At 43.6% G+C, this 144,179-nt stretch overlaps 3 protein-coding genes across 6 annotated transcripts; 2 read left to right on the forward strand and 1 right to left on the reverse strand.

Annotated features, from left to right (window-relative positions):
• Positions 1 to 608: 608 nt before the first annotated feature.
• On the forward strand, positions 609 to 35,979 carry klhl17 (kelch-like family member 17). Of its 4 annotated transcripts, XM_029664373.2 has the most exons (13): positions 609 to 987; positions 13,473 to 13,551; positions 14,211 to 14,475; positions 15,544 to 15,665; positions 18,888 to 19,109; positions 23,263 to 23,379; positions 23,551 to 23,764; positions 26,555 to 26,699; positions 29,403 to 29,570; positions 29,719 to 29,807; positions 34,226 to 34,299; positions 34,664 to 34,845; positions 35,717 to 35,979. In XM_029664373.2, the coding sequence occupies exons 3-13, from the start codon at positions 14,262 to 14,264 to the stop codon at positions 35,943 to 35,945; spliced, it is 1,776 nt and encodes a 591-aa protein (XP_029520233.1). In that variant the 5' UTR covers positions 609 to 987; positions 13,473 to 13,551; positions 14,211 to 14,261; the 3' UTR covers positions 35,946 to 35,979. The 4 variants fall into 4 exon arrangements, with proteins under 4 accessions (XP_029520233.1, XP_029520235.1, XP_029520234.1 ...); XM_029664375.2 differs by lacking the exon at positions 13,473 to 13,551; XM_029664374.2 differs by lacking the exon at positions 609 to 987 and having other exon boundaries at positions 7,275 to 13,551.
• Positions 35,980 to 49,123: 13,144 nt separating this feature from the next.
• Positions 49,124 to 77,267, forward strand: LOC115132116 (pleckstrin homology domain-containing family N member 1). The gene is given in 17 exon segments (XM_029664378.2): positions 49,124 to 49,314; positions 54,445 to 54,535; positions 55,059 to 55,220; positions 56,634 to 56,714; positions 57,582 to 57,672; positions 62,700 to 62,836; positions 63,510 to 63,656; positions 66,207 to 66,287; positions 66,970 to 67,045; positions 67,864 to 68,009; positions 68,111 to 68,449; positions 72,157 to 72,393; positions 73,749 to 73,797; positions 73,800 to 73,918; positions 74,503 to 74,733; positions 75,331 to 75,391; positions 76,295 to 77,267. Coding segments are annotated over 17 exon segments (2,310 nt in total). The 5' UTR covers positions 49,124 to 49,240; the 3' UTR covers positions 76,483 to 77,267.
• Positions 77,268 to 78,282: 1,015 nt separating this feature from the next.
• Positions 78,283 to 93,254, reverse strand: LOC115132115 (PPARGC1 and ESRR induced regulator, muscle 1). Its single transcript, XM_029664377.1, has 4 exons — positions 93,155 to 93,254; positions 88,536 to 92,601; positions 87,012 to 87,128; positions 78,283 to 79,394 (listed from the first exon to the last, which is right to left on the reverse strand). The coding sequence occupies exons 2-4, from the start codon at positions 92,569 to 92,571 to the stop codon at positions 79,309 to 79,311; spliced, it is 4,239 nt and encodes a 1,412-aa protein (XP_029520237.1). The 5' UTR covers positions 92,572 to 92,601; positions 93,155 to 93,254; the 3' UTR covers positions 78,283 to 79,308.
• Between the last annotated feature and the right edge of the window lie 50,925 nt (positions 93,255 to 144,179).

Genomic DNA, 144,179 nt, shown 5'->3' on the forward strand with positions numbered 1-144,179 from the left:
AAGACCACATTTGGTTGGACCGGACCAAATCTGAACCAATCATAGAAGTCTATTTCACAAGTTTGAACTGCACAGTAGAGTTTAGTTCAGAACAGTTTATTTTGGTAGAGTACAGAACAGTACAGTAGGGTGTTGTACAATATAGTATATTATACTTTACTCATCTGTATTGTACTGAACTATACTGTACTCTTCTGTATTGAACTATACTTTGCTCTACTGTAATGTACTCTGCTGTGCTCTACTGCAAGGTTTCCTAAACTTGGTCCTGGGGCCCACTCTGGGTGCACATTTTGTTTTTTGCCCTAGCACTACACAGCTGATTCAATTAGCCAACTAATCATCAAGCTTTGATTATTTGAAAAAGCTGTGTAGTGCTAGGGCAAAAACTGCTGCACTGTACTTTGCTGTCCAAACTTCCCAAACATAGACGTTTATGTTTGGGACAAATCCGAGTTCAGACCGGACCAAATCATAGACGTCTACGTTTGGGGCAAATCGAGGCCGGAAAACGTCTGTAGACGTTGAAATCAAGGCAAGGGTGGACGGACCAAATCGCAAGGTCCATGGACGTTGGCGTCGGACGGTGCTCACTGGGCTGCAGCCGCACTGTCGATTTAAGGTGGTCTAGATAGCAATTTGGACATACCGGTAGTTATAATTTATGAACGTCACAAACGCGTTTTACAATTACACAGCCAACAAACATTTCCTGCCAATTTGTTGTTTTATCCACGCGGCAAGATAGTATCTAAGCATCACTGCTGCAGGTCCACCTTAACATTTGATGTCACTCATTGCTCATGCAGTTTGCATTTACGTACGTCAACAACATGATTGAATAGAGGCTTTCTTCCTGTCGTATGCTTTACTCATATGGACCGAGGCAGGCAGTAGAGTTTATCAATTTGGATGCATCTCGTGTTGTTTTCACGTTCCCCATCATTTCAGTGAAGAGGGGCGACGAAACCGCAACGTTTATCACCGGTAATTGGCTTTTTTCTCTCCATTTTCTTGCTGATGATACTGTCATTCGAAGTAGATGGTGTTGGGGTGCAGTACCACCTCTTTAGGAATATAAATGAATAGAAACAAGCTCAAGTAAGAAGGCGTGATGACAGCATGCATGTTGTTAAACGAACAAAGATGGTGACGGTCACAACGGGGAAATGGCCTGCATAAATTGAAGCCGTATGTCTAGCAGCCATCCAGAATGCTGAATGAGTCCGAAAAAGGAAATGTGTATGTGGAATAGCTTTGTGTGGCATGGCCGCGGATAATGCAGTCGGTGTGTCTTTTACTGCAGTGACCAAATGCATTCTCATGTGGGGTGGCAATCTTGTATGCGTTAAAAATACAATGGCATTGAATGCCGTGGCCGACGAGATTTTTTGTTTATTTATAAACAGCCTTATTTATATTACACCATATTCACCCAGCTCAATGAAACATCGATAGGTCTAGGTGGATTTTCCCTATGCCCATCTTGAAGTTGCTACAACCTAGCCTATGAATGAAAGTTTACAACGTACGCAAGGTTCATAGGTCGAGAGAAATTTGAGTAATCAGGGTGGCAGACATTGACACATTCGTTAACGCCTTGCACGCGTTAATCATTAGTCCAACAGGTATGTTCAGTCCGTTTCGTTCCGTTTAACAAACGTTTAACAGAATCGGCGGAATTAATACATCCCTGATCACACGCAAACAGTTCACTTCATAGCGGCTACAAACAGTGCTTTCGGAAAGTATTCAGACCCCTTGACTTTTAAAATGGATTGAATCGTTTTTTAAAACTCAATCTACACACAATGCCCCAAAGCAAAAACAGGTTTTTAGAATTTTAAAAACGTATTGTAGCGACCCGCACAGACAGCTGTGTGTTATGTGTTAGGCTAGGAGGTGGTTGTGTTGTACTGACCAGTACCCGGTGTTCGCGGGGTCCGACATGTCAATCAACCAGCTATCTGCCAATCACGGGAATGCCTGGAATGTTCTGATGCCGGGCATCCTGGTGGTTGGCGGAGTGGCGGGCAGGGGGGTGGAGCATTGGAAGTTAAGACCAGTTTCAGCTTTTGTTCTCTCTCTTACGTCTGGGCTTCACAAGAGAAGGTCACAATTGGCTTGTGGGTTATCTGTCATCTTTTTGGCGTGTGCTACGGCCCAAACAGTAGCCTGTGTAAAGTTGGTTTAATAAACCGTCAATTTGCAAACTCAAGCCTCTGCCTGGACAATGGTTCATTTATGATCTAGTCAGGTCATTACATTGGTGTCAGAAGTAAAAACGTTGATACAAGTTAGCCAGCTAGCTAGCTGACTTATGTGGCTAGCTACCGTAGGTGAGAACGGGGATTGAAAATGCTTCGAGGGAATCCGAAAGTGAAGGTGGAGGTAGGGGACGATTATGGCCAAGGAGGTGCGTGTGAATGGACGTCGGGGGTTCTGTCTGAGGAGATCGCCAGGGCGTCGGAGCGCAGAGGCCGCTTGAGGGAGGACGTTAGAGCGATGGCGGATGAAGCAGGCATGAGTGCTTCGTCGACTGTATTTCGCGCAGATTCTGGTGGGCGGACCGAAGTGGTGACGTCGACGCGGCGTGACGAGGAATCTGGGGCTCAGGATGTAAACAAACATGGCGGCGCCCAGTTCCCGGCTGCGTCCGTATCTGTTAAGACCCCGAAGTATTCCGGTAAGGCGGATTGGGAAGCTTTTCATGCTCAGTTTGAACTGTTAGCTCATTTTAGGGGGTGGTCGGATGAAGAAAGGGCACTGCAGTTGGCTTTATGCCTCACGGATGAAGCTCTGGCCTGTTTGATATTGATTAGCCCCGAGGACAGGCATGATTATGGTGCTTTAGTGGGAGCACTGAGGAGGTGCTATGGACAGTGTGTACAGCCCGGGCTACTGCGCTCCGAACTGAGTAATAGACGCAGGCAGCCTGGAGAGCCTCTACGGGTGCTAGCTAATGACATTGAGAGCCTCTCTCGGCGGGCATATGCTCACATGCCCCCCCTCCGTGCAGAGCGAGCTAGCACGGGACCAGTTCATACAGGCGCTCTCTCCTACGGAGCTGCGCATACAGACCCAGCTGGCTCATCCTGAGTCATTGCAGACAGCCTTGGAGATGGCTTTGGAGAGGGAGCTGGTGTGGGCTGGGGCTTCAGCTGGGGCTTTGGTGGGGGTGCAGGGAGACACACCCTCTGTGCGAGCTGGGGGGGCAGAGCAGCCCGGAGCCGGAAAAGCCTGCTTGGGTGGCCGAAATGACAAAACTCATTCGTGCTGTGTCGCTACAGGCGGAACGAAACACACGCCCTGGTCCCAGGGTCTGCTGGGGTTGTGGCCAGCCAGGCCATCTGCGCCGAGATTGCCCCATGTCCCCCAGAGCTCAGGGAAACGGCTCGGGGTCCGCATAGACCGGGTAGTGCGGACCCCTGGCTTTCTATCCCAACCACCATCATCTTCAGGAGGAGCCCACCGGCACAGACGGGGAAGCAAGGCTCCACTTCCCCCAGAAGCAGACGAGGGCAAGCGGATGGAGCCTGTTGTTGTGGTGGGCCGGACCTGTGTTGGGGACTTTTGTCATGTCCCTGTCACTGTGGAGGGGGTGCCCTGCTCCGCCCTGGTGGACACTGGGTCCACAGTAACCCTGGTGAGGCCAGATATTGTGCCAGGTTGGACTCAGTGTGAGCCTACAACTGTGCAGTCACAGGTGAGCTGGCACCCATGAAAGGGAAGGGAATAATGACTCTGACAGTAGGAGGCAGGACTGTGCGTCATCCTGTGTGGGTGGCGGCTGTGCAGGACCCTTGTATCCTGGGGTTGGACTTTCTTAGGAGCATAGGCTGCCAGTTAGACCTAAATAGGGGCACACTGAGCTTCCAGGGAGGGACGGAAGTCACCATGGCCCCCCCTAATGTCACATTCACTCAACCCAACAAACCCTTTACTCCAACAGTTAAAGCAGCAGAGACTCATGGCTGCGCCCCCTCCCCCACAGCTGTGTGTGACTTTTCCCCAGTCCCCCTGTCACCTACGGCGGTGTGTTACATTCCCCAGCTACCTCCATGACACAGCCCTCTGTGAGCCCGGGCCGCACCCCCCCAGCCCAGCTACCCCAGATGGGAGAGGAGAGGACACTGTCTGCAGTGAGGGAGATATGGGGGAGGAACTGTGTTGGTCTTGACCCCGAGCAGCAGGAACGGTTGTGGCAGTTGCTGTTTGAATTCAGAGACAGCTTTGCGTTGAGTGAGGAAGAGGTGGGTCAGACTCATCTGGTGCAGCATGAGATCGACACAGGTGATGCTCGACCCATCAAGATGCGTCCCCGCCGTATCCCGCTGGCACGCCAGGAGGCGGCAGACAAGGCTGTGTTGGAGATGCAGCGGGCAGACTTCATTGAGCCCTCAGACAGCCCCTGGGCGGCGCCAGTCGTCATGGTTCCGAAGAAGGGGGGCAAGCTGAGGTTCTGTGCGGACTACAGGCGGCTGAATGAGGTAACCAGGAAGGACTCATACCCCATACCACGTATCGATGAGTCGCTGGACCTGGTTAGGGGGTCCTCCTGGTTCTCCTCACTAGACCTCCGCAGTGGCTACTGGCAGGTGCCCTCTCCCCAGAGGCCAGAGCCAAAACTGCGTTCTCCACTAACAGAGGACACTGGCAGTTCAAGGTCCTGTGCTTTGGCCTGTGCAACGCTCCAGCTACTTTTGAGCGTTTGATGGACAGGGTGCTGGATGGCATCCCCGACAGCAGTGTCTGGTATACCTCGATGACATCCTGGCCCATGGCAGCTCCTTCCAGTCAGCCCTGGGGGCGCTACGGCGTGTGCTGGAGAGGGTGGCTGCCGCAGGTCTGAAGCTCCACCCCCGAGAAGTGCCACTTCATGAGGAGAGAGGTGTCCTTCTTGGGCCACCGAGTGGGGAAGGAGGGGATCAGCACCATGGAGGACAAGGTAGGGGCTGTCAGAGACTGGCCCACCCCCACCGACCAGCGTCAGCTGAAGAGCTTCCTGGGCCTGGCCTCGTACTACAGGAGGTTTGTACGGGGCTTCTCAAGCGTTGCTGCTCCACTGAACCGCCTGCTGCCGAAGGACAAGGCTTTCACTTGGACAGTGGAGTGTGAGGAGGCGTTCAACACCCTCAAACGTGCACTGATCGAGGCCCCCCTGACCTCACCTTGCCCTTTATCCTGGACACAGACGCGAGCAATGTGGGCATGGGTGGGGTGCTGGTCCAGGTGGGGCCAGAGGGGGAGAGAGTGGTGGCGTACTTCAGCAAAACATTTGACAAACATGAGCGCCGCTACTGTGTCACCCGGCGGGAGCTCTTGGCTGTTGTGGCTTCCGTCAAACACTTCAAGTACTACCTGGGTGGTCTGCCCTTTACTGTAAGGACTGACCACTCTGCTCTCCAGTGGCTCATGTCTTTCAGAGAGCCAGAGGGGCAGGTGGCATGCTGGTTGGAGGAGCTTCAGCCGTATGACTTCACGGTGGTGCACAGGGCAGGGGCACGCCACTCCAACGCCGACGCCATGTCCCGTCGGCCCTGTACTGCAGACGGCTGCCGCCACTGTGAACGGAGAGGGACGGGAGAGAGAGCTGCGGGCAGAGGAGGGTGTCTGTGCCACAGTGTGTCGGGCGAGCGGGCCTGTCTGCTGTGAGCTGCAGACTGTCGACGTGGCTGAATGGCGGCAGCAGCAGGGACGGACACAGACCTACAGCCAGTGCTACAGTGGGTAGAGGCGCAGGTGAGGCCACCATGGGAAGAGGTGACAGCGCTCTCACTCGCGACCAAAGGGTTGTGGTCGAAGTTTGAGAGACTGCGGCTGGCTGATGGCGTGTTACAGCGGGCATGGAAGGAGTCAGCTACGGGAGAGGAGAGGTGGCAGGTGGTGGTCCCAAAAGCATTGCGGGAGGCTGTGCTCCAGAGTACCCATGGGGGTGGGGACTGGACACTTTGGGGTCACAAAAACACTGCGCCGTCTCCGTCAGGGCTTCTACTGGGGGCAGCACAAGAGGGATGTGGAGGACTTTTGTCGCCGCTGTGACAACTGCACAGCGAGAAAGGGCCCCCAGGCCGCTCTCATGCTCAGCTCCAACAGTTCCCAGTGGGGGCTCCCATGGAGAGGGTGGGAGTGGATGTAGTTGGGCCGTTCCCCACCACAGACAGTGGAAACCGCTGGGTGCTCACGGCCATGGACTATTTCACAAAATGGCCCGAGGCCTATGCCCTGCCTGACCAGGAGGCAGAGACCATCGTCGACGCCCTGACAGCGGGGATGTTCAGCAGGTTTGGAGCTGCAGAGTCCATCCACAGCGACCAAGGCAGAAACTTTGAGTCCCGTGTGTTCGCCACCATGTGTGAGAGGCTGGGTATGCACAAGACCCGCACTACTCCTCTCCATCCTCAAAGTGATGGCCTTGTGGAGCGCTTCAACAAAACGCTTGGACAGCAGCTGGCCATCGTTTCTTCCAAACACCAGCGTGACTGGGACAAGCACCTGCCTATGGTCCTCATGGCATGCCGCTCCGCCGTCCAAGACTCCACCTCCTGCACGCCTGCCCTCCTCATGCTGGGGAGAGAGATCCGCACCCCTGCGGAGATGGCGTTTGGTCGGCCCCTGGATAGCCCTCATGTTCCTCCGGGGCCGGAGTATGCCCGGAGACTCCAGTACCGCCTGGAGACAGCCCACACCTTCGCCAGAGAGCAGCTGGTGAATGCAGGTGTGAGGCAGAAAAGGAACTATGACGTGCACACCCGGGAAGGCACTTTGTGGCTGGGGAGCTGGTCTGGGTCTACAGCCCCTAAGGAAAAAAGGCAGATGCCCCAAGTTGGACAGTCACTGGGTGGGACCCTGCAGTGTCCTGGAGAGGGTAGGGAGGTTGTGTACCGGGTGCAGCTTCCTCCCAGGGGGAGAAAGGTGGCACTGCACCGGGACAGGTTAGCCCCATACAGAGGGGCCTCTTCTCCCCAAACCCCAGGAACCCCCACAATTCCCCTCTCTGGCAATGACATTCTCCAGGCACCCACCCTCAGGTGCCGCAGAAAAGGCTCCAGACAGCCCACTCCCCTGTCTCCCCCGGTGTCACCGCGTGGTTCCCCAGAGCCACGGACTGTATTACCCGTTCCCGCTTCCTTGTCCCCATATCCCTGCCTTCATCCCCTGGTTCCCAGAGGGGCACTCTGCGACCATCACGGCCACGCAGGCAAAGGAGACCTCCGGGTCGCTTCAGAGACTTTGTTTGTTCCCTCGGGACGAGGGACTTTGTGGTGGGGGGCTGTGTAGCGACCCGCACAGACAGCTGTGTGTTATGTGTTAGGCTAGGAGGTGGTTGTGTTGTACTGACCAGTACCCGGTGTTCGCGGGGTCCGACATGTCAATCAACCTGCTATCTGCCAATCACGGGAATGCCTGGAATGTTCTGATGCCGGGCATCCTGGTGGTTGGCGGAGTGGCGGGCAGGGGGGTGGAGCATTGGAAGTTAAGACCAGGTTCAGCTTTGGTTCTCTCTCTTACGTCTGGGCTTCACAAGAGAAGGTCACGATTGGCTTGTGGGTTATCTGTCATCTTTTTGGCGTGTGCTACGGCCCAAACAGTAGCCTGTGTAAAGTTGGTTTAATAAACCGTCAATTCGCAAACTCAAGCCTCTGCCTGGACAATGGTTCATTTATGATCTAGTCAGGTCATTACAGTATTTAAAAAAACGGAAATATTACATTTACATAAGTATTCAGACCCTTTACTCAGTACTTTGTTGAAGCACTTTTGGCGATGATTACAGTCTCGTGTCAGATTTGGTGCTACGCTGCAAGCTTGGCACACCTGTATTTGGGGAGTTTCTCCCAGTCTTCTCTGCAGACCCTCTCAGTGCTGTCAGGTTGGATGGGTAGCTTCGCTGCACAGCTATATTCTGGTTTCTCCAGAGCTGTTCAATCGGGTTCAAGTCCGGGCTTTGGCTGGGCCACTCAAGGACATTGACTTGTCCCCGAAGCCACTCCTGCTTGTCTTGGCTGTGTGTTTAGAATCATTGTCCTTTTGGAAGGTGAACCTTCACCCCAGACTGTGGTCCTGAGCATTCTGGAGCAGGATTTCATCAATGATCTCGCCGTACTTTGCTCCTTTCATCTTTCCCTCGATCCTGACTAGTCTCGCAGTCCCTGCAGCTGAAAAATAACCCCACTGCATGATGCTGCCACCACCATGCTTCACCATAGGGATGGTGCCAGGCTTCCTCCATATGTGACGCTTTGGCATTCAGGCCAAATACTTCAATCTTGGTTTGATCAGACCAGAGGTGCCTTTTGTCAAACTCCAAGCAGGCTGTCATGTGCCTTTTACTGAGGAGTGGCTTCCGTCTGGCCACTCTACCAAAAAGGCCTGATTAGTGGAGTGCTGCAGAGATGGTTGTCCTTATGGAAGTTTCTTCCATCTCCACAGAGGAGCTATGTCAGAGTGACCATCGGGTTCTTGGTCACCTCCCTGACCAAGGCCCTTCCCCGATTGCTCTGTTTGGCTGGGCGGCCAGCTCTAGGGTGAGTCTTGGAATTAGTTTGGAACCGCCATTTAAGTATGATGGAGGACACTTTATTCTTGGACCTTCAGTGCTGCAGAAATATTTTGGTACACTTCCCCAGACCTGTGTGTCAACACGATCCTGTCTCTGAGCTCTACGGACAATTCCTTTGACTTCATGGCTTGGTTTGTGTTCTGAGATGCATTATCAACTGTGAGACCTTTATATAGACTGGTGCGTGCCATTCCAAATCATGTCCAATCAATAGAATTTACCACAGGTGGACTCCAATCAATTTGTAGAAACATCAAGGATAATCAATGGAAACAGGATACACCTGAGCTCAATTGAGTCTCATAGCAAAGGGTTTGAATACTTATGTAAATAAGGTATCATTTTTTATATACATTAGCAAGAATCTCTGAACCTGTTTTCACATTGTCATTATGGGGTATTGTGTGTAGATTGAGGACATTTATCTAATACATTTTAGAATAAGGCTGTAAAGTAACAAAATTTGGAAATTGGGAGGGGGTCTGAATACTGTGGCGGTTTCAGCGGCATGATCTTTGCAGGGCAGGGTTTACACATAAACACATACCACCAGTCCACGTGAAGGGTTAACATGGTTTATTTTATCAGGTACCGGCAGAGTTTGTGATATACAAAACTCAAACAAGCAAGGTAAATACATCGTCACCAGTCCTCCAATCTTGGTCTTTGGGGGTTCACTCCGTGTTGAAATCATCAGTTCCTTTATTCCGGTAAACCACCTTCTCCACTGTATGCTCAGTCTCTCCAATAGCCTCCTGTTCCTTCACCAGCTGGGGTCAAATAAAAAAAAAAGGTCAAGAAAGCAAACCCAGGACGTGTTTAAGTAGAGGCCCTGATTGGTTTCACTTGTCTGCAGTTTAGTCTCTAAATACAACTGGAGACAGGTGTGGCTGTTCTGCTGCAGTCCGGAAGTTTCGCCTGAGCTGTCCATGGTCCTGCCTCTGGGGAATACTTCCCATTGCTGTCTATGGTCCTGGTAGCCAGAAAACACGGAAACCTCGCAGGCACATACCGTCCATCCACAACACAACCCCTGAAACCGCTACAATAGACTCCGGATGCATTACAGGATGATCTCTTTGATTGTTGTATAATTTCTTCTTGCGTCTACGTGCTCTTCTCCCTCACCTTCTCCCTTTTCTTGTGGAATTCAGTGCACAACACATCAGCAATCTGTGACCATGCGAAAAAACCTTTCCATGCCAAACCTTCATATCATAACTGCTAACCTCTACACACAGCCTACATCGTTGTCACCATATTATAACGCCATAGTCAACATAGCTACTAGATCTAAAGTCTTAGCAAACCTGCTACAATCATGCAGTACTATATACAGTCAGCAAATAGTTTAGCAGTTGCACTGGCAGGCTTCGGTGGCAATAAATTAATAAAACCAAAATCTTACCTTGACTTGGAAGACTTCAAGTGTTGGATAGCTATAGGCAGCTAGCTAACATTGCATCCCTCTCTGTTTGAGCCAGGTGTTTGAGTAGGCTAAACTAGCCAGCTGCATTCACTAGCTAAGTAAGTGAAAGTGGAAATATGAAATATAACTAGTTCTCTCTTTCTTGCAACCACATTTTATGCACTGCAGTGCCAGCTAGCTATAGCTTATGCTTTCAGTACTAGATTAATTTTAGAATCCTTTGATTGTGGGGAGACATGTCAGTTCATGCTGCAAGAGCTCAAGATGGGTTGGAGGATGTTGTCATAATTACTGTGTAAGTCTATGGAAGGGGGTAAGAACTACAAGCCTTCTAGGTTTTGTGCTGAAGTCAATGCACCCAGAGGAGGATGGAGGCTAGCTGTCCTTCGGCTACAACATGGTGCTACCCTACAGACTGATGTTGGGGCTACTGTGGACCTTCATTGCAAAACAATATGTTTTAATCACTTATTTGGTGACATGAATATATTTAGTTTAGTGTTATCTAAAAAGGAACATTAAAAAAAAAATCTGAAATTCTTCAGAGCAGGACAGTCCTCCCCCAAGGAGCCTCTGCTGCTTAAATGTCATTTTAACGTTTGCAAAGTACCAATGTGCAAAATAGCCTGATGCCAGCTATTTGCCCTGGGCATTAGAACATGATGTCTGTATTTGTGTGTGTGTGTGTGTGTGTGACAGAAGCCCTATGCAGCAGTGGTGACATTTGACATGCTTCTCCGTCTATGGTTAAACAATGAATTTGTTAAAGGATATTTTTGTGCACTGCACAGTTAAAACTAATGCATCCTACACTGATATATTTAGTACAACGTCTCCATAGAGTCTATGGAATCTATAGCACACATAGACAGTGGATTCTTAAAGGCCCTAGGTTATCAGGCATGAAGATCCAAAGTGTCATGACGTTGGCCTGGGGGTAGGTTTATGACAGTCATAAATACCTCTTCCCCCTTTTTCCTCTCTCTACCCTACTGATGTGACATTTGAAAACCCCTTGGTTAACATAGAGATTCTGGGAACATCAGAAGGTGGGGGGAATTGAACTATATTCTGGTAATCCAACCAATTGAACATATGCGGTGGTACTTAATGAATAGGATGTCAGTTCGGTTGTCATCTGAGACATTCTTATTAATGACAGGATGACATAAACTCTACAGTGGAAAGTCTGCACATTGTAGTTATCGGAGTCACATGGAATTGTTGTTCAATTTAAATGTTTGAATATAAAATTATTGGTGAAGAGATGAAATGTAATTTTAGCTTCCAAATGAGAGATTTGGGTTTTCATAAGGTTAGGGCTCTGCTCAGTCAGTGGCCCGCCCCTGTGAAAAGACATGGGTTATAAAACTTTTCAAACACACCCTTCTCGCTCCACTATTTAAAGTCTTGACGAAAATGTAACCTCCTGTTCCGAGGATGTGAGGATGACGGTCCGATGTCAGAATGGTTCAGATAATAACTACAGAACGAAGCCAACCTCGGCGTGAGCTTTGGTTGCGAATGGTATGAACTTTGAACTCTTATTCACTACAAAAGTGATACCTCCTAGCCGTTGAGTTAGCAACAGCAGCTGTAAACGTAGGCTAGGAAAGAACAGACAGAGTAACCCGTCTACCACACAACAATGTTACTACAACATATCCAATTTACCACCAGAGACATTCTTCAAAGGACTCGTTTGGGCAACACGGCCTTCCATTTACCACCAACCTACCGAGGCGCAGCTCAGAGAAAATATTTATTGCATTTTCCTTTTCCAAATGGGTGGTATGCATAAGATAGAATGCATAAGATACTTACTGTATTTACGATAGCACAGCTTCGCCCTTTGTTCCTCAGTTTTCCCGCTCTTTCACTCAAACCCAGACCCTTTTCTTTTGTGTAACAAGCTGTCATATCTGTTCGGTCCACCAGGGACGTTTTCCTTTATGACAATTTGTAATCAAGGTATAATTCATTCTGTGTATATGTAATTCTTTGTGATTTAGTTAGGTATTTAGTAAATAAATAATTAAACCCAATTTTGTATTACTAATTCAACTTGTTAGCCAGGGTTCGTGAAGATAACCAATAATTCACAACTTTCTGATGAGACTGAATTAAGGTGACGATTAATATTGACTGCTATTGATGTAAAATATTACTAGGTCTTTATGAGTTTATTTGGAAGATAACAGCTCTATAAATATTATTTTGTGGTGCCCCGACTCTCTAGTTAATTACATTTACATGATTAGCTCAATCAGGTAATATTAATTACTGAGAAAGGATTTTATAGAATAGCATGTCATATCACTTAATCCGGCATAGCCAAAGACACGACAAAAGCAAGATAGTGTTACTGTTATCCAGTTGGTTTTGAAATCGATCTCCTATTGTGCACCCCAATACATATCAGACGTGCTGTTGAGTTGTGTACCCAGTAAGTCCCTCAGGTTCTCAGGTTCTCTGGGACTGGCCTTTTAGTTACCTTTAGTTACTATGCCCCCTGCGTCTGGAATAGCTTGCCAGAGCACCTGATGGGGGCCGAAACTGTGGACATATTTCAAAGAGATCTTAAAACACACCTTTTTAGCTTGGCTTTTCATTAGGGTGCTTTTTTGAGTCTTGCATTTTTTATTGTTATTCTTTTGTTTTTATCCTGTTATGTTTGTTCTGTAGTAAATACACTACTTGGTCAAAAGTATGTGGACCCTCGTTTCTGGTTGGTAGGTGATCAAATACTTATGTCATGCAATGAATTGCAAATTAATTACTTAATGTTTTAGATTCCGTCTCTCACAGTTGAGGTGTACCTATGATAAAAATTTCAGACCTCTACATGCTTTGTAAGTAGGAAAAACTGCAAAATCAGCATACTTGTTCTCCGCACTTAACACCAGGAAATCAACTCCAAGTGATTTTAATTTGGGACATCTGTTCCCAATTATTTCCACGCATAATAGAGACACGTGATCATATACCAATATAAGCAAGGTTTGAAATGATTATGTTTTAGTCAAATATTATCTCTGTTTGGGCTTCTTGTAGTCAACTTGCAGTCTACAAATTATTTGTAATTATGTTCCGATCATCCACTCAATAAAAAAAATCTTAGTCAAGTTGATGATCCCGGTTCTACGCCTTATCATGAGGTATTCTAACTTGGGTGAGCAGTACCTCGAGATTGACTTAATTTTAGAGATTGCGCACCAGCTGTTGTTAACAAAGAGACACACCTCCCCCAGGGAGCCTTTCTGTCCTGCTGGTGCATAGAAAACCAACTAGATGTATATTATCCATGTCCTTGTTCAGCCACGACTCTGAGAAATATAGGATAATACAGTTCTCCAGTGATGTGTTATTTTGCCAATAGAATGGAGGGAAAAGGCGGTTTATTTACTCGCCAACGTAGTTTTGTCAGGGTGTCTGCAAGTCGGCCTCTCTAACACACTACCTTCCTTTCCCGAGTCTCAGGGATTAGGGCCTTGTCTGGGGTGAGCAGATTATCCTGCACTGCCGACTTGTTGAAGTAGAAATCATCATCCAAATCGAGGTTAGTGATCGCTGTTCTGATGTCCAGAAGCTCATTTCGGTCAGAAGAAAAGATGGCGGAAACCTCATGTACAAAAAAAGTTCAGATCAGCGCAAAAATACTCACAAAATAGCAGAATTGATCAGGAGCCTGTAAAACGGCAGCTATCCATTGCAGCACCATTGTCATCTATAGAGATTTACCATACAAATAAATTATTGCCGTTATGTTGTTAGATCGGTAAAAACAAAGTCAAATTGATTGTATAATTGATTCATTAATGCATACAATGCTGTCTCTGAAGAATTTTGACTCGAAGAAAATGTAATATAATGAATGATACAGAAGATGCCAAACAATTGAACAGAGCAATAGCTGAGTTTATCTGTCTGCATCAAGTGCCATTCTGTGACTTTGGCTAATATGCCTTTTTTGTTTATGCCGCCGTAGTGTCGTTTTGGTATAGAGTATTGTGACACTAAACCTGGTACCGGCATCGAAGTCAAAATTCTGGTATCGTGACAACACTAACACAATCTGCTGATCTATGACACAATCAGTAGCCTATTAGATAAAATAATAATAATTCAGCCAGGGGGTAATTGTATAAAATCGGGGTCAATTGAATTGCGTTGTATTTGTATGGAATAAACCAAAATGGCTCTTCTTGTGTGTCACAGTCGCCCAGAGTGAGGCCCAGGCAGGAGCCGGCTGCTGCTGACCACGGCACCATGATGGAGGGGGGCATGCAGCTGCTGAACCGTGACGGCCACAGCATCTCGCACAACTCCAAGCGCCACTACCACGACTCGTTTGTGTCCATGAACAGGATGCGCCAGCGTGGCCTGCTCTGCGACATCGTGCTGCACGTCTCCAACAAGGAGATCAAGGCGCATAAGGTGGTGCTGGCCTCCTGCAGTCCCTACTTCCATGCCATGTTTACAAGTAAGTATCCCTCCGCGGAGTTCGCTCTCCCTGCTACTGAGATGCTCTTCCGTTCCTCCACGCCTTCACAAGTGTTCACCCCTCGTGTTAGTCACCCTCTTTTAGCCACCGTCTTACTCTCTTTACCCTAGCTGTCTCTCTTCCACGCCTCATTACACTATTGAAGCTTGCACGATTCTCCATTGCTACGGAATATAAACAAATGGGATGTGTTTAAATTATTAGAACCATGAACAAAGTGGTGTGTGACATGTTTTTGGCGATTCTTGGTTGATGCTTAAATGAATTGTGCTTTGAACTGTGCTACATTTCGCTCAATGTGTGAGTGGCATCTCACCTTGTGAGCAACACCTCATTTGTTTGCTCTTACTTCCTCACCAGTGACCACTTCCTTCCTCCTCCCTGTTTGTGTGCGTTCTCTTTCCTGTTGGGGTCATAGGTCACCAGGTGAGGTGTGTGTCCAAGTTTTCCTCCTCCATCCTGCAGCTCAGACTAGAGCTTTGTGAGGGTATGTCCCTGGAGAGAGAGGCGTTAAGACTTCCCACTAGGCTTCTTTTCAACTGACCATGCTTTAAACCTAGGCCTATACAAATCTGCTCATATAGCTGACAAATCTAATCAATATAAACAAAACGCTGGTGTGCCTGTGCGTGCGTGATGGCTCTTTTTGATCTTTTGGCACAATTGAACTCCCTTCCATGCTGCTGTGATCATGCTTCTTCACCAGCGTTTGGCTTAGTGCAAGCGCTGCATAGATCCAGGGATCAGAATTACACAAATATTGTCTGACAGTCAAAACAATTGATCACACAGACTGCTACAAATGAGTGCTATGCAGTGACTGCCCTATAAGAATGTGTGTCTTATGGGAGATAGAAGTGCTCTATGTGAGATATACTCTATGTGACAATTAGAGTATACCATGTTAAACACACACACCACACTCTCTTTTCTTTTCAGTTAAATGTACGTAGAGATGAGTGTTGTATTGGATTGTCCGCACAGACACAGGCACATGTATTTCAGACTTTATTAAGTGGAAAACTCTGTCTGCCTCTGGTCATACAGATGAGATGTCGGAGAGTCGTCAGACCCACGTGACCCTGCATGACATTGACCCCCAGGCGTTGGAACAGCTGGTTCAGTATGCCTACACGGCAGAAATCGTGGTGGGGGAGGGCAACGTGCAGGTAGGGAGAAAAGTGTCTAAAATAACACCCTATTCCCTATAGAGTGCACTACTTATGTGCATTGCATAGTACTCTGGTGAAAAGTAGTATGTAGGGAAGACTGCCATTTGTGACGTAGCCCTAATGTACCGTCATTATTCTAAATGGTCTTGAACATTTTTTTTTTAAGCGTATCTTTTTCTCTGACCGCTGGTACCTAGCGAAGGGTTAGCGTCAGAGTTACTCAGAAGTTTGTGGAAGGCACAAAATCGGTCAGGGTTTAATATGTATTTGACTCTTGTTGTAATATCTTTGTCTTCTTAGCTCTGAAATCATTTAGCTAAATAATTGCCCTTCAAAACCTTTTAAAGTATTCCACAATAAGATACTGATACTTACAGTGCATTCAGATTCATACTCTTTGACTTTTTCCACATTTTGTTACAGCATTATTCTAAAATTGATTAAATTGTTTTCCCCCCCGCTCATTAATCTACACACAATAGATGGCAAATCAAATACAGGGTTTTAGAAATGTTTGCTAAATTATTTTAAAATAAAAAACTGAAATATCACATTTATATAAGTATTCAGACCCTTTGCTCAGTACTTAATTGAAGCACCTTTGGCAGCGATTGCGGCCTCGAGTCTTCTTGGGTGTGACGCTACAAGCTTGGCACGCCTGCATTTGGGGAGTTTCTCCCATTCTTCTCTGCAGATCCTCTCAAGCTCTGTCAGGTTGGATGGGGAGCTTCGCTGCACAGCTATTTTCAGGTCTCTCCACTGATGTTCGATTAGGTTCAAGTCTTGGCTCTGGCTGGGCCACTCAAGGACATTGAGACTTGTCCCGAAGCCACTCCTGCGTTGTCTTGGCTGTGTGTTTAGGGTTGTTGTCCTGTTGGAAGATGAACCTTCACCCCAGTCTGAGGTCCTGAGCACTCTGGAGCAGGTTTTCATCAAGGATCTCTCTGTACTTTGCTCTGTTCATCTTTCCCTCGATCCAGTCCCTGCCGCTGAAAAACTTCCCCATAGCATGATGCTGCCACCACCATACTTCACTATAGGGATGGTGCCTGGTTTCATCCAGACCTGACGCTTGGCATTTTGGCCAAAGAGTTCAGTCTTGGTTTCATCAGACCAGATAATCTTGTTTCTCATGGTCTGAGAGTCCTTTAGGTGCCTTTTGGCAAACTCCAAGCGGGCTGTCATGTGCCTTTTACTGAGGAGTAGCTTCTGTCTGGCCACTCTACCATAAAGGCCTGATTGGTGGAGTGCAGCAGAGATGGTTGTCCTTTGGGAATGTTCTCCCATCTCCACAGAGGAACTCTGGAGCCCTTCTCCCCTGATTGCTCCGTTTGGCCCGGGCGGCCAGCTCTAGGAAGAGTCTTGGTGGTTCCAAACTTCTTCCATGAAGGCCACTGTGGGGACCTTCAAAGCTGCAGAAATGTATGTGTACCATTCCCTAGATCTATGCGTCAACACAGTCCTGTCTCTGAGCTTAACGGATAATTCCTTGAACCTCATGGCTTGGTTTTTGCTCTGACATGCACTGTCAACTGTGGGACCTTATATAGATAGGTGTGTGCCTTTCCAAATCATGTCCAATCAATTGAATATACCACAGGTGGACTCCAATGAAGCTGTAGAAACATCTCAAGGATGATCAATGAAAACAGGATGCACAAGGAGCTCAATTTCAAGTCTCATAGCAAAGGGTCTGAGGCTTTTGTTTTCTATTTTCAATACATTTGCAAACATTTCTAAAAACTTGTTTTCGCTTTGGCATATTGGGATATTGTGTTTACATCGATGAGGATTTTTTTATTCAATCCATTTTAGAACTAAGACTGTAACGTAACAAAATGTGTAAAAGGTCAAAGTGTCTGACTACTTCCCGAATGCACTGTACATGACTTCGTAAAAGTATTTATGTTCCTTTTATACCCTTTTATATATACAGTTGAAGTTGGAAGTTTACATACACTTAGGTTGGAGTCATTAAAATGTGTTTTTCAACCACTCCACAAATTTCTTGTTAACAAACTATAGTTTTGGCAAGTTGGTTCGGACATCTACCTGGTGCATGACACAAGTCATTTTTCCAACAATTGTTTACAGACAGATCATTTCACTTATAATTGACTGTATCACAATTCCAGTGGTTCAAAAGTTTACATGCACTAAGTTGACTGTGCCTTTAAACAGCTTGGAAAATTCTAGAACATGATGTCATGGCTTTAGTGTCAATTGGAGGTGTACCTGTGGATGTATTTCAAGACCTACCTTCAAACTCAGTGCTTCTTTGCTTGACATCATGGTAAAATCAAAAGAAATCAGCCAAGACCTCAAATTTTTTTTGTAGACCTCCACAAGTCTGATTCATACTTGGGAGCAATTTCCAAATGTCTGAAGGTACCACGTTCATCTGTACAAACAAAAGTACGCAAGTATAGACACCATGGGACCACGCAGTAAAATAGATGGCATCATGAGACCGGAAAATTATGTGGATATATTGAAGCAACATTTAAAGACATCAGTCAGGAAGTTAAAGCTTGGTCACAAACGGGTCTTCAAAATGGATAATGACCCCAAGCATACTTCCAAAGTTATGGCAAAAAGGCTTAAGGACAACAAAGTCAAGGTATTGAAGTGGCCATCACAAAGCCCTGACCTCAATCCTATAGAAAATTTGTGGGCAGAAATGAAAAAGCGTGTGCGAGCAAGGAGGCCACTAAATCTGACTCCGTTACACCAGCTCTGTCAGGAGGAATGGGCCAATATTTCCTCAACTTGTGGAAGGCTACCTGAAATGTTTGACCCAAGTTAAACCATTTTAAGGCAATGCTGTCAAATACTAATTAAGTATATGTAAACTTCTGACCCACTGGGAATATGGTGAAAGAAATAAAAGCTGAAATAAAAAATTCTCTCTACTATTATTCTGACATTTCACATTCTGAAAATAAAGTGGTGATCTTCACTGACCTACGCTGGGGATTTTTCCTAGGATTAAAGGTCAAGAATTGTGAAACACCTTAGCCAAATAGATTTAAACTCAGTTTATGTAAACTTCCGACTTCAACTGTAGTACCGTCAAATCCCATCCCATCTGTCACATCCTTTCCCATCACACCATAAACCTACCCTGTACTGTACATTCCTATACCATTCCTCACATCCTATCCCATATAATTCCTCCACATTCTACATATTGTTTTATATCACTCCATTTGCTTCCAGACATTGCTTCCAGCGGCCAGCCTGCTGCAGCTCAACGGGGTGAGGGACGCCTGCTGTAAGTTCCTCCTCAGCCAGCTGGACCCTTCCAACTGCCTGGGCATCCGCAGCTTTGCCGACACGCACTCCTGCAGCGACCTGCTCAAGTCTGCGCACAAGTACGTCCTGCAGCACTTTGTGGAGGTGTCCAAGACTGAGGAGTTCATGCTGCTGCCGCTAAAGCAGGTAGGGGCCAGAAAGAGTCCTGAAATAGCATGTTATATGCTTTTCCACACAGAACGACTTGATGTTGTATTTGGTGGCAGCGTTGGGATCTCCTTTAGCTAATGAGTTGCATTGGAATTGTTGAAAGCTATCAGGGCACTTTTGGTGCACTTTGACTTGTGCACTGATGTTGGGAGTCTGCAAGCTGTAGACACACTAGGAAAATAGCTCTGGTGAGTGCTGTCCACTTCTCTGGTAGTTAGTATTTCAAATGGTAAATTGAAAGACACACTGAGATAGGTTAGCTTAGCATTAGTCTCCGACTCTCCCTCTCTGACACTCTCTCTCACCCCTTTTCCGGGCAAAAAGAGGAGGACATCTGGTTGTGTTCTAACCTTTCCTCAACCCCCCCAAGGGCCTTCAAAGAGCAAGCAGCAAAGACAAGTGCGTAGTTCCCTTTCAACACTCACTAGACAGAAATCCTCAGCTCCTTGTCAATCAATGTCTCTTGTAGTTTAACTCATCGTGATCTCCGCCTCCCTGACCCGGACTAGTTTTATGTCACGTCAACTCAGTGTCTGGACTTGTCCAATGACAGCCTTGTTGGGGGTCATACCCTCAAAATGGTAATCGGGCAGAGAACTTCCAAAGATGGGCGCGTTCCAGGCCGACTACATTGCAGACGTTGCTCGCTACCAATGGTTGCTTGTCATGTCATCGACTGTGCAGTCGTGCATCTCATTGCTATATCATGCGATGTGGTTAGCTAGTTTGGCATTGTGAGATCTGGCATGCGTCTGCAATGTAGTCAGCCTGGAACACAGCCATGGTGTATGTGTGGTTACAAGATGCCAGGAGACCATTAGAGGTGAATGGGACAGTTAGCAACCTAGCATCATGTGGAAAGAAGATAACGCTCCATGGATCCTTTGGGAAGATTTGAGGTGTTGAAGTCAACAGTCTGTGTTAGGGTCTGAGTTGGTCTTAGAGGCATACCTAGGTGTGTTTATTAGTGAAAATAAGTTTAGAGAGATAGTGTCAGACATGACAGGTTAGGCTAGGGATCATCAACAAAGATTCAGCCATGGGCCGTTTAAATTAATAAATAATAATAATTAAAAAATATATATATATTGAGTGGATGATCAGAGGGCCGGAACATAATTACAAATAATATGTAGACTGCAAATCGATTGCAAGAAGCCCAGATACTGTATAACATTTAACTAAAATGTTGTCTTTTCAAACCTAGTTTACATTTGTATACAATCACATACAGTGAGCTCCAAAAGTATTGGGGCAGTGACACATTTTTTTGTTTGCTTTGGCTCTGTACTCCAGCACATTTGGATTTTAAATGATACAATGACTATGAGGTTAAAGACTGTCAGCTTTAATTTGAGGGCATTTTCATCCATTTTCATCCCACAAATGCTGACCGCCCCTATTATTGTAATGGTGAAAGGTTAGCATGTCTTGGGGGTTTGATATGAAATGCTAACCTCCCCTGTTATTGTAATGGTGAAAGGTTAGCATGTCTTGGGGGTTTGATATGAAATGCTAACCTCCCCTGTTATTGTAATGGTGAGAGGTTAGCATGTCTTGGGGGTTTGATATGAAATGCTAACCTCCCCTGTTATTGTAATGGTGAGAGGTTAGCATGTCTTGGGGTTTTATATGAAATGCTAACCTCCCCTTGGGGGTTTGATATGAAATGCTATCCTCCCTGTTATGGGTGAGAGGTTAGCATGTCTTGGGGGTTTTATATGAAATGCTAACCTCCCCTGTTATTGTAATGGTGAGAGGTTAGCATGTCTTGGGTTTTTTATATGAAATGCTAACCTCCCCTGTTATTGTAATGGTGAGAGGTTAGCATGTCTTGGGGGTTTGATATGAAATGCTAACCTCCCCTGTTATTGTAATAGTGAGAGTTTAGCATGTCTTGGAGTTATGATATTTGTGCGATTAATTCAGGACTATCCGTAATCATGGTAGCATCCTCATTAGTAGAAGTGTTTAGAAACATATTATGTTCTTGTTTTAAGTGACTCCAAAATGAATGTGTTATTTTTTTGAATGGTAAATAATGTTATTTACCATTCATTTCTTTAAGGCACAAAATAATCTGAAATGCAACAAAAAGGAACAGCAAATGCAGCCAACAAGTTTTTAGAGTCACAAGCTTGATGTAATCCTTGCGTGCTAGGAATATGGGACCAAATACTAAACTTTTGACTACTTTAATACACATTATTTAATTTGTCCCAGTACTTTTGGTCCCCTAAAATAGGGGAGGGAGACTATTTACAAAAAGTGCTGTCATTTCTAAACGGTTCACCTGATTTGGATGAAAGTCATTGTATCCTTTCAAGTCCTGGAGTACAGAGCCAAAAGGACGACAACACGTTTCACTGTCCCAATACTTCTGGAGCTCCACTGTATCTCTCTATTATGCGTAACTATACTTTGGAACAGATTCCCAAAATTAAAATCTTCCTTTGGAGTTGATTTGCTGGTGTTTTTAGAGTATTTTATGTCCAACAATGTTTTTTCTTTTGAATTATTATTCTAATATTTTTTGCTCAGAAAACTTGGCGGGACAAATAGTCACCTGGGCCACCAGTTGGGGAACACCGGGTTAGGATATGTGACAGCTGTGACAGCACCAGCTGTTAGGCGGGGGCTATAAAATGTTTTTCTCCCTGACCAGAACACCACACTATCCTCTTTCATTCACTTGTCTTGAGTGAGCTGATCAGAACTCTACACTACACTCTTTCATTCCCTACCATCTTAATGTTACTCACCTGTCTCTCTTGGGACTGCACCAAGAGACGACAACACCTCACAGCTTATGCTTGGGAAATGAATGACCTGAACATAACATAATCAAACAGTTTTGATAGGGTAGCCACTAACTACGAGAGCGACGACGTCACTTTTACCTCCTCACCTCAAACAAACCAATCCCGATATGAATAGGGTGGATCCCCTCCATGAGTTGGAACACAGCACGTCTCTCCCAGATTGTCAAGTCTCAGAACCGCGCCATTGTGACATTTTATTGGGCAAAGTCCATTAGCCAAGAGTAAAATGGCTAGGGGACGTCTGAAACAGAGCTGCGGGGTAGCCAGCTGTGGTGCTTCTCTCTCATTCCCCTCTCTCTCTCTCTCACGCTCTCGATCTCTTTAGTTTCATTGCCTTTCTCTCTTTTCGTTCTCTTTTTATTCCTCTCTGCAGCTGTCGTGTGCCCGTCACCGAGCTCTGCAAGCAGGGTAGGATTTATTAACCAACTGCTCTGAGCATCTTTGAGCTCACAGAGCTGTGAAACTCGTGATTTCCTCCTTTTAGACGAGGGGACTGGCAACTGTTCTGACTGGATCTCCTAGTCATATTCTACTACACATTGTCATCATGACTGATGTACACAGACATTTGTTGTGTAGCTACTGTCTTTTGCTATTTCTCTCACACACTTGTGACAGGTACACTTCACATGTCAGACAGGCACACACACACACACACACACATTGTGTCAGTATATGCTACAGTAGCCTATGTGTTATGTTGAGGGGGATACAGGGCAATAATACTCCTAGAGGAACGGAGGCTGTTCATTTTGTGCTATGCTGTACTGTGCTCGATTGTGCTGTGGGGATTGTAGTTCCTGTGGATTAGCCGATGCTCTTCCTCTGAGGCTGCTGCTATTCGACTGATCTCAGCAGCTGGCCACTACGGCCGAGCCCCAGTCTAGGAACAGTGCTAGCCTCTCTGCAATACACACGCACTGAAGCGTACACCCGCGCACTTCATAGTCACGATCTAATATAGCAGGACACACCCTTACCCATAGCTACAGTTATATGGGTACAGAAACGTTATGAACTCCTACTGTAGGCTAGATGCACCACCACATTGTCTCTCGCTGTGGTGCTGGGATTATGATTCATAGCCATTTTCATCATGACAATTTGCACATATACATGCACATATTTACCTCGGCTCATTCTAAAAATAGTTGGGAGTGAAATTGACCTTTTTTCAAGTAATTCCAAAATGAACATGCCAAGGTAAATGTGAATGAATTAATGTTTTATTTTTGTGTCATGCAAACTGTTGTGGCCCACATGTGATGAGTGTGTCCCTCTCTCTCTCTCCCCCTCTTTCTGTTAAGGTATTAGACCTGATCTCCAGTGACAACCTGAATGTACCGTCAGAAGAGGAGGTATACCGGGCCGTGCTGAGCTGGGTCAAACACGACATAGATGGGCGCAGGCAGCACGTACCCTGGGTAAGATTTAGACGTGCAGCTGTGTGGTTAATTTGGTGAATCCTGGCGCTTACAACGTCAGGATTGTGGGTGTCCATTCCTGCTGAGGCCACCGTACCAAGATGTATACGCACACTACTACAAGTCGCTTTGGATAAAAGCGTCTGCCCCCCCTTCCCCTTCCCACTCTAGCTGATGAAGTGTGTGCGTCTGCCCCTGCTGCGGAGGGATTTCCTCATGAGCAACGTGGACACGGAGCTGCTGGTGCGCCACCACTCTGAGTGCAAGGACCTGCTCATCGAGGCCCTCAAGTACCATCTTATGCCCGAGCAGAGGGGTGTGCTGAGTAACAGCCGTACCCGGCCGCGCCGCTGCGAGGGCGCCAGCCCCGTGCTCTTCGCCGTCGGTCAGTGTGCCCCCGAGGTTACCCACCAGGGTACATTCACTCACTCACACACACACACACACACACACACACACACACACACACACACACACACACACAGTGCCTTCAGAAAGTATTCATACCCGTTGACGTAGTCCACATTTTTTGTTACAGCTGGAATTCATAATAGATTAAATATATTTTTTCTCTTAAATTGAAAACATGTTTTTAGAAATGTTAGCAAATGTATTGAAAATGAATTACAGAAATATCTAATTTACATAAGTATTCACACCCCTGAGTCAATACATGTTAGAATCACCTTTGGCAGCGATGACAGCGGTGAGTCTTTCTGGGTAAATCTTTAAGAGATTTGCACACCTGGATTGTACAATATTTGCCCATTTATTATTTTTAATTCTTCAAGTTCTGTCAAGTTGGTTGTTGATCATTGCTAGACAGCAATTTAAGTCAAAACTAACTAGGCCACTCCGGAGCATTCAATGTCATCTTGGTAAGCAACTCCAGTGAATATTTATGTGTTTTAGGTTATTGTCCTGCTGGAAGGTGAATTAATCTCCCAGTGTCTGGTGGAAAGTAGATTGAACCATGCTTTCCTCAAGGATATTGCCTTTGTTTAGCTTTAATCTTTTTATTTTTTTCCCAAAAATCTCACTACTGATGATAAGCATTCCCATAACATGTTGCAGACACCACCATTTTTTAAAATATAAATAGTGGTACTCAGTGATGTGTTGTGTTGAATTTGCCCCAACCATAATGTTTTGTATTCAGAACATAAAGTTAATTTCTTTGCCACATTTTTTGAAGTTTTACTTTAGTGCTTTATTGCAAATAGGATGCATGTTTTGGAATATTTGAATTCTGTACAGGCTTCCTTCTTTTCTCTCTGTCATGTATTGTGGAGTAAATACAATGTTTTCCTATCACAGCCATTAAACTGTAACTGTTCTAGTCATCATTTGCCTCATGGTGACATCCCTGAGCAGTTTCCTTCCTCTCTGGCAACTTAGTTAGGAAGGGCACCTGTATCTTTGTAGTGACTGAATTTATTGATACACAATCCAAAGTGTAATTAATAACTGCACCATGTTCAAAGGGATATTCAATGTCTGCTCTTTTTTTTAAAAATCTACCTATATGTGCCCTTATTTGTGAACCATTGGAAAACCTCCCTGATCTTTGTGGTTGAATCTGTTTGAAATTCACTGCTCGACTGAGGAACCATTGTATGTGTGGGGTACAGATATGAGGTAGTCATTTCCAAATTCATGTTAAACACTATTATTGCACACAGAGTGAGTCCATGCAACTTATTATGTGACTTGTTAAGCACATTTTTACTCCTGAACTTATTTAGGCTTGCCATAACAAAGGGGTTGAATATTTATTGACTCAAGACATTTAAGCTTTTCATTTTTTATACATTTCAAAAAATGTGTAAAAACATAATTATACCTTGGCATTATGGGGTATTGTGTGTAGGCCAGTGACATAATGGGGTATTGTGTGTAGGCCAGTGACATAATGGGGTATTGTGTGTAGGCCAGTGACATTATGGGGTATTGTGTGTGTAGATCAGTGACATTATGTGGTATTGTGTGTAGGCCAGTGACATTATGGGGTATTGTGTGTAGGCCAGTGACATTATGGGGTATTGTGTGTGTAGATCAGTGACATTATGTGGTATTGTGTGTAGGCCAGTGACATTATGGAGTATTGTGTGTAGATCAGTGACATTATGGGGTATTGTGTGTAAATCAATAACATTATTGGGTATTGTGTGTAAATCAGTAACATTATTGGGTATTGTGTGTAAATCAGTAACATTATTGGGTAGTGTGTGTAGATCAGTAACATTATGGGGTATTGTGTGTAGATCAGTGACACATTCTCAATGTAATACATTCAGGCTGTAACAACAAAATGTCGAAAAAGTCAAGAGGTGTGAATATCTTCTGAAGGCAACATGCATACATACATACATACATACATACATACATACATACATATTATACAATCCAAACAAATACACATTCTTTAATTTCTGAATCTGTAGAGTGCCATTAGGAAACAGGGATCCTGAATTTGGCCCTTGGTTAAAAGCTAACATATTCACAGATACATAAAACATTACATTTTCAAACATTACATTTGAAATTGGTTGGATGCAGCAATTATTCTAAAGACGTTTGGCGCTTACCATGTCTAGAAATATTAGTGTATTTTTTTAAGGGCATTGAACCTGTAAAAAGACAAATGTTGGCCACTGTGTTTTAATACCCATATATCTATAGATACACTACATGACCAAAAGTATGTGGACACCTGCTCGTCAAACATTGCATGCAACAGAGGACAGACAATTTTTGCACGGCTACACGCTTCAGCACTCGGCGGGCCTGTTCTATGAGCTGGTGTGGCCTACCACTTCGCGGCTGAGCCGTTGTTGTTTCTAGACATTTCCAATTCACAATAACATCAATTACAGTTTACCGGGGCAGCTCCAGCACGGCAGAAATTTGACAAACTGACTTGCTGGAAAGGTAGCATCCTATGACGGTGCCACGTTAAAAGTCACTGAGCTCTTCAGTAAGGCCATTCTACTACCAATGGAGATTGCATGGCTGTTTGCTTGATTTTATACACCTGTCCGCAACGGGTGTGGCTGAAATAACCGAATCCATTCATTTGAAGGGGTGTCCAGATACTTTTAAAAAAATATATAGTGTATTTAAATGGCCGCTTCAGATATTTAGATGACGTTATTTTTGTCTGTGTTTTGCCCAGGGGGCGGCAGTCTGTTTGCTATCCACGGTGACTGCGAGGCCTACGACACGCGGACTGACCGATGGCACATGGTGGCATCCATGTCCACTCGGCGGGCACGTGTGGGCGTGGCGGCCATTGGCAACAAGCTGTACGCTGTGGGAGGGTAATAAATGACCTCATCAGACCATTTTTTTTACCTCTATATGGTTTGGATTCGGGTATCATGTTGTGCTAGCTAGCACAACATTAGTTATGGCTTCGATATGGAACCATCCTCAACACTGGAAGAGTACACTCGTGTTAATTATGCTAGATAGCTCGGTTAAGTTTACGTTAACACTTTACATGACTCCCAGTGTCCTAACACGTTATGCCATGGTCATAACCATCATAGCAATGTCATAACAGCTGACATAACTTGTCATAACCTGTCATATGGTCATAACACTGTCATGACCCATGTATTTCTACCTGTTGTGACATATATTGTGTTATTTTTATGGCTGATTATGACACCTACATAAGTGTCAACCCACATTTTTTTTCAAATTCATTTTTTCCTGCCAAGAAGTTTGTTTTCGTTTATAAGTTTGTCTCTTAAATCCTTTGTTTTTGTTGTATTGAATTCTTTACGGTCATGTTTTTTTCATCATATTTTAAATAACTTGTAGAGAATACACTTTATGACACTGTCAAGAAGCATTATGACCATCATGATCATATAAGCCAGATAGGCCTATCACGTACATGCCCTTATGTCAGTCATCAGTCAAAAAGAGGGTGTCTTATCCTTCTGAAATCTGATCCTGCATTCATCCCAGTTATCTGCAACAGCATTGGGGTAGGTGATTGTCTGACATCAATGTGTGTGCAATCACAATGATAATTTAACATGGTCAATTTACTTTAAAAAATATATATAACATATGTTGTGTCAACAGTATGTTTATGGTGTAATGGAATGTTTTGCCTTTTGTGGGCTTTGACATTTCTGTAAGTGTCATAACCAGCCATAAAATACAGGTCTACATATGTGTCATGACAGTGTTATGACCATATTATAACAGGTTAAGTTGGTTGTTGAACATTGCTAGGCAGCCATTTTAAGTCAAAACTGTAACTAGGCCACTCCGGAGCATTCAATGTCATCTTGGTAAGCAACTCCAGTGTATATGTATGTGTTTTAGGTTATTGTCCTGCTGGAAGTTGAATTAATCTCCCAGTGTCTGGTGGAAAGCAGATTGAACGAGGCTTTCCTCAAGGATATTGCCTTTTCTTAGCTTTATTCTTTTTCTTTTTATCCCAAAAATCTCACTACTGATGATGAGCATTCCCATAACATGATGCAGCCACCACTATGCCTTAAAGTATAGATAGTGGTACTCAGTGATGTGTTGTTAGATTTTCCCCAAATATAACATAACGCTTTGTATTCAGGATATAAAGTTAATTTCTTTGCCACATTTTTTGCAGTTTTACTTTAGTGCCTTATTGCAAACAGGATGCATGTTTTGGAGTATATGTGTCAGCTGTTATGACCGTGACCCAACATTTTATGACGCTGGGTGTTAAGTAAAGTGTTATCAAGTTTGCAATCTGTCTGAAAGAGAAACTAGGATTAGGGAAGATACAGTATATTGTAATCCAATTTCTCATTCAAGCAAACACATTGAATTATTGGCATTTGGTATAATAAGATTAACAGTTAACTGTGGTAGGAGGAAACTGTTGGAAGACTAATATTAGCGGTCCCCTCAAGTGTAATTATGCAAATTCCGACTTTTGAAGCCAAGGCACGTCTTCTCTACCCGGGAGGGAAACAAAACAGATGCCTTTGTAAATCAAGAGAAAGATGGAACAAAATAGTATCTGATGCACTACTCTCATTGTCTGCAATGGCAACGTTTTATCCAGGTGCTACTGGTGGAAATTAGCTAGATGAGAAACTCCTGCACATCTACCCTGTCAAATAGATAAACAGATAATAAATTAATTCAAATGTATTTTATTTAAAGAAAGTTTCTTGAATGTAACTGTTAACACAGTACAGTTGTGAAGACTTGCTTAACAAAGAAACCCTCCTTTTGAGATGAGATTAAAGGAAGAAACCTAAAGCGGAACTAGGCCCCTTATTCACAAAGGGTCTCAGACCAGGAGTGCTGATCTAGGATCAGCCCCCCTCCATCTTATTCTATATGATGAAAAAGCAAAACTGATCCTCGATCAGCACTTCTATTCTGATACCCTTTGTGAATATGTGCCCAGACCCTAGCGACAGAGGATGGGCAACTTTGATGGGGGTGGGGCCACCAAAAAACAGAACTCATCATGAGGGGCCACAGTGGCTCGTGGGTCTGTATATAACATCCATATACCCTGCCCCCACCTTGTGAGCAAAATGTTTTAGTGGCCCAACTTGACAGGGAAGAGAATGCTATTTAGCCATTTCAGAACTCATTTCATGCAATTCTACTCAATTTGCCAGGGGGCAGAGAGAAAAATTTGCAGTTTTACAGCTAATTTCCTGCAATTCTACACATTTTGCCATAGGGTGGAGCAAATGTTAGCAGTTTTTAATATGATGACTGATAATCAATGGGCCCCACCCTGGTCGGTTATTCGACCATGCTTACTAGTTTAAGTTTCGATAGCTAGACTAACTCTAAAACATGTTTTGCTGACATGGGCTAATTGATTGACTGCTGATGCACAGCCAATTTTCAAAAGGGCACCTTGTGTATTCTATTATTCTAACTCTCAACAGTTGAGACTCTTAAGTTGAGAGTCTGACAGATCCGCGGGCCACCAGTGGCCCACACCTGGCTTCGATACACTTCTCTTTCTGATATACTCTGGTCTCCCTCAGGTATGACGGCACCTCAGATTTGGCCACAGTGGAGTCCTACGACCCTGTCACCAACTCCTGGCAGCCTGAGGTTTCAATGGGGACGCGACGGAGCTGTTTGGGCGTGGCAGTGTTGCACGGCCTCCTGTACGCCGCCGGTGGTTACGACGGAGCTTCCTGTCTCAACAGGTACATAAAAAATATATAGATAATTATGAGCCATGTGTTCAAAATGATGGACTACTTTTGAGCTTTGTCACAACAGATTCTGACCGTCACGGATGCAAATACTGAGATGACATTTGTATATAATGAATGCCCCCCTCCACCCCAACAGTGCAGAGCGGTACGACCCTCTCACCAGTACCTGGACCTCCATCGCTGCCATGAGCACCCGAAGGAGATACGTCCGTGTGGCCACTCTAGGTGAGCAAGTGTTGTCCACCTCTTGTGTGATTATGTAATCTATTGAGAAAGGATATACTTACTGTATGTTAGCCTAGAGCAGGGATGGGCAACTGGTGTGCCGTCCCTCTTTTGTAGGGCCGCTGATCATTTTTTGGGGGGGAACTCAGTCGGGGTCTCAATTTACTGTTGACAGTTAGAATAATCAAATCAAAATCAAATCAAACTTTATTTGCCATATGCGCCGAATACAACAAGTGTAGACTTGTGAAATGCGTACTTGCAAGCCCTTAACCAACAGTGCAGTTCAAGAAGAAGAAAATATTTACCAAGTAGGCTAAAATAAGTGTTCATGGGTACAGGCTAGTTGAGGTAATCTGTACATGTAGGTGCGGGCGAAGTGACTATGCATAGGTAACAAACAAACAGCGAGTAGCAGCAGTGTACAAGAGGGGGGGGTCAATGTAAATTGTCCGGTGGCGATTTTTATGAATTGTTCAGCAGTCTAATTGCTTGGTGGTAGAAGCTGTTGAGGAGCCTTTTGGTGCGAGACTTGGCACTCCGTTACTGCTTGCCGTGCGCTAGCAGAGAAAACAGTCTATAACTTGGGTGACTGGAGTGTCTGACAATTTTATGTGCTTTCCTCTGACACAGCCAATTATATAGGTCCTGTATGGCAGGAAGCTTGGCCCCAGTGATGTACTGGGCTGTTCGCACTACCCTCTGTAGCGCCTGACGGTAAGTTGCCGAGCAGTTGCCATACCAGGCGGTGATGCAACCGGTCAGGATGCTCTCGTTGGTGCAGCTGTAGAACCTTTTGAGGATCTGGGGGCCCATGCCAAATCTTTTCAGTCTCCTGATGGGGAAAAGGTTTTGTTGTGCCCTCTTCACAACTGTCTTGGTATGTTTGAACCATGATAGTTTGTTGGTTATGTGGACACCAAGGAACTTGAACCTCCCGACCTGCTCCACTACAGCCCCGTCGATGTTAATGGGGGCCTGTTCGGCGCACCTTCTCCTGTAGTCCACGATCAGCTCCTTTGTCTTGCTCACATTGAGGGAGAGGTTGTTGTCCTGGCACCACACTGCCAGTTCTCTGACCACCTCCCTATAAGCCGTCTCATCGTTGCCGGTGATCAGGTCTACCACTGTTGTGTCGTCAGGAAACCTAATGATGGTGTTGTAGTCGTGTTTGGCCACGCAGTCGTGGGTGAACAGGGAATACAGGAGGGGACTAAGTACACACTCCTGAGGAGCCCCAGTGTTAAGGATCAGCGTGGGAGACTTTTTGTTGCCTACTCTTACCACCTGGGGGTGGCCGTCAGGAAATCCAGTTGCAGAGGGAGGTGTTTAGTCCAAGGGTCCTTAGCTTAGCGATGAGCTTTGAGGGCACTATGGTGTTGAACACTGAGCTGTAGTCGATGAACAGCATTCTCACATCAGTGTTTTGTCCAGGTGGGAGAGGGCAGTGTGGAGTGTGATTCAGATCATCTGTGGATTTGATGGGGTGGTATGCAAATTGGAGTTGGTCTAGGGTGTCCGGGAGGATGCTGTTGATGTGAGCCATGACCAGCCTTTCAAAGCACTTCATGGCTATCGAAGTGAGTCCCACGGGGCCGTAATCATTTAGGCAGGTTACCTTGGCACAGGGACTATGGTGGTCTGCTTGAAACGTAGGTATTACAGACTCGGTCAGAGAGAGGTTAAAATTGTCAGTGAAGACACTTGACAGTTGGTCCGCGCATGCTTTGAGTACACGTCCTGGTAATCCGTCTGGCCCTGCGGCTTTGTGAATGTTGACCTGTTTAACCTTTCTGGCGCAGGCGTTCTGCTAGCGACCCATCTCGACAACATCTGGTGAAATTGCAGAGTGCCAAATTAAAAAATAGTCATAATAAATATTCATAAAATATACAAAAGATTAATTTATTGTTAATCCAGCCGCTTTGTCAGATTTCAAAAAGGCTCTACGGCGAAAGCATACCATGCGATTATCTGAGGACAGCGCCCTGCTTACAAAAGCATACAAACATTTTACATCCAAGTAAAGGAATGACAAAATTCAGAAATAGCGATAAAATTAATCACTTACCTTTGAAGATCTTCATATGGTTGCAGTCACAAGAGTCCCAGCTACACAATAAATGCTTGTTTTGTTCGATAAAGTCCCTCTTTATATCCCAAAACTCTGTTTTTGTTGGCGCGTTTTGTTCAGTAATCCACTGGTTCAAAGGCGGTCAAAACATGCAGACAAATACATCCTTATAGTATCGGTAAAGTCCGTCAACATGTCAAGCGATGTTTGTATTTAATCCTCAGGTTGTCAATTGCCTAAATAATCGATAATATTTCAACTGGACAATAGCGTATACAATAGAAAGGAAAAACAACGAAACCAGCTCTGCATTCTTCCTCAGTCCACTGACAGAAAGGTCTCATTCTTCTTCATTTTTCAGAAAACAAGCCTGAAACAATGTTTTAAGACTGTTGCCATCTAGTGGAAGCCAAAGGAACTTCAATCTGGGTCCTAACCCATTAGATACTCTATAGGCATTCAATTGAAAATACCCACATCAAAAGAATCCCACTTCCTGGATGGATTTTCCTCAGGTTTTCGCCTGCCATATCAGTTCTGTTATACTCACAGACATCATTTTAACAGGTTTGGAAACTTGAGAGTGATTTCTATCCAAATCTACCAATTATATGCATATCCTAGCTTCTGGGCCTGAGTAACAGGCAGTTTACTTTGGGCACGCTTCTCATCCAGACGTCGAAATACTGCCCCCAAGCCATAAGAAGTTAAAGGTTTTGTTCACATCGGCTACCGAGAGCGTTATCACACAGTCATCCAGAACAGCTGGTGCTCTCATGCATGCTTCGGTGTTGCTTGCCTCGAAGCGAGCATAAAAGGCATTTGGCTCCTCTGCTAGGCTCGCTTCACTGGGCAGCTCGCGTCTGGGTTTCCCTTTGTAGTCCGTAATAGTTTTCAAGCCCTGTCACATCCGACGAGCGTCAGAGCCGGTGTAGTAAGATTCAATCTTAATCGTGTATTGACGCTTTGCTTGTTTGAGCGTCCGGATTAGTCTCCCGCTCCTTGAAAGTGGCAGCTCTAGCCTTTAGCTCGATGCGGATGTTGCATGTAATCCATGGCTTCTGGTTGGGATATGTACGTACAGTCACTGTGGGGACGACGTCATCGATGCACTTATTGATGAAGCCAATGACTGGTTGGTGTATTCCTCAATGCCATTGGCTGAATCCCGGAACATATTCCAGTCTGTGCTAGCAAAACAGTCCTGTAGTGTAGCATCTGCATCATCTGACGACTTCCGTATTGAGTGAGTCACTGGTATTTCCTGCTTTAGTTTTTGTTTGTAAGCAGGAATCAGGAGGATAGAATTGTGGTCAGATTTGCCAAATGGAAGGCGGGGGAGAGCTTTGTATGCATCTCTGTGTGTGGAGTAAAGGTGGTCTAGGATTTCTTCCCCCTTATTGCACATGTGACATGCTGGTAAAAATTTGGTAAAACTGATTTAAGTTTGCCTGCATTAAAGTCCCCGGCCACTAGGAGCGCCACTTTTGGGAGAGCATTTTCTTTTTTGCTTATAGCCTTATAGAGTTGTTTGAGAGCGGTCTGGTGGTAAATAGACGGCTACGAATAATACAGATGAGAACTCTTTTGGTAGATAGTGTGGGCGACAACTTATCATAAGGTTCTCTACCTCAGACGAGCAATACCTTGAGACTTTAATATTAGACATCAATGGAATATACATGGTGCAATTTTAAAATGTGCTTGTGCATCAGCAGTTCTTGTGTTATGTCAATAACTGACAGTCATTCATTTAGCCCATTTCAGCGAACATTTTTAGCTGGCTATCTAAACTTTCTGCTTAACTTGTAGTAATCATGGTCGAATTACTGACCGGGGGCCCCCCCTATTGATCAAAAGATGTCATGTTAAAAACTGCAAACATTTGTCTCCGCCTCATGGCAAAATGAATAGAATTGTAGGAAATGATCTCTTAAACATCTATTTGCTGTCTAGAGGGGACCGCTAAAATGTTTTGCTCACGAAGTGGGGAGTGCCCCACAACTAAATTTCGCTTAGGGGCCCTAAACTGCATGTATGACTGCATGTATGGTCTGACTGCATGTATGGGTATGGATGTGGGTAGGCAGACCCACGAGCCACTGCGGCCCCTCATGATGAGTTCAAATTTTTTGTGGCCCCCACTCCCATCAAATATGGCCATCCCTGGCCTACTACTCGCTTCCTAGTAAATATGGGCCACATCAAACATATTTTATATTTGCGAGCTGATATGTAGAGTTTTGAGCTTATTGTCACAGCACTCTCACTCTTTGGCGCTCTTTTTCGCTCCCTCCCTCCCTCACTCCCTCCCTCTATCTTTCTCCCCCCTCTCTCTCTCTAGATGGCAGTCTGTATGCAGTAGGAGGATATGATAGCTCCTCACACCTAGCAACAGTGGAAAAATATGAACCACAGGTAATAAACAAACAAACAGACAGATCTCTATCTATATGCACATTAAGACATTGGGCCAGTTTCCTGGACCCAGATTAAGCCTATAGAAGAATCTCAACTAGGCATGGTTTTCAGTAGCCTGGTGGAACGAATTTGATCACTGCGTTCACCATTCAGTTAAGTAGAATGGTGAACATAGTGATCAGGCTTGTTCCACCAGGCTATATTTAAAGTCCATGAGTAGGCTTAATCTGGTTAAAACCGGACCATGAAGCTGAACTTCTGCCCAGATCAAAAAGGAGAAGCTAAGTTTTGAGTTCAACCTCAACCAGCACTGATAAGTTGCTCAAAACTGACCAACAACCCTCTGATTGGTTCGGAACAGAGTAACGCATGGACAGCCATCGCCAATATGCTAAGTCGACGCAGCAGTGCCGGGGTGGCCGTGCTGGAGGGCATGCTCTATGTCGCCGGGGGCAACGATGGCACCAGCTGCCTAAACTCGGTGGAGCGATTCAATCCCAAGACCAATGCCTGGGAGGGCGTGGCGCCCATGAACATCCGCAGGTGGGCACCGCCAGACACGTCACAATTACTACCAATCACCTGTAGCTATAACTAACTGCATAGTCAATGCATGCATAGAGCCTTCTCGCTCCTCATAAATGGCTGGTTTCAGGTTTTCATTCCTTCATTCCAGCCCTTGCTCAGCAAATTATCTGAGTTTCTGGAGGAACAGGCATACACAATGGGCCTCAGAGACCAGGACTTGAAGATTCAAATTAAATTAGTTTCTCACTCACACACAAACATGCACACAATGGGAGATTTGAGCAGGGAACCTGACAACAGTGGATGCTCCCGGCCCTATAAATAAACAATTGCTGTAATCAGTAGTATGGCTCATATTTATCTAGAGCCTGATCTGGTCTCAGCAGAGTCATATTCAATAGGAACCAAATGGAAGCAAAGGAGGGACCTACCTTAGTTTGTACAGAAGAAACACCTTTTTTCGCTTTCCGTTACAAAACATTTTGTTGCGTTGTGCAGTAATGAATATGCCCCAGGCCTCCATTTACACTGCAGTGAGCTCAGTCTTTAGCAACAGGCTAGTCAGGGAAGTTGTTTTGGTTTTCTTTTCTGCCTAGTAGTTAATTGATCAGTTAATGTTAATGAATGGCCACCTACTGGGTTAAAATACTATCTGAGTTCATTTGAAACACGGTGCTTGATTGAGCTTGCCTGTTGCAATGGAACCAATAGGGAAAAAGTGGGTTGCCATCCTATCACCTCTGACCACAGAACAATTCTACATGTTGGATCACTGTTTGTCGACACCCAGCAGGTGATCGCTAACACACCCGCTGCTTTTAGCTGTTAGTCTTTGCGGTATGCCTGAGCTACTACTGAGTCTGCATGTTGTCCTGTCCTCCCGCAGGAGTACCCACGACCTGGTGGCTATGGACGGCTGGCTGTACGCGGTGGGCGGCAACGACGGCAGCTCCAGCCTCAACTCCATTGAGAAGTACAACCCGCGCAGCAACAAGTGGGTGGCGGCCTCCTGCATGTTCACGCGGCGCAGCAGTGTGGGGGTGGCCGTCCTAGAGCTGCTCAACTTCCCGCCGCCTTCATCGCCCACACTCTCTGTGTCCTCCACCAGCCTTTGACACGGGGCTAAGCTCTGGCTGACCTCAGCCTCAACCTCGGCCTTGGTTGCCACCGCACAGCCAGGCCCCAGCAAGAGACGCAACTGCTCTGTGTGAAGAGGAGGGAGTGAGAGGATGCATATACTTGAATCAGGTAGCGAGAGGGAGAGTGGAGAAAATGGCTTGAGAGAGAGTGGGAGGGGTACAGTTTGAGGGAGAGTGGAGAAAATGGCTTGAGAGAGAGTGGGAGGGGTACAGTTAGAGGGAGAGTGGAGAGAAGGGCTTGAGAGAGAGTGGGAGGGGGTACAGTTAGAGGGAGAGTGGAGAGAAGGGCTTGAGAGACTGGGAGGGGTACAGTTAGAGGGAGAAGAGGTGATGGGAAGAGCGAGTGAGGAAGAGTGAAAGATGGAGAGAGAAACGCACAGAGGGGGCTGCTGGATCTGGTCTCGTTCCCTGAAGTCTCACTGTATTACCGTAAAGATACCAGCTTCTAGTCTATTGAAGAACCCAAGAGTTTTCCTCAGATAAAGAGGTTGGGAAAAAAACACCATTTGCAATCCAATACCGTCTCTGAACCGATTTTAACTTAGGAATGTAGCTATTGACTGGTTCTGCCATGCATGTTTACTGACATTGTGTCCTGGCAGGCAGGAATAAAAATGAGTAGTGCAGCTGTATGTGTCACACTAGGTGGCATTAACGGGCAATGTTGTTTACCGTCCTACCCTACGGACGAGCCTTGTGTAATAGAGTGTTGCCCCTAGACATTTTCCAGCATTTCCCCTTAAATGGTTAAGGTTAGTATTGAGGAGGGGAAGCTGATCCTAGATCTGTACCTAAGGAAAACTTCAACCAACCAGCTGGAGAAGAAGAAAAAAAAGAAGCTATTGTAGCTATTGATTCGAGATCTATCGTTACTCTAAACTATAAATTTGTTTAATTTGTTTAAAAAATATATAAGAACAGATAATATGATGTTGAAATATTTATTAAATGTAAAAAAAATATATATATATATATATATATATAGCTAATATATTCCGACAATTTCAAAGATGCTTTGTGAAAAGCAAATGTACCACTGCTACGACTCGAGTGCCGTATTATTTTGACTTTGTTGTGTTAACGTCGTGCATATCATTGATGGAAGTGTGTCCGAGAGGATGTCAAAAGTGGGAAGTTGTCCGGTTTGAGCGTTGAGTATATCAGAGTGAAGGATTGATGAAGATATCAGGGCCCGTATTCATAAAGTGTCTCAGGGTAGGAATGCTGATCTAGGTTCCCCCTTATTCATAATGATTTAAAAGGATTAACTGATCCTAGATCAGCATTCCTACTCTGAGACACTTTTTGAAGACGGGCAGAGGTCAACTGAAATATCTTTATTATTTGTAAAGGACAACGGTTAAAAGAAAGAGGTTTATTTTGTTCATGCAGTGTTTATTATTTTGCCGGTTGGTACCTTGACTGAAAATGTTAAATATTTTTCAAAAGTAGCCTTGTCACTGCCACATGTATTTCACAACCGATGTCATTAGTAGTTATGGCAACTGATGTCCAATATGGTTGTATGGAAGGCTATGGTATGCAAGCTTGCTTGTCCGCTAGCTAATTAGAAGACCCCAATCCATTGTATAGATCATTATCATTCATAAACACATAGTGGTATCACGATCATGACAGCTTTGAAATGGCTAAAGAGCAGAAGGTTCAAGTAATGTGTAGGCAAATTAACACAACACTAATCTTAATAATTAAGACTAGCTGCGACAATGTCAATGTGGAAACATTTATGGTGCTTTCATTTTGTGTTACTTACTCATCATTTTGTACTTTCCCTCATCATACCTCTTCCTGTATTGTTGAAAAGGATCCAAATTTACCACAGCAATGTTTACGTAGTAAACGTGTGACAACATGTAGTATAACGCTAAGCTCTAACGATACTCTGGAACACGTCTATCAGATAATACCATTCTTTGGAAGTTCCACAAAATGGCACACATCAAAGCAAAGGCTGATTGGTTAAGGAAATGAAGCTGTTTCTACATACTCAATACTGATACTTTACCTGAGGTTAAAGAGCTGTGTCAGCCACAACATGTCCTAATTTTAGTTTTTGACTCGTCACAGTTAGCTAGGTTCAATAAATAGGCTATGTAGAGCAGTGTGATCAAATGTAAAACTTCTGAGAAGTTATTTATTTTCCTTTTTTCAAAGGATTTTGTTGATCTGGTTTTGTTTTTACCGAACCCCCCCCAGTAATGGTGAAGTATTTTGTCCCCAAATCGCAAAAGTGGTTGCAGTGATGTCTTCTGTGACGTCATGGTCAGGTTGTATACAGATTGTTTTAAGAGGTCTTTTTAGCGACCAGAAAAAAACTTATTTAGCTGGTTGTAATCTGGTATCTAACCAGGCTTCTCTACAACCAGAAAACCTATTTACAACCAGAAAATGACGTCATTATAACATTCCATGCCAATTTTTACACGGTGGGTTCGTGTGAGCTCATAATGTACCATGAGTGAAATCTCCACACAAGAACGTGGCCTCCATTTAGTTGAATCAAATGTAACGAAGGAATTGCCCAAATTCTCGGATTGAATGCATTGTCAATGTGACTGTAGCTTTTTTAGTTAACACATTATTGTTCAATGTGACCTGCATCGTTTATTTATGTTATATTTATCGAGAAAATGTATGGAGAAACGTTGCACTATTGTGAAATGGAGCAATACACTGTATAGAAAATAAATAAAGAGGCTTTCAGGTGTGAGAACCCAGGTTGTTTTTTGGAGTGAGAAATTGTTTGAAATATGTATTTTCAACGTCTTTCCCCCCCAAAAATACTACTTTTCAACATTTTGTGTTCATGGGTTAAGTTCAGTTGAAGGTTGCGTTGCTAACAGCGTGTGTGTGTGTTTGTGTGTGTTGCTATGCCCACTACGGTATCGTTTAGTATCGTCCCAGTATGCTCTCCTTTCACACTGATCTGAGTGGACAGCTGAGCACTCTCACTTTACCCCTCATGACCTCAGTCACATAGTATGCACACCTGTGGCTGCTTTTGCGTGTGCACACAGAGTACACTCACACAAACCTCTACACACACACACACTCTCAACATCTACTCAATACACAGACATTGCAGTGAATATTAACGATAAAGCTTACTGTTAGCCATGAGAAAAACTGGTACACTGCAACGTGTCAGAATTCTGTTGTTAATGAGGTTTCTGCTGTAAAGAGTCAAATGGAAGCCTATTCATGTCTCCTGGGGGCATATAGAGTGGACAGTTTTTAAAGGGTGGGTTAAATGATGTGTCTGCAGTCTGTACAAGTCAATTTCCCTGTAGCCCTCTGTTCCCTGTGGTCCTGTGGGTGTTAATGAGTTTACAGCCTGGCGCACACTCGCAGGCACCGCTATGTAGCCAGTCACATAGTGGAGCAGAGACCGAGACCGTCCCCTACCCACCTTTTACCCAGCCCCCTGTCACTGTCACCCACATTCAAATGTCAATCAATCAAATGTATTTATAAAGCCCTTTTTACATCAGCAGATGTCACAAAGCGCTATAGAGAAACCCAGCCTAAAACCCCAAACAATACAGATGTAGAAGCACAGTGGCTAGGAAAAACTCCCTAGAAAGGCAGGAACCTACAAAGAAACCTAGAGGAAACCGGCTCTGAGGGGTGGCCAGTCCTCTTCTGGCTGTTCCGGGTGGAGATAAGAGTACATGGCCATTTAAGGCCAGCTTGTTCTTCAAGATATTAAATCGTTCATAGATGACCAGCAGGGTCAAATAATAATCCGTGGTTGTAGAGGGTGCAACAGGTCAGCACCTCAGGAGTAAATGTCAGTTGGTATTTCATTGATGAGCATTTAGGGGTTGAGACAGTCGGTGTGGTAAAGAGAGTCGAAAAACCGCAGTTCCGGGACAAGGTAGCACGTTCGGTGAACAGGTCAGGGTTCCCTAGCCACAAGCAGAACAGTTGAAACTGGAGCAGCAGCACAACTAGCACATAGACTATTGCAGCATAGAGACTGAGACGGGTGGGTCAGGGGACACTGTGGCCCCATCCGACAATACGCCAGGACAGGGCCAACCAGGCAGGATATAATCCCACTCACTTTGCCAAAGCACAGCCCCCACACCACTAGAGGGATATCAACAAACCACCAACTTACTACCCTGAGACAAGGCTAAGTATAGCCCACAAAGATCTCCTCCAAAGAAACAAGCCCGAGGGGGCGGAAAACCGGACAGGAAGATCACGCCTGTGACTCAACCCACTCAAGTGACGCACCCCTCCTAGGGACGGCATGGAAGAGCACTAGTAAGCCAGTGACTCAGCCTCCATAATAGGGTCAGAGGCAGAGAATCCCAGTGGAGCCTGCTAGGCAGAGACAGCCAGGGTGGTTCGTCGCTCCAGTGCCTTGCCGTTCACCTTTGCACTCCTGGGCCAACCTACACTCAATCATAGGACCTACTGAAGAGATGAGTCTTCAGTAATGACGTAAAGGATGAGACCGAGTCTGCGTCTCTCACATGGATAGGCAGACCTTTCCATAAAAATTGAGCTCTATAGGAGAAAGCCCTGCCTCCAGCAGTTTGCTTAGAAATTCTAGGGACAGTAAGGAGGCCTGCATCTTGTAACCATAGCGTACGTGTAGGTTTGTACGGCAGAACCAAATCAGAGCGATCGGTAGGAGAAAGCCCATATAATGCTTTGTAGGTTAGCAGTAAAACCTTGAAATCAGCCCTAGCCTTAATATGAAGCCAATGTAGAGAGAATAGCACTGGAGTAATATGATAAAATTTGGGATTCTAGTCTGGATTCTAGCAGCAGTGTTTAGCACTAACTGAAGTTTATTTAGTACTTTATCCGGATAGCCGGAGAGTAGAGCATAACAGCCTAATCTAGAAGCGACAAAGGCATGGATTCGTTTTTTTGCATCATTTTTTGATAAAAAGGTTACGATTTTTTGCAATGTTATGAAGATGGAAAAAAGCTGTCCTTGAAATATTCTTGTTCGTCAAAAGAGAGATCGGGGTCCAGAGTAACGCCGAGGTCCTTCACAGTTTTATTTGAGACGACTGTCAACCATCCAGATGAATTGTCAGATCCAACAGCAGAACTCTTTGTTTCTTGGGACCTATAACTAGCATCTCTGTTTTGGCCGACTTTAAAAGTAAAACATTTGCCATCATCCACTTCCTTATGTCTGAAACACAGGCTTCCAGGGTAGCCAATTTTGGGGTCTCATCGAAATGTACAGCTGTGTGTCATCCACATAGCAGTGAATGTTGACATTGTGTTTCCAAATGACATCGCCAAGAGGTAGAATATGTAGTGAAAACAAAAGTGTTCCTAAAACAACCTTGAGGAACACTGAAACGTACAATTGATTTAGAGGACAAACTATCCACAGAGACTAAATGATATCTTTCTAACATCTAAACCAGGCAAGAACTTGTCTGTGTCGACCAGTTCGAGTTTCTAATCTCTCCAAAAGAATGTGGTGATTGCTTTAGGTCAAAAGCAGCACTAAGGTCTAGGAGCACGAGCACAGATGCAGAGCCTTGGTCTGACGCCATTAAAACAACATTTACCACCTTCGTGAGTGCAGTCTTAGTGCTATGATGGGGTCTAAAACCAGACTGAAGTAAATATTGGTTGTTTGATGTTTTCTGAAAAAGATGTGGCAGCATGACTAGGTTTGGGTGGATTAAACCGCTTGAAACAAAATGATGTAAAGTCGTGAAATTGGTTGTTGGTTATTTGATACACTACATGATACACTACACTACATAACTAAAAGTATGTGCTTGACGAACATCTCATTCCAAATTCGTGGGCATTGATATGGAGTTGGTCCCCCTTTGCTGCAGGATTTCAGGATTTCCAGTAGATGTTGGAACATTGCTGCGGGGACTTGCTTCCATTCAGCCACAAGCATTAGTGAGGCTGGGCACTGATGCTGGGCGATAAGGCCTGGCTCGCAGTCAGCGTTCCAATCCATCTCAAAGGTGTTTGATGGGGTTGAGGTCAGGGCTCTGTGCAGGTCAGTCAAGTTCTTCCACACTGATCGACAAACCATTTCTGTATGGACCTCGCTTTGTTCATGGGGGCATTGTCATACTGAAACCAGAAAGGGCCTTCCCAAACTGTTGCCACAAAGTCGGAATCACAGAATCATCTAGAATGTCATTGTATGCATAAGCTTTAAGATTTCCCTTCCCTGGAACTAATGGGCCTAGCCCGAACCATGAAAAATAGTGCCAAACCCAGACTTGTCCGTCGGATGCTGGATGTTGTAATTCATCACAAGCTTTATACCACTCCAGCTGAAGCTTAGCATTGCACATGGTGATCTTAGGCTTGTGTCCGGCTGTTTGGCCATGGAAACCCATTTCATGAAGCTCCTAACGAACAGTTCTTGTGCTGACGTTGCTTCCAGAGGCAGTTTGGAACTTGCTAGTGAGTGTTGCAACCCAGGACAGATGATTTTTACACGCTACGCACTTCAGCACTCGGCGGTCCAATTTTGTGAGCTTGTGTGGCCTACCACTTCGTGGCTGAGCAGTTGTGGCTCTTAGACATTTTCACTTCACATAACAGCACTTACAATTGGCCAGGGCAGCTCTAGCAGGACAGAAATTTGACGAACTGACCTGTTGGAAAGGTGGCATTCTATGATGGTGCCACGTTGAATGTCACTGAGCACTTCAGTAAGGCCATTCTCCTGCCAATGTTTGTCTATGGAGATGGCTGTGTGCTCAATTTTATACACCTGTCAGCAACATGTGGCTGAAATAGCTGAATCCACTCATTTGAAGGGGGGTCCACATACACTATATACGAAAGTATGTTGAATAAGTAATGAGTCATCAATCTCCGAAAACCGATGTGGGAACATGACTGTGTGATCTCGCTATCCGTAGCCGATGTAAGACCTTTAAACAGGTTAACATTCACAAGGCCGCAGGGCCAGACAGATTACCAGGACGCGTACTCAGAGCATGCGCTGACCAGCTGGCAATGGTCTTCACTGACATTGTTTTGTCTTTAACCTCTCCCTGACCCAGGTTGTAATACATACATACATACATACATGATTCAAGCAGACCACCACAGTTCCTGTGCCCAAAAGGTAATCTGTCTAAATGAATATTGCCTTCTAGCACTCACGTCTGTAGCCATGAAATGCTTTGAAAGGCTGGTCATGGCTCACATAAACACAATCATCCCAGATACCCTGGACCCTCTCCAATTCGCATACCGCCCCAACAGATCAACAGATGACACAATCTCTATTGCACTGCCCTCTCCCACCTGGACAAGAGGAACACCTACATGAGAATGCTGTTCATTGACTATAGCTCAGAGTTCAACACAAAAGTGCCCTCAAAGCTCATCACTAAGCTAAGGACCGTGGGACTAAACACCTCCCTCTACAACTGGATCCTGGACTTCCTGATGGACCGCCCCCAGGTGGTAAGGGTAGGTAACAACACATCCACCACGCTGATTCTTAACACAGGGGCCCCTCAGGGGTGCATGCTCAGTCCCCTCCTGTACTCCCTGTTCACTTATGACTGCACGATCTGGCACAACTCCAACACCATCATTAAGTTTGCCGATGACACAACAGCCTGATCACCAACAACGACGAGACAGCATATAGGGAGGAGGTAAGAGACCTGGCCATGTGGTGCCAAGACAACAACCTCTCTCTCAACGTGATCAAGACCAAGGAGATCATTGTGGACTACCTGCTCCCCATTCTCATCAACGGGGAGCAGGTTGAGAGCTTCAAGTTCCTTGGTGTCCACATCACCAACAAACTGACAAATCCCATGGAAACTTGATAGAGACCGAAATGACGGCTGAGAGAACGTTCCCAAACTGTTAGTAATGTGCAGTTTGTGAAAGATTTGTTCTTTCTTAATAGTTTGCGATTTGTGCCTATCGCCCTCATGGCAGTCATTTAAGCTATGCATTCTGCCAAGAGTCATTCACAATCTAGTCCGGTTGCGGCTACATCTAGACCTTGTTTCAAATGTATCAAGAAATAATTGTATTTCTATGCCTAGCAATCAACAAATGTACATTGTTTAAAGCAAACGTTTACATGTCTCAGTCACAAATGACAGGTCCAATAAGACCCCTATTGTGAATGAGATGTGAACAAGAGATTTGTGGAATCATGACTCTTTCTAGTTTAAGTTAATAATTTGCCGGTGTAGGGTCCTGCATACTCTGGGCATTACTGACTCGAATGAACAAAATGAGTCGAATGATTCTTTCTTTTGACTGAACGAGTCGAAATGATCTGAGTCAGTAAAAAGAGTCAGTAAAACTTCCCATCCATCACCACAAACGGTTTATTTTCCCAAGTAGCCGCTTCCGCTACTTTCTTCAAGGATAGGCATGTGTGACTGGAGCCTTGAGTGTAGGTAAGTCACCATTTTGTGTGCAGTTGCAGACGAGTATGCAAATAAATTTTTCCATGACACCATATGATTAGACTCATCTTTCACACATACACACTGCATAGTCAAGACATCACTTCTGATTATGCTATATACCCGTCAGGTTGGTGGCATCTTACTTATAGAGGAAAGGGGAAAAGGGGATACCTAGTCAGTTGTCCAACAATGTGTTCTGAATCAGAGAGGTGCGTGGGGCTGCCTTAATCGACATCCGCGCCTGGGGAACAGTGGGTTAACTGCCTTGCTCGGGCAGAATGACAGATTTTTACCTTGTCAGCTCGGGGATTCGATCCAGTTACTGCCCAATGCTCTAACCACTAGATGGGCCCATGGTAATGGCTGGAGCGGAATTCGTAGAATAGTATCAAATACATCAGACATATGGTTTCCATATGTTTGATGCCATTCCATTTTCTCTGTTCCAGCCATCAATATGAGCCGTCCTCCCCTCAGCAGCCTCCTGTGACACCAACTCCCCTTTCTCTTGTCTGCTCCAGGTGTTGTAATATCTGGCAACACTTTTACAACCCACACTATCAGTGTTACAACTTCTCTGTGACATACACTATATATACAAAAGTATGTGGACACCCCTTCAATTTAGAGGATTTGGCTATTTCAGCCACACCCGTTGCTGACAGGTGTATAAAATTGAGCACACAGCCATGTTATCTCCATAGACAAAGATTGGCAGTGGAATTCCTTACTGAAGAGCTCAGTGACTTTCAAAATGGCACCGTCATAGGATGCCACCTTTCCGACAGGTCAGTTCCTCAAATTTCGACCCTGCTTCGAACCCAGCTGCCTAACTGTTATTGTGAAGTGGTAGGCCACACAAGCTCACAGAACGGGACCGCTGAGTGTTGAAGCGTATCGCAACACTCACTACCGAGTTCCAAACTGCCTCTGGAAGCAACGTCAGCACAATAACTGTTAGTTGGGCACTTCATGGAATGGGTTTCCATGGCCAAACAGCCGCAAGCTTAAGATCATCATGTACAATACCAAGCGTCGGCTGGAGTGGTGTAAAGCTCACCGCCATTGGACTCTGGAGCAGTGGAAACACGTTCTCTGGAGTGAAGAATCATGCTTCACCATCTGGCAGTCCGACGGATGAATCTGGGTTTGGCGGATGCCAGAAGAACGCTTCCTGCCCAAATGCATAGTGCCAACTGTAACGTTTGGTGGAGGAGAAATAATGGTCTGGGTCTGTTTTCATGTTTCGGGCTAGGTCCCTTAAATCCAGTGAAAGGAAATCTTAATGCTACAGAATACAATGACATTCTAGACGATTCTGTGCTTCTGACATTGTAGCAACAGTTTGGGGAAGGCCCTTTCCTATTTCAGCATGACAATGCCCCTGTGCACAAAGTAAGGTCCATACAAAAAATGGTTTGTCGAGATCTGTGTGGAAGAACTTGACTGGCCGCAGTTAACCCCATCGAACACCTTTGGAATGAATTAGAACACAGACTGCGAGCCAGGTCTAATCGCCTGAAATTAGTGCCCGACCTCACTAATGCTCTTGTGGCTGAATGGAAGCAAGTCCCTGCAACAATGTTCCAACATCTAGTGGAAAGCCTTCCCAGAAGAGTGGAGGCTGTTCTGACAGCTAAGGGAGGACCAACTCCATATTAATGCCAATGATTTTGGAAGGAGATGTTCCACAAGAATGTGTCCGCAAACTTTTTTTTCACTGCTTAGTATCTATGCATGGTCACTTTACCACTACCTACATGTACAAATTACATCGACTAACCTGTACCCCTGCAGATTGACTCGGTACCGGTACCCCCTGAATATATGCCTCGTTAATGTTATTTTACTGTGTTACTTTGTATTTAAAACATTTGTTTATTTAGTAAATATTTTCTTAACTTTATTTCTTGAACTGCATTGTTGGTTAAGGGCTTGTAAAGTAAGCATTTCATGGTGAGATTGACACCTGTTATAATAATGCTTGTCTCTATCAAATAACAGCTATACACTCCACCTTCCCTCTTGATTAAATTACTCCGCTTGAGCAACACACAACTTTGTTATGGTAAATGCGGCTTTTCATACAAGCTTTAAATTGCTCTCTTAATTAAAGACTGGAGCTTCTCCCATTGAGTTGAACTAGTATGATGACTGTTTTGTGCCTTGGGTGGATTGGTTTGCACATTATGGTTCAGCAGCTTGGGATGAACTGTCAGTTTATTGGAAATGTGTCTATTTCATATAATGTGGCCAGGACGTTCAAAGTCCAGTCATAGACAGAAACTGGAATTAAAGCTGTGGGATGAGGGATGTGCCACAGGCGATCATTAGTTTGTGACTCATTCTTTGAGCAGAAACAAGCACTGTCTATTAAGACAAATCTCTGGTTTTGGTTTAATTTTGAATGGACATTTTAGTTTTTTAGGTGTGCCCTCTCTACTCATAATAACCTTTAATGATGCTTTTAAGAAATTGTGAAAACATTTGCAGTGCTCCTAATCCTAAAGTAACTAGGCCTAGGTCATAATTATTCAATAAGGTAAGAGGAGGTGTGGTATATGGCCAATACACCACGGCTACGGGCTGTTGTTAAGTACGACACAATGCAGAGTGCCTTATAGCTATTATAAACTGGTTACCAACGTAATTGGATCAGTAAAAAAAATGTTTTTTGTCATACCCATGGTATACGGTTAAATAAGCCACGGCTTTCAGTCAATCAGCATTCAGGGCTCGAACCATCCAGTTTATAATAAGTCTTAAAATATGAGATATTGGCCTATCCGCATGGTGTATTGATTTTGTTAAATGTTTTCTCTGTTGCTCCTGATGACAATGAAACACCAAGAGAGGAATTCATCTGACAGTTTTTTTTAAATGAAATATTAGCAGTGTTACCATAACACTATACAATATAATTATTGGTTATAACACTTAATATCCGTCATCAAACAGGAGCTTGTGTATATCGACTGGCCTTCCTGCTGAAACTGTAGATTTAATTTAAATATGGAACTCTTTCATATGCAAACAAGTATCAGTCGATGATTAACACTAGAAGCACTGAAGTAGTCAGTTTGACGGCATATTAATTTAAAATTGAAATAGGCCTATCTCTGCCATTATTAAAGTCATGCCCCACCTCCGTCCTTGACCTTTCCTAAATAAGTATATTTAACACACTAATGTTGTTAAAATGTTAATATCACAAACTTCCTGCCCTTCATTCACCACTAGTCATTCACCACCAGCCTGTGCAGCCCAACTACACCTAAACTCTATCAAAACTAATTTCACACATATAAAAACAGAGTTAGCCTAAAGACAAGATTAAATTGACAATAGTCTGATGGGTGACAATATTATCAATTGTCAAATTGTAGCCTAAAACAAGAGATGCATGGGCAGCTTGGAATTGACACAAAGGCAAGGAAATGGAGCGCCAAAAAGATACTTTTTCAAATCCTCCGACAGTCACATGCAGGTATGCCGTTGTCTATACGGTATGAAAAAAAGCCAATTCTGAGGTTTCCAAAACACTTTGCCAAATAACTTTTACATTTTAAGAGATGAGTTCTATTTCCAAATATGGCTTCTTACCAGAATAACAACTGTTCTATGCCACATGGGTAACATATAGCCCAGGTTACAAAGCAAAGACTATTAATATAATACAACTAAAAATATGCTATTTTGTTATTTTGAATACATGTTCTTAGTTCCATAATGTTTCTTAAAACCTGCCATAAAGAAAATGTATTTCTCTCTTTAACACTTGAATTGTGGTGTTTTTGTTTTGTTTTTAGAGAGAGCCTACAGTAACACAAATGAATATACTATTGTGTTCTTAATTGTTCTTCTTTTCTATTCTAATGTTACCCAAGACCTTCGTAAACACAACCAAATTATTATTTTTGCGACGGCATATTAAATGTACTTATTAGCCTGTTAGAATGTTGCAGTCAAAATTATGGATGACTGAAAACGGGATGGCTCAAGGCCGGACTTTTCTAGTGTTAAACAGAGAGACACATAGGTAAGAATACAGCAATGACATAACATTCTGGTCTGCTATACATGGACGATATCTTCTTTTCATAAAATGTAATGTTATATAAAAAATGTCAGTTCATTTTGGGTTTAAAAGTGATATTACTGAAAAAATATGTTTTATGCACGATGTGGGAAAAATGTTTATTCACTTTTTTTGTAAGCTGTTGATTTATATAGAACAACTACAAGAGACTGACCTCCGTTTTAATATCACATCCTTTGTCGTCACTCTGAAACGTAAGTAATAACGTTGTGCTCAATGTATATGGGGAAATAATAAATACTTCTTTGGGCAACAGGCTCAGACATGTCCCAGTCTGGAAGGTCACTCCTCTCCCCTCTGATTGACACCACCGTCAACCACCACCAATTCAGAGTGACCTGTCTTTTCATGATAGTATTTAAATATTGAAATTAGGCCCATTTGGCTGGTGGAACGAGAGAAATGACACACTTCGCTCTGCCCCTATTTCTTTGTTGTGGAATGGCTTTAACAGAGGGATCCCACGCAGGGTGTGAAATACACACACGTGCGCACACACACACACACTCCCTGACACAACTCAAAGCCCCGCCCCCTGCGCGCACACACTCTCACTGACACATACCCACACTGGTCTGCCTATACAATCCTCGCCCTGCCCTCTTCTCCCTCAGTATCCGCCTGACTTCAGTAAGCACACTGCCTCCACACCGTCTGCTTTGGGTTACACAGTCACCATCACAGAGGAACATAATACAGGACATCTATAGAGGAGCGGACAGCCCCGACAACAGTAGAGCAGCATGGGGAGCAGCATGTCATGTGTTCCCCAACACAACTTCAGGTTCTCCAGCAAGAGTTTCATACGCAGGAACAGGTAAGAAAGGGCAAATCCTCACAACACAGGCAGAGTCTTAATGTCATACATGTCTGGCTCGTGTGTTGTGGTATTGGAGATGGAGGGAATTCCTGGTATTTTTCACAGTGTTTGAGGTGTACGGTTTAATCAGAGGTTGGGAGGTTTATGGGATCAGAGACAGGAGGGTAGGGGGTACACGAGAGCACATGAGCAGTGGTATATTTCCAACTGTGTGATACAGTTACTGTTTTCCTCTTATTTGCATCTCCCTGTTAGACTGTAGTTTTGTTTCTTGTCAGATAATCTGGTTCCCTTCCCATCAGTATCTGACCCAAATTAGAATTGAATAAAAGACAATGGTTAGGATAGAATATAATATAATGGTTAGGACAGAATATAATAGAATGGTTAGGATATGATATAATGGTTAGGATAGAATAGAATGGTTAGGATATAATATAATATAATGGCTAGGATATAATATAATGGTTAGGATAGAATAGAATGGTTAGGATATAATAGAATGGTGAGCATAGAATAGAATGGTTAGGATAGAATAGAATGGTTAGGATAGAATATAATCACTCCCGGGACATAAACCGACAATGTCCTAGTCATTAAATAATTATTTTGGATTGTTTCGAAGTTGATTAGTATTGTTGTAAGCTTATGCTACTTTAATGTACTATCAGAGTCATGAAATGAATCAACTTTTTTTATGACCCTCAGTAAAATGCTTTTACTTATAGCCACTGAGCAAAGCAAGGGCCATGATGGTACAATTGTTATGAATTGCTACTTTACCAAATGGTTCACCATTCTGGAGGCAGCCTCTATCTGTAGTATCCTTAGGGTTCTGCCAAGTAGATTTATGTTCAAATAAAAACAGAGGTTTAGTGTTGTCCAAAGTGCACCTAACCGTTGCCTCTTTAAAAGCATGCACACACTTGAAAGCGCACACTCACACACGCAGGTGAATTGATTGTTCACTTGGAAGAATAAATTCTGTGTTCTCGCATACTCTGTGTCCTGCTCTCTCTCAATTCAGTTCAATTCAAGGGGCTTTATTGGCATGGGAAACATACAGTCGAAGTCGGAAGTTTACATACACTTAGGTTATTAAAACTTGTTTTTCAATCACTCCACACATTTCTTGTTAACAAACTATAGTTTTGGCAAGTCGGTTAGGACATCTACTTTGTGCATATGACACAAATCATTTTCCAACTCACTGTATCACAATTCCAGTGGGTCAGAAGTTTAACACTAAGTTGACTGTGCCTTTAATTAAACAGCTTGGAAAATTCCAGAACATGATGTCATGATTTTAGAAGCTTCTGATAGGCTAATTTACTTCATTTGAGTCCATTGGCAGTGTACCTGTGGATGTATTTCAAGGCCTACCTTCAATCTCAGTGCCTCACTGCTTGACCTCATGGGAAAATTTAAAAAATCAGCCAAGACCTCAAAAAAATGTGTAGACCTCCACAAGTTTGGTTCATCCTTGGGAACAATTTCCAAACGACTGAAGGTTCCACGTTCATCTGTACAAACAATAGTACACAAGTATAAACACCATGACACCACACAGCCACCATACCGCTCAGGAAGGAGACGCGTTCTGTCTCCTAGAGATGAACGTACTTTGGTGCGAAAAGTGCAAATCAATCACAGAACAACAGCAAAGGACCTTGTGAAGATGCTGGTGGAAACAGGTACAAAAGTATCTATATCCACAGTAAAATGAGTCCTATATCGACATAACCTGAAAGGCCACTCTGCAAGGAAGAAGCCACTGCTTCAAAACCGCCATAACAAAGCCAGCCTATGGTTTGCAACTGCACATGGGGACAAAGATTGTACTTTTTGGAGAAATGTCCTCTGGTCTGATGAAACAAAAATTGAACTATTTGGCCACAATGGCCGTTGTTATGTTTGGAGGAAAAAGGGGGATACTTGCAAGCCGAAGAACACCATCCCAACCATGAAGCACGGGGGTGGCAGCATCATGTTGTGGGGGTGCTTTGCTGCAGGAGGGAATGGTGCACTTCACAAAATAGATGGCATCATGAGACCGGAGAATTATGTGGATATATTGAAGTAACATCTCAAGACATCAGTCAAGTTAAAGCTTGGTCTCAAATGGGTCTTCCAAATGGACAATGACCCCAAGCATACTTCCAAAGTTGTGGCAAAATGGCTTAAGGGCAACAAAGTCAAGGCATTTGAGTGGCCATCACAAAGCCCTGACCTCAATCCTATAGAAAATTTGTGGGCAGAACTGAAAAAGGGTGTGCGAGCAAGGAGGCCTGCAAACCTGACTCAGTTGCACCAGCTCTGTCAGGAGGAATGGGCCAAAATTCACCCAACATATTGTGGAAAGCTTGTGGAAGGCTACCCGAAGCATTTGACTGAAGTTAAACAATTTAAAGGCCATGCTACCAAATACTAGTTGAGTGTAAGTAAACTTCTGACCCACTGGGAATGTGATGAAAGAAATGAAAGCTGAAATAAATGGTTATCCTAACTGACTTAAGACAGAGAATTCTTACTAGGATTAAATGTCAGGAATTGTGAAAAAGTAAGTTTAAATGTATTTGGCTAAGGTGTAAACTTCCACCTTCAACTGTATATGTTGAAAAGGGTGGGGCTTAAGCTGCATCCCTGTCTCACCCCACGGCCCTGTGGGAAGAAATGTGTGTTTTTTTGTCTATTTTAACCGCACACTTGTTGTTTGTGTACATGGATTTTATAATGTCGTAAGTTTTTCCCCCAACACCACTTTCCATCAATTTGTATAGCAGACCCTCTTGCCAAATTGAGTCGAAGGCTTTTTTGAAATTAACAAAGCATGAGAAGACTTCTCCTTTGTTTTGGTTTGTTTGTTTGTCAATTATGGTGTGCAGGGTGAATACGTGGTCTGTCGTACGATAATTTGGTAAAAAGCCAATTTGACATTTGCTCAGTACATTGTTTTCACTGAGGAAATGTATGAGTCTGCTTTTAATGATAATGCAGAGGATTTTCCCAAGGTTGCTGTTGACGCATATCCCACGGTAGTTATTGGGGTTGAATTGTGGATTGGCGTGATCAGTCCTTGGTTCCAAATATTGGGGAAGATGCCAGAGCTAAGGATGATTTTGAAGAGTTTTAGTTTCGCCAATTGGAATTTGTTGTCTGTATATTTGATCATTTCATTGAGGATTCCATCAACACCACAGGCCTTTTTGGGTTGGAGGGTTTTTATTTTGTCCTGTAGTTCATTCAAGGTAATTGGAGAATCTGGTGGGTTCTGGTAGTCTTTAATTGTTGATTCTAAGATTTGTATTTGATCATGTATAGGTTTTTGCTGTTTGTTCTTTGTTAAAGAGCCTAGAAGATTTGGAGAAGTGGTTTAAAGTTTCTTCGGTTTCTTATTTGAGATTGCTGAGAGGTCAGATATACTGTTAATATTTTCTACTGCTAAGTTTACACCTTCACTATTACAGTGGAACATTTTGTACAGGAAGTTGTCTAAAAGGGATTGAATTTGTTGTTGCCTAATTGTTTTTTGTTAGTTTTCCAAACTGCATTCCTTCCATCTATAGCATTTCTTAATATTACTCAGTTCCTTTGGCTTTGATGCCTCATGATTGAGTATTGCTTTGTTCAAGTAGACTGCGATTTTGCTGTGGTCTAATAGGGGTGTCAGCGGGCTGACTGTGAACGCTCTGAGAGACTCTGGGTTGAGGTCAGTGATAAAGTAGTCTACTGTACTACTGCCAACAGATGAGCTATAGGTGTACCTACCATAGGAGTCCCCTCGAAGCCTACCATTGACTATGTACATACCCAGCATACGACAGAGCTGCAGGAGTTTTTGTTGGTTATGTTATCATAGTTGTGCCTAGGCGGGCATATGGGGGAGGGAATGCTGTCACCTCCAGGCAGGTGTTTGTCCCCCTGTGTGCTGAGGGTGTCAGGTTCTTGTCCGGTTCTGGCATTTAGGTCACTACAGACTAGTACATGTCATTAAAGTATGGTGACTCTAGTGGGGGGATATAGGTAGCACACAGGAGGACATTTTTCTCTGTTAAGATCGTTTCCTTTTGAATTTCTAGCCAAATGTAAAATGTTCCTGTTTTGATTAATATAATAGAGTGAGTTAGTTCTGCTCTATACCAAATTAGCATACCCCCTTAGTCCCTTCCCTGTTTTACACCTGGTAGTTTGGTGGATGGGACTACCAGCTCTCTGTAACCTAGAGGGCAACCAGTGGGTCCATCTCCTCTATACCAGGTTTCTTGTAGGATGACAATGTCTCACATTCTCTCTCTGTGTAGTGAAAGGGCCAGGTTCAGCTCAGTCCTTCCCTGTAGAGCAAGATAATGTGACTGCCAATCTAGTGACACAGAAAATACTAGGTTCGCAGATACCAGTCTTAGTCAATAAGTTACCAGAGTTTACATTTCTGGATTGCATTAGACAGTCAGTGTTCACATTATATTGTTCTGCTCAGAATTCAAAGAACAAGAACCTGGAATGTAGTGATCACTTTATTGATGATTGATTCACGCTTGTCAGTCTTATTTGTCAGTCATCACATTCTGATCCGAACTTGATTTACCCCCAGCTCAGATGAAGTCTTTGTTTCATGCTAATGTCATTTAGATGGGCCACAGGGAGATAGAGAGAGAAACTCGAGGGAGATTGTAAAAGTTGACTCACTCTGTTATCAATGCACCGGAAATGTTTCTTTATGAAGCGGTGACACTAAAGATAACAGACGGGGTTCAGGCTTGACAAAGGAGGATATTGAAGCCTTTATTTCTTTATTCATGCACTGCCTATCTGAGACATAAGCCCTGAATGTTTTGCTCATTTAAATGGGTGATATTGAAGAGAACTGACCAAAGGGGTTTCCTGGTCAAATGTGTCTAGATTTACAATGTGAAACCAGGCACTCACTTTACACTCCACACCCGTTCAAACTGAAAAGGGAACTCTTCAGAAAGGAACACATTCATCTTGAACTCATTGTTTTCATCCGCCATTGAGAAGCCTGCTGGCAGCACAGCAAACAAACAGGCTAGCTAGGCTACCTGCGTGGGAAACATGGGAGAGTGAGATGTAACAGAAGTTTCTTTTCCCCCTTCCCTCCCGGAGCAGCAGCCGCTTGTTCCGTAAGAGGTATCCCCAGGAAGGGCAGGAGAAGTCCAACAGCATCATCAATATTCTCTGCACTGTCACTCCGAGGAAGGTATGGAACGCTGGAAAACTCTCTCCCTCCCTCTTCCCCCCTTTCTCCGTCCATCTCTCTCACTCTCCATCTTCCATTCTCTCTCTCTAAACCATGATAAATGACAGACATATTTCATGAACACACACAAATATTTTATGACAAATATTTTTCTCTCATTTCAACCATGTCAGAGAAACACACTTACTGTGTTAATACATGTATGTATAATCTTGGGACAACTGAATAACCTTTTTTTCTTAAAATTAACAATCAAACTTCTTTATCCCCAATTTAAGTTAGTTTTGTTTTACCTAGGCAAGTCAGTTAAGAACAAATTCTTATTTTCAATTACAGCCTAGGAACACTGTGTTAACTGTCTTGTTCAGGGGCAGAACGACAGATTTTTACCTTGTCAGCTCGGGGATTCGATCTTGCAACCTTTTGGTAACTAGTCCAACGCTCTAACCACTAGGCTACCTGCCGCCCCAGGTTTGTTATGCACAATGGGCTAATATTCACTAATGTGATTGGTTGCTTGCAGGAGATGACCCATAAGGATCTGCAGAAGATCGAGAACATTAAGTGGGAACCTCCGTTCCCTTACGACCCAGCCAGTGGCTGGAAGAAAAGCAGCATCAATGTCAAAAATTATGGCAGGATGGTCCACAGCTCTAAAGTCCGCTTCCGCTTTCTCCACTGCCAGGTGAGAAACTACACACACACACACACACACACACACACACACACACACACACACACACACACACACACACACACACACACACACACACACACACACACACACACACACACACACACACACACACACACACACACACACACACACACACACACACACACACACGCACGCGCGAGCAGCACACACACACGCGCGAGCACACACACATGCTCACACACACAGAGAGGCGAGCACACGCACACGTCCTCTGACGGAACTGTAACACCTCAAGTCACTTCAGATAACTGACTAACTAAATGATGAAACAACAATAAAGCACAATAAACATATACCTCCACACAGTCATTGTGGTTAATGAGGTCTTTAAACAAGCCTCAACCCCACAGTGAAACAGTGTGTTAGTCACCCCCGACGAGAGGCAAACCAAACAAACAGGTGAAGGGGACATGATGTAGTCCTAGCTCTGCGGGTTTGTGAAATGGTTAGCTAATGCTTAGCTAACGTTGACGTGGTGACCGAGGGGATGGAATAAAACGAGGGTAGGGGACCGCAGACCGTGTCAGCATAGGGGACCGCGGGCCGCGTTTCAACACGCTGGGCACTGAAGGAATTGGGAAACAACTCCCTGAGACAACCTCAGGGCTGATCTAAGAACAGGTATACAGGAAAATACCGGCGCCCAACCGTGGGAATCGCTATCTGTCACAGATGCAATCACACTGTCAAAGAGAGTGAGGGAGCGAGAGAGAGACAAAAAAGGAGTGAAAGAATGGAGTGTTGTAATGGAGTGTCATAGGGGAAAGAACACATTGTTTGGTAATTCAATACAACGCAGAGAGTAAATCGAGGAGGAAGTATTGCTTCACTGTTTTTGAACCTGAAAAGAATACAGGGCTCGTCTTGGTAAATGGCAGGAAGTGATTGTAAATCACAAGTGGTTCTTTGAGAAATCCCATAAATCCTCAGAATACCACAAGTCCTCATAATACCACACGTCCTCCTAATACAACAAGTCCTTATGATCAAAATCTAGCACAACACTTCCTACAGATGTAAAATTACTCACAGTCAGCAAAATTAGTGCACTTTACAGGGAATCGGGTGCTTTGTGGGACGTTCATCATGTGATGATGAATCAATCTCCAAATCATTATTTGGTAACACTGCTTCATATTGCCAATCCTTTAGTCTTTCTCTGATATTCTATGTTTCCCCTGACCACCATAATAGACAGATAGAGGCATATCACTTCCTCGCACACACGCACACACACACACACACACACACACACACACACACACACACACACACACACACACACACACACACACACACACACACACACACACACACACACACACACACACACACACACACACACACAGACACACTCAGTCTCTTGCACTCTCTCCTCAGGATGTGCATGACTGCTACCTGGACCTCTTCCAGACACACCTTCATTTTGTCTCCAACAACACCACTGGACTCACCTACCAGGTGAGGCTTTCCAACTGTTCTTCAAAGTCTGCCGTTATGTTATTTATGGAGATAGATTGTACTCAACATGTTGTAAATTAATGAGTAATGATTCACAAATTGATCACAAATGACAAATGGAGAGGAAATGTTTCCTATGACACAGTAGTCTCAGTGCACTGATTGTAAAATAGCTCGGTATTATAAGAGCATCTGCTAAATGACTCAGATGTAATGTCGTTTTCAATCTCGTGTCCCTGTCTAAGTGAATATAACCGATACACTGATTACGTGTCCCTTGCGAATGGTTTTTGTATTGGTAAACATGGTGTGTATGACTGTCTCTTTAACCTGTCTAGTAAAGTATGAACAGTCATCAAGCAGTGTCTATATCGTGTTTGTCTATATCGTGTTTGTCTATATCGTGTTTGTCTATATCGTGTTTGTCTATATCGTGTTTGTACTAGACTCAGTCACAGGGTGGGAGGCTGCTGGAGCATTACTGGATATTAGACATTATGACAACAAATGTAAGGCCTCAGACAATCATACATGCAACCTGGCTGGCTTTAGTTTCACACCAATTAATAGTGATATTTGCCTAAGTAGAAATTCCAAAACTGAAACGGAAAAACGAGCACATTTGACCATTGATGGTCATAAGATCCCCAAAAAATCAGAAGCTATTTTGAAAACATTTTCTTGGTCCTAGAGTCATGAAATGTTCAGAGTCCATAAAGGGGAGTGACTGCTTTCAATGAATGTAAAACTATAACATTTGTCAACAATTTAGTTATGAAGTATATTTCTATGGTCATGACAATGAAACTGTATGGTTCAATGGAATGATTGAATGCCTAAGATTTGACTTGTGTTTTGTGTGTGCAGGGGACTCTTCCTCTGAAAGAACTCACCATCTGCAACCTGCAGCAGAACTGTAACCACAGCCAACTCCAGGAATTTGCCTTCCAGATCAACGGTTAGTTGTCCTTTTACTTGAAAGGGAAAAACAAAATGACTCCTTGTGGTAGTAGTGGCATTCATAAATAGCAGAGCATGGAGCGCTGAGATGTTGAAATCACTTGCTTCATGTTTTCTATTGACTATAGCCAATCTGTGTTGAGTTGGCATTGGACCGCCGTGTGTTTATAGTTGTTTATGATTCACAGGCTAACCTCAAGCCTCTCTGTAACTCAGCTGTGTGGTAGGCGACGTTCTATTCTCACCGACTGAAACAAAGAAAATCTAGTTCAGGAATTTGTAAAAGCTACTTTGCATTAAGTAGTGACTAAATGCCCCTCTTCTTTCAACCAATCTCAAAGCTACTTGAGATGTGTGCGAAATAACTTGACTGTCACTTATATCTTGTATTGCTGTCAAAAACTCAAAACGAAGCGCACGGTTCTCAAGTTTCGTTTCTTTCTCAGCAAAGACAGGCAGAGCCCATATTCACGTTCACAATCCCAAACTGCAACCACCCACTATTTTCAAAGGGTGGCGTTTCCTATATTCCGTTGACTCAAAAGTGCTGTGACCTATTTCACCTCCACACAACCCCAAGACTAACTAGAGTCGCCTCTCTTAGCCCTCAGTCAGGGGGCCAAGCCGCTCTTGAAGGCCCCTCTTGTTGTGCGACAGGTGCTCCTGAACTCGCTCAGCTGTCAAGGCAGAAAGGCCAGCGCCCGCTCGAAGCCCTATCAAGACATTTAATCTATTGCACATTCCAGGGGCATCCTACTTAATGCCTGCTAGTTTTGCCCCTTAGAATCTGGGCTCATATCCACAAACTGTCTCAGAGTAGGAGTGCTGAACTATGATCCGTTTTACCTTATAGATATTAATGAATAAGATGATATGGACAGATCCTAGATCAGCACTCCTACTCTGAGAGGCTTTGTGGATATGGGCGCTGATCTCTAAATGTTCCTGGACTTCATTATCAACTTGATTGCATCTTTGATAGTGATAGGAAGTAGTTGCAAAATGAATTTGAGCATGGTTGATGGATTTGTGCCTTAGCCAGCTTCTCTGTCGTCTATTCTATGGCATGGCAATTATTGTCAGAGGGGTCTGTTAAAGCACAGACATACCTGGCAACCGGGCTAGAATTGGAATGTATTTAGGATTTAAATGTGTTTGATGAGGGGATCTTGGGCATTTCTCTGCACTCAAGATGACACACATTGTGAATAAAAGTCATTGACACGTAAAGTCAGCTCAAGTCACAGAGAATTCTTTATCATTCACATCCTGTTTTTGAAACGGAAGAGATCTCCACTGTCAAACGGTTTCTTCGCTACCCATGGCCAAAACATACATCACATTCATGGATATTTCAGATATTCTCTCTGTTCTGAGAGCCTTTATTTACCTGCAGGGAGGCTGTAGTAGACTTCACTGGAAAAACACGTAGAATAACATGACAAGACTCTGAGTGAAGTGAGATATTGTGCGCAGCGATAACCCTGAGTAAAAATCTTCCTCATTGCTACACTGCTGAATCAGCTTCACTGTAAACTGACCAGGAGTTGACTTAGCATGACATACTAGGAACATGTAAGGTCCCGAAAACGGACCTAAAAAATCCTGGAAAGTTCATTGAAATTATAAGTTGGTGTCATGTTGCGCCACATTTTTTCATAACATTTTTGTAATTGCATTCTGATAGAGATGTATATGAAATGAGGATGAGACAGATGAGAGGGTAATCACAGCCAGGAAAAGAGTAGCGGAGGGGGACCCGCACACTCCCGCCTCTAGGAGGAATGGACTCAGTCCAGAGTCGACAGCGCTCCCGCTAGTCCAGACTCTCACACGTCAGTTAAGGTGGACAGGTCAGATCAATAGGCCTCGGCTCCTGAAATATTTCACAACCCGACAAGCCTTAGTTGGGTTTGAACTTTGGCTGTCCTCACGTGAACCATGTGAAAATGCCTCCTTCAAGGGAGTGTGATGATCAAGGTCTAAAATGAAGGCTGGAACAAGGAGAAAGAAAATCAACTAACGAGAGCAGCATGGCCGCCGTTTAGAGAAGCAGCCAGCTGGCAAGGCAAGCATTCCGGACAATGACAAAGGGGCTGGAATGAGAGGCTGTTATCTCTAGTATGTGTAGTAGGGCTGATAAAGGGAGATTCCTGCTCTATCCACCGCAGGTCCTGTAGGCTACATTCCTGTTGGGAAGGAAGGTAGTCCAGAGGGAGGTGCCTTGCTTCCCCACTAGGTGAGCTGTTATGAGGCCAAAGAGAGCAGGGCCCACATGTAGCAAGCGTTTCAGAGTAGAATGGCTGATTTATGATCGGTTTGGCCTTTTAGATCACAACAGATAAGATGACATGGACATGGGTCCTGATCCTAGATCAGCAGTCCCGCTCTGAGACACTATGAATACCGGCCCAGGTTGCAAGCTCTCTCCTGTAGTAGTTTACATGTAAATTATACCTAATTCACACATGATTTACTGTATGTTTCCTGGAAAAACATTTTTGGGGGTATTGCTTGTAATGACCTCCTTTCAAACAGTCCTCTTTTTACCACATTCTTGCCGGTGTAAGCCTTTTATATATCCTGTGCGCATTCCGGCACTGTTGACGAGTGGGAGTAGGGGTGTGCCGATGTGGATGGGCCTATTTGAATAAATCCATTAAATATACACCATTACGAAGTCTGGAAATGATCCGATAATAATTTGTTTATAATTTGTCCATAAGAGACATTAAGACTAATATAATTTATTTTCAAAAGAAAAGCATATTTTGCCATTTAATTACGTTACTGGTCTGTGCAGCCTATAGGCTACATCGCTATGCAGTGGTGTAAAGTACTTAAGTAAAAATACTTTAAAGTTTTTTTGGGGGGTATCTGAACTCTACTTTACTACAGGAAAATGGCTCTGATCTGGAGGACTCACTAAACCCAAATGCTTTGTTTGTAAATTATGTCTGAGTGTTGGAGTGTGCCCCTGGCTATCCGTAAGTAAAACAAATATAAAAAATAATGCCGTCTGGTTTGCTCAATATGAGGATATTTGGATACTTAAGTATCTTTTAGCAATTACATTTACTTTTGATACTTAAGTATATTTAAAACCAAATCATTTTACTTGAGGTATTTTCTATTAAGATATCTTTACTTTTACTCAACTATGACAATTGGGTACTTTTTCCACCACTGTGGTTGTGACACGCAAATGAAATCAATAGTTTATTATTTTGTTCATTAAACAGACAAGACATTCTTACATAATTGCGCATGGGCTCATCTGGAAAAGAGAGGCTATGTGTAGCTCAAGAAGCTCATTCATATTAACCCATCGTTCAGTGCCTAAATATTATTCCTAATACTGCAGTAAATAAATCACCAGCCAATGTGATCACACCATCGTGTGCTCTCTCCTTTCAAACTACCCAGTTATTTTGGTTGAAGACAGATAAACTACAAATGGCTAGTAGTTAGATACGTATGCATATTAACCCATCATTTATTAGCTAAATATCAGTGGCCTTTAAATATTTACCTGTCAAAGTCAAGAAAAAACATGAAATGGCAGTGTGCGTTCCCCCAAGCCAAATGCCAAGGCATTTCTGTGACAATAGACAAGAATAGCTCAAGGACAGAACTACATACATTTAAATGGAGAGAATAACCTAGGTGTCTGGCTAGACTGCAAACTCTCCTTCCAGACTCACATCAAACATCTCCAATCGAAAATCAAATCAAGAGTCGGCTTTCTATTCCGCAACAAAGCCTCCTTCACTCACGCCGCCAAGCTTACCCTAGTAAAACTGACTATCCTACCGATCCTCGATTTCGGCGATGTCATCTACAAAATGGCTTCCAACACTCTACTCAGCAAACTGGATGCAGTCTATCATAGTGCCATCCGTTTTGTCACCAAAGCACCTTATACCACCCACCACTGCGACTTGTATGCTCTAGTCGGCTGGCCCTCGCTACATATTCGTCGCCAGACCCACTGGCTCCAGGTCATCTACAAGTCCATGCTAGGTAAAGCTCCGCCTTATCTCAGTTCACTGGTCACGATGGCAACACCCATCCGTAGCACACGCTCCAGCAGGTGTATCTCACTGATCATCCCTAAAGCCAACACCTCATTTGGCCGCCTTTCGTTCCAGTACTCTGCTGCCTGTGACTGGAACGAACTGCAAAAATCGCTGAAGTTGGAGACTTTTATCTCCCTCACCAACTTCAAACATCAGCTATCCGAGCAGCTAACCGATCGCTGCAGCTGTACATAGTCTATTGGTAAATAGCCCACCCATTTTCACCTACCTCATTCCCATACTGTTTTTATACTGTTTTTTTAAATTTATTTATTTACTTTTCTGCTCTTTTGCACACCAATATCTCTACCTGTACATGACCATCTGATCATTTATCACCCCAGTGTTAATCTGCAAAATTGTATTATTCGCCTACCTCCTCATGCCTTTTGCACACATTGTATATAGACTGCCCATTTTTTTTTTTTTTCTACTGTGTTATTGACTTGTTAATTGTTTACTCCATGTGTAACTCTGTGTTGTCTGTTCACACTGCTATGCTTTATCTTGGCCAGGTCGCAGTTGCAAATGAGAACTTGTTCTCAACTAGCCTACCTGGTTAAATAAAGGTGAAATAAAAAATAAATAAAATAAAAATAAATGCATTAAAATAATTTCTGTGAAGCTGTGTCTGTAAAAAGTTGGCGGCATGCTAAAGTTGGTGTGTTTTTGTCTTAGTTTGAAAGGGATATCAGGCTACAGGGTATCTTTTGGGGAAGTTTGACAGAACGTGTAATTAACATGACGGAGAGCTCTACCTCTACAGTATTTTCACAATACTTTCTTTGTGAAATAGTGGTAAAACCAAAAGTCTGATTTACTAGCGACGACAAGCTTCCAGTTGCATAATGTACAACCTTCTATTTGTAAATGGATAGGGTAGGGCTTTAGCAGGAAGCGCTGGTGGCCATCTCCTCTCTGACCTCATGACCTTTGACCCCTGCAGGTGTCAGCCTGAACCCCATCATCGTCTATTGCTCCAACCAGGAGGAGATGGACATGTGGTTCGGCCTGCTCAAAGAACACATCGAGATCAACGGGGGCACCCCCATCGCACCTATCGAGACCTACACCAGGGTTAAGGTAAGGAAATAATACTATGTTTCATTGATATGGCAGTGCAGATGACGGAAATGGAGGCCAGTTAAAGAGGCCAGTTAAGGAGGCCCAAGTAGCAGCTACACCCTGGGTTGATCCTGAGGGTAAAACAGCAATCAATCAACAGGATGTGTTGAGTCATGTAGGTCACGGCTGTCTCTTCCTGAGTGCATGATCCATTCCCAGGGAGCGGTCATGACTGTGGCCACACCACAACCACATCACTAGACTCACATCTGCACTGGGTCAAAGTATGGTTACACCAACAGGTGTGGAAAAGGCTGATCATACACATTCAATAGTGGATGAAATATAGGGCATCTACACAAGCCGGTTTGACCAACGGTATAACCCAATGCATATGTTCTGAAAAGCATAGAAAAAAAGCATTCATGCAACACTCATCCTGTATCACTTCCAATAGTGACAGCTAGTGTAGGAACAATTGTTGTTTCGTTATACAGTATTCTCGCCCAGGATGTATGATAGTATTTAAGAATGATTGCGTCACTATCAGAGAATGAAAAGCCCCATCATTATAGCATTAATAGCTCATACTGTGGAGAAGTTCTGTATGTGTTTAATGTTTATTTCTTGTAACTGGTTGGGTGAGGTAGATTATTTCCATGCCTCACTAATGTAAACCTGTTTCCTGCAGAATGTAAAGGAGAACACGGAGGGGAGAGAGGAGCTGAGGAACTCAATCAGTAAAGACCCCATCTATGAGTGGGAGGGTTCTCAGCGTGAGAGTCTGGGGCCCATCACTTTCGTGACCAAAGTCAGTCTGCAGCACCTCCCCTGCCAGGTACAACACCCACCTCCACTCACCTTTCTGTGGCTTATGATGTGCCTATGGTGCATTGTAACCTGACACTGAAACATTATAATCTGACAGTGAAACTTTATAATCTGACAGTGAAACATTAATAATCTGACAGTGAAACATTATAATCTCACAGTGAAACATTATAACCTGACAGTGAAACATTATAATCTGACAGTGAAACATTATAACCTGACAGTGAAACATTATAATCTGACAGTGAAACTTTATAATCTGACAGTGAAACATTATAATCTGACAGTGAAACATTATAACCTGACACTGAAACATTATAACCTGTCACTGAATCATTATAACCTTTGACATTAGAACATGACTGATTATTGATTGTAGAGATACTTTTTGATATTCAAATATCACTCAAACGAAGAAACCTGTATATACAGTCCACATTGCGCATAAATAGATTAGACACATTTTAAGAAAGATGAATAAGAGAGTGTAATTTTATGGAACTGTCCATTAGACAGTTATGACTCCAACCTGTTATCAGGCAGATAGCGGGGATCTGAGAATGAGGAGTAAACGTAACATTATCAATCAACAACATCTACCTTAGAGCCCACTGACTCTCTCTCTCTCTCACACACACACACACACACACACACACACACACACACACACACACACACACACACACACACACACACACACACACACACACACACACACACACACACACACACACACACACACACACACACACACACAATTACTCTTTCGCAACTTCACCATGGCCTCACCACAATGTAAGGAGTGAGCATTGTTGTCTGCTGGGACTCTAAACCTTGAGGGAGTGTATGGGCAGAACATACTACAGTTACCACAACACTTACTCCCTAGGTCTCATACACTCCTACAAGACGTGACGTTACTCTGCTAACCGAGCGAGAAAGTAACCAAGGAAATACATGATCCTGACTAGGCTTAATCCTATAAAACAGCAACGCTCATGTAGCCGGCGGGTGAATTGGCCAATTAACGTTTGATGGGAACTGGCGGTAGCCTGATGGAATTATTTCGAAGAGAGATTGAAGGGCTTGTAAACTGGGTGTGTGAGAGGCAGTTGCTTAGCTCACGCAGCAACTTGACTCACCTCACAGCTGGAATGTCAGCTGTCTGCCAGACACGCCCTCGGCAGGGCGGAGAAACACGCTCACGGGCATGCAAGTGCGTGCGCACACACACACACACACACACACACACACACACACACACACACACACACACACACACACGGTCAGGGAGATAACAGCCTACTTAGCTACTACACTGAAAAAATATATAAACGCAACATGTAAAGTGTTGGTGCCATGTTTCATTATCTGAAATAAAATATCCCAGAAATGTTCCATACTGTACGCACAAAAAGCTTATTTCTCTCAAATGTTCTGCACACATTTGTTTATATCCCTCTTAGTGAGCATTTCTCCTTTGTCAAGCTCAAATCAAATCAAATTTGATTTGTCACATGGTTCGAATACAACAGGTTTAGACCTTACTATGAAATGCTTACTTACAGGCCCTTAACCAAGAACACAGTTTTAAGAAAAATAAGAGTTAAGAAAAATATTTACACAATAAACGAAAGTAAAAAATTAAAGAGAAACAATAAGATAACAATGCCGAGGCTATATACAGGGGGTACCTGTACCGAGTCAATGTGCAGGGATAGAGGTTAGTCGAGGTAATTGAGGTAATATGTACATGTAGGTAGAGGTAAAGTGACTATGCAAAGATAATAGATAATAAACAGTGAGTAGCAGCAGCGTAAAAAAACCAGAGAGAACAGTCTATGACTAGGATGGCTGGAGTCTTTGGCAATTTTTAAGGTCCTGGATGTCATCAAGCTTGGCCCCAGTGATGTACTGGGTCATATGCACTACCCTCCGTAGAGCCTTGCGGTCGGAGGCCGAGCAGTTGCCCTATCAGGCGGTGATACAACCAGTCAGGATGCTCTCGATAGTGCAGCTGTAGAACACCTGACAGGTGTGGCATATCAAGAAGCTGAAGATTATCAAGTTGATTAAACAGCATGATTATTACACATTACACAGAGGAGTATTTCTGTCTGTAATAAAGCCCTTTTGTGGGGAAAAACTCATTCTGATTGGCTGGGCCTGGCTCCCCAGTGGCTGGGCCTGGCTTCCAAGGCCCACCCATGGCTGCACCCCTGCCCATTCATATGAAATCCATAGATTAGGGCCGAATGAATTTATTTCAATTGACTGATTTCCTTATGAACTGTAAGTCAGTAAAATATTTGAAATTGTTGCATGTTGCGTTTATATTTTTTGTTGAGTAGATTTCAATGTAAGGGCCTTCTATATTTGACACAGAAAGCCCAGTAGAACTATGTAACTATGTAACTGATTGCATCTGATGTGAAAACACATGGCACTTCAATTAGTCAATCTTACACTGAGCGCAAGATACATTGACAGGATATAGACATTTGAATGAATTAGCTAATGCAGTGAGAGTTGATTGTTTCTATTGTGTCCAATACAGGAGCAGAGTGACAGACTACTGGTGATGTACCCAGCCACTCTGATCATCCTATCAGAAGAGAGCCACGGACTTTTCTACAAGGTACCTTTCATTCGTCCCATTGAACCATACAGATGTAGGATCTTAATTTGAGCCATTTTTCTACAGCAGGAAAATAATCTTGCCGCAACAGGAAATGTGAATTATTATGTGGATTATAATTAATGGCCATTTTTTGTAGGGTTTGATATATTTTCTGTTAGGGCAAATCAAGTCTGACGTTTTAAATGGAAATGACAAACTAGAAGCCTTTTAAAACCTCAAATACACTACAAGTTTCCACTTCCTGCTGTGCAGAAATATTCTCAGCAACAAAAGAGTGATGCAATTAAGATAATACATCTGTAGATGTAGACTCTTAGCTAGCCTGGTCCCAGATCTGTTTGTGCTATCAAGTCAAATCCTTGTCATGCCAAAAAGTGGCAAGGAATTGGCATGACAGCACAAACAGACTGGCATTCAGGCTAACTCTTATGTACATTATGTACTATACATAATGTACTCACCCCAAGAGCTCATATACAGTAAGTGACTCATATCCTTGATTATGCTCGAGGGCCTTATTTGTCATGTTCCCTCTGTTCTGTCTTTGAATCAGAAGTGTGTGAAATGGTATGTATAACGGTGTGTGTGTGTGTGTGTGTGTGTGTGTGTGTGTGTGTGTGTGTGTGTGTGTGTGTGTGTGTGTGTGTGTGTGTGTGTGTGTGTGTGTGTATGATTGCAGGGGAAACTTCCACTTAACATGGTCACTGTGACCACACCCTGCCAGGACGTCAAGCCCAACACCTTCATGATTGAAGGTAAATTGACCACGATGTCACACTTATTGTGCAAGCCACCCCTCAAATACAACATATGTATATGACACAGGTCTGTTGTGACGTATAGATTTGAATGAAGGCGGGTGTTTTGTCGACATTTCCAAATGTCAGAAAACAAGAAACGTTTTTATGCCAAAATATTGATATAAATCACCATCATATCGAAGTAAACTTGGAGTCACATGATGACATGCTGACATGTGGTCCTCCTACTACGAAAGGCATGCAGTTTATTAGGCTACAAATGAAATAAATTACGATGAATTTATCAGGGTGGTGAAAGTGCAAGGTGGTGATGAGCTTGATGCTCCTTTCCAATAAATATTAAGGGTCTTATTCTGGTGGCGTGATGATCAACGTCTTCTGTTTGACAAATGCAAATAATCTCGCTCTTTGGTCCATAATAATCTCATCATGTAGGCTATATGTGCGCTCTAGCCAATGTGGCTCTAGCTAACAGCGCGACATATCAATACCAGAGTGGGCACACTTGCTATATCTCAAAAATGTTTGTGAGAAAACCATCAGTAGAGTTGAAAATGCGATGGGAACCCAATTCATTTGTATCTTTTATTCGGTACGTGGGAATTTAACCACAAAAGGTATTTTTATGTGCACTACGTCATCACGCACAGCCTTTTGTCGGCAACAAGTCAATTTGATGGAAACATCTCCGGCTGGAAAATGTGCATGAAAATCTGTCCCCAATTGAATGCAAATCTAGCTGATGTCACTGAACATTGCCTCATGCACATTCAATGAGTGACCTTACCTATTGTTTTGCCCTGCTGTCACAGGCAAGATGATAAACCCTATTGTGGTGTCCTGTTTGGATAAGAGGGAGTTCTATGACTGGATCCAGCACTTCAAAGCCTTCGATGTCCCTGTGGTCAGCCCCCCACCCCCCGTTTATGACATCATCTACACCCCCACAGCGAAAGAGGTGAGACATTAGATTAGGACAACAAGGCCCTTCTGAGTTTTAACTGTGTCCATTCCCTTGTTGTCAGTTCTTAACATGTAGTGTTGTATTTTTCACACTAGGCTCCAGAGGTTGATAGGTGGAGTTGGAACAGCCGGAGCCAGAGCCGGAGTGAGTCTCTGAGGCTGGGGCAGTCTACTGGGAGTGAGTCTCTGAGGCTGGGGCAGTCTGCTGGGAGTGAGTCTCTGAGGCTGAGGCAGTCTGCTGGGAGTGAGTCTCTGAGGTTGGGGCAGTCCGTTGGGAGTGATTCTCTGAGGTTGGGGCAGTCCGCTGGGAGTGATTCTCTGAGGCTGGGGAAGTCCCACAGTGGACGGGGGTCTGGTTCCGGGTCCCAGCACCTCCAGTTCCCCCCTAGACACGCGGACAACCCTCTGTCCCCAGGCTACACAGAACCCCTATGTGTAAGTTTGCACTTGAATACTTTCTACCAGGCCTGGATCAAATATATGTCAGCCACATTCAAATGACAAAATAAGCTAAATGTCAAAGTGTTTGAAATGTTTTTGAGCCAGTTCTGCTTTCTACAAAGAAATTAGGGTTAAATGGAATGTGTGCTACTTCCATGTGAACTAGGCCACTCAAAGCTAATTTATTTACCTTTACACTACGATGTGGGGCGTTGTAAGGCTCTGCCTTGTGGTGGTAATTTTTATGTAGCCGGTATATATAGTATCTGATATCCATGTCATTAAAGCGCTTGTTTGTTTTGGTGGAGTTGAGCTCAGCATTTTTCAAATGTGAATTATTAACAAAGGTTTAGACTGTGCCTCTTCTGGTACAACCCAAGCCAATGCTGAAGTTCTTAAACCTCTCGAAAACGAGATCATTTATTGTGTTTTCCTCGTCTGAAATAACACCATTAAGATAACTTTGACCATGAGAAATGAGGGGCACTGACACGCTGCCTCAGCAATCAATAAGTTAACTGATAACGGAGAGTGTTTCAGATTCAGCAGAAGTTGCGTACGCTATCAAGACCTTGAGTTGACTTCCTGAAGAGAGAATGACCCTACAGACTGGTCACTCATCCAATTAGCTTATACTGGGGAAGGTGCTGTGCCCACAAGACATGTTGTTCTTGGTGTGTGTGTGTGTAGAGTTTAGTTTAGACACATTTATTTGAGTGTCACTCCACAATGATACATCACTTCGATTTTTTTTACCACATTGTGGACAGACCCCCCCAAAAAGTATTTGATCCCCTGCTGATTTTGTACGTTTGCCCACTGACAAAGAAATTATCAGTCTATAATTTTAATGGTAGGATTATTTGAACAGTGAGAGACAGAATAACAACAACAAAAATCCAGAAAAAAATGTCAAAAAAAATGTTAAAAATTGATTTTTATTTTAATGAGCGAAATAAGTATTTGACCCCTTCTCAATCAGAAAGATTTCTGGCTCCCAGGTGTCTTTTATACAGGTAACACTCTTAAAGGGAGTGCTCCTAATCTCAGTTTGTTACCTGTATAAAAGACACCTGTCCACAGAAGCAATAAATCAATCAGATTCCAAACTCTCCACCATGGCCAAGACCAAAGAGCTCTCCAAGGATGTCAGGGACAAGGTTGTAGACCTACACAAGGCTGGAATGGGCTACAAGACCATCGTCAAGCAGCTTGGTGAGAAGGTGACAATAGTTGGTGCGATTTTTCCCAAATGGAAGAAACACAAAAGAACTGTCAATCTCCCTCAGCCTGGGGCTCCATGCAAGATCTCACCTCGTGGAGTTGCAATGATCATGAGAACGGTGAGGAATCTGCCCAGAACTACACGGGAGGATCTTCTCAATGATCTGAAGGCAGCTGGGACCATAGTCACCAAGAAAACAATTGGTAACACACTACGCTATGAAGGACTGAAATCCCGCAGCGCCCGCAAGGTTCCCCTGCTCAAGAAAGCACATATACATGCCCGTCTGAAGTTTGCCAATGTACATCTGAATGATTCAGAGGACAACTGGGTGAAAGTGTTGTGGTCAGATGAGACCAAAATGGAGCTCTTTGGCATCAACTCAACTCGCCGTGTTTGGAGGAGGAGGAGGAATGCTGCCTATGACCCCAAGAACACCATTCCCACCGTCAAACATGGAGGTGGAAACATTATGCTTTGGGGGTGTTTTTCTGCTAAGGGGACAGGACAACTTCACCGCATCAAAGGAACGATGAACGGGGCCATGTACCGTCAAATCTTGGGTGAGAACATCCTTCCCTCAGCCAGGGCATTGAAAATGGGTTGTGGATGGGCATTCCAGCAGGACAATGACCCAAAACAAACGGCCAAGGCAACAAAGGAGTGGCTCAAGAAGAAGCACATTAAGGTCCTGGAGTGGCCTAGCCAGTCTCCAGACCTTAATCCCATAGAAAATCAGTGGAGGGAGCTGAATCCCTCCTGAGATGTGTGCAAACCTGGTGGCCAACTACAAGAAACGTCTGACCTCTGTGATCGCCAACAAAGGTTTTGCCACCAAGTACTAAGTCATGTTTTACAGAGGGGTCAAATACTTATTTCCCTCATTAAAATGCATATCAATTTATAACATTTTTGACATGCGTTTTTCAGATTTTTTTGTTGTTGTTATTCTGTCTCTCACTGTTCAAATAAACCTACCATAAAAATTATAGATTGATCATTTCTTTGTCAGCCGGCAAACATACAAAATCAGCAGGGGATCAAATACTTTTTTCACTCACTGTATAACACACAGTAAATCAAGGCATGAGCTTTAGTTTCAATGTAACCATCATTACAAAAACTACATGTTTATCTACAACCTGTTCTCAGAGAATGTCTTATTATTCTGTATGTGAATCTGATACACTCCATTTAGTATGATATGTTACGTTTCGTATGTTATGTATTAATTTGTGGATGTCCATCACCCATTTCGTATGATATGTTACGAATTAGAATTCATATAATATTTTACGAATTTCAGAAAACATACAATATGTTATGAATTTGCTAAATGTATGATATGTTACGAATTCTAGCTAGGTAGCAAGGTGGCTAACTTTAGCTAGCTGGCTAACATTAGCTAGCTGGCTAACATTAGCTAGGCAAGGGATTAGGGTTAGGTTTAGGGAAAGAGTTAGCTAAAATGGTTGTGGTTAGAGGAAGAGTTAGCTAACATGCTAAGTAGTTGCAAAGTAGATAAAATGTAGTAAGTACTTGAAATGTTGCTAATTAGTTAAAATGCTAAAGTTGTCCGTGATGAGATTCGAAACCTTTGGGTTGCTAGACATTCACGTTATACTCCCACCCATCCACCCTGACCAACGACCCTACTTTAGTTTTGCCTTAAGTAACCATCTGTCCTATGTAACCATGCCCAACTTAACATATCATACCATTTTGGGTTTCCAGGAGTTACATTTACTATGTCAGGTCAAGTTTATTAGTCGAGGCTGTTATCTAGGGGAGTGTTTTTGTATCTACCAGTCTCAATAGAATGAGGGGCCACTCCACATCTACATTTTGCAAAAGAGCTTCGACTTTTGCTTGGTTAAAACTTTCCGTATATAGGGTTCAGTCCCAAAAGTGCGTTTAAAAAGGCAGTAGTTGCGCTGTTTGTTACTTTCAGGTTTAGTTATCAGTTGGTAACACTTTAGTTCATTGCTCTCTAAAAGTGCTGATTCAAAAGCATTACGATCATTTCTAGAATACACTTCATCTGTATCAGTGAGCTTAGTCATATGGATGGACTGTGTGTGTGTGTGTGTGTGTGTGTGGCCTACTCCAAGCTACTGAACTGCACCTCCGCAGTACCAATTAAGATGATTGAAACCTTCAACTTTCCTTGCTTAGATTTTGGCAACAGATAACATAAGCTAAACTTAGTCAAATAAAGCAGGAATCCAACCTAAGTTTTCAGAGCGGGTAGGAACAAAAGCATCAGGTTTGCCAGATTCCAAGTTTCTTTGAATAGCACACTTTGGGCCGGTTTTCCAGATCTCTATTAAGCCTACACCTTGACTCAAAAGTTTGCTCAATGGAAAAGTATTGAGGATTGAGTAGTAGTATCAGTGTTCATTCGCATCACCCTAGCTTGTTGCAATGTCACCGAGCATACTTGACCTTTGCCCCCTGTCTCTGTGTGTCCTTACAGTACATCTCCAGTCGGCCCTGTTCTACTGAGACAGCTCGGCTGGGCAGCCGCAGTAACAGCGTTTCGTCCCACGCCGCCAGGTCCGAGCGTGACCCCCGACCTTTGTCACAGCACTGCTCCTACCTCCCCCATGAGGGGCCGGTGGTGCTGTCCCCGGTTTACAACATCCCCTACTCAGGCCTGCACCGTGACCGCGCCAGCACCCCGCAATGCCTGGAGAAAGCCACCCTCGTCAAGGTACTAACTTCAGCCTGGCGGCTAACTTGATTTTGGAATATTCCCTCTGGGACTTATCTTTGCATTTGGCATTTTAGTCATTCAGCAGACACGCTTATCCAGAGCAATTTACAAAAGCAATTAGGATTAAGTGCCTTGCTTAAGAGCACATGGACGGATTTTTCACCTAGTCGGTACATCATGGGTACTAGAACTAAAATGGACTAGTACCACAAAGCAACAGGTCTGTGAGTTAAAGAAGTCAATGGTAGTACCTCTTCAGCTTAATTCAGACAATGTGGCTTCATGTAGATATTTCATCATAAGTGCTGGACATGAAACAACTTACAGTAACCTTCCGCCGTCAGGGGGTTCCAATTAAAGAGACTAAAGACAGATTAGTGTAGCAGGCTAGTGGCATACACTCCCCATACACACACATACAGATGTGATCCTAGTAGACTACACCCCCACTACCTCCGTAACCTTCCGCCGTCAGGGGGTTCCAATTAAAGAGACTAAAGGCAGATTAGTGTAGCAGGCTAGTGGCATACACTCCCCATACACACACATACAGATGTGATCCTAGTAGACTACACCCCCACTACCTCCGTAACCTTCCGCCGTCAGGGGGTTCCAATTAAAGAGACTAAAGACAGATTAGTGTAGCAGGCTAGTGGCATACACTCCCCATACACACACATACAGATGTGATCCTAGTAGACTACATCCCCACTAACTCCGTAACCTTCCGCCGTCAGGGGGTTCCAATTAAAGAGACTAAAGACAGATTAGTGTAGCAGGCTAGTGGCATACACTCCCCATACACACACATACAGATGTGACGCTAGTAGACTACACCCCCACTACCTCCGTAACCTTCCGCCGTCAGGGGGTTCCAATTAAAGAGACTAAAGGCAGATTAGTGTAGCAGGCTAGTGGCATACACTCCCCATACCACACACATACAGATGTGACGCTAGTAGACTACACCCCCACTACCTCCGTAACCTTCCGCCGTCAGGGGGTTCCAATTAAAGAGACTAAAGACAGATTAGTGTAGCAAGATAGTGGCATACACTCCCCACACCACACACATACAGATGTGATCCTAGTAGACTACACCCCCACTACCTCACCCCTTTTCCTTTCGCCCCTCTGTAGAGCATGTGTGAGATTAGACCCATCTCTCCGCTTGGTAACTCTACCCCAAATCCCAGCGCTAACTGCGGCTTAAATGATTAGCTTCTGCTAGCCGAGGAGCGTGAGAGAGCGAGAAAAGACAATGGCCATTCACCCACTGTGCCGCAAGGAACAGATGACTGACTGAGGCTCGGAAGAATAATGATAACCCCTGGAAATCCCTGTGTGATTAGTCCAACAGCTGGAGCACCCCTCAGACGTCCCTGAAGTACGCATCGCTCTCCACCCCCAGCGCCACTCAGACATGTGTGCCCCCCGGCAGCCCCTGTCGCCCCTGTATGATGAGCCCTGCACCCCTGACACCTACGCCCAGGAGGAGAGCTGGCCCAGGCAGCAGCCAACGGTAAGCCGACCACGATACTGGATCCATGTGTCTCAGTTTACACCACAACCGTACTCCCCGCCAACTCTCACACACATACTGTACACACACATATCACATATGCACACACGAACTGTACAACAAAAGTACACACATACACACAATCAGGTTGTGTGTACCTGATTGTGTACATGTGCATATAGACGCAGGCACATGCATGCACGCATACAGGAAGCGTTTGACCAGGGGGTGACTGACGCAGGCAATGGACAGAGGCTAAGGGCTGCATGTTGCTGATGACTAATTGATTAGCTCTGATGCATAATGAAGTGGACTGCTGAGAGATTAAATTCCTTGTCACTAGCAACGTCCTGTCCATATACATGACCTGTATTTTAGAGAAATATGATTTGATGGATTGAATTGAAGTTTTCTGTCTAGGTTTGTCTAGATTTTGGACACCATATTGACACATGGGGGTGCTTAAGGTTCTCGCCAGTGGGTTTATGTGCAAGACTGTCATTGGACAGGCACTTCAATTCCAATTACCATGACTACAAATTTGACCTGCTGGCTTTTTAACGCTTGCACCCTCTGATTCTCAGCAACAAAGTTGGCGAGGACCACCACAGAAGCAGCCGGACCCTCATCTCCTACCCTCCTCCTTCCAGCTGTGCACCCCTCCCCTGGGCAAGTGTTGCAGGAGGAGCCTGGTGCTCTGCCAAGGCCAGGGCCAGGGGCTGGAGATGGAGGGCCCTCAGGGGCCAGCAGACCAGAGAACTGAAGCTGTCCCCAGACTAAGGCTGCTGCCTGCACCCAAAGCAGTGCAAAAGGAGGTGGGAAACTGACACTCAATGGCTCATATTCACAAAGCATGAATGGTGATCCTTTATCAGAACTCAATGCTTTATTGTTACGGGTCAATATGTCTTACAGATGTAGGATCTTAATTTGATCACTCTTTTGTCGATGAGAATTTTTCTGCACAGCAGGAAATGCAAACTTGTAGTGTATTCAAGGTTTAAAAATGCTTTGGAAGTTTGTCATTTCCACTTTAAAAATGTCAGACTTGATTTGCCCTAACGAAAAATATATCAATATATCAAAAACATGTCCAGTAATTAAACCAATATAATAATTAACATGTTTTCCCGCTGTAGCAAACTGGCTCAAATTAAGCGCTTGAGCCGACATCTGCAACCTTTACCTTGAATGCAGTCTCCGCAGACGCAGGAGCATTGCCTTTAAAAGGCGCATTGTTGACAGTGCTGTAAGACTTGAATCCTGGCCACTGTTAATGCATTATGGCTCAATCACATTTCTTTCGAATACTTTTGAATAATCTCCATTTGTACTCGATAATAATCGTCTCTAAAGTACTATTTGTTGTTCTTGTACATGTGAAACAATTTTCTATCCTCATCTTTTGACAGAGGCTCTTCCCATCGATGGCTGCTATGAACACCCCCCAGATGCCGTATGGTTACTCACCAGGTAAGAATGTCAAGCATGCTCTTGTAAACTAACACGCTGCACATCACAATGCAACAACATTGGTTACCTTTAGACCTGCTGCGTTCTTAGCATTTCTGTCATGCACACCATTTCAAACCCGTCTAATACATTGTCACGTCGTCATTCACCCACTACAATCCCACTAAAAGCAAAGCCTGCCTTAGTTGGTAATCTACTTCAAAAACCTCAACGACACAGAGGTCTGTTCATAGGGGGACTGGAGAAAAAGGGCACATGTGCACATGCAGTATTGTATAATATACCATATAAAACATTGGAATATTGGTCTGGGTGTGTCACTGTCAACATGCAGTTTGACAAAAAAAAGTGCAGGAAATGCGCAGATGTGCCAATGAAATGGAGCTTAGGCCAGCTTTAAATACCATGTGTTCAGGTGTCTCATGGGGGAAAAGCCCAGTGTAACAGAACACTGTTCCAGACAGGGTTACTGCTAGCCATGACTGACAGCTCACAACTAGGCTAGGACCGCTCGCTCTAGCTCATATCTATGTCTCCTTTTATCTCATATAAAAACAGGATGGGATTTAAAGAGGTTATCTCGGTATCTCCAAATATAAACCCACTGAAAAATTGGCTATAACTCAGGGCATTATCAGGTGATCACCTCAAGTTGTATGTCTTTGCACAATTCCGAGGACAAAACAGAGAACAAACCGTGGGTGCTGTTAGGTATGCAACAGGACGGGTTTTACACTACAGTAACACTGTGTGTAGCTGTTCACACACACCATGAGAGAGTGACAGTATACATTGGACCTGATCCAAAACTAGTTGCCCAAATCTGGGCCAGGTCTTGTATTCTTCTTCTTCTGCTCTTTGAAAACTAAAAGCCTGGGAATCGCGTCTCTCTCGCCCCCACAGATCACAACTCATACCTTGAACCATCCGAGCCAGATGACCAGGAAATGGACTATGACAACATTTGGGAGTATGACTGCAATACCGAGAGAATTCAACCCATGTCTGGAATTTCGCCACACCGGACGGGATTAGACATTGGGGCCAGAGGCCTTGGTGCCATGGCAAACAACCAGCTGAGGTGGTTATAAAAACAATGGTCCGGCACTCGTCTGGACGTGCGCAAACAACAGATCCCTATCAGAGAGCTATTCAGTGACCCAAGCTCACTACTGCATATTATGGTTGTGTGATATAGTGTGCTCTGTTTCAAGGTAGCCCACTATTTAGGGAATAGGGTGTGAATAATGTATTTGTTAGATAGTCAAAAGAATGCTTTAAGTGGCCATGAGATAAGAGGAACGTCTTAGTATTAATGCTGCACTACTGTGTACTGTATGTAAATGCAGATCAACATGATTCAGCAAAAACACTTTCCCACACAACAGCATAAAAAGGTAGGAAACAGAGCCTACCTCTGTTAACGTAGCATTGATGAAAGTGAAAAATGTACATAGTTTCTATCCCTGAGTGCTTGAACATGTTTTTTTTTTTACCACTATCATTACACTGCATTTGGCTTCATTTGAATTTGGAGAGTTTTTTTGTATTATTTATGGGCATTTTCTCCAACGCCGTCCTGTTTAAATGGTTTTATATTGTGTAAACGTTTTGATTCATATGTTATATCATTATTATATTTTTTGCATCATAGACAAGCTGTAAGCTGTAAAAAGCATTCCAGCAAGCTTAATAATAGCAACACATCAGTATAATTTATTTAATGTTCTGAAATAACAAGGCAAACATTGATGGCTTGAATGGACTTTCTCCATTGTGTTACTGCTGCAAAATGTTGCTTGTCTTTGTGGCTTGTTTCTCATTTCTCATTCTCTTTTAGGTGTTTATTTAAGTTCTTAATATAAACTAGTGTTGATATTATTTGCATTATTATACTGAGATTATTTTGATGGATGTTTAGTAGTAATTATGACCTTAAACATACTAAGACATTATATAAATAGGTAAAACTTTTACACATTTCCTGCATAAGCATGAATAAACAATTTATAAATATATATACATATATATAAATATAAATAGTGTAAGCATTACATGTAACTAGCATTTAACATTTATTATAATTTATAAAACATTTCTAACATTTCTAAACATGAATATGCATTTATAATAGTTGGAGGTCATTATGAAGTGTTACCTGACAGTTCATCTCTACTGGACAAACCATCTAAACATTAATAGTACTGAACTATTACGCAAGACTTTTGCTCTCAGTTAACCGAGATTACCGGACAGTAGAGTCCTACTGTACAATAGACAAGCTCCTTTGAACTAATAGAAGTTGATAAATCAGATAGTATAGGTAAGATTAACTTCAAATCGAATATCAAATGTACTGAGAGGAATGCATTACAGTCATTTGAAGAAATGTGTATTATTGAGTCAAAACAAACACATTTGACTAGTCAGTCAACTGTTTTTCATTTTGAAAAAAATATAGAACTTTGGTCAAATGAGCACATGCCAGTAGACTGGTGTTATTTCACCCCGGATCAGAATCTGTGATGCTCCTCTCGTTCTCTCTCATGGTACAACCTCGCTCTCTGCTGGTGTAACGCACCAATTTGTAAGTCGCTCTGGATAAGAGCGTCTGCTAAATGACTTAAATGTAAATGTAAATGTGTAAGACAGTCATCTCTACAATTATATTGGAACCCCATGTCTATGGAGTGCCTGTCTGATGCAAATGGCCCAGTAGGAGTTAAATGTGATGTTATGTGTGTTGTTAGGGATTGCACATTTTAAGAGCAAAAAACTACTTTATAGTGGTTTATAATCTGGCAGTATTGACAGTATTGTGGAGGTAGTTTATACACGGTACTATAGCGCCCTCTAGTGTATAAAATCTGACAGAACACAGGAAACCGCTGTCAACTTTGAAATGCCATATATTTGAAACGTAATACATCCACAGTTCACAGAACAAACCATACAATGACAGAAAGTCATCTAATAGAGGCCATCAAATAAAACAGACGTAATTATGTATAAACAAAAAACAATGCCACGTATTTGTAGTCCCCTAAATAAATCTGGTTACTGGCTCAGAGCTCTAACCGCTAGGCTACCTGTCACCCCATATAACACACCGTTGTTTTGTATTGGGGTATGCGATGATTTCACACAGTAAAATACTTTGACGTTGATTGAATAATCAAACATATCTATATTTTTTATATCCATTCTGTACCTTTACTTTACCTTTACTAATATTTGTCATTCAATTCCAAAACATACACACTATATTCATGTCCTCATCCTAACACATTGACAGTGTATATCTCTTAGAGCACTTTCCACTGGCATTTTATGTCTCTTCTCTACATTTTGGTACCTTCATTATGAAATCTCAATATATTTGTCTCTTTTTGTACGCTCATAAATATCATACATCTCTTACCCAAGGATGTTGACATCTAAACCCTTGTTATAGGTTATATTTATCCAAATGACATTAACGGACCTCAAACACACTCTTAAAAAATGGCATACAGGAATATTATCATACACACTATCTTGACCATTTCAGTGGATTGGACATGTTTTTTTATTGCTAACTTGCTAAGTTATAGTGCAAACATTTCAGGCACAGTAAAACATAGCTTTAGCCCTCTATTTAAAAAAAAATCGATATTTTTACAAGAGGAAACCACAGATTTCACTTGCAGTCAAAGGATGGTCCATGCTATACGGTATCCTTGGGTCGTCCCTACCCCATTGAAGTAGAAATGTCAAATGGTTAATGGGTGAGGGTACGACGTCCCAAGGAACCCTGATAGGACTGAACGTCAAAGCACCCAAGATGAATTCAGTTTCCATGGGAGTAAGGGGTAAATTTAGGAAGGACATAGCTGTGCATGGTGACTGTCCCTGTATCAGATGGAGGGTGTTTGATGTTATGGCTTCTCTCCAGATGCCTCTTCCCTGCCTCTTTTCCGCAGGTATCGGATGGCAGACAGCGCACTTATGTTGGCCAGGAGAACTGTGCAATGTTCCGTGGGAAGAAAATATCACATGAGCCAATCGCATGACTGCATCATTCTTGACTGAACAACTAATGACATTTTCTTCTTATTGAATTGAATGTTTGAGACATGTTGTATAATAATGTAATCATATAATATAATAATAATCATATAATATATATATAAACTCATAAGAACAAATAGATTGGGGGGGGAAAAAGGCATTAGATCTAGTCTAATACTAGACTAGAATAACAATATTCTTCAAAATATAACATTGGCTTTAAAGGTCAACTGCCCCTTAAAACCAACTTCTCTTGTTTAAAACGGCATGTGTTATCAAAATGAGTAAGAATAGTTCATTTAAACGTTTATTTAACTAGGCAAGTCAGTTACGAATAAATTCTTATTTGCAATGACGGCCTACCAGAAGACAAAAGGCCTCCTACTGGAGCAGGGATAAAAAAAATATTAAATAGGACAAAACACACATCATGACAAGAGAGACAACACAACACTACATAAAGAGAAACCTAAGACAACAACATAGCAGGGCAGCAACACATGAAACACAGCATGGTAGCAACACAGCATGACAACAACATGGTAGCAAAACAACATGGCAGCAGCACAACATGGTAGCAGCAAAAAACAGGGTACAAACATTATTGGGCACAGTCAACAGCAAAAAGGGCAAGAGGGTAGGGACAACAATATATCACGCAAAGCAGCCACAACTGTCAGTAAGAGTGTCCATGGTTGAGTCTTTGAATGAAGAGATCGAGATAAAATGTTCCAGTTTGAGTGTTTTTTGCAGCTCATTCCAGTCGCTAGCTGCAGCGAACTGAAAAGAGGAGCGACCCAGGGATGTGTGTGCTTTGGGGACCTTTAAGAGAATGTGACTGGCAGAGCGGGTGTTGTATGTGGAGGATGAGGGCTGCAGTAGGTATCTCAGGCTCTCCAGAGGGTAGTGCGGTCTGGTCTGCACAACGCATCACCGGGGGCAAACTACCTGCCCTACAGGACACCTACAGCACCCGATGTCACAGGAAGGCCAAAAAGACCACAACCACCCGAGAACCTACTTGTTCACACCGCTACCATCCAGAAGGCGAGGTCAGTACAGATGCATCAAAGCTGGGACTGAGAGACTGAAAAACAGCTTCTATCTCAAGGCCATCAGACTATTAAACAGCCATCACTAACATAGAGAGTCAGCTGCCAACATACAGACTCAAATATCTGGCCACTTAAATAAATGGACTTAATAAAGGTATCAATAGTCACTTTAAATAACGGCACTTTAATAATGTTTACATATCCTACATTACTCATCTCATATGTACAGTGCCTTGCGAAAGTATTCGGCCCCCTTGAACTTTGCGACCTTTTGCCACATTTCAGGCTTCAAACATAAAGATATAAAACTGTATTTTTTTGTGAAGAATCAACAACAAGTGGGACACAATCATGAAGTGGAACGACATTTATTGGATATTTCAAACTTTTTTAACAAATCAAAAACTGAAAGATTGGGCGTGCAAAATCCAGGGAGGGGCCAGCTAAGTATAAGACTGAATGTTCTGCATACAAATAAATTGAGAGAGCTTCCTAATTCTTGATCTATGTTGTTGATGTAAATTGAGAAGAGCGTGGGGCCTAGGATTGAGCCTTGGGGTACTCCCTTGGTGACAGACAGTGGCTGAGACAGCAGATGTTCTGACTTTATACACTGCACTCTTTAAGAGAGGTAGTTAGCAAACCAGGCCAAAGACCCCTCAGAGACACCAACACTCCTTAGCTGGCCCACAAGAATGGAATGGTCTACCGTATCAAAAGCTTTGGCAAAGTCAATAAAAATAGCAGCACAACATTGCTTAGGTGGCAGTGACACATCAATAACCTGAGCGGAAACCAGATTGCATACCAGAGAGAATACTGTAGACCTCAAGATAGCCAGTCAGTTGATTATTGATAAGTTTTTCCAAAACTTTTGATAAACAGGGCAAAAATAGAAATAGGTTAGGTTATAACAGCTTGATCTCCCCCTTTAAATAAAGTACACACCGTGGCTGCCTTCCAAGCAATGGGAACCTCCCCAGAGAGGAGAGACAGGTTAAAACCGTTGGAGATAGGCTTGGAGATGATAGGGGCAGCAACCTTAAAAAAGAAAGGATCTAAACCATCTGATCCAGATGTTTTTTTGGGGTCAAGTTTCAGGAGCTTCTTTAGCGCCACGGACTCAGTGACTGCCTGCAGTGAGAAACTTTATCGTGGGGCAGGGGAAACAGAGGGAGGAGCATCGGGGAGAGTCGTATTAGAAGGGATGGAAAATGAGGAATCCTGACTTAATGAAGTGGTGATTAAAGAGCTCAGCCATGTGCTCCTCGTCAGTAACAACCACATCATCAACATTAAGGGACATGGGCAGCTGTGAGGAGGAGGGTTTATTCTTTAGGTCTTTATCCATTTTTCATAACTTCTGGGGTTAGACCCACAGAGAGAGAACTGTTCCTTGAAGGAACTAACTTTGGCCTTCCGGATAGCCTGAGTGCACTTACTTCTCATTTGCTTGAACGAGAGCTAGGCAGCCTGAGTATGCGTGTGCCGAGCAATTTTCCTAATGGATTTCTTGAGCTGGAGTACCTCTGCCAGACCACGGTCAAACCAGGGGCTGAACTGGTTTTTAATTCTCATTTTCTTTATGGCTCGTATTTGTTAACAATACCACTGAAAATATATAAAAAAGAAGGTACAAGCATCTTCGACAGAGGGGGATCAAGCTGATTCTATACCAATTTACAGAGACCAGATCATGAAGAAAGGCTTGCTCATTAAAGTTTTTTAGGAAGTGTCTATGACATGTCAGGACAGGTCGTTTCACTGAGCAGCCGTTACGAACACAGGCTGTAAAACAGTGATCACCAAGGTCATTATACAGAAAACACCAGACTGATACCTGTCAGGATTATTTGTGAGAATAACATCAAGGAGAGTAGCCTTTCCTGGGTATTTGGAGTCTTTCCTTGTGGGATTTGTAATAATCTGAGAAAGATTTATGGAGACCCATTGCTTTAGGACTTGGTCAGGTGGTTTAAGTATGTCCAAGTTTAGGTCACCCAGCAGGACAAATTCAGACTTAGTGTAAAGGGCCAGGAGAGAGCTTATGGCATTTAGGGTACAGTGCTGATGGTGGCCTATAACATCCAGCAACAGTCAACAAAGAGTCATTTGAAAGTTTAAAACCAGCAAATCAAAATGTTTGGGGACAGACTTGGTGGAGACAAGCGAGCACTGAAGGTGTTCCTTGGTAAATATTGCCACTCCACCACCTTTGGAAGATCTGTCTTGCCGAAAAAGGTTATAACCAGAAAGGTTAACATCAGTGTTCAGAACACTCTTCCTTAATCAACCACGTCTCAGTAATGACAAACACATCTGGATTGGAGCCGTGAACCCACACTTTCAATTGATCCATTTTAGGTAATAAGCTTCTATTGTTAACGTGCAGAGAACTCAGGCTTTTACGAGAGCAGAAATCAGTGAAGCAGATATCAGCACACAAATCAGAATTGGGGCTAGCAACTGTAGATGGGCCAGGGTGTACATGCACATTTCCAGATATAAACAGAAGTAATATAATCAGGGCACGGCAAAGGACAGGGAGAGCTCTGCAGTGTTGATTTATATCATTTGAATGTGCATCAGATGGCAACCAGATGATATTGTACAGCAATTTCATCAGGTAACATGAATACAAAGCCGGCGAGAGGTGGTTCGAATAGGATGGGAGGCCAAGAGTCTGTGTAGCCAATAGAGTCAGAGTCCCGAGTGTAGGAACAAACAGACTGTCCCACGGTTGGGTAAACAAGCAAGTTCATAGTCAAAAAAGCACGCAGGAGTCATGAGGCAAATAACATAAAGCACAAGAGAAAAAATATAACAACTTGGGGCTAGCCATTGTAAGTTCAGAGAAACATTCATTCTCGTGTCACAATTGACTACAAAGGAGGGCCTCTAGAGTGGCGCAGTAGTCTAAGGCACTGCATCGCAGTGCTAGCTGTGCCACTAGAGATTCTGGGTCAGAGTCCAGGCTCTGTTGCAGCCGGCCGCGACCGGGAGGCCCATGGAGCGGTGCACAATTGGCCCAGCTTCGTCCGGGTTAGGGAGGGTTTTGCCGGCAGGGATATCCTTGTCTCATCGCGCACTAGCGACTCCTGTGGCGGGCCGGGTGTACGGCGTTTCCTCTGACACATTGGTGCGCCTGGCTTCCGGGTTGGATGGGCATTGTGTCAAGAAGCAGTGTGGCTTGGTTGGGTTGTGTTTCGGAGGACGCATGGCTGTCAACCTTTGCCTCTCCCCAGTCCGTACGGGAGTTGCAGCGAGGAGACAAGACTGTAACTACCAATTGGATACCACGAAATTGGGGAGAAAAAAAGGGGTAAAAAGTATAAATAGGATCATTTTGGACATAAAGTTATTCTCGTCCAAAACAGCGTTTTGTGAGTTCATCATGACTTACTTAAGGGTTTGGATTACGATCATGCCCAGCTGCCTAGTGCCCACTACCACAAGAGAAGCAGCCGTGATTTGTGCTCTTTCCGCTCCAATCATAGCAGCCGAAACTTCCAGAAGTGATACAGTCTCGCCCATTACGCAGCGCCTCGGACCTGCAATTCTACTCATTTTGCCATGGGCCAGAGGCAAATTGTGGCGGTTTTAAAGACAATTTCCTGCAACTATACACATTTTGCCATGGCTTATGCCATGTTAATGATATCTGAGTGAGAGTGACTAAAGAAATTCGCCTAGCAGGCCTATGCCTGGATCCGGCCCTGCCCAACTGCAACTTGTCAATATTCCAAAACCTATTCTTGAGCATCTCGTGTCCCCTCGTGTAACATGATTCGCTATGAAATACTGACCATGTTTACATGTGCACAGTTTTCCAGATAATAGGTCATATCCTGTTCAAGGTCTTATTCGGGATAAGCCGTTTACATGCGCCTTTGATATCCTGCTCATGAGTATCCCTGTATCCATGAATAAACAGTGTTCCTCATTTAAGTTCATATGGGTTAAATAGAATGGTAACTGAAATCTGGACACTGACTGTAGGCCTAAAACCTCTCACATGTAGCATAACATAATATTATCTCCTCCTGCAGAATTATGCATTTCTTGCAGTAAAATTCTAAAACAAATGTTAACTTTGTCTGAACGAACAGCAGTGGCATCTCTTGAGAAAATGTAAATCAATGTGTAATCTGCTATCTTTGACACTGCTATGCCATCAGACCACAGGAGGTTGGTGGCACATTAATTGGGGAGAAGGCTCGAGGTAATGACTGGAGTGGAATCAGTGGAATGGGATCAAATACGTCATAAACACATGTTTTCCAGGTGTTTGATGCCATTCCATTTGCGCCGTTCCAGCCATTATTATGAGCCGTTCTCCCCTCAGCAGCCTCCTGTGAAGCAGACAGTATTTCAACCACATAAAATATGCACCCAAGAGGAACTGAAGTCTTATCAGAAACATGTTTAGTTGTTTTCTCAGCTTTTCATTTCATTAAAACCGATCAAACTGATGATATTTGGACAGGACCAATCTTTACACTGTTTTGGAGTTATTGCGTTTTCTCCCCGGTCCCTGAAGGAAACAGACAACTTTACCGGTGTTAACTAGATTACTAATGCATTCATGTAAGACATTATTTTGTTGAGCAAACTGGATAGTTGTAACATTCTCAATATCTCCGATCAGGAACAAGCTAAAATCATGTGACTCACTGTGCACATGCTCAGTTTAGTCTTCAAACCCCGTGAAGAAGCAAGACCTTGTGATAAACTCTGCGCATTTTTTATTGACAAAAATCAGATTTGGTGGTAAGAAAGTCATTTTTTGGCCAAATTTGTTTTTGTGATGGCATCATCTGCTTTGTAGGTAGATTCACCAAACTTATTTCAGGTTTAAAACCAGTTTGTGTAGATATACAGTACCAGTCAAAAGTTTGGACACCTACTCATTCAAGGGTTTTTCTTCTTGAAATGTTCCGTATTGACTGACGTTCATGTCTTAAAGTAATGATAGATTGTTGTTTAATTTGGACTTGGTCTTTTACGAAATGCAGTTCAAGAAATAGAGTTTAGCAAATATTTACTAAAAAAACTAAAGTGAAAAAAAAGTAACAAGAAAATTACATAACAATAACGAGGCTATGTACCAGTACTGAGTCAATGTGAGGCGGTACAGGTGTGTTGAGGTTATTTGTAGTGACTATGTGACTATGCATAGATGCATAGATAAATAAACAGCGAGTACCAGCAGTGTAAAAACAAAGGTGGAAGGGGGGATCAATGTAAATTGTCTGGGTGGCCATTTGATTAATTGTTCAGCAATCGTATGGGGGGTAGAAGCTGTTAAGGAGCCTTTTGGTCCTAGACCTGGCGCTCCGGTACCGCTTGCCGTGCGGTGTCAAAGCAAAAATCAAGCCATGAGGTCGAAGGAAATGTCTGTAGAGCTCCGAGATGAGATTGTGTTGGGGCACAGATCTGGGGAAGGGTACCAAAACATTTCTGCAGTATTGAAGGTCCCCAAGAACACAGCGGCCTCTATAATTCTTGAATGGAAGAAGTTTGGAACCACCAAGACTCTTCCTAGAGCTTCCCGCCCGGCCAAACTGAGCAATCAGGGGAGAAGGGCCTTGGTCAGGGAGATGGCCAATTACCCAATAGTCACTATGAAAGAGCTCCAGAGTTCCTCTGTGGAGATGGGAGAACCTTCCAGAAGGACAACCATCTCTAAAGCACTCCACCAATCAGGACTTTATGGTAGAGAGGCCAGATGGAAGCAACTCCTTAGTAAAAGGCACATGACAGCCCACTTGGTGTTTGCCAAAAGGCACCTAAAACTTTCAGATCATGACAAACAAGATTCTCTGGTCTGATGAAACCAAGATTGAACTCTTTGGCCTGAATACCAAGTGTCACGTCTGGAGGAAACCTGCCACCATCCCTACTGTGAAGCATGCTGATGGCAGCATCATACTGCAGGGATGTTTTTCAGCGGCAGGGACTGGGAGACTTCAACAAAGTAAAGGGTCTGAATACTTATGTAAATGTGATATTTCAGTTTATTTTTAATACATTTTCCAAAATAAATAAAAAACAGTTTTTGCTTCGTCATGATGGGGTATTGTGTGTAGATTGAAAAAAACAATTTAATCAATTTAAGAATAAGGCTGTAACTTAACAAAAATGTGGAAAAAGTCAAGGGGTCTGAAAACCATGCTTGTTTCCAACAGTTTCTACCAATTGCAAAGACATCTGAAGTCATCGGTGGTCACAGAAAGACCGATTAGCATCTTGATTTTGTGTTTAGCTGAGATCTTCTATGTATAAAGCGACACGGCAGGGAATAAATAAATAAATAATCTAACGAAGCACATAGCTGCTCTATGAGTGGTCTGAGCAAATCATTAAATAACAAGCATTTTCAAGTGTAACTTTAGTAACAATGGTTTTGGGAAACATATCGGAGATTTAACCATGCTCAGACAAAGGTTCTAACGATGGACTTAGCCTTAAGGTGCTATTGGGAAAGCAGGCTAAGGTCTATAGAATGTACATACCAGCCTTCCAGGCATCTCCAGCTTGTGGGTTAGCGGACTTCAACACCCAGGAGGCGAATGCGATGCAGACTAAACACATGTCTGACTGTCTGAGAGGTACAAGGGAGGCATCTAATCCTAGAAAGGACACAGTATGTGGCTGTTTAAATAGTCAAACAAAATGTATCACATTCAAGATTGAACATTCTCTACTGTTCCGTACTGTGCTGGCTTGGATATTTTCTTTTCACACCGTCCTCTCCAGCACGTTTCCAGCAACTATCGTGGATGTGTAATGAGGCCAGCGCAGTACAAGTTGGCTTGGCTCAGTAGATTGAAAAATATATTTGACTTATACAAGTATAATAGAATAGATGGAAAATACCTATGCAATGGTAAAGATGACACACAGGTGAAACTGTTTGTGTGAGTACTTTGGAGTACTTTGTGTGCTCTTTGGCTACAAAACTAAAATATAAGATCAGTGGGGACGTGGCATTGCTCAGCTGTCTTGGGAGTACAATTGTCCCCATGGAGCACAGAGGAAATGGGCATACTGTGGTAATGCACGTTCACGCAGGGAATATGTCCAGGAGGAGATCATTGATCTCAAATCCCATACTTGCTGCAGACAGACTAGGCCTCATTACATTAGGCAGGAAATGTCCTGTTCTTTCACACTGTGCCCTGATCAGGTTCTAGCCATAGCGATACCTGGACTAATTCCAAACAATCTAAAGTGTGACATTGGGACAGCTCTGTGGCAAACAGGTATTTATGTGCACCTTAAAGGGATGTTCTACTAAAGAAAAATGTCCACTTTGGCTGTTGTTGACTCCAAGACAGTTTTTGGATATGTGTTTTGCTAACTTCTCTTTAAGGAAAATCTATGGGTGAATCATTGTTGATCACCATGTTAAACACATTGTGCTATGTGTGTATATTGTGCTATTGTGTATATGTGCGGTCAAGGTCACTGTTCCGTCTTAGAGCTGCTTACTGGATGGAATGGTGCTCCTTTGGCCACCACGGTGGGCCTATTTATACTTATCATTTGACGGCAAACATGTGAATAACGCTTGGCACTAGGCAACTTGAGATGATACGGACAGTGATTGAGGAAGAGTTATCACGTGCAACCATTCCTCTGGCACTTGGCTTAGCACTACTACGTGCGTCTAGTCAATGTTCCTTGACAGCTGGATTGAGGGAGCACGTTAAGATCACAACAGTTAGTAATCGATTATGACTAAGGTCTTTATCTAACATGTGATTGTCATCAACTATTAGATTGCACTACCTCTTGCCAGCTTGCAAAATTTGGCATGGTAAATGACTTGTTGATGAGACGTCAGGTAACCAGATTACAACCAGATAAAAAAAAAACATCCTTTTACAACCAGTATACAACTTGGCCATGATGTCAAGAAATGTATCAGTTTTCCCAGCTGGGTTAGATACATAAAAAAAAGTAAAATACTTGAAGACTCCAAGTGCTGAATGTGCATAGTAATGTGTATGTGATAATAGAGAAAATGGCCTTACTGGGATTAGCAACAGCCATCTGCAGATCCGGATATCTCCTCTTCTGTTCGGCCAGCTGTCTGAAGATCCTGCCTTCTAGGTTGTACAGCAGTTGATCAGGAAAAGGCTGGTCTTGGATGCCCAGCGTGTGGATGGGTCTAATGCTTCTGCAGAATGAACTCTTGATCTCATCCACAGGAACCAGCGACCAGGAGTCAGATCTCTGACTTTGGCTGGTGGAGCCAGTGAGGCGGACCTTCCGTAGGGAGAAATAGTTTTTCCAAAAGAAGTTCTCACTTAGACCCTCGTCTGTGAAAAAGTCCTCATATATGTCCGGAGCCACTATTACACCTTGGGTCTCATTTGGCTTATGGTTCAACCGCGTGATCACCCGGATCGGACTTCTGACTTGGTTACCTTCCTCATCCGAGTCCGCAGACGAGTCACTGGAGAAGAAATGATCGTAGGCCTCCGGGAACTGAAGATTCTTGTTGGCCGAATGTTCGCAGGAAAAGATGGGCAACTGCTCATCCTTGTTGTGGATTGATGCCTCCCTGACAGGGTAGAAGAAGCTTCCTGCATCAAACTCGGAGTAGAAATGCTCATAATCAGGGACTGAATCACTGTTGACATAGTAGGCGGCCATGTTGTTTGTTTCCGATGGACTGGCCTCCGATTTATTTCCTCCAAAGACGTACTGGATGATCTCAGAGAAAGAGATCTGATTGCTTTCTGTTGACACATCCTCTGAAAAAGATGCTGAAGGTAAAGAATTCATGCTACTGTGCTGCCTCACTAAATGTCCATCACTGCAGGACTCCATTTCTGGTTCTCTTTCCTCTGATATAACAGCTGGTAAGGCCTGACCTGTCAACACCTGGCAAAGTGGTTCAACTTCCAGAGCTAGTAGGTTCTGCACACTGACGTTTTTGCTAATTTTTCTTACGTACTGTGGGGCACTGCCTGAAAAGATTGGTCGGGGGATGTAACTTGCGGAACTTAGCATTGCCACATTTTCTGGGTATATACCAGCCCCAACGCTAACTGAGTCTGGCTCGCTTTCCCATAAGATACCAATAGAGTTGGATGATTCATTTCTCGTGATTGGATCAGTGCTTGGATTATCAGCATTTGTATTTTGTGAGAATTTTTGGTCAAAATCAGAAATGGTGGAAATGTCGCCACTGGAGCGGTGAGGTTTGGAGTCGTCCAAGTGAGTGAAGTAGCCTGAGTCTGCGGCATCAGAGCTGTCGGCTGCCTCAGCCTCTGGTGGCTGGGGGAGAACACTGGACTGGTGGGCATTGCTGACCATACGTAGTCGCAAAATGTCATTAATGGTCAGCTTCTCCATCTCATTCCAAAAAGTGGAGATGGCATACACAGGACGTGTTTCGTCGGGTGCTTTTTCAATCCCCTCGCACTCTGCTGTTTTGGCTGTGCTAACAGTGTCCTCTGTTTTGACCTCTATCTCAACTTTGAGTTCTGGAGTATCTTGAGACGTATCCTGACTGTCATGTTCAGACATTTCCCTTGTTGCTTTGCCTACATAAAGTTCTGCTTCTTGACCATTGAATCTGGTTTGAATATCAGGTGTATCAGAGCTTTCAAATAACGTCATTGGCAAGTCTATGTCAGTGTTACGTTTATCTGGCAGTGCTGTCATATATGTTTTGTTAGACTGAAACCCAACAATTTGGTTACTTTCCATTTGTAATTCAGGGGAATTCGAAAGTGAAATATTTGATTGAGTTAATGGGACATTCTCTGGAGTACACGAATCAGGGTCTTTTTCAGTGACATTATAACTTATATAAGTATTATTTATTTCATCTGCCTGATTAGAGTTCATAGCACTCTTTGGAATAACAGAGTAACAAGAGACAGTAAAAAGAGGTATTGCTAATACAGGATTAACTGTCTGGTTTCCATATGTTGTTTGACTGATTACGTCATCTGATTTTGAACAGCAGGGCTCATTGAAACTATTGATTTGGCCAAGCAATGGTGTCTTGGTAGGTTTTAGTGTTGTGTTCGTGCTGACCACTTCTGATGGCATACTCTTATCAAGAGTTGGGATGAGTACATGTTTATATTCTTGGTGCATCTTGAGGACTATGTTTTCATGAGCAGGCAGTTGCAATGTGTTTGAAACAACACCACTGCTGCCTTTAGAGAGGAGTAAGTTGTTCTTTCTGTGTGCGGTGTTATGTTCTGTTGATTCTGGTGTATTGAGAATCTCAGATGAGGCGTCCCTGTTTTGAGTCTTTCCATTCACTTCGTGCAGTTGCAGAGGCCCAGACTCCCTTTGACATTTTGTGATGTTATCTGGGCCAAACTTTGCTTCCTCTGTGACTGGAGATGACTCACTAGAAGCACAGGTGGACATCGAGACTGGCAATCCAGGACATTCTTTAGATTCTGTTGATGGCTGTAATTGTAATGCGCTGCTTGGCTGTAACTTTGCTGCCACATTACCGTCATTATTAGGTGTTGACAAACCGCTGTCAACAGCTCGACCTGGTGGGGATGTTGATCTATCAGTGCATTCACTGTTTACAGGTAAGCTAGATTTGGCTTGTTTGCAGTTCGCCTCCATACCAAGAGGCTCAGCTTTTACTGGCCTCAACTCATTCTTCTCAGTTAGTGTTTGACTTTGACGGTCTCTTAGAAGGGGAGTTGGTAAATTGAGGCTCACTTCGTCATGCTCCACTGCAGTTGGGCCAGGTGTCACATTGTTTCTGGCTCTCCCTTGGAGTATTTCTGAGTGTGTAGGTGGACAATGAAAACTCTGAGTTTGGTGAGCTGAGGATTTGATATGCTCACAGCCGGCCTCATTCATGCAAACATCTCTTGATAGTCTTACATGAGCATCCATTTCTATTCCCCATGCACATCTCTCCGCCTCAGAGTCACTATGATTGGCAAAGAACTGCCTCTTGTACCCTTGGCCAGCGTCCACAATACTGACCGTTTTTTTTCTCCTTCTCTTCTTTTTAATGGTGAATGTTGGAGACTGATCTGGGCTCCTTACGCTCTGCTGTTCTGAGTCTTTCTTTGGTGATGTGACAGCAAGGTATTTGCCTTCTGTTGATTTATTGTGTGGCATCACTTCAAGGTTTGTAGATGAATCCCTATCAGGGTTAAGGCATGAATCAGAGGTTTTCTTAAGAAGTGGTTTATCTAACATGATATCCCCATTACTCTCATCACCCACACTTTTGCATACAGCTAATTCTGAGTTCAGCACTTTCCCAGAGGCAGGTGTCTTTAATGAGTCGGCTGTCATTTCCAATATTGCTTTGAGTAAGTCACAGGATTGACCCTCCCTTTTCAGCCTCCTTGCTTCATTTGCTGGCACCAACATCCAATCCTTCTCTCTGATGGCCAACTCTACATTGGGATTGGTGGATTTGTCTGTCTTGCCCTCAGAGGCATCATTGACTGGGAGCTCAGGAGCCACCTTGGAGTCAGGCCTATCTGTTGTGTTGGCATTGTCTGGCTCTGTGGTTTCCATGCCAGTTGCTGCCTCACTGCTGGCAGACAGGGAGTTGAACTCTGGGTTGTTTATTGGCAAAGCGTCGTCATTGGCTCGTGGCCCATCACCACACACCTCCCCCTGCCCCACCTTGCTGCTTTTCCCCACTGTTGCTTGGCTGTGCTCAATAAACTTTTCAGCCTCTGGGAGACTTTTAAGCCTCTCAAAGAACCTATTGATAGACTCCAGGTGCACATCCTCATCCTCGCTGCACGACAAGACATTCTCCAAGCTACTGACAGTGTACTTGTTGAGGTAATGCTCCACGGGAGAACCCTCGGAATCCCGGGGGCCGTCTATGGGGCAGACAGCCTCCCAAGCATCTGACTTGAGGTCAACTCGCAGACCCTTGTCTAAGAAAGTGGACCCTCCCGCATCCTCAACGTCACTCAAGCTGTAGTCACTAATGCTAGAGTCCAATCCAGCCAGCGCGGGGGGGTGGAGGTCACACTCCTCGCACTCCTGGAAGAAGGAGTCCCAGTCACCCTCGGAGACGTGCACACTGTGTTCATAGTCATCCATTGTGAGGAAGCAAAACAGTTTCACCACTACCTGTGAAATAAATCAACACTGTGCTTTAAATGTCACTGCAAACATGGTGCGACACCTGAGAAGATAAAGATACTCGTGTCTCAAACTAGTTCAACAAAAAAGTGGGATTCTTAAACAGTTCTACTGCAACGAATGACAGATAACGTCAACTCTTGAAAATCTTTGTTTGCTATCAGTTTAGGCTACATGATGTCTCAACCAAGAATTGGCTACGTTTGCCAAGTGCATTGCGAAGACTTGTTTGAGGAGAGCAACTAAGACTTGCCTTGCAAAAAGCATTCATAGATAATGTCTGCTAATGCATGATGATATGCTTTGTGTGGGCTATGAGCCACCATTTCATGTGCAATTTCTTCTGTCTAGGTGGGGAGATTTAATCATTAACTAAAATAAAAAGATAGTTGTCATGAAATTCATGTATGTCACAGATTCACTAACTCCAACAGTACTTGAAATGACCTTAACATTGAAATTACCCTAACTATTAAAGGACTCCCCCCACACATCTGTATCAGAAAGTGTATTGTCCATGTGTGCAGCCATAAGGTCCTACCTGTTAAGCCTCCTGCTGTTGTGCCACTCCTATATAGAGTGTTATGCTCCGGTGTCCCAGCAGTGGCATGCTGTTTCTCTACGTGTCCTCTGGTCGGCCGTCCATATGTTGTGAGAGTGCAATGTGTCAGGCCCTATGATCCGTTATAAATAGAGAGGTGCTTCGGTGCCTCTCATCACGTAATACACGCAATGCTCCAGTCTGGCGCTCGCCATCATTCCCAACAGAGGTATAACGTTTCAGCACCGTAAATAGACGCCACACTCACAAAGTGATCACAAGATCTTGAATGTCCATGTGATGTTAATGTAGTTTACCCACTTTGTCACACCTTCTTCATGCCAGTTGGACAGCAAGTGGTCTTTCGTATAAGTTTATATTTTTGGGGGTTCCTTGCTTCCTTGTAGTAGTGAATTAGACAGATTCATTCCAACATTGGTTGTATGGAACAGCCAGGGCATAACACAACTGTAACTGGTGTTTCTGCAGTAAAGTCTTGCGAGGCAGCTAATGCTCCTGACAATGGCCACACTCCCACGGAAGAGGGTCATTTGTGGCAGTCAGTCAGCTGATACATCGCTGGTATGATGTCACTGGGTGACAGAGGATCTGAATCTTCCCCTTAGACACACTGGACACTGTGGACAGTCAGAGTGAATGCCAGAAAAGGTTGGAGTGCTGGAGCGGCCATGGAAAAAAATGGATGCCAGTTTATGTGAGAGTCGTCTGACACAGGCCATCTTGCAGCCAGAATCTAGCTATCTGATCCCTCCATGCAGGGCCAGCTCTAGCCTTTTGGGGGCCCTAAGCGAGATTTGGTTAGGGAGCCTCCCCACCAAGAGGAGAAAAAAATGGTGTCCCCTCTTGACAGTGGAGAGAACAAAAATATTTAAAAGTACATTTCCTGCATTTCTACACATTTTGCCGTGGAGCATAGAGAAAATGTTGCAGTTTTATTGCAAGTTTTCTGCAGTTCTATATATTTTGCCATTAGGAGGCGACCGTTGGGTCCTAAGCAACTGCTTATGTAGCTTATGCCTGGAGCCGGCTCTGCCTCCATGTGGGAGACAGAATAATTCAACAATTATTTCATCTGGATACAAAAAGTGAGTGTGTGCAAAGTGCAATAAAGTGCTAAATAAAAACTTTGCCATGTAACTTTTTGTATTATTTCAAGCATGGCAGTAGATTAGGATGTATTTGATTTTTTTGGGCTCCTTTTTATGGTTTGAGTGAGAGCAACAGCTGAACTCTACAATAAATCAGACAAGTCAAAGAAGTGATCCTGAGGGTGATATCGACTATCCATATCTTCACAACAATCTATGGTTCTTATTCTGTTATTTTACGTGACTTAACTTCTGCATATACATTGTTTAAACTGTGAGGACTGCCGTTCAGATGCCCCAGGATTAAACTGAGGTGGGTTTAAGTCTTTGTTTACAGCTATCAGAGGGATTTAATGAGAACAATGGGATTATGGGGCCATCCCTGCTCTAAAAAGGTTGACTTTATGACCTCATTATCAACACTTAACCTGGGCATAACAGACTGCTGATGTGTCTCGATTGCAATGGAATGGGATGACCAGGACATTGACTTTAGAAAAGGTTTAGATACAGAAATACAAGGCGCTTTCAAATTGTTCACCATATTGTCAGAAGAGTAGCCTACATTTGGAAAAGCTTTCATCCACAGGGTTGGCTCACACAATTACCAGTTGGATTCCAGTCTTGGAGGAGAGACTGTTGTTAAGCATTCCCGAATTTGCGTCTAAAAACATTCAGGATTTGCATCTACACTCCACATTCACAAACTCTATGACTATCCACGGCCACCACGGGCCATTATGCGCCCTGATTTTCACCACTAAGGCTAATTATGGGAAAACAGCCCACCTAATTAACAAACTGCAGGCTGGGCCGTGTGCCCAAAAAAAGCCCTATCAATGCATCTGGTTTCATAAAGAGACAAACCAGGGCCTGTGTGTGACTACTGCACCTGGGGCAAGAGCAGTGGGCTGTTTTGACGTGGGTGGGATTCTGTTGCCATTGACAGGATTAGGCCCTCATGAAGTCAGTTTTGGGGATTAAGATCAGAATCTGTTTGGACTACTTAACAGTAGCTAAAGCCCGGTTGGTTTGTGCTAATTGTTTCACCGTGTCACCTCCGGCAATTCAGCATAGATTAAACAAAGCCTTGTAAACGGAGCCATTCAGAGGGCAGACATAGCGACATGATGTTGTTTATACAGAGAGGGTTTGTATGGATATGCCGCACTGGCTTGCATGCCTTGGTTGGTGGCACCTCAAGTACCTCACAGGTGGCACAGTCAGTAACATTTTCTATTATGACCAAGAGGGGGGAGCACTGTATTCTGTCTGGAGCATACTATGACAGAACAGTTGACAAAAGAGGCTGTTTTAGAGGCTTGGTGGTTGTTTTGACAATTTGACGTTACAAATGCCTCACAGGGTGTTTGAGGGCTATGTTGTTAGGGGATTAAGTTTGTTCAAGTTGAGCTTGACAACACAGTGAGCAAGACAGCACAGTCCCATTTAAACCACTAGAGCAGTGGTTTTAGCTGCATGGCACAAGTAATAAGGTTAATGTAAAAATGTGTGGTTGGTAATTTCAATGAATATACCCATTCAATTCTTGAGGGAAATAATGGAAAAACTGCTTTTTGAATGCAGCTCCTCCTGGTTTTCGTTGTCATTTGAAACTTTGTTAACAAGACACGTAGGCATAGGCTATGGCTTCAAAAAATATGTATATTTTTTAATATATAGGTAGCCTATCTAGCCTAGCCTAGCATACAGTCTTTTTGGATTTGTCATATTATCCTCTTGACACCCGAAGAAAAATAGTCTACACATAAACCCATCGACTGTTTTCAATTCTTCTCCTCTCATCTTGGTTGTAGCTTGATGTAGGCCTAAGATTAGCCCACAGTTTATCCTACCTCAGCGTGAGAGAGCGCCTTGCCAAAGGCACAGTTGGGACTGTGGGACAGTGATTACCGCATGCAGAAGATCATAGGATATGAAGGTAGGTGCCAATAGTGCGACCCCGCGTGTTGGATCAACCTGCAAACAATGGTCGTGTTCCCCTGCTCAGACATTGCATGCATCAACCGAAGGTTGAATGCCACGCCATCATCTGTACCTCCAGGCACCAAATTGCTATAACATATGATGTGGTTAGCTAATACGTAAAATACCTATCCAGGCGTTGTAAGATCTGGCATGTGTCAGCACCGTCTGAGCAGAGTAATAGGTATCAGTGCACTCGGCATTTTGGAATGATCATGTCCTAATAACAGACCCCCTTTGACAAAAAGAATGGTTACTCAACTTAAGTTTCAAGGAGATCTGTTTGATTTACGATAGCCGAAATACCACTTATTTAAGGTACAGTTTAAGGACCCCTGAAATTAATAATTGTCTATACAAATAGTTGAATTAGTTTGGCACATAGACTTATCGTTTCACAGATCTTCAATATCAAATGGGCTGCGATTGCGAATAGGCTACACAAATTGGTTTTGCTGAATTGGCCATATAAAAGTTGGAACCTTATTCGATATTCAATTAACAACATGGATCCAATTTTGCCCCAGAGAATAACCGACAGGCTAGGCTACATCAATCTCAACCTATTAATTTTAGGCTACTATGTGGAATGGGCCTTGATAGGCCTACCATCTAAAAAGTAAAGTAGGCTACAATACAGTAGACTTCAAAACAGCCAAAAACAGGCAGTGGCAGGAAGCCCATTCAATGCATTAAGTGAACACAGGATGGCAATGAAGAGCCTTCAAATCTTAATGGATTCACAGAGATACAGAGTTTGAGGAGCAATCCTGGGTGTGCGCAGTTGCTTGGAATCGAGGTAGGCTACAACCTGCAATGGTCCTGTTAAGATTTGTGATCAAGTTTGGCTGAAAAACAAAATCAGGGTTGTGAATTTAACGTCAGAATTCACATGTTCAACATTTCAACCAATATTGATCATAATAGAATTCGGAAAATATGACATTTATTTTTGGGAAATTGGTGTTGAGTGTTTTTTCATTTGCAATTTACGCAACGTAGTGAACGTAAATCCGGGACACTCAAATTAGTATTATATTGTATGTAACGATTGGCATGGTTGCATAAAACAAAGAGTTAGTCCTAACTCAAACACCACATCGGAAAAAAACCCGTCACTTTCTCTTTTGGAGAGCGGGGATAGAGTGCCGTCTGAAACAATATAGTGCCCCTCTTCGGACTTTTGACTATGGTTCCGCAGCCTCTGTCGCTCTTTTGGCATGTTGCGGGTGAAGCACACCTGTTTCACGCAGCGCGCCAGAGCTGGTGTGTATTAATTCGGCAGATTCTGTTGCAAAACGTTTCTTAAACGGAAGCAAATGGAATGAAACAGGGAGGGACATACCTGAATTAGTCCAATAGAAACTCTAGTTTTGCTGTTTGCTTCCGTTTGGTTCTTAAACGGCAAACGCTTTCCGTTATGAATACACCCCAGTTCTTACACTGTCAGGCGAAATGGAAATAAAGGTTGTTTCTCTACCATACTCACAACGGAAGCACAACCATGGCCTCGGATTCGCAGGTGGAGGACTTCGGTGAATGTCGCCAAAACGAACAAGGAAGTCTGTTGCTGTGTTGGGAGCGGTTGTAAAGAAACCAATCCGTACATCAAACAAAGTTCTTAACCGTGCCAGCCCGCTCTTAGTTTCTATTCAGTTCGACTCGCCATACTTTCGGCATCTGAACTGTGTGTTACTTAAGGCACAAAAAAACCACACAGAAAGGGTGGTTGGTTGTTCGGGTGTGTGGGTATATAATGCGAATGTCAAGCAACGCAAAGGTTGTGTGTTTGAATCTCATCACGGACAACTTTGCCACTACTTCACATGTTAGCTAACCCTTCCCCTAACCCTATAACCTAGCTCCTAACCCCAACCTTAAAGGTCCCGAAAAGTTTAAATCACATTTTCACAAGATTGAATGATATTTGGATGAAACCAGTTCAATTGACTTTAGCTGGTACATTGATTAAGTTTCAACAAAGTTACTGGTTCCCACCCCCCTCTGTGTCAAATATTTGGATTCAGGAGTTAGGCAATATCAATATCATTAGGGAGAACATTCAATGGGTCTTGCTAGGAAGCTAATACTGAAGGCGGATGCTGTACCATCATTAACAGGGGATCTTGCAAGTGCTGGCCATAATATAAATATCAGAGTTTGACAGAGTTTTTTTTTGGGGGGGGGGGGATTAGGGAGTGTTAGTTAATGCAACTGTGGCTGTTTTGACTATATATTTTCTGTATCACACCTGATAGTCATATGTTTTTTGTTCTTCCATCTCTAAACCCCCTACATGTTTTCCACAGCCTGGGATTCGATTTTTGGTTACATGGATACATGTACATGACCTGGTTACATGTACATTGAACAACACAGCAGCCCTGTGGTGTATTTGAAACTTTATTATTCAGAATAACCAATCATATTAATTCCTCAGAGGGTTTTGGCTTGAATGAACAAATAGTAATTGGTACTGCCCTCCAAAGAGTGTGATTGGCCAATGAGAGGCAAGGTGGTCACCTGGAAAGGCAGTAGGGTTAGTAGGGCTGAAGCAGCAAAGAAGTGGTGGCTAGCTGTGTTACCTGTGTGAATGTGAAATAAACTTACTCAATTGTTTTACAAATTAGCAAAGTCTCAGAGTCATCAGTAAAGAACCCAGCATCTAAGATGCAACAACTGGCGTCAAGGATAGGATGAACTCTGAGGTAAAATCCTGTTTGCTGACGACCAACCGAGAGAGCTAGCTGCACGGCTAGTTGGAATCTGCGTGAGCACGCGCACAACGAGAGCCATGGAATTGTTCAGTAGTGAGATCGGTTTGTGCTTTGAAAAAAGCTAATGAGAGTTTCAGCACGTGAGAAACGGTTTTCACTGTTTTTGGAGGCCAACTAGAAGCGGTGTTTCTATCGGTCGCTGGTTCAAAGACTTTAACACTACTGAAAGACTTGGTAGCGCCAAAGAAGCCTGCTGAGGCTAGATTTGAGAAGCGAATGAAAGCTCTGAGAGACTTTTATGCACCAAAACGGAACGTGCTCAGCGAGAGGTATATTTTTCATAGTAGGAAACAATTATCAGGAGAGACATTGGCTGAATATATCGCATCACTGATGGGATTGGCAGCTACATGTGAGTTTGGGGCTGGACTAGAAGAGCAGCTAAGGGACCAGCTAGTGTATGGAGTTTCCTGCAAGGAGCTGCGTGGCAAACTACTAAGAGTCGCATATGGTAAGAACTTGACATGGGCTAAAGTGTTGGACATGGTCACAAATTTTGAGTCTACAGCCCGGAGCATGCATCAATTCCAATTCCAATCAATTGAAATGGATGATGGACATCCACAAATTAATACATATAGTACCATACGAAATGTAACATATATATAACTTACATTTACTATGTTACAACTACTCCTGAGTCCAGGTTGCCTGATGAGACAGCAGCTATATGCCTGAGGTGTTGGGTGACCCTGGGTGTCACTGGCTGACTGGGATCTGTCTCTTCCCCCTCGGGACGCTGCTGTCATGACTAGCTCCCTCATGACAAAGCATTACCCTCTGGGCCCTGGGATAATTATTAGAGAAAGATAGCAAAGAGAAAGATAGCACTATACAAAGGAATTAACTAATTTCAGGAGAGTTTTAAGATGTCTTACCCCATTTCTACACAATATATACTGAACAAAAATATAAACGCAACATGTAAAGTGATGGTCCCATGTTTCATGAGCTGAAATATAAGATCCCAGAAATTGTGTAACCACGCCAGCCCAGGACCACTACATCCGGCCTCTTCACCTGTGGGATAGTCTGAGACCAGCCACTCGAACAGTTGATGAAACTTGAGTTTTTCTGTCTGTAATAAAGCCCTTTTTTGGGGAAATACAAAATCTGAAATGGCTCCCCAGTGGGTGGGCCTATACCCTGCTAGGCCCACCCATGGCTGTGCCCCTGCCAAGTCATGTGAAATCCATAGATTAGGGCCTAATGAATTTAATTCATTTGACTGATTTCCTTATATGAAATGTAACTAAGAAAAATCGTTGAAATTGTTGCATGTTGTGTTCATATTTTTGCTCAGTATAGTTGATCATTCAGGCCACCTGTAATAGGCGATCACAGTGTTTGCCAGCGGATTCATTTAGATTGAGTGTGGAGAATGATTAGATGAACACTAAACAATGTCCTTGTTTAGATCTATGGAGGTTTGCAGCAACAGCCGACAATGATTCATTGGATTCAGAGAGCAAGCAAGAACATCCTCCCAAACCTCGTCTACTTATCATTTGTGGGCTGTCTCCTGTTTGCTCTGGGTTAAACATACTGGGAGCCATGGGAAGACCCATTCTCCGATGGTGGACTGTTTGGGTTAATAAGTTATCTGATGACAAAGGGTCGACTAGCCCGCCACCTCCAGCCGAGTGATGGCCTTCCTTCCTTGAGCTTGGGTCGGTGGGGTTATCAGCAACAGGGAACAATAGCAAGTGGCACGGTCAGGCAAAGGGGTACAGTCACTTCCTGCATACCTACACAGGCTGACCAACTTGGTCTCAGGGCAATTCTTATTATTCTGCATGTAAATTTGTGACAATCAATTTAGGATGAACAAAAATAAAATAAAAATGATCTACAGCTATTATTTTGGTCTCCTATCCAGGATTTGAACTTAGCCCAGCTTAGCTTTTATGTTTGTTACTAACTATTAGCAATGTGCTATTGTGAGAATTATTGTTGAGACATCTCCACTTCAAAACTATAAATATTCACTTTTGCTATCAGTTATTCCAAAGGGTAGGTTTAACAGAGACATTGAAATGTGACCATACTTTATCACTCATGTGAAAATGGCACATTTTTGTAGAAAGAAAATCTAAAGTTCAAAAGTTCTACCCGATGACATACAGTGATTTTCAAACATCAAGCATCCCCCCCACGGATCACAGAAAAGCAATGTGTTTCATAAGGCTGTCTCACAAACTAATTTAACAATCCATTCAAACTTAAAATGAGTAACACATCCATGGCCACATTGAGGTTACTGTAACTATAAATGTCTTCTTCTGTAATCATAGAAACCATGCATGTTCAAGATAGCATGCATAGGTCGTCGCAGGTCTGTGGAGATCTTCACAATTGCTGTAATAATCAAAGCAATATCTTGAATGGCATTGATCACTAGCACTATGTACTTTTAATGTAATCTCAACTGCAGTCCAGGTCATTTGGTTCCAGTGGTGCAGTGCTATTTTTTTAGGTGAGGTTGAGCACACATTTTTTTATGACGTCATCATTACCTCAATCAATTTCTACCGACAGATGTAGCCAGTTAAATAGCTTATCATTATAGAATATGCATAACATGAATCATCCGATTGCAAAGTCTGCCTATGCCCACACATAAATTGACTAAAGAACAAATGTTTTTAATACCCTCAAAAACCAAGTTAGGTCATCACTGTCAATTGTGAATGATAATTCACGTTTTACCAGGGAAATGTCCAAACTGCATCTACATGCCAATCGTTTGATTGAGCTCAATCAGTTTCATGGGAATATGCATTTATATATTCTTGAATAACTGTTATTCTTGAATAACTGTAACCCACTGGCTTCCCCTTTTGTTTTGTGCGTGAATGTTATTGTCAAGTGGTTTCTTTTATGTGTTATAGATATTTATATTTATCCTTGTTGGAATATTGCTTATTTTGAGTAAAGCTCTGATTTTACTCATACCTGTGTCCTGCGCCTGACTCCGCCTTATCCATTCAACTAGAACGTTGACACTGCCTAATGGCACACTTGAGTTTTGATGCATGATCATTTATTTGTTGACTATTCAGCTTCAGCTGACCATCCTAAAGTGTCATTAGAAACTAGGTGTTTTTGGTGTAACAGCAACGTTATGAGCCTATGCTATCATATTCGGTTCTGTTATGTAAATGCAATATATCATCTTGCAAGACATTGATTCAGCTTTGATCTAACTTTACTAAACGAGCACCATTGTGTGAAGTGATAATCTTCTATTTGTAATAAAGTGATGAGTAGGACTATTAGGCAACATCTTGATGAGTGTAATTTTAAACGATTGAAGATCCCTTTATTGTGCTAAAAGAACAACATCAGGATCGTGCAATGATGTTAAAGAAGCTGAACCAACTTGTGATGCTTTAGGATAGCTCTGCCATTCGTCAGGACCAAACAACAATTAGCAGTAGGCCTATAGCCTAATAGTCCTACGACCACATGGTATATCTATTTGTAGGCTATAGCCCAATGTAAATACAAATACATATAGCTTAAAATAATTTGCGAGGAGAGCTTTAGTTCTGAGTAGGCATTTCATTTTATAGCTAACACGCTGTATCATAAATAAACTTTTATTTGATTAGCTTGAACACATGGCTACAATGTACCCTATTACAGAATAAAATAAAGCAGAGAGATGAACTATCACATTTTAGGGAAGCCCCAGATGCAGACAGTGTTTATTACTAGAACAGGGGCAGGCATAACGACAGGTCAGGGGCTGGCAGAGGTCAGTAATCCAGATCAGAGTCAAAAGGTACAGAACTTGTCGGACATGTTATTGGGCGGAGTGGGAGAAGACAAGGATGTCGTCGAGGTAGACGAAGATGAATCGGTTCAACATGACACGGAGAACATCATAAACCAAAGCCTGGAACACAGCAGGGATGTTGGTAAGGCCAAACGGCATGACCAGATACTTGTAGTGATCACTTGCTGTGTAGAAGGCAGTCTTCCACTTGTACCCTATCTGTATCCGCACCAGGTGGTAGGCCCCCTGAAGCGGCTTGAAGGACGAGGAGATGAGTGGTAGCGGGTAGCGGTTCTTCGTGATGTTGTTGAGAATCTGGTAGTCAATGGAGGGCGCAGAGTTTTGTCCTTCTCCACAAAGAAGAACCCTTCACCGGCGGGGGAGGCAGAAGGATGGATGAAACCTGCAGCTAGGGAGTCCTCAATGTAGGTTCTCATAGCCTTGGTCTCCGGATCCGACAGAGAGCACAGTCGTCCCGGGGTCGGAGTGGTGACTGGGAGAAGGTCAATTTCGCAGTCATAGGGTCGGTGCGGCGGAAGCGAAGTGGCCCGGGCCTTACTGAACACCTCATGGTACTCCCCGGGAGTGGTGGAGAGGTCCAGGGCAACTTCCGAGCCCCCAGGAAGACGTCCCGGGGCAGGCTACACTGACTTCAGGCACTGAGCGTGGCAAAACGGGCTTCAACCCATGATGGCACCAGCCTGCCAGTCAATGAGGGGATTGTGTTACTGGAGCCAAGAAAATCCCAATGCCACGGGAACCTGAGGAGACTTAATGAGCAGGAATTGGATCGTCTCGCTGTGGTTCCCTGACACCCGTAGGTTGATGGAGGTGCTATTGTCAGTGACCCGGCCTATAGAGCGCTTTAACGTCCATGGGAATGGAGAGAGGCTGAGTGGGGATGCCTAGCTCGAACTCCAGGGTAGCATCCACAAAGCTCTCGTCGGCAGGCAAGTGAAATCAAATCTCCTTCCTTCGTTCATGTAGTCGCCCGTCCATCCGAATGGTCAAGGCATTGAGCGAGTTGAGATCCGTCGGTAGTTCCTGGGGTGCAAGCTCGTCCTTTGCTTCCTCCGTGCAGGAACATGTCGAACAGCGCTTCCGGGTTCCAGGCACTCTCAACTGCCAATGTGCGGAAATCCACCGCATAGTCTGCCACACTGCGGGAGCCTTGTCGAAGCTGGAGTAACTTCTGGGAAGCCTTTCTCCTGGACAATGGAGCATCGAAAACTCTTTACTTCCGCCACAAACTCCTCCAGACTGAAGCGTACGGACAACTGCTGTTCCCATACTGCCGTAGCCCAGGCTAGAGCCCTCCCAGACATCAGCGTGATGAGATCATAGAGCAGTCCGAGGGGAAGGAGGAGGCCTGCAGCACAATGATGAGGGAACACGTAGCAAGAAATGCCCGACAGGTGCCCGACTCTCCATCAAAGCATTCCGGGGGAGGTAAGTGGGGTTCCCGGGAAACCGGGGTGACCGGGGAGGCAGCGCTGCTAACAGCCAGGTTACTGAGGGTCTGGGAGGTTACCGTTGTGGTAGGCTGTCTAACAGGAAACCCGCGGAATTGCTCCAGCAATGTGTTCAATGCTCAGTAATGGTTTTCGCCAAGGTCTGGAACCCTTCCATAAGACCATGAATCAATAAACTCCTCATGCCTTCCGATGGTGGCTCTTTTGTTGCGGAGCTGGTCCGAGTCTGCTGGGTCAGTCATGGCCAGTTTGTACTATCATGTTTTAGGGAAGACCCAGATGCAGACATTGTCAAAGTATCACAAGTTTATTACTAGAACAGGGGCAGGCATAACGACAGGTCAAGGGCAGTCACAGGTCAGTAATCCAGATCAGAGTCAAAAGCTACAGAACGGCAGACAGGCTCAGGGTCAGGGCAGGCAGAACGTTCAAAACCGGGAAAACTAGAAAACAGGAACTATAGAAAAAACAGGAGCAAGGGGAAAACCGGTGGTAGGCTTGACGGACAAAATTAACTAGCAACAGAAACTGAGAACACAGGTATAAATAAACTGTGGATAATAGGGAAGATGGGCGACACCTGGAAGGGGGTGGAGACAAGCACAAAGACAGGTGAAATAGATCAGGGTGTGACACTGTCAACTCATATAATGTATTTGTATAGATTTAATGTGCTATCTAATCAATTGACCAAGTAGTGAACATACATCATTACTACATTGAGTTGAAGGAAATTCGTTTTTTAAACAACTATAAAAATCAAGCTTTTTTGGTGTGGTTTATTAATGCATCTCAATAAACAATAACCTAAATGCATTATTACCTCCAACTTGGCCCAATTCATATTTTCAATTGCCCACCCTGACATACCAAACTAGAATAGGCCCCATGTCTCAACCAATATCCAATGTAGGCTAAATATTCCAAACAGGGCTACAGCAACTTCCAGAGACGGTCAGGCTCCTTGGACTCTGCGGTGGCCACTCTGGTTTGGGTGTCTTTGGCAAATCAGTGTCGCCGTAACCAAGTGGTCACATATCGTTCTGGGTTCCACTGAGACGTCCTTGGAGTTTTATGAACATCATGGTGAATTTAGATTTTTTTTCCCAACGTTCTGATGGCCAAAGTGGTCAAGCCTCCGACGAGCCACCACAGTTCACACTCGTAACCTACAGTTCTTCATCTCACCACCGCCAGAGAGAAGACAGGGAAGACACCACCGTTTACTTAATTCTAGGCTGCTATACATATTTATTTGTTTTTTCATTCTATCGTTTTTGTGGAATTTAAGTGGTAATTCAATATAATTAGTTTAGTTTTCATCAGAATACATTTCCAAGGGGCCTCCCGGGTGGCGCAGTGCTAGCTGTGCCACCAGAGACTCTGGGTTCGCGCCTCGGCTCTGTCTCAGCCAGCCGCGCCCGGAAGGTCTGTAGCGACTCCTGTGGCGGGCCGTGCACAGTGCGCGCTAACCAAGGTAGCCAGGTGCACGGTGTTTAGAAGCAGTGCGGCTCGGTTGGGTTGTGTTTCGGAGGACGCATGGCTTTTAGACCTTAGTCTCTCCCAAGCCCGTACGGGAGTTGTAGCGATGAGACAAGATAGTAATTACTAACAATTGGATACCAGGGAGAAAAGGGGGTCAAATTAAAAATAATACATTTCCAGAAATAGTTTTACCAGCTCTGTGTATTTTTATCATTTAAAAAAAGTGAAGGTGCGCTCAGGCAGCACTACACCCATGTTGGGCTATTATATGACGCAGTGATAACAAATTGATTTGTTATATGAACAAAATATCTTGACATTATATTCCTGAACTTCGCTGTGCTTTTAAATGGGTGAAAGTTTAATGATATACATTGGAAATTCAACACACTTTTGGCTGTCCGTTTGATTGGGTAAATATAGGTTGTAACCTCATTGATCAACATCTCAACCAAATATTACATAATTATCCATGTTGAAAGGAAGTTGTGTGCCCAATGGGATATGTCCTTCTCTGAGAACAGGTTGCTTGTTGTGCCTTAATAATAAAGGAGAATTATGGGTAGATTTTACTGTAGTTGGCGATTAGGGGAACTGACAGCAAAGTTTATGATAATTTATGTAAAATTAGCTATATGCTTTTTCAAAAGAGCCACTGTCTGAAAATCTGCTCTAGAAAGAGAAAACAAATGTGAGTATGAGTGCAGGAAAGATGTTTTTTCCTGGATCAGACGGGCTTCATAAATGGACATTTTGGGTATACATGGATGGATTTAATCGAAAAAAAATACCCAATTGTGATGTTTATGGGACATATAGGAGTGCCAACAAAGAAGCTCGTCAAAGGTAATGAATGTTTTATATTTTATTTCTGCGTTTTGTGTAGCGCCGGCTACGCTAATTCTTTTGTTTACGTCCCCTTCAGGTATTTCATTTACATTACATTTAAGTCATTTAGCAGACGCTCTTATCCAGAGCGACTTACAAATTGGTGCGTTCACCTTAAGACATCCAGTGGAACAGCCACTTTACAATAGTGCATATAAATCTTTTAAGGGGGGTGAGAAGGATTACTTTATCCTATCCTAGGTATTCCTGAAAGAGGTGGGGTTTCAGGTGTCTCCGGAAGGTGGTGATTGACTCCGCTGTCCTGGCGTCGTGAGGGAGTTTGTTCCACCATTGGGGGGCCAGAGCAGCGAACAGTTTTGACTGGGCTGCGCGGGAACTGTACTTCCTCAGTGGTAGGGAGGCGAGCAGGCCAGAGGTGGATGAACACAGTGCCCTTGTTTGGGTGTAGGGCCTGATCAGAGCCTGGAGGTACTGAGGTGCCGTTCCCCTCACAGCTCCGTAGGCAAGCACCATGGTCTTGTAGCGGATGCGAGCTTCAACTGGAAGCCAGTGGAGAGAGCGGAGGAGCGGGGTGACGTGAGAGAACTTGGGAAGGTTGAACACCAGACGGGCTGCGGCGTTCTGGATGAGTTGTAGGGGTTTAATGGCACAGGCAGGGAGCCCAGCCAACAGCGAGTTGCAGTAATCCAGACGGGAGATGACAAGTGCCTGGATTAGGACCTTCGGGGTGTTGCATGCTATCAGATAATAGCTTCTCATGCTTTCGCCGAAAAGCTGACTTGTTGGCTAGATTCACAACGAGTGTAGCTTTAATTCAGTAACCTGCATGTGTGTTTTAATGAAAGTTTGAGTTTTAGCGAGTACTATCAGCATTTGGCGTTGCGCATTTGCATTTCCTGTTGGCTAAGTGAGACGCTAGCGTCTCACCTTGCTCTAAGAGGTTTAAGTGTTTAGTTAAACATTTTGTATAGTATAAAACATTTTTATATACTGCTCACCCTTCTATTGTAGTATTTTTGTTTGAATATAAATAACCGCTCATCATACTGCCCAATGTATGAACAGTGGCAAAATAATACTCTTTCAGTGAACCAGCTGAGTGTAGCCTAGATATGTATAAGCATACATGACAACATCAGGGCTTAAGCAACTGAACATTTAGGCATGAGGGTGTGCGAAACTGCCTGTCTGGCAAAACTCTGAGACATTACCATTACAGGGAGTTTTCAGAGTCTATTTTATGGCTTTGCTCCACATTGGCTAAAAAGAATGACGTATGGGCTGGAGCTCTGTTAGGACCAGCCCCTCAATCTGTCAGTCTACATCTAGTAGACTATAATGCAGAGCCCGGTATCCCGATAGCGATGCAACTTAGCCTTAAGAGTGTTTTAACAATGCATATTTCCTAGTGTACAACGGCCAAAGATGTAACATGCGTTTCCCAAAACACCACAAAGTGAGAACTTTCGCTAAGTACGTTGTTGAGGCATGAGTCAATACTGACAGGATCAAAAGAAAGGCAGTGCTGCTCTCGGATCAGCTTTCTCCAATACCGACGAGGGATCAGCTTTCTCCAATGCCGACGAGGGATCAGCTTTCTCCAATACCGACGAGGGATCAGCTTTCTCCAATACCGACGAGGGATCAGCTTTCTCCAATACCGACGAGGGATCAGCTTTCTCCAATGCCGACGAGGGATCAGCTTTCTCCAATGCCGACGAGGGATCAGCTTTCTCCAATACCGACGAGGGATCAGCTTTCTCCAATACCGACGAGGGATCAGCTTTCTCCAATACCGACGAGGATCAGCTTTCTCCAATCCGACGAGGGATCAGCTTTCTCCAATGCCGACGAGGGATCAGCTTTCTCAATACCGACGAGGATCAGCTTTCTCCAATGCCGACGAGGGATCAGCTTTCTCCAATGCCGAGCTTTCTCCAATGCCGACGAGGATCAGCTTTCTCAATACCGACGAGGGATCAGCTTTCTCAATACCGAAGGATCAGCTTTCTCCAATGCCGACTAGGGATCAGCTTTCTCCAATGCCGACGAGGATCAGCTTTCTCAATGCCGACGAGGGATCAGCTTTCTCCAATACCGACGAGGGATCAGCTTTCTCCAATGCCGACTAGGGATCAGCTTTCTCCAATGCCGACGAGGGATCAGCTTTCTCCAATACCGACGAGGGATCAGCTTTCTCCAATACCGACGAGGGATCAGCTTTCTCCAATACCGACGAGGGATCAGCTTTCTCCAATGCCGACGAGGGATCAGCTTTCTCCAATACCGACGAGGGATCAGCTTTCTCCAATACCGACGAGGGATCAGCTTTCTCCAATGCCGACTAGGGATCAGCTTTCTCCAATGCCGACGAAGGATCAGCTTTCTCCAATACCGATGAGGGATCAGCGCCTAGAAAGATATTATCACCTATGGCTGCAAATATTAAGGGGGCTTATTCTAATTCTTACCCTATAATAATGCAGTGAATCATTGTGCACATGTTACACATCATGAAACATATTGAACAAAAATATAAACGCAATATGCAGTAATTTCAAAGATTTTACTGAGTTACAGTTCATATAAGGAAATAAGCCAATTGAAATGAATTCATTAGGCCCTAATCAGTTGATTTCACATGACTGTGAATATAGACATGTGTCTGTTAGTTACAGACACCTTAAAAAATGGGGCTCACACTGGGCCTCAGGATCTCGTCATGGTATCTCTGTGCATTGAAATTGCCATTGATAAAATGCAATTGTGTTCTTTGTCCGTAGCTTATGCTTGCCCATACCATAACCCCACCGCCAACATGGGGCATTCTGTTCACAACATTGACATCAGCAAACAGCTCACCCACACGACGCCCACACACATACACGTGGTCTGCGGTTGTGAGGCCGGTTGGACATACTGCCAAATTCTCAAAAACAACATTGGAGGAGGCTCATGGTAGAGAAATTAACATTACATTATCTAGAAACAGCTCTGACATTCCTTCAGTCAGCAAGCCAATTGCACGCTCCCTCAAATCTTGAGACATCTGTGGCATTGTGTCGTGTGATAAAACTGCACATTTTAGAGTGGCCTTTTATTGTCCTCAGCACAAGGTGCACCTGTGTAATGATCATGCTGTTTAATCAGCTTCTTGATATGCCACACCTATTGGGTGGATGGATTATCTTTGCTCAGAAGAAATGCTCACAAACAGGGATGTAAACAAATTTGTGCACAACATTTTGAGAAATAAGCTTTTTGTGCGTACAGTATGGAACATTTCTGTGATCTTTTATTTCAAGCTCATGAAACATGGGACCAACACTTTACATGTTGCGTTTATATTTTTGTTCAGTGTATATTGTGGCAAAAATGACAGACAGTAGCCTAAAATGATCAAAATAGAACTTAGTTGAATGAACATGAAAGTAATTTCTATATAATTGAATGATATAGGCCTATGCTGTAGGCTATATATCTCTTAAGGCAGTCATAATTTGAAGCGTAATTTTACCCTTCATATATTTGTAACAATTGCAGAAACATTGACAACTTTGTTTTTGTCGTCAACTTTGTTGTGATGTTATGGGATGTCACAGAGAGGTGAACATATTGATTCTGTTTAGCAGAGAACTTCCATGTATAATGTGACTTGGAAGGGCAGAAAAGCATCTAACAACGTACTTAGCTTTTCTACGAGTGGTCTGAGGCAGTCGGTAAATAACAAGCGTTTTCAAGTGCACTTTAGTAATGATGGTTTTGGGAAACAGCTCGGAGATTTAACGATGCTCCTAAAAAGGTTCTAACGAGGAACTTATCCTTAAGATGCTTTTGGGAAACCAGCCCCAGAACAGTACAGCAGGACCTGGGTTCAAATATAATTTGTTTTCTTTCACATACTTAAGCTGTGCTTGATTGAGTCTGCTTGGCGGGATGGAAGTGTAAACCTCGCCCATCTGGCCCTCCAGGCGGACTCTAGCAAACCCTCAAAGTAATAAAATATATATGTATATATATATTTTGAACCCAGGTGTGCTGCACAGTACAGTACAGTACAGCACAGTGCACTACACACCCAACCCAGTGTGTCTGTGGCGTTCTCATGAGTCAACCGGCCTGTGTCGCTCTCTCTCTGCCCTCTGTCTCTGAGTCACAGTCTGGTGGTGGTGAGAGTGGGTGAGTGCTTTGCTGCTCTGAGCGGGGATCTCCCTGGGGTAACCCCCCCTGCCATCCCCGCTCCAGAACTCAGACTCCAACCGAAGAAGGCTGTCAAATCACAGATCAGGTTTTACTGCCTCTCCGTTTACTGGGAGGGGATTGGTAGATTAGGCGTTGAGACCTATTTGACCCCGCCTCATGATTGTTTACTTATTGTTGATTTGGCCTCAAAATAGCTTATCAGTAGCTAGCGACAGGAACTCCACACTAGTAAACATTACCTCACTGATGATGCTTGATTTAGGCCCAGTTGATTGATGCAGGTGTGTGTTCCCCATCATCAGTCAATGTTGGGACGCTAGGCTGAATGGCGCATTCTTTGCACTAACCCTTCAGACGCTTTACACTCTTTTTCTATTGAGCTCCATAAGACCCTGGTCCGATCAAGTGGTCATGAAAGGCAGCTAATTTAACACAGGCCAGCCAGTCAATTCTTTCTTTTTTCCCCAATTGAAAGTGTGGGAGGAATTTGCATCAAGGCAGCCACCATTCACAGGACAATAAAGGTGGGTCCCTGACAAGTGGTCCAGCTCAAGCCCCAGGTCTAGCAGAGAGCACTCTCCGGGGAAAGAGACTCTTCACTGGATTGATGGTAAGCGGAGGGCTCTGGTAACAAGGTGCAGGGTGAAGCTTATTTTGCTTGGGTGTTGCCATAACAGAAAGGGTCATAAGTAGTAGCGGCCCGATGTGTTCGCCTGCTTAATAATTGGCCATGACAAAGGGAAGTGATCAGAGGTCAGCCACTGACTTGAGCTCCCAAACCTTTTCAGAGCAAGTATTAGCAGTGACAAAAAGGAGAGTTTAGAAAATGATCGCTTTATGTTCTGTAGGGCTCCGACCGTACATAGAGAAACTATCCAAAATAGCAAGCTATTAAACATTAGACTAAATCTGTGGGGTACTGTGCAAGCATGCTCACAAGGGGCACACTGTATTAGCTAATACACCTCTCAGCTGAGACATGGAGAATACACTTTCCCATAACCTAGCAAAGCCTTTGATGTGATATTTACACTCCCAGTCACCACAAGGGTAAAGAAGACAGGCGAAGAGTAAGAAACACCTGCCAAACAACAGCTCCCAGCCCCAGGGCTCCAAGGCAGAATTGGTTACGATGATGTCATGGAAATCCCACGGTGCACTGAAACTTCTCACCTATTCTTCTGTGATTGTCAGGCAGCACTGGGCTGTAACACACGAGTGAAAGCCGGAGGAACGCCTAGCCGCTGCACAAGCTCAGTCAGAACACTAGTCTCTCATAATGATCTGGGTTTCTTCCCCCACTGACGCACAGCCAACGATGATGTATGTCATGAAACCATTTATTTCATCTTTTCAAATATTTCACGGAAGATCAGATCTAATGTGTTGCGAAAAATCTTTTGCGAGGGTTCTTTCCCACACAACAGCTCATTGTTGTGTTATTATCTTGGTTGGTTCGATCCCTAACCAACCTCTTTACTCTGACAAAGCTTGGAATGTGACCTCTTATAGGTGGACAGTGGGCACATAGGCTGAAGAGTGAGACAAAGATCGGGGTGGGGGGTGGCAACAAAGACCATATACTTGAACAAGTGTCCTTCACAGTTTTAATCAAACTTGCTGGGAGAAAAACCTGACCTCATTGCAGCCTGGGAAAATGCCAGCGCTCCCTGAGAACTCCCAAACAACCCTTTTTTTCCTGCTCTACTTTCACAGAACTCCCACTGTGTTGTAATATCACCATAGAAGGAGGTAGAGAGGTTGTAAGAGGTTAGAGAGCAGGAGGGTACATTATAGGGGAAGCTCTTGGACAGCCACACAATATTGTTAAATTCTCTCTGTTAGGGTAGGGTTGCTGAGGGAAGTGGCTGGTTACGGCGAGAGGGTGAGAGGGGGGGTGTCGGTTGGGGTCCTGGGTTTCTCTGTGGGTCCCACTTGATTAAAATGCCTCATTGCTGTTGTTACCTCTGGTACACTACAGGCAGAGAAGAAGAAGTTGGCTGCACATATTATCACTGTCCACCAGTCTGCACAGCTGTTCCCACAATGCACCAGCACTTGAAAAGAGGTGCATGTGGCGACATCTGGTCTGAGATTTACTCGAGTGATTCCTTTTAATATCCTGAGTGGCACAGTGGTCTAAGGCACTGCATTGCAGTGCTAGAGGCGTCACTACAGACCTGGGTTCGATCCCGGGCTGTATCACAACCGGCCATGATCAGGGGTCCCATCGGGCGGCGCATAATTGGCTCAGTGTCGTGAGGGTTTGGTTGGGGTAGGCCGTCATTGTAAATAAGAATTTGTTCTTAACTGACTTTCCTGGTTAAAAACAATTTTACAAATAATATCGTCCTGCGGAGTGGGGTTGCATCAATTTGCATGAAAGCTGTTTGGTTTGGGAAATGCTCTGTAAGATTTCACAGAGAGTTTTGAGATACTGTTTCTGAGCAGTTTAGGAGATCCCTCATTTCTCTAGCCACCCCTCAGACCTGTCTTCCCCGTCACACTCCTTCACCTTCTCAAGCCCTCCTCCCCATTACAGAGGAGTGGCCTGGGGAGTGCAGAAACTCCTCCACAGAGTGAAAGGTGTCACAGGTATAGAGGGCCCTGAGGACGTTCTCCATGTTCAAACCTCTCTGTGGATCAACAAGCGGACCCCCACTCCACACACTACAGAATAACCAGTTGATTGCCATGTTTATGAATGCTCTCCTGGCTGATGGCCCAAGGCTCTCTGTCTTCTCTCTCTATATGACCCCTGTGTCACCTCACCCCTGTCATCAACCATGTTACCATCATCCTTTACCATCAACCCTGTTACCATGAATCCCGTAACCATCACTACACAACCAATCACCATAAAACTGCAATAATCCCGCTGATTGCTAAAGAAAAAGCCCTGACCCTACTCAACCCATAACAGAAAGGTGAGGTTGTCCGCAGCATGAAGCTGTAGATTCTTATTTATTATAATTTTTTCCATAGCTTCCCTCTATAGAGTTGGACAAAGATCAGAAAGAAAGTGTGTTGGTGACATGGTTGAAGACTTTAGACAGCGCCAGCCAGCCACACACTCAGGAGCGTCCCGCTGCTCCCTAGCCTTCAGTCGGACGTTATTTCTGAGATTATTGATGTGTCCACCAGCTGGGTATGTCTCTAAACACCCATCCTGAGCAACAGGTTACAAGTCCAACTCCCCGCTCATTAGACTCTAATTGATTGTAATGTGGCCTTTGAGAAGTGCTACCCGCTACGGGGTTGTTCTGCACATGTGAGTGCCCCCACTGTCCCTTTCCTCTTGTTCGCCTCACCCACCAGCAGGACACAAGGTACAGGCACAATCGGCCCACTCAGACTGAATCGTTAAAGCAGGCGGGACGGTGTTAAGGCTTTCATAGAGCAGGCTTCTGTGGACCAGCTTGAGCCCAGGGACAGTGGCCACTCTGCCTGCCTGGCGGGAGAGCCCCATCCTGGGAAGGCCATTGTTGCCTTCTCCCCTTGACTGGTGGCCTGCTGCTCGAACTGCATTGGCTCTATTTGTATGCCAAGGCTCTGGACTAAAGGCGGCCACACAGGGGTTTAGGGTCAATATTGAGTTTGAGAGCATGTGGAAAAATTTTCTAAATGTTAAATTCTATTGACTTTTCCCAAGGGCAGTTTGTTTCTGCGGTGAAAGACCTAGCAGGGCCATTAGTGTAAACAGCTCTTTGTCTTACGACTCAGCCTCCAGCGGGAGAACAAAACACTGATACCAGAGATTAAATTCTGGTCTAAAAATGGCCAAGCCGCATGACACAAGAGAGACCTTAAAATGAAAAAAAGACAGATATAAAAAACTGAAATCATCCCACTTGACAAGTGTGAAATGTATTCCATCTGTGCAAATTGGCTCCTGAAGTGTTTGCTGGTTTCTGAGGGAAAACAACTGTCTTGAACATTTAAGTTTTGAGAAATCCTTGCCTAAGAGTGATGAGCAATGTTTTGGCGAAACACAACGATCCATTGCTGATTTGTTCAAATGTTGAAGCCCACCAAATGCACAAACCTAGTGATGAGATGGACTGTGGACTGCATGTTCTGTGGCATTGAACAAGTTATTCAACTTGACAGGTGGTCTCCAATATGACAGTGAGTAAAACAATTATGTTCTAGAGATACAATCTTAACTGAAACATAATGTGAGCAGTTAGAAATGTGACAAACATTTCAGGAAGAAGGATTTACCTAAATTTTGGTCTTCTGCCTTACAGAATATTATACGGAAACCAAAACACATCCTTCATCCCAATGCCTTGTCTTTCTTGAGGGGCTGGGGTCATTAAGAAGTACAGCTGTTTTACAGCCATATGTCCCCCTTCCTCAAGCTCCCAGCTCTCCTTTTTTTTCAGGCCTCAGGGAATATTGGATTCCGTTTTCGAATTGCGTCAATTAGCATACAGCAGTAAAGCCGTTCTCCCTCAGCGTCTTCTTCGCACCTCACCTCCTCCCAGCTTTCTCTTCTCTTCTCTTTTATCTGTCTCCTCACTTTATTGGGCAGCTAGCTTTTGTGCTACATCTGTTCAGCTAGCGTTTGTGCCACATCTGTTCTTGCGGAAAATAAGGAAACGTAGAGAGGTTGAGGAGAGAGATGAGCATGTAGGATGTGATTGGGTAAGGTACAGTGAACTCAAACAGTTTCAAACTGTTCCTAGGCCAAATTTGGTGAGTATGTTAATATGATACACAGTATCATTTGTTTGTTTTGTTTTTATTTCATCAGTCTTACAGTGACAACCTAAATTCAGTTCACCATTAACATCAGACTCCAGCTACTCACCAGGATTAGGTGTAAAATAAAAAAGTTGGCAATTTAACACAATGTTATGTTTACCACCTACCAATTTAACCTCAATGGTGCTAATGGATTACTTAGGATGTCATCACACTGAAAACAATGCATGTGTTCCAAACCACACATTGCTGCTAGGAGTCACACTTCTCTTATTGCTCTGCAGGATTGGGTGATATAGATCTAGTTTAGAAAGCAAAAATCCCCTAAAGGAGTTACTTGCTCACACCTCTATCTACATTGTGCTGATACAACAAGGCTTACTTAGCCACACCACTTCGCAAGCAAATCACATTTTCACGGCCTGCCATTACAGTCATTTCAATTAATGGTTTCCTTAGTGCATGGTACTCGTAGTAGATTATATACCCAATGGATAGAATTGTGCATAAATTATGTATCACTCAGATAACCTGTGTGTGTGTGTGTGTGTGCGTGCGTGCGTGCCGGCGTGCCTATGCGTAACCGGCGGGAACAAACTGCAGATTTTACGCACTCAAAGCTAACACTTTAACCATGAACCTTTTTGGGATAGGGGGGAGCATTTTCACTTTTGGATGAATAGCGTGCCCAGAATGAACTGCCTCCTACTCTGTCCCAGATGCTAATATATGCATATTATTAGTAGAAAACACTCTGAAGTTTCTAAAACTGTTTGAATGATGGCTGTGAGTATAACAGAACTCATATGGCAGGCGAAAACCTGAGAAAAATCCAACCAGGAAGTGGGATATCTGAGGTTTGTAGTTTTTCAAAGCTTGGCCTACCAAATACACAGTGTCTATGGAGTCAAGTTGCACTTCCTACGGCTTCCACTAGATGTCAACCATCTGTAGAAACTGGTTTGAGGATTCTGCTATAAAGGAGGGGCTCATGAGACCTGTTTGAGTCAGTGGTCTGGCAGAGTGTCTCAGGCTCGGGACGCACGCTTCCGACAGAGTTAGCTCTTGATCCAGTGCTTTTCTTCAGACATAGGAATTCTCCGGTTTGAGAATTTTATGTTAAAAACATCCTAAAGATTGATTCCAAACATCGTTTGACTTGTTTCTACGACCTGTAACGGAACTTTGAGTTTTTGTCTGGACAAAGTGCTTGCGCCTCAAGAAGATGGATTATTGGTCTGAACACGCTAACAACAAGTGGCTATTTGGACATAAATGATGGACTTTATTGAACAAATCAGTCATTTATTGTCGAACTGGGATTCTTGGGAGTACCTTCTGATGAAGATCATCAAAGGTAAGTGAATATTTATAGTGTTATTTCTAACTTCTGTTGACTCAAAATGGTGGATATTTCTCTGGCTGGATTGGGCTCTGAGCGCCGTTCTCAGATTATGCTTTTTCCGTAAAGTTTTTTTAAATCTGACACAGTGGTTGCATTAAGGAGAAGTCTATATTTTATCAATGTTTATTATGAGTATTTCTGCAAAATCACTGGATGTTTTGGAATCAAAACATTACTGCACATAACGCGCCAATGTCAATTGAGATTTTTGGATATAAATATGCACATTATTGAAAAAAACATACATGTATTGCGTAACATGATGTCCTATGAGTGTCATCTGATGAAGGTCAAAGGTTAGTGATTATTTTGATCTATATTTCTGCTTTTTGTGACTCCTATCTTTGGCTGGAAAAATGTCTGTGTGTTTTTTTGACTTGGCTATGACCTAATATAATCATATGTTGTACTCTCGCTGTAAAGCATTTTTTAAATCGGACATGATGGGTAGATTAACAAGATGTTTATCTTTCATTTGCTGTATTGGACCTGTTAATGTGTGAAAGTTACATATTTAAAAAAATATTTCTGAATTTCGCACGCTGTCTTTTCATTGGAATGTTGTCGAGGGTTTCCGCTAGTGGAACACCTGCGCTAGAAAGGTTAAACCAAGAGAAAATGAGTATGCGCATGTGTATGTGTGCATGTCAGTGACGGCCGCTGATTGGCTGAATACCCGAGGGGCGGGGTGGTAGGAGTTGTCAACAAAGCAGCCTGACAGAAATTATATGATGCCAAGTTTTTGAAGTACCGGTAGTTTCTTTGAAAAAATATATGAACAGCATACACCTATTTCACTTTTGCTTGTCAAAAACCGAATGACCACTGCTGCACATGCTACTACTTTTTTGAACAGATTCGATTATGTTATTTAGAACGAGCAGCCAGCTCACGAACGCACCAGGGAGAATGCATCAAGCATGCATAATCAATAAGTGAAAACACATTTAACTGGAGAAAGCTATATTTCCAAATTAGTTTATAAAGATTTGAAATTGGCATGGGAGCTAACTAGATATAGCTAGCTAGCTGCTTATCAAAGATATGTAACTGGTTTATTTACACCCCCACAAATAAAGAAAAAAATCTGCCAAACTATTTTGCTAACAAATAAATTCATAATAAATCCTACAATGTGATTTTCTGGATTTTTCTTCTCCTTTTGTTTGTCATAGTTGAAGTGTACATATGATGAAAATTACAGGCCTCTCTCATCTTTTTAAGTGGGGGAACTTGCACAATTGGTGGCTGACTAAATACTTTTCTGCCCCACTGTATTTTTTATCCTGAAAAACTCCTCAGTCCTTAACAATTACAAGCATACCCATAAGATGATGCATCCACACTATTCTTGAAAATTTGGAGAGTTGTACTCAGTAATGTGTCGTATTTGATTTCCCCCAAAACATAACACTTTGTATTCAGGACAAAAAGTGCATTGCTTTGCAATATTTTTTGCAGTATTATTTTAGTGCCTTGTTACAACAGGATGCATGTTTTGGAATATTTGCATTGTGTACATGCTTCCTTATGTTCCCTCTGTAGTGGCTGGGTGTATTACTACACCATCCACAGTGTAATTAATAACTTCACCATGCTAAAAGGAATATTGATCCCCCCAGTCCATGTCAATGACCCTGCTGAAATCAGGCGTGAGTTCATTTTGAAAAGACATGAGTCCTTCTTAGGCCTTCTTAGGCCTGTCAAACTTGATTTGACCAACATGTTAACCACAGGCGTCGAGAGTGCAGGGGAAAGGCTCTGGTCAAAGTGTTGGTCAGTCAGAATCACCTTTACTTATGATTGATTTCTACATAACGGGTTCATGTGAATCACACGGCTGCTTTCTCAATAAGGTACTTGGGCCTTTACAGATTGTGGTTGCTGTGCATGGTTGAATTGAATAAGTTTAATCTTCCTATCAATCATTGTAAAACATGTACTCTTGCAACAGCTGCATAGTAGTGCGGATCCCAGCATATGGAATAAAAGTCTGAAGGAGTTCCTCCGTGTTAAACTCCTCCGTGGTATTGTGTGCTCGACACTGTCAAAAACAAGTTTAATTGAAGAAGACCAATAGTGGGGCGTTTATTGCTCAATCTAATTCAGAATCATTTTTACGTGTCTGTTTTCAAAGAATATAGCTAAGAACATTAACAACTTAATAGTTCATGAAGAACACTTTAAAAATATGGAAAAATAATTGTGTATTCTAAAATCAAAAGAAATCAGCCAAGACCTCAGAAAATAATTGTAGACCTCCACAAGACAAGGTTCATACTTGGGAACAATTTCCAAATGACTGAAGGTACCACGTTCATCTGTACAAACAATAGTACGCAAGTATAAACACTATGGGACCACTCAGCCTTCATACCACTCAGGATGGAGACTCGTTCTGTCTCCTAGAGATTAACGTACTTTGGTGCGAAAAATGCAAATAAATCGCAGAACAACAGCAAAGGACCTTGTGAAGATGCTGGAGGAAACAGGTACAAAAGTATCTATATTAACAGTAAAACGAGTCCTATATTGACATAACCTGAAAGGCCACTCAGCAAGGAAGAGGCCACTGCTCCATCCAAAACCGCCATAAAAAAGCCAGACTACGGTTTGCAACTGCACATGGGGACAAAGATCGTACTTTTTGGAGAAATATCCTCTGGTCTGATGAAACAAAAATAGAACTGTTTGGCCATAATGACCATCATTATGTTTGGAGGATAAAGGGGGATACTTGCAAGCCGAAGAACACCATCCTAACCGTTAAGCACGGGGGTGGCAGCATCATGTTGTGGGTGTACGTTGCTGCAGGAGAGACTGGTGCACTTCACAAAATAGATGGTATCATGAGGTAGGAAAATGATGTGGATATATTGAAGCAACATCAAGACTAGAGTCAGGAAGTTAAAGCTTGGTCGCAAATGGGTCTTCCAAATGGACAATGACCCCAAGCATACTTCCAAATCTGTGGCAAAATGGCTTAAGGACAACAAAGGCAAGGTATTGGAGTGGCCATCACAAAGCCCTGACCTCAATCCCATAGAAAATCTGTGGACAGAACTGAAAAGGGTGTGCGAGCAAGGAGTCCTACTGTTGCGAATCCCGCCGAAGGTGGTTCCTCTTCATGTTCGGGCGGCGCTCGGGGCGGTCGTCGTCGCCGGCTGCCATCGATCCCCTTTTCTGTTTCAGTTTGTTTTGTCTGATTAGTCTCACCTGTGTCTTGTTTGGGTTTTGAGTTGGGCTATTTAAACCAGGGATGCCCGCCTGCTTTTGTGCGGGCTTGTTTTTCTGTTCATGTGTGTGTGGATTCTCGTGGACTCTTTCCTCTGGACTGTTTGGTCCTGCTTTTGGGCTAGTTTAGTGATGCGCCTAAGTGTTTGGCGTTACCGTTACTTGTTGTCCTGGAATAAACGACCACGATTGAACTACCTCTGCTCTCTGCGCCTGATTCCTCCACCCACTACTCCTAGAAGCCGAGTGTATGATTGTATGTAAACCTCTGACCCAATGGGAATGTGGTGAAAGAAATAAAAGCTGAAATAAATAATTCTCTCTACTATTATTCTGACATTTCACATTCTTAAAATAAAGTGGTGATCCTATCGGAATTGTTACGATGATTAAATGTCAGGAATTGTGAAAAACTGAGTTTAAATGTATTTGGCTAAGCTGTATGTCAATTTTATGTGGTATATGCATATCAAGCATTCCATTCTGAGAGCAGTATTTACTGTTTCAACTGGAAGCAATGAGCCCAATCAGTCCTCCTTGACAACAAAATCATAAACAGAGTAGGCTAATAAGTCCTTCGTTTTTGGGTTATTCTCAGGTAAAACAATTTGGCTAATCTATATTTCCAAGTTCCAAGTCTTGAAGATTTTTGACCTTTATTTAACTAGGCAAGTTAGTTAAGAACAAATTCTTATTTACAATGACAGCCTACCCCGGCGACACTGGGCCAATTGTACGCCACCCTATAGGACTCCCAATCATGGCCAGGGACCTCTTGCACTGAGATGTAGTGCCTTAGACTGCTGCGCCACTTGGGAGCCCAAAAGATTGAGGGGTATTCAATTAATTGGAATGACTGGAAATCTGTGCACTGTACAGCCTAATCATATTATTATCTGTAATAGAAAGCAATGGGTTAGAGCAGTGGTTCCCAAACTTCTTATAGTCCCGTAACCCTTCAAACATTTCAACCTCTATGTTACGTTCGTCGTATACATAATGAGCGGACCAAGGCGCAGCGTGATTGGAGTTACACATATTTATTAAAGTGAACCTTCAAAAAACAATAAGGAATAAACAAACGTGCAGTTCGTAGCGCACATAGCACTAAACCAAAACAAAACACTATCCCACAAACATAGGTGGGAAAAGGACCACACAAAGTATTATTAGAGGCAACGATAATCAGCTGCCTCCAATTGGGAACCATACTCACACCAACAGAGAAATATTCGACTAGAACAGCCCCTAGTCACGCTCTGACCTATTGCAAGGGCTCTCTATGGTCAGGGCGTGACACTCTAGCTGTGTACCCCCTCTAGCACCAGGGTCAGCGCACTCTCAAATGTAGATTTTGCCATCATTGTAAGCCTGCCACACACACACACTATACGATACATTTATTAAACATAAGAGTGAGTGTGAGTTTGTCACAACCCGGCTCATGGGAAGTGACAAAGAGCTCTTATTGGACCAGGGCACAAATAATAAATTATAATAATCAATAATGTTGCTCTTTATTTAGCCATCTTACATATAAAACTATCATGACACTAGGCAAGACCCAAATGCAGACACAGGAGGCAGATGGTTGGAGTTTAAGATCTTAAAATCCAAAGGGAATAGGCAAGAGAATGGTCATGGACAGGCAAAAGGTCATAACCAGATCAGAGTCCTGGACCCTGAACAGGCAAGGGTCAAAACCGGGAGGTCTAGAAAAAGGTGAAAAGGAAAAGCAGGTAAGACGGGAAAAAGGGGGTGGAGACAATAATGGGGACAGGTGAAACAGATCAGGGTGTGACAGTACCACCCCCCCCCCCACCACCCACCACCTGGCATCCTACCTGGGCGCATACCTGGTTGACCGGGGTGTCGGCGATGGGAGTCAGCAATGAGGGCTGGATCCAGGATGTCTCTAGCGGGAACCCAGCACCTCTCCTTCAAGCCGTAACCCTCCCAGTCAACCAGATACTGGAAACCCCTACCCCGTGGTCGAACACCCAGGAGATGTCTCACTGTGTATGCCGGATGACCATCAATGACACGGGGAGGGGGGCAGAAGACAAGAAACTGAGAGGCATGGGCTTAATTCTAGACACATGGAACGTAGGGTGAATACGGAGGGTACGGTGTAACAAGAGACGGACAGTAGTGGAACTCAGGACTCTGGAGATGGGAAATGGACCAATAGAATGGGGGGACAGTTTGCGGGACTCTACCCGAAGGGGCAGGTCCCATATGGACAGCCCTACCCTCTGCCCAATGAGGTAGCGGGGAGCTGGGGTCCGGCGACAGTCCACTTGTCGACGATATCTAGAGTTGGTCTTGAGAATAGCCGCGCTGGCTCTTCTCCAGGTACGTCGACAGCGGCGGACAAACATCTGGGCCGAGGGTATGCTGACCTCCTGCTCTTGTTCAGGGAAGAGTGGAGGCTGATACCCCAAGGAGCACTCGAAAGGGGAGAGTCCTGTGGCAGAAATGGGGAGTGTTTCGGGCATACTCCACCCAGACCAGTTGATGGCTCCAGGTAGTGAGGTTGGTTGAGACCAGGTACCTTAGGGTGGTCTCCAGGTCTTGGTTGGCTCACTCATACTGACCGTTAGTTTGAGGATGGAATCCGGATGACAGGCTGGCCGACAACCCTATAAGGGTGCAGAAAGCCTTCCAGAACTGAGACGAGAACTGAGGACCCCTATCAGAGACCATGTCTACTGGGAGTCCATGGATCCGGAAGACATGCTGCATCATAAGCTGGGCCGTCTCCTTGGCAGAAGGTAGTTTGAGGAGAGTGATGAAATGGGCGGCCTTGGAGAACCGGTCAACTACCATCAGAATGACAGCGTTGCCATCAGACGGAGGGAGCCTAGTGACATAGTCCAGAGATATATGAGACCTTGGACGATGAGGAACCGGTAGTGGCTGCAGGAGGCCAGAAGGACCTTGCGTGGAGTCTGGTTTTGAGCACACACAGTGCATGCGGTGATGAAGGCAGAGACGTCCGGGACCATTGTGGTCCACCAGAAACACTGTTAAAGGAAGGCTAGTGTACGACGGGACCCTGGATGACAGGTCGGGCCTGGAGGAATGAGCCCATTCCAGGACCCGGGGCCAGACTGGATTAGGGACAAACAGCCGGTTAGCCGGGCCCCCTTCGGGTCCAGGCTTTGTCGACAGCTGGAGACCATTTGAACAGTACCTTGGACGAGGTAAGCATCAAGAGGGGGCTGCCAGGATGCTGTAGTCCCGAATTAACTGGCAGTAGAAGTTTGCGAAACCAAGAAACCGTTGCAACTGTATTGATTGAGGCCAATCCACCACTGCTTTCACCTTTCCATGATCCATCTGAACATTGCACTCAACAATGACATATCCCAGAAAGGTAGTTGTAGAGCGGTGGAACTCACTTCTCAGTTTTCACGAACAGTTGGTTCTCCAGGAGGCACTGAAGGACCTGTCTGACATGAAGAACATGTTCTTGTGCAGAAAAAACAGGATGTCAAGGTACATGAACACAAACCGGTTTAGCATGTCTCAAAGTGCATTGACCAAAGCCTGGAAAACAGCGGGGGCATTGGTGAGCCCAAATGACATGACCTGGTACTCATAATGTCCACTGCCTGTCTTCCACTCATCCCCCTCGCGTATCCGTACCAGGTGGTAGGCATTTCGAATTCCCAATTGGAAAACATGTAGAGATGCAGATGGACGGACAGCCCCAATGGCCAGAGACTCCTCTATGTACTCCTCCATAGCTTTGGTCTCTGGTCAAGACAGAGAATACAATCGACCCCGAGGTGGTGTAGTGCCTGGGAGAAGATCAATGGCACAATCATAAGGATGGTGCAGGGGAAGGGAAGTAGCATGTGTCTTACTGAACACTTCCAGGAGGTCATGGTATTCAGTGGAGATAGCAGAGACATCTACAGTCTTTCTAACATCCTAAGGAAGATGACTGGAGAAAGGCTGTGCTGCTTGAAGGCAGTGGTAATTGCAAAATGGGCTCCAACCTAGGATGGAGCTTGTGGTCCAATCAATCATCTGATTGTGCTTTTGAAGCCAGGAAAATCCCAAAACAACTGGAACATGGGGAGATGCATAGAGGTGGAACTGTATTGTCTCACTGTGGTTACCAGGAAACCGTAATTGAACGGGCACAGTACTATGGGTGACTTCCCCTATAGAGTGGCCGTCCAGTGCCCTAGCATCCATGGGCACAGAGAGAGGCTGAGTGGGAATACCAAGCTACGAAGCTATCGTGGTATCCATAAGATTTTCATCAGCCCCAGAGTCAATGAGCACTCAGAGAGACTTAGATTGGTCTCCCCACAGCACAAGAGCAAAGAGGGGTGTGCGGGTGATGGGAATTAGGGAACTCTGACTCAACATAGTACTGGTACCCACTAGAGACAAGGGTTTCCTAATAGAGCAGGTAGCTATAAAATGTCCTGCCTCTCCACAGTACAGACAACAGTTATTATTCATCCTCTGTGAGCACTCCCAAACTGATGGCCTAGTTCTTCCCAAATGCATAGGCTCAGGAGTATCCAACTCACCCGTCGTAGATTCATGAGAGAGCTCGGGTTGCTTCGACTTCTCTCGGAAGAGCTGCCTTTGGAAACGTCCGGATTCCATAGGAGGTGAACTCGCTATATTGGGTGCACAAGTGTGCCCGAGATCAGACCTCCTCTCACTCTTGCGTCCCCTTAGGCGTCCATCAATTTGAATGGTTAAGGCGATAAGGGAGTCGAGGTCCACTGGCAGTTCCCGAGCAGCTAGCTCATCCTTAACCTCCTCAGATCATTTGTGCAGAAAAGTATCGAAGAGAAACTCCGGATTCCAGGCACTCTCGGCAGCAAACATGCGAAAGTCCACCGCGTAGTCTGCCACACTACAGAGGTTTTGACATAAGTCAGGCAGTTTGCTGGCTGCCTTTCTCCCGGATGCCGGAGACTCAAAAACTTCTCACCTCTGCATTGAATTCCTCCAAATGACCGCAAATGGCAGATTGTTGTTCCCAAACTGCCATAGCCCAGGAGAGCGCCCTTCCCGACATTAGCGTAATTATATACGTATCTTCGATCAGTCTGAAGAAAACAAAGATGGCTGTAGTTCAAAAATAAGCGAGCACTGAGAAAGAAAATCCGACAGGTACCAGGACTCCCCGAATATCTCTCTGGAGGAGGTAAGCGGGGTTCCTGGGGAGTCGGGATAGGCTGTACATACTCACCACAGATAGGGAAAAAAATTACTGGGTGATTGGGGTTTTTCAGAGGTGGCAGACAGTCTCGGAGCTAACTCCTTGATTTGCTCCATAATAGCTTTTAACCCATGGTTGTGGCGTTCCGTCAAGGAACTGAGCCCTTCCAGAAGGCCCTGAAGCAACTCCTGATGTCTTCCAATGGTGGCTCCCACATAGGTACGTGGTTGCAAAGGGCATCAGTGTCTTAACAGACCGATTTGCCAAGGCAGGATACCCTGAGTGCAGCCCAATCCAGAAATCTGGCAGTGGCTTCTGATTAAATTCAATTTTCACAGAACCACTTGTTGAAATGTTTATGAGGCTCTCTTGTTCAGATACCGGTGAGTGGACTGGAGGCAGGGCATGAAAGAGATAACGAATCCAGTTGTTTGTGTCATCCGTTTTGGGAAAGTACCTGCGTAATTGCGCCCCCAACTCATTCAGGTGCGTCGCTGTATCACATTTGACATTGTCCATAAGCTTGAGTTCATTTGCACACAAAAAGTAATACAATGATAGAAAGACCTGTGTGTTGTCCTTGTTAATGCAGACAGAGAAGAGCTCCAACTTCTTAATCATAGGCTCAATTTTGTTCCGCACATTGAATATAGTTGCAGAGAGTCCCTGTAATCCTAGATTCAGATCATTCAGGTGAGAAAAAACATCACCCTGATAGGTCAGTCGTGTGAGAAACTCGTCATCATGCAAGCAGTCAGACAAGTTCAAAATTAAGGAACTTTAAGCTTGTCTCTCAATTTTTTAAAATGTGGCAATACTTTGCCCCTTGATAACCAGCGCACTTCTGTATGTTGTAAAAGCGTTACATGGTTGCTGCCCATATCATTGCATAGTGCAGAAAATACACAAGAGTTCAGGGGCCTTGCTTTAACAAAGTTAACCATTTTCACGTCTTTCAAGCTGTCAGGCATTCCTTTGGTAGCAAGAGCCTTTTGCTCTTTATTTAGCCATCTTACATATAAAACTTTATTTGTTCATCGAAAATTGTGAATACCTCACCATAGGTGTGCTTGAGGAGGATGCACATAAGCATTGTCCCAGCCATATCCTCCACAATAGTATGGGGCTTGCCTGTCCAAGCCACTCGGTAGCTCACCATATAAGATTCTTCTAGCCCCTTCTTATCAATGGTATCTGTTGCTTTTATACATCTTACTACTCGAAAGTCATCTTAATTCTTGCTCAAACAACTCCTGTGGTCACTCTTGCGCAGACATTTAGAAACAAAATATGCCAATTTGTCAAATAAGCCACAGGAGTTGTTTGAGCAAGAATTAAGATGACTTTCGAGTAGTAAGATGTATAAAAGCAACAGAGTTGTGAGATAGTACTTTTGTACATATAACACACTGTGGCTGAGGAAAGTCACTACTCCCAATATAAGTGAACCCCAAATCAATGTAGTTCTCATCAAATTTGCGCCTCTTTGATCTTCCAACGTCCCTGTCTGTTGTTTGGTGCTTTCCCGAGTAAGCTCTTCAGTTGCATTACATTCACAACTGTCAGTGTCCATGCTAGCTGGGCTAACAAGAAATGTAGAATTACTGATGCTAGCATTGGATGTGCTCGTGGAAGCAGAACAACTTGTGTCATCGACAGGTGCAGGTGTAGTACTGCTGGTAGTAGTAGATCTACCAGTTGAGCTGGTATGTGTCTCTATGGATGCGGGCCTTACTTTTTTTGTTGTTGTTTTTGTTGTCGTTGTTGAATTTTACCCCTTTTCTCCCCAATTTTGTGGTATCCAATTGTTTTTTAGTAGCTACTATCTTGTCTCATCGCTACAACTCCCGTACGGGCTCGGGAGAGGCGAAGGTTGAAAGTCATGCGAAACACCGAGCACCTGGCAACCTTGGTTAGCGCGCACTGCGCCCGGCCCGCCACATGAGTCGCTGGTGCGTGATGAGACAAGGACATCCCTACCGGCCAAGCCCTCCCTAACCCGGACGCTTAGCCAATTGTGCGTCGCCCCACGGACCTCCCGGTCACGAACCCAGAGTCTCTGATAGCACAGCTGGCGCTGCAGTACAGTGCCCTTAACCACTGCGCCACCCGGGAGGCCGGGCCTTACTTTAACTATTTATCAATTGAATGAGCAGCAGCTACAGTTGGAATTCCCGCAAGAGAGTAACGGTTAATGTGATTGGATGTTGATTATGTGACTAGGCTACCTGTATTTGACATTGTGTTGTTATTTCACTGAACACTAGATGGTTTAATTTGATTTTTGGCAGTGAAACGAGGCTACTTAGGCGAGAAAAAAACCTCACCCACATGTATAGCCCTGTTGGAAAATATAAATGGACTGCTTGATTTTTTTTTTTTATAAAAAATTATTATTATAATGTATATTTTTTTATGTGAATCGCATTTTTATTTGGCATACCCCCGACAGCATTGTGCGTACCCCAGTTTGGGAATACCTGGGTTAGAGGAAGCCTACATAACCAACCCATAAAGTAAAATGCAACATCCATTTATGGCCAGCTATGTAAACTCTAACATTGATTCATCCAGCAATAGATGTCGTTCAATTGGTTCTTTTCATTTTTTATCTTCTTCTGATGGCTCTTAAAGGGAACGTAATCAGATTGCATGACTAATTACAATTTTGTACAGGTAGCTAGTAACAGATTACATTTATAAAGTAACCTACCCAACCCCGCTTGCACCACATAGTGCAATACTGTTGGCTAGAGCCCTATGGGAATAGAGTGGCATTTGGGAGGGACCATTATGTTACCCCCACGGGGATCATGGAACAAAACCTGTCTGCAACACCTGACACCTTGTGAATGGTCTTCCTGAATACCTCGAAATGGAACTTCCATCCACTCCTCGGAACCTAAATCAAGTCACTATTGTAAATGGGGTCTATACAGACATTTAGAAGTTCTCCAAATTAGATCATGTGTTTATATGGCTAGTGGTTGAATGCTCGGAAGTGTAAAGATGTGATCTATCTTTGGTTACACAATGATTAGTGCTTACAAATTACTACATTTTTTTGTCTATTTAAGGAAACCATTGATGGGTAGGTTTTGGTTGGGTTGTAAACTTAACTTGACCTTTTAATTGACTTGAAAATAATGTAAAAATTTGTTGAAAATAGAAACCAGTCACTGTCACCAACTAGGCACATTACAGGTAACTAACTACCAGTGCTACTCTTTACCCATATGAAATTACATCATGGAAATGTACCTGCCGTCAAGAAGACGTAAACCCACACTGTGTACCCAGGAAACAGTACAAAGTCCATTGTTGTCTGGAGTTGTGCTTTAAACACTATGACCCTCTAACAAAGCCAAGTCTTACTTCATCACAATAGCTTAAGTAGGGGCCTTGAATGAGGGGCAAGCACTGTCACCGTCACAAGCCCTGTGCAATGTCAGGCTTTTCCTTGTGTTTATGGGGTAGTGGAAAGGATGGGGAAGGGTGGAGGGGGCAGTAAAATGGAGGATAGAGGGTTTCACACATAGGTGTCTATCCTGTCATCACTCATTCACAATGCATGTGTCTACTTAGGAGCTGCGCTGAGGGGCACGTAGAGGGGTGACATACCTCACACGCAGAGTATGGTCAAAAGTTTGCTCATTTCACCTCTCTAAAATGATTTACTAACAACATCAAAAACAGCACAACAGATTAAAAACACATTAATGTAAATATTGGCCCCATATTTCTAGTACCGTACGCACAGAGGGGCACCCCACTGGTAAATCTAAACATTTGCAATAAGACATTAATAACAGGACATGCAATAGGACATACATAGACCATGGTACATGCAATTTCACTTTTCCTCATTTCCTAAGTAGTAATTCAGTTTTTTGCACAGTGGGAGGCACTGTTGGATGTGCAGATTCCAAGTCATCATCTACATGTATAGTACTATACTTTCAAGTTGGCTGTGATTTATCAATTCAGTGGTCTAATGAGTATGCTCAATGGAGAATCTTCATTGAAAGTTTGAGATTAGGTTTATTATCTGTCTCAGAAACTGTCACAACGAGTTAGAGGGCAAAAAGACAACGTTTATCTAACTATGTTTACCTCGTTAGAGTTCTGTGGCATTTTTCCCCCCAATATTTTTACTTTTAAATAAAAATGTATTCAGAATATTACTTTTTAAAACTTTTAAAATGTACACTATTAAGGTTCTTCAATAGGGCAACACAAAGCCTTAAACACCCACAACATTTTGTAGCAAATATTCTATGTGCTGAAAATATACAGTAGGCTATTTTTCTATTTGTTCTGAGATTAAATGTGTTTTGTATTATGTCTAAAGTAAACTGACGATTTAAAAAAATTATCTTGAGTGACTATTTCTTTAAAAAGTGAATGAATTGAGACAATGCCACAGATGCACAAATAGCTGCATAAGCAGAGTTAATAATTATAAAAGCATTTAGAAATAACTTTAAAAAACAAAGGAGGAAAAATTCACACACACTCTCCTTCCTTTCCATTTTTGGCAATAATGCGAGATGTAAAGCTGTGTGCCATAAATTAATGGGAAAAAAAGGGGGGGGGGGGGGGGGGGGACCCAACTTGACTTGTGTAACCTGTTGCTGATGAGAGTTTATTGTTTTTTGTTCATTCAGTAACCGGGCAGGTTTCAGGTTGTCCCTCCCTGAGGCAGCACTGGTTCCCAGGTAAGAGAGAGAGAGTAAAGAAGGTGAGTAAGAGGGAGGAGAGTTCCCACCACGCTCACTTGCTTTTCTCACACCAGCCCATTGGTCGGAGGTTGCATCATCGGTATAACATGAAACCCCCCCCCAGCAGAGCAGGGCAGTCTGGGCTGAATGACAGAGGAGCTGTGTGTGTGTGTGTGTGTCTGTGTCTGTGTGTCAAGCAGGTTTCACTCCACATTGCTGTGCTTATCCCTGTCATACTAACATACCCACAATACGACATCCTGGCCTTTACCTAGCAGGTACTGTATCTACTATACTGTATCATAAGCTGAGGTCTGAAGTGCTGTACACGAGGTTATTTTACCTACAGATGGCTTTACACTCTGCCCTTTGAATGCTGCTGTACAATGACAAGACAAAAATATGTCAAGTAGCTATGTAATGCTGCATCCTTTTATGGCTTCCACCAGAAGCTGGATTAATCATAGTCGGAATATAAATAGACCTCTCCACTGAGTTGGGTAACTGTGTTGGTGAGCATTGACATTAGTCACACCATGGCCATTATGATTCTAAATCCAGTCACGGTTCCTTCTGGAACTTTCATTACGCACACCTGGCCCCTATTCCCAGTGATTAGTAATTGTATAAGTGTGCCCTTGGTTTACCAGTGTCCTGTCGATTATTGTTACAATGTCCGTTGGTGCGTGTGAGTACCTGTGCTGTGTGTTTTGGCTTTCGTGCCATAGTGGATTGCGCAGATGATTTCGGGCCTCGTCCCGTGTGTTAATCATTGTGCGCTTGTGTTATTTATTCGAGGTACTCCAAGCTCTTTTGTTTTGGGTTTCTACCCTGAGTTTTGTATAGTGTTTTTTTGGTCTTCGTCCCCATGCCTTTACACATGCCGTAATTTGGGAAATACATTTTTAAAACTATTACGCATTCATGCGCCTGTCTCCCGACCCTTTGTACCAGCGTGACAATTACAGTATATCCTTGGAAAATAGCTGAAACATTCCTTACGTTTTGTCCTTTTAATTAACAGGTAATAATAAATAAATAAATCAACCGAAACAGTACCTCACATGGTATTTGACTGCCAAAACTAACCAAGGTTGATTTTCTTCGTAAAAAACGAATATGTTGGTAATCACAGAAAAAAAGCTTTCCCTGTCGAGGCGTGATGTTAATCAACACTCAAATGTTCAACATAAATAAAGTCCATTCTGGTTCAAAATGGACACAATCTCCCAGGTTGGGGTTTCACATTAGTGCTGACAGGGGCACAGGTGATCAGAGGGGAATGTGGATGCATTCCTAACCCTTGTGTCTTACAACCAACACAGTCACTACTGTTATCAGTCTATCCCAACTCACCGCGCTCCAGCACACACTCACATAGCATATCTTGGTGTGGGTTTCGACAAGCCATGGTTCTCATGCTTGGCACTCGCAGGCTTCCACCTGAAGACGTGATTACAGTTGCCTTACTCACTGACATGACGCAATATGGAAATGTTTAACCCTTACAGGTCTACGCTCGTTTTGTCAAATCAAAGCATCTCTACAAAGGGCCATTGTTCAACTGTTATTCATTGTTTAAAATGTAGGAAACATATTGAATTAAATAAACCAGTAATCCAGTCTGCATCACATCCGGCCGTGATTGGGAGTCCCATAGGGCTGTTCACAACTGGCCCAGCGTCATCTGGGTTTGGCCGGGGTAGGCCGTCATTGTAAATACATTTGTTCTTAACTGACTTGCCTAGTTAAATAAAGGTTAAATAAAATGTGTAGATTTAACATGTACTGGAGAACCTTAATGTCCGTTTTATTTCTTACCTTGATTACTTCAGGAAATGTTTCTGTTAATATGTCTACAGTATTCTTCAAGTGCAAACAGCCCTCACACACACACACACAAAAATTCATGCGGACAAACACACACACACACACACACACACACACACACACACACACACACACACACACACACACACACACACACATATATATAATGCAATTGTGGACACTCCCACTCTCAATGCTGTATGAGAGTGTCTGTTCCTCAATGAAGGGCCTCTGTCTCCATTCTTTGTCACCCACGGAGTATTCACCACAACCAGATGTCCAAGGTCACAGCAGTCAACACATACAATGCACACGGGACATCAGAGTCAATAATGACATTATCAACACCAACCCCTAATGTACTGTTAAAACACTTAAAACATCTATTTAGGGAATAATTCAATAATTGTAAATGTACACAGGCACAAACTTGAGATGCTCAAGTTTCGCAAAAATCTTCCATTAACATCAATTAATGGATTATTTAACTCAAAGTCTGAGTAATAGGCCTAATAATAACTATTATTTTTTATTTGTAATGCACATTTCTCACTCCCCAGGCACTAAACTGAATGCATTTCGAGTTAGAATTGTGCTGAAATTATGTGTAGCGGTTAACGCTCCCGACTCAGACCACACATACCCCCCTGGGACGGGGGTTTGAGGCTTCCCTGTCTGGGCGACGGGGAAGAGAAAGTACTTAGCCCCACAATGAATTGTGAACTGTGGGAACCAGTTGGGACTGTGCATTTTGTTGTGCTTTGTCACATGTTCCATCCAGGCAGCTTACACCTGCTTGTGGACTGAGGTGGATGAGCTGCCATGACACACCACATTAGTTTGGGCAGGGAAGGCAGCTTTTATGGGTGGCGGTTAATAAAGTTCCCTCTGGGGGAAATAAAGTTATTCCACGCCTTCATTTGTGAGTCAATAGTCTTAATTATATTGATTTCCATGATCATTATGAACCAAAGTAGTCAATCCCATTGACTTTTTCCACATTTTGTTACGTTACAGCCTTGTTCTAAAATGGATTTAAAAAACAAATTCCCTCAATCTACATACAACACACCCGTAATGACAAAGCAAAAACAGGTTTTTAGAAATGTTTGCTAATTTATTAAAAATGTAATAAAATAAATATCACATTTACATAAGTATTCAGACCCTTTACTCAGTACTTTGTTGAATCACCTTTGGCAGCGATTACAGCCTCGAGTCTTCTTGGGTATGACGCTACAAGCTTGGCACACCTGTATTTGGGGAGTGTCTCCCATTCTTCTCTGTAGATATTCTCAAGCTCTGTCAGGTTGGATGGGGAGCTTCGCTGCACAGCTATTTTCAGGTCTCTCAAGAGCTGCTCGATCAGATTCAAGCTCTGGCTAGGCCACTCAAGGACATTCAGAGACTTGTCCTGAAGCCACTCCTGTGTTGTCTTGGCTGTGTGCTTAGGGTCGTTGTCCTGTTGGAAGGTGAACCTTCTCCAAATCTGAAGTCCTGAGCGCTCTGGAGCAAGTTTTCATCAAGGATCTCTCTGTACTTTGCTCCGTTCATCTTTCCCTCGATCCTGACTCATCTCCCAGTCCCTGCTGCTGAAAAACATCCCCACAGAATGATGCCACCACAAACATGCTTTACCGTAGGGATGGTGCCAGGTTTCCTCCAGACATGACGCTTGGCATTCAGGACATAGAGTATAATCTTGGCTTCATCACACAAGAGAATCTTGTTTCTTTATGTGCCTTTTGGCAAACCCCAAGCAGGCTGTCATGTGCCTTTTACTAAGGAGTGGCCACTCTACCATAAAGGCCTGATTGGTGGAGTACTGCAGAGATGGTTGTCCTTCTTGAAAGTTCTCCCATCTCCAGAGGAACTCTGGAGCTCTATCAGAGTGACCATCGGGTTCTTGGTCACCTCCCTGACCAAGACCCTTCTCCTCTGATTGCTCAGTTTGGCCGGGCAGCCATTCTAGGAAGAGTCTTGGTGGTTCCCAACTTCTTCCGATAAGAATAATAGAGGCCACTGTCTTCTTGGGGACCTTCAATGCTGCAGAGATGTTTTGGTATCCTTCCCCAGATCTGTGCCTCGACACAATCCTGTCTCAGAGCTCTATGCACAATTCCTTTGACCTCATAGATTGGTTTTTACTCTGACATGCACTGTTAACTGTGGGACCTTATATAGACAGGTGTGTGCTTTTCCAAATCATGTCCAATCAATTGAATGTACCACAGATGGACTCCAATCAACTTGTAGAAACATTTCAAGGAGTATCAATGGAAACAGGATGCACCTGAGCTCAATTTTGAGTCTCATAGCAAAGGGTCTGCAAACTTACACTGCTGTTCGAAAGTTTGGGGTCACTTAGAAATGTCCTTGTTTTTGAAAGAAAAGCCAAATAACATCAAATTGATCAGAAATACAGTGCAACTCCAGGATGCTGGCCTTCTAGGCAGAGTTAAAAAGAAAAAGCCATATCTCAGACTGGCCAATAAAAATAAAATATTACGATGGGCAAAAGAACAGACACTGGACAGAGGAACTCTGCCTGGAAGGCCAGCATCCCGGAGTCGCCTCTTCACTGAAGACCATTTAATGAAGCTGCCAATTGAGGGCTTGTGAGGCGTGTGCTTCTCAAACTAGACACTCTAATGTACTTGTCTTCTTGCTCAGTTGTGCACCGGGGCCTTCCACTGCTCCCTCCACTCTGGTTAGAGCCAGTTTGCACTGTTCTGTGAATGGAGTAATACACAGTGTTGTACGAGATCTTCAGTTTCTTGGCAATTTCTCGTATGGAATAGCCTTTATTTCTCAGAACAAGAATAGACTGACGAGTTTCAGAAGAAAGTTATTTGTTTCTGGCCATTTTGAGCCTGTAATCGAACCCACAAATGCTGATCCTCCAGATACTCAACTAGTCTAAAGAAGGCCAGTTTTATTTCATCATACCACAGTTTTCAGCTATGCTAACATAATTGCAAAGGGGTTTCTAATGATCAATTAGCGGTAGTGTATGTAAATAAGGTTGTGTTTTTCAATACTTTGCAAACATTTCTAAAAACCTGTTCTCGCTTTGTCATTATGGTGTATTGTGTGTAGATTGATGAGGAATTGTTTTTATTTAATACATTTTAGAATAAGGCTGTAACATAACAAAATGTGGAAAAAGTTAAGGGGTGTGAATACTTTCTGAATGCACTATAAATGTACGAATGGACAACGCCATTGATCACGTGACACCATTCATTCCTATGTGAAGACTCAATAGCGCATTGAAGCGAAATTAAGTCAATTAGGATGGTATCTCATGGAGACATAACATGCACAGTTTGAGGTACTCCAGGAGGTGACATTGCAGACTTGCTCAGTGCTTCCCCCTCTCATTGAGTAAAGGCATACTTCGTAGATTAAACTGTTCGGTAGAGATCGTGCATATATTATGACAACATTTTGTAACGTTTTTGATCCTTTTGGTCTTCAGTGAGGTTTTTTAGGGCTGTTCAGGCAAACAACCTTTTTTCTGGAGGCAAGCTGAAGTTCAGTGATTGGTCAACAGTAGGGATTTTTCAATAGTCTTTGTCATTCAATGAGAGATGACTTGTTTTCATGCAAATGTTTTCATAGAATAATACTGCCCCAAACATCTTAGTTAAATGTCAAATTGCGTGCCAATGTCTCTTCGACAAAATGTCAAAATTAATGACAGATTTATTGAGTTATCTTAGATTAATTCAGACTATCCTGCGGAAGTGTATACTGGCTACGGCGTCTCAAAATGGACACACAGTACTATTGCCGCTTTTTTCTCGTTTTTCAAGCGAAGGTCTTTTAAGGGAGTATGCGAGTACACTCGTTCGGTTCGACTAGACACTATTGGAACTGAAGCACGCTGATGCCTTAACTGAAGTTCAAGGCCGTCCGCAGTACTGCAAGCTACCATTAGCAACTCAATTATCCTTATATCTTATGTGTGCAATTTTAAAATAATCGTGCAATTTTAAAATAATCGGTGGCTTCAATGATTTTGTTATTTAAACGGGACCAGTCATTTTCTATTCACTATAATGGAGGCAATCATTCTACCCTAAAGGGGAAAGGGGGCAGTCATTCTACTCTAAAGGAGGCAATCATTCTACCCTAAAGGGGGCAGTCATTCTACCCTAAGGGGGCAGTCATTCTACCCTAAAGGGGGCAGTCATTCTACCCTAAGGGGGGCAGTCATTCTACCCTAAAGGGGGCAGTCATTCTACCCTAAAGGAGGCAATCATTCTACCCTAAAGGGGGCAGTCATTCTACCCTAAAGGGGGCAGTCATTCTACCCTAAGGGGGCAGTCATTCTACCTAAGGGGGCAGTCATTCTACCCTAAGGGGGCAGTCATTCTACCCTAAGGGGGCAGTCATTCTACCCTAAAGGGGGCAGTCATTCTACCCTAAGGGGGGCAGTCATTCTACCCTAAAGGGGGCAGTCTGTCTACTCTAAAGGAGGCAGTCATTCTACCCTAAAGGGGGCAGTCATTCTACCCTAAAGGGGGAAGTCATTCTACCCTAAAGGGGGCAGTCATTCTACCCTAAGGGGGGCAGTCATTCTACCCTAAAGGGGGCAGTCATTCTACCCTAATGGGGGCAGTCATTCTACCCTAAAGGGGGCAGTCATTCTACCCTAAGGGGGGCAGTCATTCTACCCTAAGGGGGCAGTCATTCTACCCTAAAGGGGGCAGTCATTCTACCCTAAAGGGGGCAGTCATTCTACCCTAAAGGTGGCAGTCATTCTACCCTAAGGGGGGCAGTCATTCTACCCTGTTATGAACACAGCTTTGATGTTGATCATAAAGACTTCACAAGTATACCAATTAGACCTGTTCAGCCACAACAGGTAGTGACTAAGGGAATTGGCTATATTTCCTATAGATAGGAGGCAATATTTTAGCTTTCTCAAATTTACATCTGTACGATATTAAACTGGTGTGTTGAATTGATTGACTTTTAAAGTGTAAATGATTGTCAGGGTTTTCCTGTGGTGAAGTAGAGGCAGACCAAAACGCAGCGTGGTTATATTGATTCATGTTTAATAAAAACAGATAAACATGAACACTACAAAACAATAAACGTGGAAAACCAAAAACAATCCTATCTGGTGCAAACACAGAGACAGGAACAATCACCCACAAACACACAGTGAAACCCAGGCTACCTAAGTATGATTCTCAATCAGAGACAACTAATGACACCTGCCTCTGATTGAGGACCATACTAGTCCGAAACATAGAAATACCCCAAAACATAGAAAAACAAACATAGACTGCCCACCCAACTCACGCCCTGACCATACTAAATAAATACAAAACAAAGGAAATAAAGGTCAGAACGTGACAATGATACAAAACATAATGCATATACATTGATTGTTGAGAGTGTATATGTATGAACACGCCTGCATGTGTGTATATTAGTGATTGTGTATGAGTGTGTGTGTTCATCTGCAGTCCGTGTGTGAGCAGCTGGGCGCCTCTGGCTTCTGCCTCTGTCTGTTAATGTGTGTCAGTCTGCTGCGAGCGGGGCGGTAAGCCTGGCTGTGTGCCGCTTGGAGTGCGCGTGTGTACGCGTGTTTGAGTGTGAGTGTGTGTGTGTGTTTATGCGGCCGCTGATGGGACCTGTCACTATCAGGCCCACACATCTCTGCCCGAGGGGGAACGAGTCTGCAGAGGTTGAGGAGAGCAGTGGTTTCCCACGGCTGCTGCTAGCGGCCCCAGCCCTGCCTCTGCATTCCTGGGCTGCCAGCGGTCTGTAAATGTTTGGACAGCCTTGAACAAATAACACACCTTGACAGGCACAAGCACAGGCTCTCTCTTTTCCTCTCACACCCCATCCTCCTCATCACCCTCCTCCTTAAGCCCCCCCCCACACACACACACACAGCCCAAGCCACAACCATTACCCTACATACCCTACTGCATCTCTTGCAAACTCTCTGTTACAGATTTCATTGTCAAACACAAAATACACACACAAATAGGGCTCTATTCAATCCATAGTGCTGAAGATCCGCACTACAAAGTGATTGAAATTGAAAGAATTTCTAATTGAGCCGACATATGCAGTGTTTACCATGAATGGAGTCTGAGAATGCGGCAATATTACATTTCAATTGCACTGTGGCGCGCGTCTCCAGTCATAGTATACAATTCTGCACTATTAACCCTTGTACACACACAGTGGAATTTTCATTGGGCAGAGAGAAAAAATGTGCAGCATTATAGCTAATCTCATGCTTTTTTACAGATTGTTGCTGTTTTAGAGCTCAGGGATTCTTGAAAGACAGTACAATAAACTTTTATTCTACAAATAATTGTCTTCAATATTAACAACATTTGAAATATATATATACATTTTAATAGACCAAAGTATCAGCTATCACACTATTTTTAAAGGAACAACCTCATTTATATTATTATGAATAAATGCAACTAACTGGATTTATGTCAACTCCGTCAAACATCATAAAAGGAATTTCACATTTACAACTATTGTCCAATAAGTGTTTAAAGGCCTTGATTGCTTACTTATAGCATTAGATTATTCAAATATTTAATACAAATCTCAAAAATATTCGAAATAATTTTTTGTTTCGTTTTATAACACTATAAAATACTACAGGACTGATTTCATTTGCATATTCTTCTATATTTAGAAGAAAAAACCCATTTATAAATCAAACACTATCCCTTAGCTCTAGCACAGCAAATTCGTCAATTGTTTTAGCATGATGTATGTTGCAGATCAGTGATTCAAATATTTTTTCAGAATATTGACAAACCAATATTTTAAAAAATAAAAATAAATATTCCCTGTTTTAGGTCAGTTAGGATCACCACTTAATTTTAAGAATGTGACATGTCAGAATAATAGTAGAGAGAATGATTCATTTCAGCTTTTATTTTTCACCACATTCCCAGTGGGTCAGAAGTTTACATACACTTAATTAGTATTCGGTAGCATTGCCTTTAAATTGTTTAACTTGGGTCAAGCGTTTTGGGTAGCCTTCCACAAGAATCCCACAATAAGTTTGGTGAATTTTGGCTCATTCCTCTTGACAGAGCTGGTGTAACTGAGTCAGGTTTGTAGGCCTCCTTGCTCGCACACGCTTTTTCAGTTCTGCCCACAGGATTGAGGTCAGGGCCTTGTGATGGCCACTCCAATACCTTGACCTTGTTGTCCTTAAGCTATTTTGCCACAAATTTGGAAGTATACTTGGGGTCATTGTCCATTTGGAAGACCCATTTGCGACCAAGCTTTAACTTCCTGACTCTAGTCTTGAGATGTTGCTTCAATATATTAACATATTTTTCCTGCCTCATGATGCCTATCTATTTTGTGAAGTGCACCAGTCCCTCCTGCTGCAAAGCACCTAACTGACTTGCCAAAACTATAGTTTGTTAACAAGAAATTTGTGGAGTGTTAGAAAAACTAGTTTTAATGACTCCAACCTAGGTTAATGTAAACTTCTGACTTCAACTGTACATATTGTTGCCTCTAAAAATAAACTCTGCTCATTTCTGATTAATTTAGGATTTTAAACAATACTTAACGAGTTGACCAAATCTCTGGAGACATCTTTTAGATACATATTTTAGAGTCACAGACGGCTACTGCAAGAAACTACGGTACCAGTCAAAAGTTTGGATACACCTACTCATTTAAGGGTTTTTCTTCATTTTACTATTTTCTTCATTGTTTAATAATAGTGAAGACATCACAAATATGAAATAACACATATGGAATCATGTAGTAACCAAAAAAGTTTTAAACAAATCAAAATGTATTTTATATTTGAGATTCTTTAAAGTAGCCACCCTTTGCATTGATGACAGCTTTGCACATTCTGGGCATTCTCTCAACCCGCTTCATGAGGTATTCATCTGGAATGCATTTCAATTAACAGGTGTGCCTTGTTAAAAATTAACTTGTGGAATTTCTTTCCTTCTTAATGTGTTTGAGCCAATCAGTTGGGATGTGACAAGGTAGGTACTGTCTAGAGAAGATAGCCCTATTTGGTAAAATATCAAGTCCATATTATGGCAAGAACAACTCAAATAAGCAAAGAGAAACGACAGTCCGTCATTACTTTAAGACATGAAGGTCAGTCAATAAGGAACATTTCAAGAACTTTGGAAGTTTCTTCAAGTGCAGTCACAAAAACCATCAAGTGCTATAAAACTGGCTCTGCTTGCCAGTGCGCACACACACACACAGCCTTGAGGTCTGGAGAAAAACAAGGTTCAAATTATGCCCGACAGAGAGACACACTGCTGTCCTAAGCAACCCCACAAAATACAAGGGTTAACAGTGTCGCGGTATTATTAGAGAGGGGTAAAGATAAAGATTTTGTTCGGGCGCCAGTGTAACAGTATAACTTTAGACCGTCCCCTCGCCCATACCCGGGCGCGAACCAGGGACCCTCTGCACACATCAACAACAGTCACCCACGAAGCATAGTTACCCATCGCTCCACAAAAGCCGCAGCCCTTGCAGAGCAAGGGGAACCACTACTTCAAGGTCTCAGAGCAAGTGACGTCACCGATTGAAACGCTATTTAGCGCGAACCACCGCTAACTAAGCTAGCCGTTTCACATCCGTTACACCAGGCAGGTATTAACCCTGCCGAAAGGAAAGGGTAGAATAGATAGAGTACCACTACCAGACACACACACACACACACACCAGCAGAAGAGACTGCCTAGAGTGTAGCCTGTTTGCCAGATAGCCAGTGGAGAGAAAAGAGAACCATATAAACCCCACGTCACAGCACAGAGGTAACCCAACCAATAGTACCTCATTCAATAATAATGGCAGAGCAATTTAACGGCAACTTTCAATAAACTTTGCACAGTGTAGACATTTTGGTAAGTAGGATACACAGTGTTTACATGGTCTCTTTTCTAAACCACATCTTAGACAGACTTCCTGCCAAGTCGGCGTTGTAAGCATTATGAGGACTCTCCTACACAAGCTCCATTTAATGAGTTCCTTCAAAAAGTGCGTGCTTCATAAAGAGTAAACATTATGAATATGCCTTTGATATAAAATAACTTCATGGTAAACCGTTTGAGCAATTTGCAGGCCTAAATGAGTTGATGACTTCTGATAAGTATTGTTGATTACGTAACACTACACTACTAGACAACCGTGACATGGAATGTTCACTTATGGTGTGAAAAGCATTGACTGTCAACTCCTATACAATGTATACTTCACAGAAAGACTGATTAACAGAGTTTTTGTATGACACTGAATACCCAAAATGACATTTTGATCAAACATTAATAATATTTGCATATTTTTAGTAACAACCTATTTATCATTATACAGCACCCCAATCATTGTAAGACGGATACACACCGTAGCCTAATGTACAATAACATGGTATGATAATAATGCCTGACCCAATGCCAATTCCCCCACAACCACCCACACACACGCGCACTGATGTCTGGCAGCAGCTGTGGAATTCTGGAGTTCCTCTGCTCATAGTAAATCCCACGTAACATAACGCAGGACAAGTTACACTGTGCTTCTCCCGGCAGCAGCAGCACAGTCAAATGCAGCTCTGTTTTCATTGTAGGGAGGCCTCGGGTTACATACTTCTGTAATTAGGCTTTTATGCTCAGCAATTCTGCAGCTGTGATGACATTTGGGTGTCGCCCCCCTGTTTCTCACGGTCTCACTGCTAACGCTGGTCCCGCTGCTGGTCAGCCAAGACTGAGGTCTGTGTGTCAGCCCCCACTCCTTGTGTACACACAGAAAGAAGATGCTTTTGAACAAATATATTCCTGGCAAGTGGAAGTTAACCGCACGCACTGCTGCCATTTTAGGGTCATCATTGAAATTGTAGCTCCCTGGTTTTGGGGAGTAGAGAGGGAGGGGAGAGGTTCAAAAAGAACTGAAGCACATTGAAGTGGTTCTATACATGAACAGCGGTTCCTTGTTTTTACCCTCAGTTGTTTGCCAGACAAAGTTCTTGTCAAATACATAACTGGTTTGTTGGGAATTTTAGGACTTTTGGTGGACTACTTATTCAAAATTCCTTTTATCCGTTTTGCTTGATTGATCAAGCTCGTTTTTTCCCTCTAAACTAGCTTTTTCTGTCACTAGAGGTGATGTTTTCCCCCTATTTGGCCTACTTTTTAAAAAATTCCTAAAATGTTCAGAGGGAGGACCGTTCTCCAGATTATCAACAAGATAATAAAAAAATGACCTGCGAAAAACGATCCTGATCCCTTTTCTATTTGTTTGATTGATTATATTGATTCTGACACCAACAATGAACAAAATCAACTTTTTGCTATCTAATGTGAAATAAATCAATCTAACATGAAATGAATGCATACAGTTCAGTGGTTTACAGTAGATGAAACCTACACAAGGATCTCACAATACGGATATTTAGCAATGTGTATGAGTGCGTCCCACATCGCACCCTATTACCCACATAGACCACAACTTTAGAACAGAGCCCTGTGGGTCCTGGTCATATTCCCTGTATAGTTCACTACAATTTAAGAAAAAATTGACTGTAATTTCCTTATTCAGAAAGAACCCAGCCCAGGAAGAGAGGAGTATAGGGGAAAGGGGTGGGGGGGTGGCTGATGTTCCTCGTGGTAGCCCCCTGTCTGTTAGCGCTCAGCTGTCCTCCCGGAAACCCCAGTCCAGCTGCTGCCCATTACGCCTAGAATGTATCCTTGGGTCAGATGCCAGGAGTGTGGTGGCACATTAATAATGGGTTTACAACTGGCCCAGGACACTTGTGAGTTAATAACATTGCACACACAAATCCTTCCCATGCCCCTCTCTGCTCCCCTGCCTTAACCCTCCCACTAGAACAGCTGCTGGACCCACGCTTTCCCAGAGTCAGTGATACCGTGTGTGTGTGTGTGTGTGTGTGTGTGTGTGTGTGTGTGTGTTTGCACGGGAGTGCGTGCATGTATGAAAGTGTGAGCATGTGTATGGGTGTGGAGAGTTTATTGGGTAAAAATATCTGATTAATTGTCCAGATACGCATACCTATAGTTCCTGTTTAGTCATTTTCATGTGGACCCAGTTGAAATGTTATAGACAGCCGAAATACTACTATTAATGATGTGATCAGTTATGGGCATTCACGCTAGAATAGGGTTCTATACTGTATATTGCACCCAGAGTAGGCCCATTTCTATCAAAGAGGAACAAAAGACAACAGCTTGGTGAGTGCAACAGAGCAGTGGTGTCAGGTCAGATACACCTAGGTTATGGCACAGTGGTGTCAGGTCAGATAAACCTAGGTTATAGCACAGTGGTGTCAGGTCAGATAAACCTTGGTTAGGGCACAGTGGTGTCAGGTCAGATACACCTAGGTTAGGGCACAGTGGTGTCAGGTCAGATAAACCTAGGTTATGGCACAGTGGTGTCAGGTCAGATAAACCTAGGTTATGGCACAGTGGTGTCAGGTCAGATTAACCTAGGTTATGGCACAGTGGTGTCAGGTCAGATAAACCTAGGTTATAGCACAGTGGTGTCAGGTCAGATAAACCTAGGTTATGGCACAGTGGTGTCAGGTCAGATAAACCTAGGTTATGGCACAGTGGTGTCAGGTCAGATAAACCTAGGTTATGGCACAGTGGTGTCAGGTCAGATAAACCTAGGTTATGGCACAGTGGTGTCAGGTCAGATAAACCTAGGTTATGGCACAGTGGTGTCAGGTCAGATAAACCTAGGTTATGGCACAGTGGTGTCAGGTCAGATAAACCTAGGTTATGGCACAGTGGTGTCAGGTCAGATAAACCTAGGTTATGGCACAGTGGTGTCAGGTCAGATAAACCTAGGTTATGGCACAGTGGTGTCAGGTCAGATAAACCTAGGTTATGGCACAGTGGTGTCAGGTCAGATAAACCTAGGTTATGGCACAGTGGTGTCAGGTCAGATAAACCTAGGTTATGGCACAGTGGTGTCAGGTCAGATAAACCTAGGTTATAGCACAGTGGTGTCAGGTCAGATAAACCTAGGTTATGGCACAGTGGTGTCAGGTCAGATAAACCTAGGTTATGGCACAGTGGTGTCATGTCAGATAAACCTAGGTTATGGCACAGTGGTGTCAGGTCAGATAAACCTAGTCAGATAAACCTAGGTTATGGCACAGTGGTGTCAGGTCAGATAAACCTAGGTTATGGCACAGTGGTGTCAGGTCAGATAAACCTAGGTTATGGCACAGTGGTGTCATGTCAGATAAACCTAGG

Source organism: Oncorhynchus nerka, linkage group LG7, assembly GCF_034236695.1.
Source record: "Oncorhynchus nerka isolate Pitt River linkage group LG7, Oner_Uvic_2.0, whole genome shotgun sequence".
NCBI classification, from domain to species: Eukaryota; Metazoa; Chordata; class Actinopteri; order Salmoniformes; family Salmonidae; genus Oncorhynchus; species Oncorhynchus nerka.

Bases quoted from the DNA above. Each gene is read 5' to 3' on its own strand.
- LOC115132115 (XM_029664377.1), bottom strand. From the start codon at position 92,571: ATGGATGACTATGAACACAGTGTGCACGTCTCCGAGGGTGACTGGGAC. The intron at 87,129-88,535 runs GTAAGGCCATTT...TGTCCTTTCTAG, and splicing joins GATGGCTGTTGCTAATCCCA to GATTAGATGCCTCCCTTGTA. The intron at 79,395-87,011 runs GTATGTACATTC...AACATTGCACAG, and splicing joins TGGAGATGCCTGGAAGGCTG to TTCTCCTGGCCAACATAAGT.
- klhl17 (XM_029664373.2), top strand. From the start codon at position 14,262: ATGATGGAGGGGGGCATGCAGCTGCTGAACCGTGACGGCCACAGCATC. The intron at 19,110-23,262 runs GTAGGGGCCAGA...CTTTCTGTTAAG, and splicing joins TGCTGCTGCCGCTAAAGCAG to GTATTAGACCTGATCTCCAG. The intron at 23,380-23,550 runs GTAAGATTTAGA...TTCCCACTCTAG, and splicing joins GCAGGCAGCACGTACCCTGG to CTGATGAAGTGTGTGCGTCT.